The sequence below is a fragment of the Eretmochelys imbricata genome, chromosome 2, assembly GCF_965152235.1.
Source record: "Eretmochelys imbricata isolate rEreImb1 chromosome 2, rEreImb1.hap1, whole genome shotgun sequence".
NCBI lineage: Eukaryota > Metazoa > Chordata > Testudines > Cheloniidae > Eretmochelys > Eretmochelys imbricata.
In genome coordinates this window covers 75,786,083-75,930,261 of record NC_135573.1, presented here as the reverse complement: position 1 = coordinate 75,930,261, position 144,179 = coordinate 75,786,083, and the positions used below count along the sequence as shown (strand labels likewise).

Sequence of the window (144,179 nt, the reverse complement as noted above, 5' to 3'; positions counted from 1 at the left end):
CCCAAGTTCCATAGCCTCCACACCCAGACGCCCAAGAACGTGGTGGGGGGGCCTCCGGCCAACCAGCCACTCCACCACAGAGGATTGCCCAAAAAAAAGAAGGCTGTCATTCAATAAATTTTAAAGTTGTAAACTTTTAAAGTGCTGTGTGGCATTTTCCTTCCCTCCTCCACCACCCCTCCTGGGCTACCTTGGTAGTCATCCCCCTATTTGTGTGATGAATGAATAAAGAATGCATGAATGTGAAGCAACAATGACTTTATTGCCTCTGCAAGCGGTGATTGAAGGGAGGAGGGGCAGGTGGTTAGCTTACAGGGAAGTAGAGTGAACCAAGGGGCGGGGGGTTTCATCAAGGAGAAACAAACAGAACTTTCACACCATAGCCTGGCCAGTCATGAAACTGGTTTTCAAAGCTTCTCTGATGCGTACCATGCCCTCCTGTGCTCTTCTAACCGCCCTGGTGTCTGGCTGCACGTAACCAGCAGCCAGGCGATTTGCCTCAACCTCCCACCCCGCCATAAACGTCTCCCCCTTACTCTCACAGATATTGTGAAGCACACAGCAAGCAGTAATAACAGAGGGAATATTGGTTTCGCTGAGGTCTAACTGAGTCAGTAAACTGCGCCAGCGCGCCTTTAAACGTCCAAATGCACATTCTATCACCATTCTGCACTTGCTCAGCCTGTAGTTGAACAGCTCCTGACTACTGTCCAGGCTGCCTGTGTACGGCTTCATGAGCCATGGCATTAAGGGGTAGGCTGGGTCCCCAAGGATACATATAGGCATTTCAACATCCCCAACAGTTATTTTCTGGTCTGGGAATAAAGTCCCTTCCTGCAGCTTTTGAAACAGACCAGAGGTCCTGAAGATGCAAGCGTCATGTACCTTTCCCGGCAATCCCACGTTAATGTTGGTGAAACGTCCCTTGTGATCCACCAGAGCTTGCAGCACTATCAAAAAGTACCCCTTGCGGTTTATGTACTTGGCGGCTTGGTGCTCCGGTGCCAAGATAGGGATATGGGTTCCGTCTATGGCCCCACCACAGTTAGGGAATCCCATTGCAGCAAAGCCATCCACTATGACCTGCACATTTCCCAGGGTCACTACCCTTGATATCAGCAGATCTTTGATTGCATGGGCTACTTGCATCACAGCAGCCCCCACAGTAGGTTTGCCCACTCCAAATTGATTCCCAACTGACCGGTAGCTGTCTGGCATTGCAAGCTTCCACAGGGCTATCGCCACTCGCTTCTCAACTGTGAGGGCTGCTCTCATCTTGGTATTCATGCGCCTCAGGGCAGGGGAAAGCAAGTCACAAAGTTCCATGAAAGTGCCCTTACGCATGCGAAAGTTTCGCAGCCACTGGGAATCGTCCCAGACCTGCAACACTATGCGGTCCCACCAGTCTGTGCTTGTTTCCCGAGCCCAGAATCGGCGTTCCACAGCATGAACCTGCCCCATTAGCACCATGATGCATGCATTGGCAGGGCCCATGCTTTCAGAGAAATCTATGTCCATGTCCTGATCACTCACGTGACCGCGCTGACATCGCCTCCTCGCCCGGTATCGCTTTGCCAGGTTCTGGTGCTGCATATACTGCTGGATAATGCATGTGGTGTTTAATGTGCTCCTAATTGCCAAAGTGAGCTGAGCGGCCTCCATGCTTGCCTTGGTATGGCGTCTGCACAGAAAAAAGGCGCGGAACGATTGTCTGCCGTTGCTCTGACGGAGGGAGGGGCGACTGACGACACGGCTTACAGGGTTGGCTTCAGGGAGCTAAAATCAACAAAGGGGGCGTCTTTACATCAAGGAGTATTTCAGGCAGGACTTCACGGAGGGTTCCAATAAGAAATGGTGCACCTAAGTTATCGTTCTTATTGGAACAAAAAGGTTAGCCTGGCCTCTGATTGATACATGGCTAGATTTACCTCACTGCACCTTCTCTGTGAGTGACTGCAGTGTGACCTAGAGGACTGAGTCCCCTAGACAGGGGAGGAGGCAAATGAGTACAAAACAAATCTGGTCTATTTCTTGTTTTGATCCACTCCATCTATCTTTTACATCTTTGGCTGGCAGCAGACGGTACAGAAGAACTGCATGCCATCCACATCTCATGGCTGCTCGGCAGAAGATGGTACAGTACGACTGCTAGCCATCCTCATCTCTTGCCTGCCTGGCAGAAGATGGTACAGTACGACTGCTAGCAATCCGTATCGCCTGCCTGCTCACCATAAGACGGTTCAATAGGACTGACTGCAGGACTAAAGAGAATGACCTGGTCAAGTCACTCCAAATTTAGTCCCTGCGCCCATGTCTGCCCAGGGGCTCCCAGCCGACGTGGCCAGGAGCACCTCGGACACGACGAGGACGACTACCAGTCGTACTGCACCATCTGCTGCCAGAAGGCAAGGGGTTGCTGCTACTGTGTAGCAAAGCCGTACCGCGTCTGCCAGCACCCAGGAGACATAGGGTGACAGTTACCTGAGTGGGCTCCATGCTTGCCGTGGTATGGCGTCTGCACAGGTAACTCAGGAAAAAAGGTGCGAAACAATTGTCTGCCCTTGCTTTCACGGAGGCAGGGAGGGAACGGGGGCCTGACGATATGTACCCAGAACCACCCGCGACAATGTTTTAGCCCCATCAGGCATTGGGATCTCAACCCAGAATTCCAATGGGCAGCGGAGACTGCGGGAACTGTGGGATAGCTATCCACAGTGCAAAGCTCCGGAAGTCGACTCTAGCCTTGGTACTGTGGAAGCACTCCGCCGAGTTAATGCACTTAATGCACTTAGAGCATTTTCTGTGGGGACACACACACTTGAATATATAAAACTGATTTCTAAAAAACCGACTTCTATAAATTTGACCTTATTCCGTAGTGTAGACATACCCTTAGAGAATGGGCAACCATGACTGTCCAAATTTGCATATTTATCTTGTGTTATCCAGAAGTGGGAGTTCCGCTGTCAAAACAAACTAAACCCACATTCCTGCAGTAAAATGGAATTATAGGGGGTACTTGTGTAATCAAAGTTTAGATGAATGTGTAACCCACTAATGAAGGCAAGAAGTGATCAATGTTCTGTTCTAACTGGATTTAATTATCTTGATGACCTGTCTTCCCCAAGTCAAAGCTTGGTTTTAAATCAAGAACGTTTTTTTGAATTACAGTTAAGAACAAATCAAAATTTCATCCAGAGCCACAACAAAAAATGGTGGAAAAGATTGATTCCTAGATCAATATTTGCACAAATATATTTTTGGAATGAAGTTCAAAAGGCCTATTTGGAGACAAGCATGCATGCAAGAATCTGCAAGACTCGTTCGTTGCCTCTCTCTCTCTCTCACACCTGCACACACCCTATAATTCCACAACAGAACTTTCACTTCTAACACTAAACCTCTACAAATGTTCAAATCCAAATAATCAGGATCTCCCTCTCTGAATCCTCAACACAGCCCCACTCCCTTCCTCCCCACGGCACAGCTCTGTTCCAACAATATGCGCAGCACACAGCTAATCAGTCAGGTGGTATCAGAAAATGGAAGCAGCCTGTGAAACTCAGTTCTGTCACTTACTCTTGGCATACTAGAATAATTTATGCCAAATGAAGGAAATTTGAGAAATGGCCTACTTGTGAGATATTATCAGACTGTGAAGTCGAGTTCAGTTATTTAGCTAAAAAGGAAAAAAAAAAGTGAGATTCGCCAAACCAAACTTTTAAAAGGGAGCATTTTAGATGTTTTGTCAGCCAAAGTTAATCAGTTACTGGAAAAAGAGAGAATTTACTTGTCCTAGGAAGACCTAATCTGTAAAACTAAATTCAATCATTAAAATGTGAAAAGCAGGGATTTTAGTCCTGCTTCAAGTGTAAATTTCAAACTTAACTATGGAGTTACTACTGCCACGTCCATAACACTCCTCTAAATTATAGAACCTCAGAGGACTCAACTGTTAATCTTTTGTCCTGTGGAGTATTAGCCACAGGAGAATTATTCCTGTTTCTTCTGTCTTTTAGCCATTGCCTAACCCAGAACAGAATTTTCTTTTACTTCATGACCACTTAATTGTGTAATCTGTGTCTGTTTCAATTTGAAACACTCTTTACAGTGTATATATGTCAGAATCCTCTGTTTCATTTTTTGCCTTCCCTAATTTTGGGAAAATAAAATAATTTCATAGTTTCTGGGTGGAGGGGACATTATATCTGTTAATCAAATGACAGTTCGCAAAGCTGTATTTTCAGATGGGCTCCTGCTAAAATAAGCAGATTAATGGAATCTGAAGAGTCACAAAACTGAAACACAACCAAATGCATTTTGGGGGCTTGATTTTTGCCATCCAGTATGTCATGCATCATTACATATTTTGGAAAGTCTATGTTGCAGAGACTGACATACTGTATGCCCCCAAGATGTGCTCTCCGCAAGCCAGATTGGACTGGGATTCATCCTTTACCATATGTGATAATGTTGAATAAAGTATTTCATTCAAGTAATCTGCGGTAGCCATTGTTCAGTGTTATAATTAGTGCTATCCATGGTTTTATAGGGTGATATTTAGTAACATTATACACTTAAGTCAAGATTCAGCAAAGCACTGAAGTATATGCTTTAGTGCTTTGCTGAATAGGGATGGGTTTATTCAGGCACTTAAAATTAAGCACATGCTTAAATGATTTGCCGATTTGGGGGCCTCACTGCAATCAAAATTCCTATATTCCCATCCTTGCTGTGCAGCAGAGGGAACAAAATTTCCTGTCTTCCACACAGTCAATTTACTGTCCTCCAGAATATATCAGCATGGCACATTAGCTGTTGAGAAAATATTCACGTATCAAGGATTGAGGAGCGGAGCCTGAATCAGCAGCATGCTCCATCCAGAACTGTGGAAAATCTGCTGTAAACTCAGATTTGCTGCTCTGCAGTTTCCCTCCAGAGGGGTCACAGAGCACAGGCATACCAATGGCAAGGTCAAGTGTTGAGGTTAAGCAAAAGGAGGCCTTCTGTAGCTGGCTCCCTCCACATCTCTGCCAGCATTTAGGCTCTATCTATTGTAGGAAACTGAACAAATATTGACGATGTTTGTCAGCAAAGGGTTGCCTCCATCTGGTATTGAAAATCATTTATCTAATAGTGTATATGGGATGTTAACACCATTATAAACTTGATGGAAGCAACTCTCATTAACACTTTATGTAGGTTCCCCCTCCCCATCTACATTAGAGGTTAACAATTTTCAGTATCAGTTGCTGAAGAAACCATTCTGAATCTCATTATCAGCAGTAGCACAATTTCATAGTGTAAACACGATATGAACAGTATTCCACAGGATTTCACTGGCCACTGGAGTCTAAGAGGTTTAGTTCCATCAGTCCAAATAAAATGTTTTCCCTGATTTCTAAGAACAAAACACAAAGATTGTGATTATCTAAATAATCAATGCTTTTCTATATCATGTCTAATGATCTGTATTCAGATTTTGAAGATTTATTGCTACGGAGTGCCCATGTGAATGTGTGACACCAGAGTGTTTCACTTACATACAGGTGACACTGAAGAAGCACATTAGATGGGTGTTTCTGGTACAGTGGTCAGCAGTGAAATGAGTAAGTATGTTGGCATTTAAGTGGCATAATTAGGCTTCAATATGTATCTCAAAGTGTTGCTAGCTGTGAAAAGTCACACTTATCTTGCTCCTATTGTTTTTTAGCCTACCTGGGGTATAAGGTCAACAAGACAACATAGGTCACAATATGGCTTTGAATGTGGATTGTCTAGAGATTTGTTCTGATTGGCGGTTTGGATATCTCTGGTGAGGTCTTGTACATTTATTGAATTCAGTTTATAAAATATATGTATCCCCAAATTCTAAGCATATATTCCCAGATTAAAAAAAATACATAAATGTGGAGGTACTGTTGAGTACATATCAATAATTTAAGGGTAAAAATACAGGGAAGTTGTAATTATCCCACAAATAAGCATTATAAACCCAGAAAATTCAGCGTTTAAGGTTAAATTTAAAATAAATCCAAACAAGTTAAGATATGGAAATACCCAGTGAGGGCACCCAAACAACCTTAACTCTGCCTGGTATCGATGCTATGAAATAACTGTGTACAATTATGATTAGCACATAATGCAGAATCTAGTTCCAAATTAACTTAAACTTATCTTTAAAGACACATTAGATCTTTTTTTTATTTGCTCATTTTCATTTTTCCTGAACAGGGGCTAATTAATATTCTTCAGAGATTTCCATGAAGAACTGCCCTCTTTCAAAATGGCTGCCATCGCCTATTGTTCTCAGTGGAGAGGAGGCTACATGCTGTCTTAACAAAGTGCTATTTTTCAACATGACCACAGTTTCCTCCTGTTCCCAGTGGTGGTAGTTTGAACATTAGACACCTTTTTAAAGGTGTCAAAATATAGATTTAAAGTACCTAATTTTAAGCACCTAAATTTGAACACGTAAAGCCTCACCCCTCTCCACAATTATTCCAAATAGCTCTGAAAGGCACTAGCTTGGCCCTTCTATTCTAATCTTTTATGCACCTGTGGTTCCCAGAATCCCCTCCATGAATAAGAATATTCCTGGTTTGCAATTCATGCCTACATGATAGATTTATACTTCCAAGAACCCACAAATCTTAAATTAATTCTAGAATGTATGTCTCTGTGAATAGCAATATGCACAAAAAATATTCATGGGCAATAGGGTCAAGTTATGAATGTTAATTCAACTCCTAAAGATACTCATATTGATTACCTCTTATGAATTGGCATATATAGACAGAACTCTTCTGTAATTCCACACTCTCAGTGCCTTTCAACAGAATTTGAAGAGAGGCTTGAGAGCTGCTTGGATTCCAGGGAGGTTTCTTGCAGACTTAAGGACTTAGTTTTAAAATAATTTCTAATAAGTCACTAGAAGAGATTATGGGCTAAGGGTTTTTGCAGGATATTGAGAATTATACCATTTGTTCCACCGCTATCTGCGAATCCTGCTGATGTGATAAATATCTTTAGAGTTAACAAAAGATAGGGTGCAACACATGTCCTTGCAAATCAGAAGAGGTCTGTTTTCAAAACCGTGAGGTAGTGAGAGCTACAGTTGTTATAATGCTGTTAATGGGCAACAGTATGCTAATTAGTCAGATTAACTAAGCGGGTGAGTCATGCAGTAACTCTTCTTGAAAGAAAGTGCCCATTTTGAGATGCTAAATGAGAACATAAATGCAGTCAGGCATAGAATTCTTGAAAGATAAAAGGAGTGCAGACCTGCTTGTTAATGTAGCCAGCGAAATTAAATTTTTCTTTTTGGGAGAAGGGTGCATTTTTTCATATCCAGGGATCATTTTAATGGAGAAGGGTTCAAAACCTTCCAAGATAGACAATGTTTCATTCAAGTCTATGCAGTTTTAGTGATCTAATCTTGGAGATATTTTTCTGGTACTCTTTGCTATGTTTGTACCTTAGGAAAGACTTTTTTAAATTAGAGGCATTCAAATATTTCAAAGGAAGATCAAGCTATAATATACTGAAAATTATGGAGCATCTCATCTATATTTTGTGTAAAAAGATTACAAATGTTTACTGCAAATTCTGAAGTTGTCCTATTAAAATATTAGTCTCATATTTATAGAATGAGACTAATTTTTTAATAGGACAAGGATCACATCAGAAGGGCTCTCATTGGCACAGCACAGAGTAAGGAGAAGAGCTGAGATGGCACATGCCAGGTGGGACAGTGGGAGCTGTTTTGGGGAGCAAAGCTCTGCAATTTTTTTCAGTTCATTGATGGCTGCCTTCTTCGTACATTTTAATCTATTTTAAACCTCTTTCCCCTCAGGAGTTAGGCGATATTGTATATTAGACAATATCCTTTATTAGTGAGGACTCTTATTTGTTCTATGCGCTCTCCCAAATTTATACAGTAGAAACCATTCTTAGGTCAAGGTAAAAAAAGAAAGCAATGAAAATAAATCCCAAGCCGTGCAGTGGTTCCTTTGCACCACCAGAGTAGTGCAAAGGAGTCCTACAGGCTGCCGAACTGAGCAAGTGAGGATTCCCCTGGTGCTGAGGAATTCCTGAATGGTGTGGCTGGTTCTGCACAACCCTGGTGTAGGAAGCATGTTGGGGAAGTGTCTGGGAGAGGGGTTGTGGTTGGAGCACTGACATTCTTGCCACTCCTGGCTGACCTAACAAGCCCAAAGGCTTCTCAAACTTTCACTGGGAACTGAATTGGTCCCTGGCAGTCCAAGGACCAGGGAAGTGCAAATGTGGTGGTATCACCCTTTCCACATCCTTCCCTCCAATTAGGGTCCTGTGCCAAATACAGCTTAGACAGGCTGCACAATCAGAGCCACAGTATGAAATATATAGCATAGGGGCCAGCTCTCCAAGAACCCAAAGCTGATTTGCACCTGCAAAACATGCAGATGCACAAATACTTCTGTTAATACACATTAGGTAGAGAGACAATATATTTTACTGAACAAAAGATATTATCTCACCTGCCGTGTGTGTGTGTGTTCTCTTTTGGGACCAATGTGGCCACAAACACTACCATCCAATAGTCACACACATAAATAATTGGCCTATGTCAGTACCTTTGTGTACCTGTGCATACATAGCCTTGTGCACGCAGGGGCTTTTGCAGATCAAGGGTGCTGGAACAATTTGTACAGTGGGGGTGCTGAGAGCCATTGACCCAAACTGTAAACCCTGTATATGATGGAAACCAGTTCAAGCCAGGGGGTGTGGCAGCACCCCTAGCACCTTGAGTTCCAGCCCCTTTCGTGATTAGAAACATGCCTGTGTATCCAGACAGTTAGACAATGACTCAAATGTTAGAGAATGCTATACAAATATGCAGAGATCTTGATAAGAGTGAAGCTTAAGAGGTTTACATCAGGATGCTGAGAAGAGGAATTTAGCCTTACTCACAGCTTTCATGTATATTGAATTCACAAAATATTCTTTTACATGCTTATATTTGGTTACATTCAATTTAGTCAACATTTGTACTAAACAGTCATTTTAAAAAACATGTTAATATACTTCCAGCTGATTCCAAGGCAGTTATGGAACAGCTCCTAGGTAGCAGGATTCTTAAAAGACAATGGATACAATATTCTTCAACACTTTCCGACCCTAAAGAGTTTTCAGTGGCATTTTATGGCTACCATGTCCAACCCAGAAGTGACTGCTTGTAGGCAGTGGGTGATGTGAACTGTATACATATATATAATTCATAATTCCGTAAAGTGCTTTGAAGCTTGCAAAAGGCACTCTATAAATCAAACAACAACAACATCAGAGGTCATTCAGCCAATCAGAATACAATTTAGTTTAATGAGAGATAAATAAAAGACAGAGAGAGCTATACACAGAGCCAGACTGTGAATGATATTTCTCAGGCTCATCAAAAGAATTTTCATAAACATAGAAAATAGTCGTGTCACTGCCATATCTCAGGCCAGTGTAATATCTATTACTGGTTTTGATGTCTTACTTAGCTTTGTACCAGTATGATTTTAGGAAGAGTGTACCTTATTTTCATGAAAACAAATATGAGCATGAGGAAGCATTTTCCCCTTGCGTGCAATTCCTACTAAAGAATTTACATTCTTCTAATTTACTGGTTTACTGCACCACTTAGTACACTCCGAAGAGGTGCAGAATGTCCTCGCAGTTAAGAATGTGAAGATGAAATTTACCCTTTTTGAACTGAATCACTCACTTTCCCTGAAGTCACCATGTTCTTTCTTCCCTCGAATTCTCCATTAGCCATTCCCATAAAATAGTGTTTTGAACACTTACAGAATGGATCAAGAACTGTTCGTTAAAAATTTGTGTTGAATGTACAACAGTTGTATATTTTAAATTAATTTGGTTAAAGTCTTGTACATTGTACTCAACCTCTTTCCCTTCACACTGATTTATACAGATAGGTAATGTCAAAATAGACTCGGGGGCTCAGAAACACAAACTGTGTGGCATCCTGCCTATGAAAAGTCACACTTCATAAGTTGTCAGAGGGAGAAGCAGGCATGGCCAAAAGACCCACTAATCCAAGGGCCAGCTGTGCAGAGTGTGATCTATGATAATATGCATCAGGGTGGAGAGAGGAGGTTTGTGTTCAACTACTACATGCACTCAAATTGCCAAGCCTACGGCTGTCCTAGATTAGCTGGTCACACAGACGGCGGAAGAGCGTGGTATGTATGTATCCAGAACAAAAGATTCTGGAATTGATCTTACCTGTAGGATTCCACATAAGCAGGCTGATCAGTGCTAGGGAATGTTGACTTGGTCACCATTAACTTGCACTCAAAGTCTAGCCTCAACTTATGCATCTTTCCATGAGGAACATGTCCCATACGGGGTTATTTTACCCTGTCCAAGCCCTCAGGGCAGCACTAGATGTGATATCTTCCTACATCTTGTGCTGCTGCCCTTTCATTTCATATTTAGCAACAGAAGTATGCCACTCAGGGGTTTCTGAGCCATGCCCTTAGAGGGATTGTGGTAACGGTCTATAGTAAATTTCTTCCTGCCATGGCAGGTAATAGAGGGAAGCAACTAGCCCTAAATATTTTGCTGGAATATTGAATAGTATGTGATTATTTGCAAACTACATTTGTTTTTATTCTTGTAAATGAAATACTACCTAACTGGCCCAGGGGTGAAAGTAAGTCAGGACACTTACTGGTACGGGGCTGGGGCAGGACCTCAGGCAGAAGGGGCAGGGCTGTGGGTCAGCATCCCCCAGCCAGCCCTTCCAGGCCGCCTGGCCTGTGCCGCCTGGGGCTCCTGTGTTGATTTAAAGGACGCAGGGCTCTGGGCGCCGCTGCTCCCTTTGCACCCCCTGGCCCATCAGCAGCTGGAGCGGGAGGCAAAAGGGGCAGGGACATTAAAGCGCTGCTGGGTCCTTTAACATTGCTGTGCCCCCCGCCCCCGTGCTTTAATGTCCCTGCCCCTTTTGCCTCCCCCGTCAGCAGCCCTGCCAGAACGGACCCTACCAGCAGGGGCGCCGACAGGGGAGGCAAAAGGCGCAGGGACATTAAAGTGCTGCTGTACATGGGCCATGCTATACAGCAGCAAGAAAAACACAAATGAAGAAACCATAACCATCCGGTCACAGCTCACCCATCAGCTGTACTTCCCTCAGGTGCTATGTTGAACTGGAGAATCTCCTCCATGTTTGGGCCTTCACCAGCTCCTCCCAGGCCAATGTGTCTGTGCTTCAGCCAAGCGGACTCTGGTTTCGGGTATTCTATGAGAGGGGCTGTCAACACCAGGGGTGGCTCTAGTAATTTTGCCGCCCCAAGCAGCTGCCGCCGAATTGCCACCGCGCCAAGAGCAGCAGAGCTGCTGCCCAAAAGCCACCACGGCGGGAAAAGCGGCAGAGCTGCCGCCGAGGAACACGGGCGGCTGCCCCATTCTAATTGCCGCCCCAAGCACCTGCTTGGAAAGGTGGTACCTGGAGCCGGCCCTGCTCAATGCTTTCACCTGGCCTCAGGCCCCTTGAAAGTACACCGGCCTTTTAAGAGCTTGTTCTTTTAGCCTTTCCTTCAGCTCCTGCTGATCTCAAAACCTTATGTCAGACTCCTCACAGGCTTGGTAGAAGGATCCTAGGGAGTCCAGTCTTGGTCTACACATGGAGAGTAGAAGGGAAACCTGTTTAGGATTTCCCCCCACAGCAATCTCACCTCACTCCTCAGGGAATTTTCGGTCCTGCTTCTTGAGCAGTTTGCTGCCGACACAGGGTATTCCTGCGCCTCTCTCTGCAGCGTCCCCTTCTCTCCTGGGCTACAGCTTCTCTTCTCAGCTCTTGCTGGTCAACCAATTAGCTGCAGCTGGGGAGGCAGCTACTCTGTCCCACAATCCCTTATTGGCTATTTATACACCCCATCACACATGCCTTTGGCCAGGTGGAGTTGACATCACTCCTCCCCCCAAATTCATAGGATAAAATAAGGGCTACAATATATGACTCTATATTTTCTGAAGGACTACAGCCTAGCCTTCCTTTTCGTGTGCAGTGTGACTCCCTTACAATTACATCTGTAACTAATTTGGCCAGGTGTATTTCTACCCTCTGTTATAGCTCTCACTGCAAATGAAATTAAGTATCATGTTGACCGCTCTCATGACAGAGATTGCGGGCTACCCCGAATTGTACATAATCAGTGTTTGTCGTCTTTTTTCAAAATGACAGTTGCAATACTGATCACTATGGTAATCTCCAATCACCTGATAAATCAATTAGAAATTAATCTTATCTGGGAAAAGCAGAGGACAGTTCATTCTCTAATTAGACCCACACAAGTAAGGCGACCAAATTAGGATTCTTTTTCAGTATGAGTTCCAGATATCAATCTGAAATTCTTCAGCCCTCTGCCCAGTAGAAAACGATGGAACTGTCACAGGTGAAATCTGAAACCTAGGCTCTGAAATGCAAGGTGCAGTTCAGGAATGAACTGACAACATAAACTGATCATAAGTAAAATTCTGGAAAGGTATGAGAGAAAATACTTGTGAATTCCCTCAGCCTCAATAGATTAGCTGAACTATCAGTTTTGTTGATGAGAACCTATGTTAGTTTGAGACTTCATTCTTCACCATTCTGGGGCTAGAATGTGTTTATGTGACATATGACTTATTTTTGCCTGGCCCCCTTTCAGGCCTTGAACCTTAGGACCATATTAACCTTTCACTTCTGCAGGCCTGGGCCATAATCTTTTGGGTTGCAAGAGAAAAGGAGCTCATAGGTTCACCTTAGCGCCACTTCCAAATGCCCAGCCAACACATCAGGCACTCTTTGCTCAAGAAAGGCTAAAGGCTGCAATAACAGACTTTTGCGATTGAACTCTGGACTGCAGGGCCACTGATGTGTAGGAAGCTTGCACAGCCGCTAGCTTCATTAAACCTGTAGTAATTAACCCATGGCACTTGTCCTTCCCTTTCCTGGGCATGAAGCTCACCCCCAACAGTTTTTGCAAAGGAAGAGAAAACACAAACAAAGGTATTCCTCACGTGATGAGAACGCAACATAGAAAATGGAAAAAACTGATACAACATTATGATTGAGAGATAGGAAATTCAGTTTTAATTCCCCCAGAAACTGTAACACAGCAGTGTGGGCCCGATCCAGCTCCCATTGAAGTCAATGGGCAAACTCCCTCTGACTGCAATGGTGCAGAATCATGCTTTATATTAACATAACAGGTCAGATTTACCCCTGAACCAGAGACCCACTGTACCCTGAGGGACTCCACTGTTCCTGTCACTGCTCTCACTGAGGGACGGGAGGTCAGTGTAAGGTTTTGCTGGGGGCTGCATAGGAGGTCTGCCAGGGAAGGCTACAGAATCAGCACATCTCCTGGCTACACATCCTTCCTAACTAACATTTCCCACTTGGTAGGGAGTGTGCTGGTCCCTGGTTGGCTGGTCCCAATGTAGAAGGAAGGTTGTGGATGCCTTGCGCCATTACAATCTCCTCCACTCTAATGTAAACCAAGGCTGAACTAAGCACAGCTCCTTAATCTATATGTGTGGAATATGGTTTATAGCCGGACATCCACATTTGGTCTATTGTTAAAAGCAAGAGGGCACATGATTTTCAAATACATATTATTATTTCCCAGACAATTTTTTGATACCTTAAAAAAACATGAATTCCTCACTGAGAGCTGAGCTGCTCGCATGCCAAGTCCAGAACCTTTAAAATGAAACATTTCAGTGTTGTTGGAATACAAACATTTTTGAAAACTTTGAATTTATTTATTTATTTTACATTTGGCTACTTCACAAACTGCAAGACAGACTTCTTCAGGCTTTTCTAAAAATGTTTTCCATTGGTGGAGAATCAACATGTGACCTAGCAGAGCCCTCCTTCAATATTTATTTTGGAATGTTGCAAGCTCTTGATAATACATAGGGCCCTAGCCTGCAAACCTTTACTACTAGGGATAGTTGTATTAGATTCAAGAGAAGATACTGGATAGCGCCAATGCCTGAAATTAAAAGACAAAAATCATAACATTTATTTGTCTTTTCATTTCAGGGTATTGGGGCAATCCAGCAGCTCTTGAAATCGCTGGAATATGTGATGGCAAAGCAAAAGCGAATGCACAGAGCACATTTTAGTGACAGACATAACTATTCACAAATGTGCTTCATCTTACTCTAGTAAGAGAAGCAAAAGAGCTTAAATGCCCATGCACTGAAAAAACTGTCACTTTCTGACAACAGACCAGATCCGTATTCATTTGTGTGAATAAACACTATTGACATAAGTAAAGTTTGTGGGTCTGAGAATACTGGATATCTGGATTTCAGCTTTATTTCTCACCTTTGATGGGAAACCTGACATGCCTATTAAGAAGTGAATATATCATTTATTGAAAAATGCTGAAATATCTGTCCCAATCAGCTGTAGACTGGGCAAGTTATATGAAGACCTAAATAGGATGGAAATAAAGAACTTTAAATCTGAGTCTGAGGATTTAGTTCTTCCCTGAAGCTAATCATTCTATCATGATTTCAACCTACAGTGTAATGTGGTCTCCTACTATGGTTATATACAGCCTCCTTGTGGTTATGCTCGCAGCTGTGACTAATAGGAACTTCAGAAACTAGAGTGTGATTTCTTAGAAAGAGTTTCAAAGAGCTTCACTATTACTCATAAGTTTACAGTATTGAAAAAAATGGGTATAGTGGCCCTACAAACCTTATATATACAACATAAAGCTCTATGCATCTTCGTTTGGTTATTCATACACCAATAGACCTGTATTTGGGATGTATGTAACCATAGTAGGATAGCACAAATACGCATGGACACACACACAAAATTTGGATACCCATAATTACATCACAAGCAAAAAGAAAATTTGTTCCTTGAGCCAAGTGATACAGCTCAGCAGTCTAAGGAGTCAATGTTCACAATCCAAACAAGTTTGGTATGTATTTATTCAGTTAATGTGAAGTGTCCTTAATTGGCCAAGGTTTTTTTGAAAAAGAGTTCTATGGAATTACTTTGCACAAATGTAAACGAAAACTGAAGCAAATGGCAAACCACTAAAAACTGCACAAAACACACACAAATGAGATGCAAAGCAAGAGAGCCATGAGTGCAATTCTTCCAGTGTGTTTATTCTAGATTATATTTGTTTTTATTTTTTGCTGTGAATTTAGTGCTAATGAAATGGACTGAATGAAGGAGAAGTTGTGTTGTCCACTGAATATGCAAACATGGGCAGCTGGAGCTTCCCTATGCTGCATCATCAGTGTTACTCAGCACTTTTTAGAGGAAGTCACTTCTAGAGGAGAAAGGAGTGTTCCATCTCTATGCCCATTCAAACCTTGGCTGTGATGGTTGATTTATTAGTACTAGCAATGACGGTGGTTTCTGTGAGGTGGCTACCTCTCCTCTGGAAACTCAATGGAAAACACCAAACTCAATGCACATTGTCCACCGAACAGCTACCAGATAAGAACGTTGTTATTGCCAATCTGTTTGGGGACGGGGTGTTGGAACAATTTGTACAGTGGGGGTGCTGAAAGCCATTGAACAAAACTGCAAACCCTGTATAATATGGAAACCACTTCAAGCTGGGGGTGCTGTTGCAGCCTCCAGCATCCCTAGTTCCAGCACCTATGTTTGGGGACCTAAGATGCTACTGCAATAATAACCACCAGTGTCCAAGAAGCAAAAGGCTCCACAGTCCATTACCAATCTGATGTAGACTGTCCTACGTAAATTGTAATGATATGCATTACATGGGTAATTTCTTGGTGAAAGTAGCTCTGGATTTGCACAATCCTGAGTACACTGACAGTGCTTAACAACAATAACTATCCCTTGAAGCAAGGAGTTTCTGGTTTTCCAGGTTTTTGCTTTACTTATGACAGACTACAGATAATTACTGCTGTCATTGCCTTAAGAAATATCAACATGTATTTCCTTTGAATTCTTGCATTTTTAAAGCCACAGTTATTGTGAACTCCTCAAACAGGTAAAAATAACTTTGGAATAGCCCCATATTAGGTTTGTGGGATTCTGACACATTTATAACAGCATGGGAAAGAAAATAAGGCAATTCAAAACTGAAGGAGTTAGAGAGAAATTTGCAAGATTCTTGTAGCTAATTCACCTCAGCCATTAATAAACATTTCTTCTGTTACCATTGTGATGATTAATTGCAGTTTTCCGAACCGAAGAACAGAATCCCAAGTCTGATGATGCTACTTTCCATAAATCCAACTGATTGCTCTTTCAATGTTGATGGAGAACAATAATTTGAAAGAGAGAAAGCAAAATTTGTTAAACAACTAAGTAGTTTCCCCTGTATCTGTTCATATCCATTTGGTTTTATTTCTAAGGCCATTCAAATACAAGATCAATGAATCCTAAGTGAATGGTGCTAGTAGAACAAGAATTCTAATATGGGTCCAAGCACAGCGAGGTAGAATATACTAACAACAAAGAAATCTGGGTTAGCTAAGGGTTAGGCTCCTGCATTCGTTGCCAGTGATCCCATGCAGGTGATGAGTGAAGTCACTGTCGGAAGCATACTAGTGACTCTGTACTTAGTCACCATATTGGCTGGTAAGATGGTGACTTTCTTTGTTCTTCAAAGAAGCCGTAAAGTGATACAATAATAGATTGCAGTTGAAGGGGAAAACAAAACAATTAGGAAATCAGTATTTGTATTCAGTCCCTTACAATTAAAATAACACATTGGTTGACCACATCTCTTCTAAGTGTACACACTTGCCTTTAGCGTCAGTAAGGGATACAAATATAACAGCCCCACAAGTCTCCTCTAGTTTTATTTTGTAATTCATTGATGCTTTATTAATCAACATAAGATGCATTCATTGAACTGGATTAATCCTGCATAAGTAATTTTGAAATTTCCTCCTGAAGTTATTTTTCATTTCTGTGAACAAATCATTTATTTGGATTTTCATATATCAGGATCACAGAGATTTGCCACAGTCAGATTTTAATTTTAGCTACATCTGAGCTGGCTTATATATTAGGGCACATAGTTTTGCATGAGAGCATCTTCTAAAATCTGTAATTGGTGTGGAACGCTGACATGCACAGAATACATCTGACAAGGTCCAGGGAGTTAGGTTCAGTTCCACTGATCAACATCTATGCTGCAGATTAACTGAATCTTTTATGGCATTACAAGCCCTCTAGAATTCATTATTGTAGTTTCCCTTACCACTAATCACTCTGACCTCCAGCTACTTCTTTGGTCTGACTGTTAAAGGCTTAAACACACCAGAGGGCAAACCATCTCCTCTTCTATTGTTGGTATATAATAGAAAACAGGATCTGTATCTTCAATTGTACAGCAGAATATATTTTGATAACTTAAGGCGAGTGCTCTTTTATTGCCACTTGTTTGCAGTTTCTGTCTCCACTCACATGCACCCAGCATGCTCAGTTTAAGGAGGGTCTGTAAAATGAGCTGACCCTTTCAACAAAGAGAACTACAGTACTAACATTGGTGAGTCAGTCAGATTCAATCCTTTGTGAGGTAGTGCATGAATTTTCCTCATAGGTTGGCCCTGAGAGCCAGGTAGACCATTCAGGCCTGCATTTTAATAGCAGGAATATACAAAATAAATAAATGCTAATAATAGCCTTACATTTGGCTTCCTACACAAAACTTCAGGGTTTCATTTTTCAGTGGAAGTTGTGGGTGCTTAGCACCTTTCAGGATGCCAATTAGCTGGTGGAAGACATGTCCCCGAAAGAGCAGATCACGTCCCCTTTCAGGATATGTGTGTGGGCTGACAGGTTAGCAAGCCTCTCTCTCCTCTTGTGCTTCCTGAGCACCATGGAAAGATACTACCCTGCTTGCACACAGAGGGGAAAAACTCTCAACTTCCCTTCTCTGCCCCCCCCCATGATACCAGCAGACAGGATTTTGTCCTTTTTGTGACTCATAGCTATAGCTTTTTAAATGAATTGGCTTTGGAAAGCAGAACGGCAGCTGTCACAATCTGCTCAGATTACTTCATTTCTCTCCTTTTCTGGTATTTCCCTTTGCTTCTCCTCCACTCTGTTCTTCATTCCTCGTATCCTCCAGTTTGTAACTTGGAACCCCAATCCCCTTCCTTTCTTGTCATCTCATCAGTTTCTCCTCTGACCCTGATCCAGGAGACCCTGTCCCCTTCTAAACCTCCCTTCTTACTTTTCCTCTGACTAGTGTCTTTCTCCTCTCTCAGGACTTTCTATTTTTTCCTTTCATTCCTATGTGCTCCTCCTAGCCCGTTCCTTCTTTTCTGTGTCTGTCCCATCTCTCCTCTTTGTTTCCAGTTTCTCTTATGTTTTGCTTTTTCTCCCACATAAAATATAAGAATAAAATCACCTCCTCACTCTCCTTTTTCTTCCCTTCTCCTTTGTCACATTCTCTACTCAACATATACACTTAAAAAAAATCCTCCCCATTGTGTCTTTCAGTCCATTTTCTTGGCTGCCACCTCTCTTCCCTTCTGTGCTGAAGATTTTTACAGGCTTCCACCTCCTCTTTAGAATAGGGATTTAAAAATCTCACTGTGCCCCTCAGCCCTCTGATGCTGATTCGATAGCACCATGCACGGCAAGATCCATCCCTTCCCTCCTCCTACCAGCCCAAGGCTATCACCTGTCCCAGCTCCTTAACCTCTCACCTTCATTAGTGCTTCTAGGCTAATGACTGAAATACACATAATCAGAAGTCTGTTGGCACCTTAAAGACTAACAGATTTATTTGGGCATAAGCATTTGTGGGTAAAAAATATGTCAGTGTCATCTGTCAGTATAATAATGCCAGCATCTGTAATTTTCACTCCATGCATCTGAACAAGTGGGCTTTTTACCCATGAAAGCTTATGCCCAAATAAATCTGTTAGTCTTTAAGTCTTGTTGTTGTTTTTGTGGATACAGACTAACACAGCTACCCCATGGTACTTGATAATCAAAAGTATTAATCACAGTTTTAGGGAAATTTTGAAGAGGGACAAAAAAATCCCCATGAGTACAAATGAGAGTTTGAATTTAATTTAATGAGGCTCATAGAATCATAGAATATCAGGGTTGGAAGGAACCTCAGGAGGTCATCTAGTCCAACCCCCTGCTCAAAGCAGGACCAATCCCCGACTAAATCATCCTAGCCAGGGCTTTGTCAAGATTCCACCACCTCCCTAGGTAACCCATTCCAGTGCTTCACCACCCTCCTAGTGAAATAGTGTTTCCTAATATCCAACCTAACCCTCCCCCACTGCAACTTGAGACCATTACTCCTTATTCTGTCATCTGGTACCACTGAGAACAGTCTGGATCCATCCTCTTTGGAACCCCCTTTCAGGTAGTTGAAAGCAGCTATCAAATCCCCTCTCATTCTTCTCTTCTGCAGATTAAACAATCCCAGTTCCCTCAGCCTCTCCTCATAAATCATGTGCTCCAGCCCCCTAATTATTTTTGTTGCCCTCCGCTGGACTCTTTCCAATTTTTTCACATCCTTCTTGTAGTGTGGGGCCCAAAACTGGACACAGTACTCCAGATGAGGCCTCACCAATGCAGAATAGAGGGGAATGATCACGTCCCTCGATCTGCTGGCAGTGCTCTTACTTATACAGCCCAAAATGTCATTAGCCTTCTTGGCAACAAGGGCACACTGACTCATATCCAGCTTCTGGTCCACTGTAACCTCTACGCCCTCTTCTGCTAGAATTGCTGCCTAGTCACTTGGTCCCTATTCTGTAGCGGTGCATGGGATTCTTCCGTCTTAAGTGCAGGACTCTGCACTTGTCCTTGTTGAACCTCATCAGATTTCTTTTGGCCCAATCCTCTAATTTGTCTTGGTCCCTCTGTATCCTATCCCTATCCCTACCCTCCAGTGTATCTACCACTCCTCCCAGTTTAGTATCATCTGCAAACTTGCTAAGGGTGCAGTCCACGGCATCCTCCAGATCATTAATGAAGATATTGAACAAAACTGGCCCCAGGACCGACCCTCGGGGCACTCCGCTTGATACTGGCTTGCCAACTAGACATCGAGCCACTGATCACTACCTGTTGAGCCCGATGATCTAGCCAGCTTTCTATCCACCTTATAGTCCATTCATCCAGCCCATACTTCTTTAACTTGCTGGCAAGAATACTGTGGGAGACCATACCAAAAGCTTTGCTAAAGTCAAGGAATAACACGTCCACTGCTTTCCCCTCATCCACAGAGCCAGTTGTCTCATCATAGAAGGCAATTAGGTTAGTCAGGCATGACTTGCCCTTGGTGAATCCATACTGTCTGTTCCTGATCACTTTCCTCTCTAAGGGCTTCAGAATTGATTCCTTGAGGACCTGCTCCATGATTTTTCCAAGGACTGAGGTGAGGCTGACTGGCCTGTAGTTCCCCGGATCCTCCTTCTTCCCTTTTTTGAAGATGGGCACTACATTAACCTTTTTCCAGTCGTCTGGGACCTCCCCCGATCGCCATGAGTTTTCAGAGATAATGGCCAATGGCTCTGCAATCACATACGCCAACTCCTTTAGCACCCTTGGATGCGGCGCATCCGGCCCCATGGCTTTGTGCTCGTCCAGCTTTTCTAAATAGTCCCGAACCACTTCTTTCTCAGCAGAGGGCTGGTCACCTCCTCCCCATGCTGTGCTGTCCAGTGCAGTAGTCTGGGAGCTGACCTTGTTCGTGAAGACAGAGGCAAAAAACAGCATTGAGTACATTAGCTTTTTCCACATCTTCTGACACTAGGTTGCCTCCCTCATTCAGTAAGGGGCCCCCACTTTCTGTGACCTTCTTGTTGCTAACGTACCTGAAGAAACCCTTCTTGTTACTCTTAACATCTCTTGCTAGCTGCAACTCCAAGTGTGATTTGGCCTTCCTGATTTCACTCCTGCACGCCTGAGTAATATTTTTATGCTCCTCCCTGGTCATTTGTCCAATCTTCCACTTCTTGTAAGCTTCTTTTTTGTGTTTAAGATCAGCGAGGATTTCACTGTTAAGCCAAGGTGGTCGCCTGCCATATTTACCATTCTTTCTACACATCGGGATGGTTTGTTCCTGCAACCTCAATAAGGATTCTTTAAAATACAGCCAACTCTCTTGGACTCCTTTCCCCTTCATGTTTTTCTCCCAGGGGATCCTGCCCATCGGTTCCCTGAGGGAGTCAAAGTCTGCTTTTCTGAAGTCCAGGGTCCGTATTCTGCTGCTCTCCTTTCTTCCTTGTGTCAGGATCCTAAATTCACTTATCTCATGGTCACTGCCTCCCACTACCTCCTTTTCATTTAATTTATTATGAAATGGATGATAGTTAATTTTTCCTTTCCCAATGGGCAGAGTAAGTGACTCTCAAAGACCTGAAGAAGTGTATTTCAGAAATGTGCAATAGAATTTGTATTTTCCTGGGGTCAAATTCTGCCCTCAGACATGAATGTGGGGCTTTCACTGAATTAAACATAGGCCAAGCATGTGCATTCAAGGGAAGAATTTGGTTAATTACATTTACAGCATAGAGTATATTGCTTTTGGAGAACAGTGAAACAGTTATGCATATCTGCAAAATAAAAATGTTTACGCATCTACGTGATAAAAAACTTCCAAAGAATTTAATGTAGATATTATTTATACATATACTTTATAAGTAGGAATATGGCAGACAGCTGAATTAGTACATAAAGTTTTATTTAAAGTTTTCGCCCTACAAGCAAGCTTCATTTACACATTCTAATATTGTACAAAATTTACATTCTTTTTGACTTATTCAGTTAGCACTTTCCTTGGTCATGCCTTTCTGAAACGTAAAGATTTACATACAAGCCTCATAAATCTTTAAATTATCTTGGTAAAAAAAGAACCATTTAAAAGGATAACAAATACCCTTTTAAAATGGTACATTTTAGTAGAGACAGGTAACAGTCAGTGGTTTATGGCAGACCTTATCCTGATCTTAAATGTCATTCTAGGTTTCCTCGTTTAATATTGTAACATGTTTCCTTTTCATATATATTTATATACTTTAAACAGAAAAGAAAAAAGTCATGATTGCACCAAATATATTTTACAAGGGATCCCTTGGATATGAACAATACAAATAAATACAAAACCAACTAAAATTGCACTATACAGTAGAAATGGTTTGAGATTTCAGGGTATACACTCTACCTTTATGAGTTCCTTAATGATGCTATCTGTGGCTTTCGAAAATAATTTGTTTAAACAACTTTTTCTGCATGGGCAGCTGCCTCACCAATTCCTTTATTGCATTTGTACAGCCTCAGTCTCTACTGAATTACTCCAGTTTTACTTCAGTGTAATTCTGTTACATGCAAGAGAGTTACACTGTCATAAAACTGGAGTGATGCCATGGAAAAACAGTCCCACGGTATTTATTCTCCATTGTTTATATCACTCTCTTGGAAGCCTGAATGTATAGTTTAATTTCCAACCAAATTCGTTCTTTTTCTATTTCTATATCTGTAAAAAACACAATGATTTCCCCCCTCTGTCTATTCCTACTGCAGCAGAAGCTAACATACAGTGGCTGTTTGCTTCTTGTTTATGTATCATCATCATCAATTTATATCAACAGAAATATGCACAGCTTTGGAAATACTCAGCCCGATCGCTACTGCCTTTCACAGTGTAAACATTTACAACTTTACAAATGAAGGGCCAGATCTTCAGCTGGTGTAAACTGGAGTGCCTTAACTGATTTTCATGGAACAAAGCCAATTTACATCGGCCGAGGAGCTGGCCTGAGTGCAAAGTGGACGTAAAACACCAGTGATCCAGACTGGAAAAAAGATTACTAACTTCCCATAACTGTTGTTCTTTGAGATGTGTTGCTCATGTCCATTCCATTGCAGGTGTGTGTGCTCACCACATGCACTGGTGCTGGAAGTATTTTTCCCTCACTGATATCTGTAGGGGACTGGCTCTGGTGCCCTCTGGAGTGGCGTGCCAGGATAAGGGATACCGCCGGTTCCTCCCCGCCTCAGTTCCTTCTTGCTGGAACTCCAACAGAGGGGAAGGAGGGCGGGTCATGGAATAGACATGAGAAATGCATCTCGAAGAACAGCTGTTACGGAAGGTTAGTAGCCATTTTTAATTCTTCTTCAAGTGCTTGCTCATGTCCATTCCATGTTAGGTGACTCCCAAGCAGTATCTCCGGAGGCAGGTAGGAGTTCATGGATGTGTTGATTGCAACACAGTTCTGCCAAAGCCAGCATCATCTCTGGCCTGCTGGGTAATGGCGTAGTGGGTTGTGAAGGTGTGTACCGATGACCATGTTGCAGCACTGCAGATATCCTGTATAGGGACTTGTGCCAGGAAGGCTGCTGAGATGCCTGAGCTCTAGTTGAATGGACCGTCACTATCGGTGGAGGTACAACCTGCGCCAGCTCATAGCAAGTATGGATGCAGGTAGTAATCCAAGATGAAAGCCTCTGAGAAGACACTGGGAAACCTTTCATCCTATCAGCTACTGCGACAAAGAGTTGAGTCGATCTGCGAAAGGGCTTGGTATGCTCTAAGTAGAACACCAGAGCCCGTCTGATATCCAGGGTGTGCAAATGCTTCTCCTCATTGGATGCGTGAGACTTCAGGCAGAACACTGGGAGGAAAATGTCCTGGTTAACGTGGAAAGGCAACACCACCTTTGGCAGGAAGGCAGGGTGGGGACGCAACTGAACCTTGTCCTTGTAGAACATTGTACATGGGAGCTCTGACATAAGGGCTTTAATCTTGGAGACTTGCCTCACTGAAGTGATATCCACAAGGAACACAACCTTCCATGACAGATGCAAAAGAGAATAGGAGGCCAGAGGTTCAAAGGGAGGGCCAGTGAGCCTAGAGAGGACTAGGTTAAGGTCCCAGAGGGGCACCAGGCCCCAGACTGGCGGAAAAAGCCTTTCAAGGTTCTTAAGAAACCTGATAGTCATTTCATGCACGAATACTGATCTGTCCTGGACGTGGGGATGGAAGGCTGAGATGGCTGCCAGGTGCACCTTGACTGAGGAGAAAGCTAGGCCCTGATGTTTCAAGTCAAGCAGGTAGTCCATAATGGACTGCAGAGAATACTGAGTAGGGGTGATCCCCTGCTCCAACACCCAGCAGGAGAAGCGCTTCCACTTTGCCATGTAAGTCGCTCTAGTGGAGGGTTTTCTACTCTCCAACAGAATACGCTGGACTTGACTGGAGCAGACCTGGTCCTCTGGGTTCAGACGTGCAGCGTCCATGCTGTGAGGTGGAGAGAGGTGAGGTTTGGGTGCAGCAACCTCCCGTGATCCTGAGAGAGTAGATCTGAGTGGTTGGGAAGTGTCCATGGGGGTGATGTTGCCAAGTCCAGGAGCATGCTGAACAAATGCCGGTGTGGCCATGCTGGGGTGATCATGATGACCTTGGCTTTGTCCCTTTTGATTTTTAGGAGGGTTCTGCTGATAAGTGGGATTGGCATGAAGGGTACATCATGTCATGTGCCCAAGAAATGAGAAAAGTGTCGGAGAGTGATCTGCTGTTGAGCCCTTGGAGGGAGCAGAACCAATGGCACTTCCTGTTTCATCTGGTGGTAAACAGGTCCACTTGGGGAGTTCCCCATGTGAGCAGAGTCAGGATGAGCTCTACCCTGACATCTGGTTGTGAGTTGTGGAAAAGAACTTTAGGGGCTGATCTCATTTGCATAGGCACACCTACCCCGCCTAGATGGTCACTTTGGCTGCTGTGGGATCCCCAGTTTCTCTGTTACTAGGGCAGGAAGAATAAAGTGTTATTATCCTGATTATGTGAATCAAGGACAGTGGAACTGTACTTGGCTTTTTGTTATGATGGAGGGACTTGCCATCAACTAAGTACCACTTGCTAGGCAAGGGATATGGGTTCCAGTGAAAGGAGAGAGATTGGGCATAGGCATTTGTACCTTGCGGTATTGGGCCCCTTCTGAGGGTCCTAAATGCCAACTGCACCTCCTTCTCTCCTCACTGTGTAATAGCAGAGCTAATTTTGATTCCATTAGGAGTCTGGTTACAGATTGCAGAATTGACTTCACTTTAGGCTAATGGTGCACCAGCACTGGGGCTCCCCTACTATGGGCTGAAATCACTAAAGAGCTGAAATCACTGAGAACTGCGTTAGGTATCAGGGAACCTGAAGATATATTGGTGAACGGCTTGCAGGATGGCTACCGGAGACGAGCAGCTGGTGGAGCAGGTTCACAGGCCGGCTATCAGGGAGGAGCAGCTGGCGGAGTGACTTGCAGGACGTCTACTGGAGAGGAGCGGCTGGCGGTGAAGGCTACAGCAGAAACCCACGGAGAGGAGGGGCAGTCGGAGCACATAAGGTGCCCCTTTACTCTTCCCCCCCATTTCCACACAGGCTGGGCGGGGTTAAAACTCTGCAGATGAACTTTTGAACTCTGGACTCACCAAGGACAGAGACAGAGACTTTTGGGTTGCTGGACTTTGGGGTTGTTGGACTTTTGGGGTTTTGGGTGACTTTTGGGTTGCTGTACTCAAGAACCAAAGGGAAAGGACAGGCCCAATTTGCTTGGGGTGAGTTTTTGCTCATGGTTTGTGTTATGAATCCTGTTGGTGGTGTTTCCCCAACATAATGCCACATTGTTTCTCTCTGTTATTAAAAGGCTTTTGCTACACTCAGATTCTGTGCTTGTGAGAGGGGAAGTATTGCCTTTTAGAGGCGCCTGGGGGGGTGTGGTATATATTTGTCCCAGGTCACTGGGTGTGGGCTCGAGCCAGTTTTGCATTGTGTTATTGGAACGGAACCCCTAGATACTGAACCCAGCCCTTGTTGCTGCCCACTCTGATGGGCAGAAGGGTTACATTTTCCTCTGGAAGATCATTCTGGCAATCTCCAAGTAGAGGCACCACTCATGGTGAGAACAGAACGACCTGCTGAGGTGGTCTGCCAGCGTGTATCGGATGCTGGGAAGATGTAGAGCCTCGATGTGTATGACATGCTGGATATAGAATTCCCACAGTTGGAGGGCTTCTTGACAGAGAACTGAGGACCGTGCGCCTCCTTCCCTGTTGACATAGAACATGGAGGCTGTATTGTCCATCAACACCTGAACTGCCTGATGGGATAGTTGCAGGAGGAACACTTCACAAGCCGAACAGATGGCCCTGAGCTCCCTGACATTAATGTGCAGTGACAACTCTTCCTGGGACAACTCCTGGGTCCTTAGCAATCCGAGGTAGGCTCCCCAGCCAAGATTGGACACGTTTGACACTGGCACCAGTGTGGTTTTCAGGGTTGCAAAGGGTATTCCTTCAGACATGTTTACTGGGTTGGACCACCATTCCAGAGCAGTAAGTACTCACGGCAGAATCGTAAGGATTCTGTCCAGGTGGTGCCTGGGAGGGGTGTAGACTGACGCCAGCCACATCTAGAGGGGTCTGAGCCTCAATTGCGTGTCTCAAACTACACAAGGGCACGCTGCCATGTGCCCTAGCAGTCTGAGGCATACCCTGGCTGTGGTGATAGGATGGCTCGTGAGTTGAGCGATGAGACCAGACATTGTCTTGAATCTGGGTTCCGAGAGAGAGGCCTTGATTCGGATAGTGTCCAGAACTGCCCCAATGAACTCTATTCTTTGCACTGGGACCAATGCGTATTTTTGTTCGTTTATCAAGGCACCCAGTGCTTGGCACGTGGCTTGCACCACCTGAACGCTGCAATGGACTCGTACCTGTGAACAACCCTTGATGAGCCAATTGTTGAGGTGTGGGTAGATTTGAATGCCCTGGCACCTGAGGTAGGTTGCAACCATTACCATGCATTTTGTGAACACTCATAAGGCTTTCGCCAGGCTGAATGGAAGCACCATGAACTGGTAGTGGGATTGCCCCACACAAACTGCAGGAACCTTCTGTGCCCTTGGAAAATGGCAATACGCGTCCTTCAAGTCGAGGGCGGTGTACCAGTCTCCAGGATCCAGGGAAGGGATAATGGAGGCCGGGGGACCATGCAGAACTTCAACTTCTTGAGATACTTGGGGAGGCCTTGCAGGTCCAATATGGGGCACAGATGTCCCTTGGCCTTCGGAATGAGAAAATACCAAAAGTAAAACACTTTCCTTCTTAGGTGTAAGGGGTCTTCTACGGCCCCAACTCGCAGGAGGGCTTGCACCTCTTGGGCAAGAAGTTGCTCGTGAGAAGGGTCCCTGAAGAGGGACAGGGAAGAGGGATGGTAGTGGGGGGTAGAAATAAATTGTAGGGTATACCCCCCTGCCACAGTGTTGAGGACCCACCGGTCCAATATTATAGCAGCCCAAATGGAGAGGAAAGGAAAAAGGCGGTTTGAAAACAAGAAGGGTGCAGGATCCTGGCTGCAGACTGGGAGATCGCCCTTGGGCATACCCTCAAAATGCCTGCTTGTTATCAGGCGGGTAGTGGGAGAAGCCCGAGTGGGAAGAAGGGGCTGGTTGTTGGCCTTGACTGCACTTATAGCCCTTGCCCTTCCTATGGTAGGGCTCCGGTCAGGCCCGACCACTTGGTCTTTGAGGTTGCAGTTGTCTGAACTTCTTTCTAGCGGGGGTCGGTGTTTAGAGACCCAGGGAATGTAGAGTAGCCCTAGAGTCCATGTAATCTCGTGTCTCTTTGTTCTGCAAACAGGGCTAGGCCATCAAAGGGGAGGTTGTGGATTGATTGCTGAGCCTCTGTCGATAGCCCGGAAGACATCAACCACGATGCTCGTCTCATTGACATGGCCATTGTGATGGACCTGGCAGCTGAGTCCACCACATCGGAGGCAGCCCGAAGGCAGGCCTTTGCCACATTTCTCCCTTCATCCAAAATGGCCAGGAACTCTTGACTGGTGTCTTCCGGCAACGAGTCTGCAAACTTGGCCACAGACTGCCACACATTGAAATCATACCTCCCGAGTAAGGCCTGGTGGTTTGCCATCATAATTGGAGGTTGGCAGATGAATAATTTTTTCTGCCAATTAAGTCCAGCCTCTTGCCATCCTTGTTTTTGGGAATTGGGCTGGGTTTCCCCTGCCTGTTCCTCTTCGTTGGCTGCAGAGACCACTAAAGAGTTTGGGCCTGGGTGGGAATACAGGTATTCAAACCCTTTAGCAGGGACACAATACTTTCTCTCTGCCTGCTTGGAAATGGGCAGGAGAGAAGACTGGGTCTGCCGTAAGGCTTTTACCAGCCTTCCTACCCCTTCATGTACCGGGAGCGCCACTCTAGATGGGGCTACTGCAGCCAGAATGTTGAATAAAGTGTCAGAGCATTCTGCCAACTCCTCTGCTTCCAATCCCAAGTTTGCCGCCACCCTCTTCAGCAGCTCCTGGTGTGCCTTGGCATCATCCTGTGGCACTGTCTTGGACAGTCCTGCCACTGCCTTGTCGGGTGAGGATGACGAGGAGGCGAGGGTGGGAGAGGGGCTGCCTCAGGGTCCCTTGCATGTGTGGTCTCCACTGAGACCGGAGGGTACTTCTGGGCCCCTTGATCAGACCCCTTTTCTGATTCCAGGGGAGGGCGGGAGACTGTTCCCGACCTCCTCTCTGATGCCCCTGATACTGAGCGTTGCATCTGAGTCTCTGATGCTTGCGGGACCCCGCATGGGTTCCAAAAGTACCATGGGGCTGGCCATTGGCCCTGAGGCCATGCACTGGCTGGTGGTGTGGGAGGAGCCCCCCCGAGATCTGGTTGTGTGCAGCGGGACTGAGCGATCTGCTATCTCCTCAGCCTCTGAGCCCGAGGAGGAAAGTTTCTGCCGCGGGGAACAATGTAGTGCCGATGCTGCATCCATGACCCCTCCATGCCTGCTATCCCGGTGACTGTGGCTGGAGGACAGGTATTGGGGTTCCGGGTCCTGGTGCCATCTCTCCGGGGACTGACAGCGGAGCTTGGCAGATTGGCAACAGTACACCAGCAATCGACGTCTAGAGCCCTGGGACCACAGAGATAAGTGCTGTGAGTCCAACGATCTGTGTCTCGGTGCCAGAGACCGGTCTTATGGTCCCGGCGATTGGCGTCACGGTCCTGGTGGACTTCATTGCCCTGAGGAGTGATGCCCACGCTCCAGCGACCGGTGCCAGGATTCCAGGTACCGGTGGCATGCTACGGATCTGCATCGACCATAAGGCAAGCAATGCCACACTTTAGGGAACCAGTGCTGAGAGTCCAGCGACCAGTGCTAGGAACTCTGGTCCATATGAGCAGGTTGGAAGCGCCTCCTGGGGGATCCCTGCTTCAGTGTCGACCGCCACGGTGCCGTGGAGAAATGCCGCACATATGGAGACAATTGCACAGACCCCAGTGCCAGCTTCACTCTAAAGCAGAGGTTCCCAAACTTGGTGCGCAGCTTGTTCAGGGTAAGCCCCTGGCAGGCCACGAGACACTTTGTTAACCTGACCATCCGCAGGTAGGACCGCTCGCAGCTCCCAGTGACCGCGATTTGCCGTTCCCAGCCAATGGGAGCTGCGGAAAATGGTGGCCCGGCCTGTGCTGCTTCCCGCAGCTCCCATTGGCCGGGAACGGCAAACCGCGGCCACTGGGAGCTGCGAACGCCCATACCTGAGGATGGTCAGGCAAACAAAGCGTTTTGCGGCCTGCCAGGGGCTTACCCTGAACAAGCCACGAACCAAGTTTGGGAATCCCTGCTCTAGAGACAACTAAGTCTTGACGGGGCATAGGTGGCACCAGCAAAGGCATGATGTCTTTTGCAGCCTGGAAGGCCTCCGGCACGGATGGAACCTCCAGGTGCCGGGAACCTCTGCCACTACCTGGGATGGCTGGTGGGTCCCTAGGAGGGCTGGGTTGCCTAGCCAGCAATGTAGGTGCCTGGCTGGGCTCCAGAGACATGCTGTCCCTTACGGGCCTACGCTCCTCTCCGGACTTTTCCTTTTCAGTATGGGATGTCGGGGAACGCCCTATCCCGGTGTGCTTCCTTTGCATTTTAGTAGGTACTGGGGACTGGGACCGGCATTGGGACACTGGTGCCGGTGGCACACTTCACACTGATGACGCTGTGCTCGGAGCGGAGTCTGATCTCAGCGGCTTGGAAACCGGCGCGAGGGCCGACTCCTTGAGGAGCGCTCTCAGTCTTATATCCCGCTCCTTTTTAGTTCTTCGCTTGACGCTCTTGCAAATGCGACACTTATCGCTAACATGGGTTTCCCCCAGACATTTCAAGCAGCTTTGATGAGGGTTGCTGATCGGCATAGGCTTTTTGCAGCAATCACAATGCTTGAAGCCCGGAGACCGAGGCATGCCCCATCCCTGGGCTAAGTCCCTTAGGGGACTATCTAACTTAACTACAGTACTATTAAGAGAACAAAATAACTACTTATCTAAGAACTATTTACGTACTAAACAATAGGAAGAACATTGGGTAAGAGTGCTTCCCGAAGAAAGGAGATGTTCCAGCACCCTCACTGGCAGTAAGAAGGAACTGGGGGGGCCGGTGGTGCCCCTTATACCACCATATGCACGCCACTCCAGAGGGCACCAAAGCTGGTCCCCTACAGATACCACTGAGGGAAAAACTTCCGGCACTGGTGCATGTGGTGAGCACGCACACCATGAGCAAGCACTCAAAGAAGAAGTATTTTATATGCATTGTGTACAGGTCAAAATCCTTAAGCAAGCCAAGAGGAAGTGGAGAACCAGGCACAGTGTTTGTAAGTCAATTACTGCTGCAAAAGGAAGACATAAGCATAAAAACACATAGGGCCTGATTTGCCACTGCCTTGCACCCTATCAAGTACAACTGTGTAAAGTGGGTGTAACATGTGACTGTTCTGATCTGGTAGCATTTTGCACTCACTTTACCAGATGTAAACAACTAAACAAGGTATAAGGCAGTGGAAAATCCAGCCCTGTATTCTTCTGGATCAACAGGGAAAACCTTTCAAATTATGAACATCTGAAGGTAAATCAGAGACGAGGATTTTAGCCACTTACCAGAGTCCCTGCAAATCTATGCATACTAATTTAAAAGTCCAAAGAGGTACCATTATGCTTAAATTCAGTGTTCTTGTCTTTGAAAGCAAATAGCAAGTGTGTTCACTTCTAATGTTAGTGAAAATGAAGAAGAATTCTTGTATGTTTACTGTATCAATGGACTGTGTTGTCTTTTAACTGCTTATGAGAAAAACTTACTTCGTAAACCCAGAATTTGAGGTTTAGGCCAAGATTTTAGTCACACTAGCTATAAAAACATTCATTCCATTGATTTTAGTGGCATGCCTCTGCAGTGTAACTAAGAGCAGAATTTGTTCCTAATCCTTAAAACCACTATTGCAAGAAGTGCTCTGTAAAGCATCACTTTCATTGTAGTCTGCTCTTCACTACACTTACATAATGGGGACTTTGAAGGCAGAGTGTAAGAGAAGCCAAGTTGTGCAAAAATGGAATGACATTTCTTTACCTTTTATGATCTTTTGATGCTGTGTTGCTTGCAGAGCATATGAAGTAGCTGTAGGTTAGGATTACAGAGGAGGAGACAGTTCTGCAATGCAGAGTGAGCTTTTCGGTATCTGAGTTTTGAAGCATTCATGAACACAACATCCTCATGACTTCACATAGATCACATGCAGGTAGAATACAATGCACAAAACTGATCTTGTCTTTTCAGGCTGTATTTGGACATTTAGCCTTCATTTTTAAAAGTTAAAATCCATGTGAAGAATATTTCTGTAGCGGGAAAAAAGTTAAAATCAGTCTGAAATGGCAGTCTGTCAGCATGTAATGTTCGGTGTGTTCTAGCTACTTGCTTCACAAGACACCGGAATCTATCTGAGATGAGACTTTTTGTTCCTAGTTTGCTTTTAAAGCATAAATCTGAAATAAGGGGTCAATTACGGTAGTTTTATTTTGCCAGGAATTCTGTTCTATTAAAATATTTACGTCACCCGTCATTACTTTCCAGAATGTAATATTGTTCATTTCAGTGCTTCTGGAATATTATTTGTTGTACGGTACACAGGCTGGCAGTATGACAGTCGAACATGCAGGACCTGCAAGTGGCTCAGCTACATCTCCTTCTAGTTCTGTCCAGGTTCCTTTCTCAGGACTGTAGCAAATAGTAGAAGATTTGTAGGCTCCCTAGAATAGAACAAAATCTTATTGGAACATTGTGAGAGTAAAACTCAAATGGCAAATTTGATGTAAAGATAAAAGGCCAAGATTTTCAAAAACGAGTGATTTTTGGATGCCCAACTTGAGACACATTAAAGAGGCTCAATTGTCATAAAGTGCTGAACACTCACCCTCTCAAAATCAAGTTCCTCTAAAGTATCAGAGGGGTAGCCATGTTAATCCACAAAAACAACTCCTCGTTGTTCCTCTAAAAGTGTCTTTGGTGAGTTATACAAGTATTGAGGAACACAAAATCACTACTCAATTTTTCCAAACTACACCCTTCTTTTGTACCACTGCACCTCGTACAAATTAAAATAATTTATTCTAAACTATCTTATCTTAAAAGGAAATTGAAATAATGAAAAAATGCTAAAAGTTCCCTACAAATGACAGATGCTCAGATTTAAAAAAACCTGAAGCTGTCTTAAACCCATCCATGTCCTCTTCCCCAACTTCATTAGTGCATATACTCATGTACATCATGCAAATAACATTACCAAAGTTTTGCTTCATTTTTTCTAAAGTCAACTATAGAGGGGCTGATCTTCCTCTTACCTGGCAGTAAATCAGAGGTCAACAGAGCTACCGTGCTGTACAGCTAGTGTAAGTTTGAGGAGAACCAGGCTCAATGTGTTTGTAAAAATATTTCAGTCCAAGTCAATGGGACTATTCATGTAAGTAAGGGAAGCAAGGTCTCAAACATACGTTAAAATTATGCTTGTTTAATAATGTCAAAATGTACATGTAGGGCTACATTTTCAAAACAATTGCATGTACTGTAACCTATAAAAACGTACATGGGTGCCAAAAGGCAATTGTGCAGGCAGATACACACTTGCAAATAGGCACTTTACACAGAAAGTTCAATCAATAACACTTAATTTTATGTAGTACTTTATGGTACTGTACCACTGACATCAATCCTGACTTCAAAACACTGTATGACATCAATTAAACCACACAATAACAGAATAAAACAGGTAGGTAAGTACTAATAGTCCCCTTTGGGGAACTTAGAATGTGAAGTGACTGGTGCCATGCCAGGCCATGCAGGGAGCCAGCAGAAGAGCTGAGATTATAACCCCAGACCTTTTGATACCTGACAAGTGTGCTAAATCCTTTAGACTACAATATTTCACAGCTCCTGTTTTGCATGCCCAATCCCCAGGGGTCAGTGTAGCTTCTTGTTTTAAATGTATGTGTGTATTTTATGGATGTAACGTAAGCAACTGCCTTTGCAGGCTAAGGCCCAGAGTTTTAAAGCTATTTAAGCCTTGCTGCTCTCAGCGTTGCAACGCCTAATTGATTTAAGAGCTTAAGTCCCATTTTCAAAAGTGAGTTAGGCACTTAGTCATTGAAATCCCACTGTTGGTTAATGTCCTAATTGCCTAAATCACTTCTGTAAATGAGGCGTAGGCTCCTAAGTCAGTTTGGCAGCACAACACTAAGTGGAGCAAAACCTATAGAGCTTTAAAAATCTGGGACTCAGCCCTTAATCTATATTTTCATAATAAAATAAAATTGGAAATGAAATAAGATTATTTCCATCAGAAAATCAATAAGTAATGCCAGCTTTACTAACCAAGCTGTAAATCAGCCTTAAGAACATTTTCAATGCATCCAAGATTCTGACAGCCCTTGATTTATATTTTCAGCATTTTTTAGAAGAAAAAAAGAACAGGCACAACTTTTTTCAGACAGTAACTAAAAACTGCCTCAGGAGCCATTTTCAGAAAACAGGTACACACCATACTCCAGCTGTAGCCTCCAACAAGGTAAATACTGTCATCAAGAACTGCGCATCCAGGGCCACTGCGACCTTCCAAAATAGGAGTCTGAAGAATATTCCACTGGTCACCTTTTGGATCATAGCATTCCACAAGCATGACATCAAGATGGGAGAAACCTGAATAAAATATTTAAAAAATAACTTAAAGCAGGCTTCTTTAAGTTTCTAGATCCTTTTTAAAAGGCACATTTATTTATAAAGATCAACTGCAGCCACCTCTAATAGGTACCTGATGAATGGTAATAGTAATAGGAATTTTCTAAAAAATATGAAAGTCATATTTTTGAAATATATATATGAAAGATATATGCCTGAGGTGCAAAGTCTGGATCTGAAATTATGCCGTGAATTTGTATGCAGTGTTTTGGTTTGGCCCATACCTATTTTTAAAAAGTGTGAAAATACACAGTAACAGTTCCAATACCAGCCTTAACTCTCCAACCACTATCCTGCATTTAATTTCCACAATCACCTACTATCCAGGAATAAAGATACCGTACTGGCCTATGAGTTACAAAACTATCCACTCCCCATCACAGAGATCTCCCATAGGCCTGCGACCGCATTGTCTTACATTACCCTCCACCAATAGGCCACGCACAACAACTGTAGATGGAGCCCAATTTTACGCTATTAACCTTACTTATATAGTTCAGAAGCCCCATGCCACCAAAACCAGAGGTCAGCTTTTTCCACATCCACCCTGATCGTATGATGAAAGACTCCAAATAGCCTACCCTTACAATAAAAGCCTAAAATATACCTATACTTGATACAGGCCAGCAGGATACCTGCAGATGCTATCATAATGCAACAATCTAAGTTATTCAGGGAAAACTGGCATTTATTCCATATGGCCACTAGTGAGGGTCTTCCACCTATAACTGGAGGAGTGAGGGTAAAGGGACAGAAAGATAAAGCTAGTGATGGAAAATGTTCTGAGTATTTTGAAACTTTCCAGTGTTTAGGTTTTTGAAAAACTAAAATTTCTTAATTTTCAGTTGTTTGTTTTTAAACCTTAACTTAGAACTTCCTGACTTCAGATGTTTGGAGTTTTTGCTTTTTAAAAATATTTTATTTACAACTGTTTTAAATTAATAAATATTTAGATAGAGCCTTAGCACTTTCTCAATGAATCTTTTTAATGAGGAAATTTCTCTATTATTAAAAAAAAATAAAAATAAAATTTTTCTATTTCTTCCTAACACTAGTAAGTTTAGAAAAAGTCATTTTAGAAAAGAATGATGAAAAATCTTACCCAATATACAGATATGTAAGCAAACTCCTCCAATGTTTATTTCTTTAACTATTTCAATTTATACTAACTCTTTAAAAAGCACCTAACCCAAGGACTCCCGGGCCTCTGTCATGAATCAAAAATACAACTGCATAACAAACAGAACCAAACCAGAGGCTTCTCTTCATCCCAAACTAGAAAATAACTAAGAAATGATGAAAGCAGACCCCAAGTTAAGAAATGATGAAAGCAGACCCCAAGCAATATTCCTCCTCACTAACCAATTATCCTACCCCAGAAGTGGGGGCAGTGTTCCCTGAAGATCAACAGATCCAAGCTATTCTGGACAAACATGGGATGGGGAATAAGTTTCAAAGTTTAGATTTCCTCAAGTAGAATGTCTTGCTAGTAGCTACTATTTTATACAGATGGGGTTCCAGCTTGCACATCAATGCTGACTTCTTCTGCAGCAATAATGCATGGTGAGAAGCTATCCCTAAAGTAGACAGGTTCCAAGCCATTTAGGATTCTGTCATTCATAATCAACATCTTAAACCTCACCCAGAAACCACAGATAGGCAATGCAGAAGCACTGGTGTCATATGCTTCCAGAATGATATTCTGCTTAATAAGCAGGCTGCCATATTCTGAACAAGCTTCAGTTTCCCGGTGATTTAAGGTTAGTTTATTAGTCCTCATTAGTGCACTGCAGCAGTCATGAAGGGACAAAGACATGGATTATGGTGACACAGACCAAATCCACAAAAAGAATGGTCACCCTCTCCTGACTGAGATGGAAAAAAGCCATCCTGGTCACTGCTGCTATAAAATCATTAAACAGCAGCTGGGATGCAACGACGCCCCCAGATTGTGAAAAGGTGGGTACAAGTCTTCCAAGCAAGAGGTAGATATAAACGCGCGTTCTCTCTCTCTCTCTCTCTCTCTCGTTGCTTCCTGCAACCAACCAGTATCACCTCAGTCTTATCGGCATTGATCTCAGCCAGTGAGACCTCATCCATGCCCCAATCTCACCCAGACATTGAGTAAAGCATGCAATAGCACTGGCTGGATCAGACAAGATAGCGAAGGAGAGATGGGTATCATCAACAAAATGAACATACTGCAGCCCATGCCTCCTCATTAACCCTCCTACTGGCCCCATACACAAGAATGGAAACAGGGAGGGAGACAAGATGGAGCCCTGTGGAACACCACATATGAGCTCCCTTAGAGATGATGAGTAATTGCTTGAAGTTACCATCAGGGAATGCTCAGTAAGGAAAGAATGAAGAAGCCACATAAGAGAAGTCTTATGATACCGCTCTTGTCAAGAGAAGAACACCTAGCAATGACACCACCACTGTTGTACTTGTGCCAATTGCAGGTCTGTATCCAGATTGTCAAGGAGATCTGAGGCATCTAGGTTCTCTGAGATTGATTCTCCACTGCCTTGTGGAATCATTTACAATTGTGCAAAGTAGATGCAAAGATATTGTAAAACTCCATCAAATCGGAATGGTAGCACAAAGATACAAGCACAATGGGAGAATTAAGATCCGTATGTGGAAGCCTACGGACAATATATATGTAAACAAAGAATTAGGTACTCAAAAAAGGCAAAACTAGATCTGTGCTCCAGCTTTCATTGCGGCTCAATGCATCACACAATTCTGAGATCTTCACGTTAAGCCATTTTGAGTTATGAGTGGACAAAAGAAGTTAGAATAATTTTTTTAAAGTGTAAATCCACTCTTTTTTGATAACAGCTTGTTAGACTGGCAACAATAACTTCTCTTCTTTCAGAGATCAAGTCTGAATTTTTTAGAAGGGGTCAAAATGTGGTTTAGAATTGGCACCATCTTACAGTCTAGATTGTGGAGTCTATTATGATTCTATCATTCTCATAATGCCCCTCTGAGGTAAACTGTATTACTGCCACTTTACAGATGGGTAAATTGAGGCCCAGAGACATTAAATGATTTGCCAAGTTCACACAGGTATTGAGTTGATCAGCTAGAAATAGAAAACAGGAGTCCATGCTCCCATTACATGCGCTATCCTTTAGACAACGTTTCCTCTTATCAAATACCTTAAATCTCAAGAGAGCCCAAACAATTTTGTTCTTAGGAACATTGCAATAAAATTACAGCAAGATGATCTGTTTTATATTTCTATCTTCTTTCTCATCAAAGGGAACAGAAAACAGAAAAGAGAAGGAGAATTTAAGACTTTCTGTGAAAGGGCATTTGGTGATATGGGTAGCCCATAACAATGATGCTTGCAAAATTATTAGTTTATGTCAGGAACGAACAGGTGTGATGAAATGATTTTGTATCACAGCAGAATTTTCAAGGGACCATAATGAGGCCAATCCAGTGCGCGCAGAATCTGTCAAAGATCCCCACCCCTAAAAATTGTAGTTATACCCACAATTAGTTATGATGAGGTAAAGACACTGACATTAGTAGAGATCCAGCTTCATAAAAGAGTTCTTTACTACCCCAAGTCAATGCAGTATTTGTTGAAGAATCCACACTACAATCCACTCTCCCATCCCTTCGCTTACAGTTCTTCTTTGAGCTCCTCATCACAGGGCAAATAAGAAGAAATGTTTTCCAAAGAATTCTTTCTCAAAACAACAGACTGCATTTTGGTAGCAAAGATGGCAAATACCCCACAACAGAGAGCAACTCAGCCATGGCTGAAGCATACAAGGCAAAAATATAGTACAGCAGAAAATACAATGCTTGTAACACGTTCCATTTTATTTGTCCGATGAAACTGGGAGATGCCACCAGGGAGATCAGAACTCTGGTCACAACTTCCTGAGTAAAGAGACCTTACTAAACTGTGTATTACAGTTCCATTTAATTTTAATCAGCACATGTTCAAATGTACTTTAATCAACATTTAATATACTTTAATATACATTTAATCAACTTTAATATACTTTAATCAACATTTTGCTACTATATGGAACATATGAGTCAGGGAACACAAAGCACTTTGTTTACAACCCCCACATTGAGTAGGCCAGATCTTAAGGCCGAATCCTTAGCTGGTATATATCCGTGCTAGTCTAATGGAGTGATACCCTCTATTTATTAAACTGAGGATCTGACCCTCTATTTATAAAACATTAAGAGTCCAATGCAGAAGGACTTCTGGGAGCAATATGAAAAATATGGAAATGCACTCTCTTTAGTTAAATGTACATAGTGTTGCAGTAAATAAGATGCAGTAAATAAGTCCCTTTACTTATTGCTTTCCTCTGTTGCAGGGAAGGACAAAATAGAGCCTAGAAGAAGAAATGAAGAGGAGAACATTTCCAGTTTTTACATACCTCTTAATTTTGTTATTCCAATAGAAAAAAGAATGGTGGAGCTCTGTGGGAATAAGACTAAGATGAGCAGCTTCAGCGCTTGTGTAAACATGACAGCGACAGCACAGATGCTCCCATCACTGTAGTTAATCCACCTCCCTGAGAGGCAGTAGCTAGATTGGTGGAAGACTTCTTCCATCAACCTAGTGCTGTCTACACCAGGGGTTAGATTGGCTTAACTACGTCTCTCATGGTCTCACATCCCCGAGAAAAGTAGCAGGGTCAACCTCACTTTTTAGTGTAGAACTGTTTCAAAGAGCAACATTTCAAAGAACTCAAAAGACTAATATTTTCAAACTTGGCACCTAAAAGTGGCCTTTTCAGGCGTGCAGTATACAGATAGCTTCTACTCCTTCTTTCTTTTGGCCTGTCCCACCTTGAAATGCTCCTGTAGGCTGCACAAAACTGGCTAAACCAGTTCTGCACTTGGCATAGAGGCACTATCTGCCACAATGCTATTTACTGAGAGGACTTTATGCTTCCCTATGGTCCCTATATGTACCAGCTAAGGTGCTTCAGCCAACTATGAATACAGGGGAAAATTTTCCAAAGTGCATGAGGCTATGTTTACAAACAAAGATATGATTGTATCACAGGTAGTCATACCCTTGTTGACATTAATCTAGCTAGCACATGTAACAATAGCAGTGTAGATGGAATGGCATGGGCCTTAGCACAGGCTAGCAACCAGAGTATGTACCCAAGCTCCCTACAGGGACTGTACTCTTGTTGCTAGCCATGCTGAAGCTTGCGTCATCATAACAGGGTTGTCCATAACCGGGTCATAGCAGTACAGCCAGGGGACATATGCTCAATCATGAACTCCCCTTACAAAGGAAATATACCTTCATTAATGAAATATAAATGAAGATACCGCCTTGCAACAGCAATTTGCCTGTGAAATTTTGTTTGTCTACACTGTTATGCTACATTTACACTACAACCTAGTGATGCAATTCCCCTGCTCATATACACATGCTAAAACCGGTGGGTATGTAGTTGGTATGGCTCAGCTGTGCTTCTGCAGCCCATGCTATTGTGGCTATAGTGCTATTATATTATACTCACACTATTTCGATGACAGGTAACTTGAGTATGTGTAAACAAGCAGGGGAATCCCACTCCTTGCTCACAGTGTACACATAGCTCTATTTTTTCCATATTAGCTTGATTAAAGCTATGCATGCTACAATCATACCTTCACTTGTAAATGCAGACATACCCCAAGTGTCTCATTGGGACTTAGGCTCCTAAGTCATTTAGGCACTTTTGAAAATTTTACCCATAGTCATTTTCATTGCTTCTCCTGCATTGTCAGTTAGTTTCCCCTTTTGTCTGTGTGGCTCTTTCATGCTGCAACAGGGGAGACAAAACAAACACATTTGATTATAAAATGACAGACATTGTCAGGGAGACACAGGGGCAGGAGAGGTGCATGAAACTTCTTTAAACTCATTTTTTAAACTGTCTAGATAAGACAGCCTCCTTTTAACATTAATGGGAGTGGCATGTATGTATTGAAAAAAGAACACTGGATGCCTATACACTAGTCATTAAAGAAAAGCTTTTAAAAGATGAAAACAAGAAACCTTTAAATAGAATTAATAAAGAATTAAAATTCACAGCTACATTTAATATTAAAAAGGGATTTTAAGTCTCTAGTCCTAATAGTTAATGGATGGTTTTTCATTAAACCAAGGGTTTGTTTCTCTGTGCAGCTCTGAATAAAACTCTTACTTCACATCTTAGAAAATGATTAGGAGGGAAATATTGCTATTACATTTGGGCCAAAGAATAGTCTGTTTGTTTCACTGAATTCATGGTAATGACAAATTGTCCATGCTTTTGAGTAATGGAAGCTCCTGTTTTTTTTTATTATCCAAAGCATTCATTACTCATATATTTAATGTACTGTTATAATTTTGAAATAATTTGCATAAGATGTTTTTAAAACTGCTGGCTCAAGCATCCCGTTAAATTGTGTTTCAGGGTTTTTAAACTTAGTTTAACAATGACTAGCTAACAGAAATACCCTCTGTCCAGAGACAGGACATTGAAATGTTGTTTTGCTATAAAAAGGTGACCTTTCAAATGGTTTCCTCCAATTGCATACAGTCGATCATTCATTACAGCCAAAGTGTGGATAGCTCGCTTTGTGTTCATGTCTTGTTTTCGGGCCCAGACGTCCATTACAGGGTCGTAGCAGTACAGCCAGGGGACATATTCTCCATTATGAACACCCCCTACAAAGGAAATATACCTTCATTAATTAAATGTAAATAAAGATGTTGCCTTGCAACAAGAATTTGCCTGTGAAGTTTTGTATGTAGCAGTAATTGGAAAAGAGACTTGCCTGAAATATATATCTTGCCATTGTGCACTGCTCCTGCATGCGCTGCTAAAGGTTGCGGTAAAGAAGATACATAACGCCATTCGTTTGTCTCTAAATTATAGCATTCCACGCTGGACAAGTAGCCAGCTTCATTTCTTCCACCAATCACATACAAGTTCTTATCAAGCCGACATGCATAGAAACTGGCTCTCCTAGAGTAAATAAATCAATAAATAAAAATCATAATCCAATTAGTTACTAAGACAATTCTTTCGTTCTACTCTTTGAACTAAATTAGCTGCTACTTCAAGTTCTACTTCAAAAAGGAGTGTCTGTAGGTTTCAAATGTTTAGGGCCATTTAAAGATTGGATCTGGTCTGCTATGAAATATGTGCTCTGCATCAAATGAATACTTCATTTTTCGTGTCAAAACAATTAACGCACATACATCTGGTGAGGAATACCTTTTTCTCCAAAGCTGTTTGTTGCTTTTAACGCCACGGAAGGATAAAAAGGTGCTTATTAATGTTTGGGGCATTTGGTACTTTGTAAGGATATAACAACTTAGTAAGACAAAGTGAAAAATGAGGTAGATAATGTAACAATAATAAATTATCTTGACATTCACTTTCTTTATGGTCCTTCAAGGGTCATTGTTCCCAATTTACTAAGAGAACCACATCATCAAAATTTTTCTTCAATTATCCTTTTTTTCTTCTTTCTGCAGTACTGCAAATAGAACAACTTTCCTTAAGCTAGGCACGGTATTACATTTCTGCCCTTTAACTCACAAAGATCCAAGTAACTAACTCCGAACAAGTTTTAGCTATCTGTGTGGTTTCACATGCAACTCAGGTACACAGGAAGCTAATCATTGTTTCTGGTCAGGGCTGTGTGCTGACAGAACTTTTCCTACAGTTTGCTTTCCTGGGTCCTTCAAAATTAATGTTAAGTGTTTACCACAGAAATAAAAATAGAGTATTGGGGGTCTTTTGAGATTTTCCTAGTTTGGGCCAATCCTTACTTATGGAAGACTCTCCTGATGTTAATGGGAGATTTCCCAGAGTAAGAATGGCAACATCAGGCCCTTTAGTTGTAAAAAGCATCAGTATGAGGAAGAAAAAAGCAGCGCTGAATAGCTGTACATTAGGACTAGCACATAGTTTAGATGATAAGACTTAGAGGGCCCAATCCTCCAATCTTTACTGTTGCAACATTCCCAAGGGAATCCCCCAGACTGATACTGGTGTTTTAGACACTACAAGGTACAGTTCTAATTACTCAGGATAACTGACATACTATATCCAATTCATAACTTGCGAGTGTAGCATCTATAGAAAGCAACTGGACAAATTTTTCAAATTTGCGTAGCTAATATAAGACACCTAAATTGATATCTAAGCAACCAAGTTTGAAAAGGGGAGCCTTTGTCTATTACACAGCCAGTCTTCTGAATCACAAAATAAAGTTCCTTAAGGCATCACACGGATTGTCAAGTTTTACTTAGGCCTTGATCCTGCAAGTCTTTGCAAGGAGCAAAGCAGTGAGCACAAGATGAGCTGAGGCTATGTGTGGATGTTAGTAAGGCTAAACAGTAGGCATAATACTCCACACTGAACTGAAATGTTAAATCATGTGTTGCCACTCCCTTGCAGAGTCGGTCAAGGGAGTAGAATGACCAAGTCTGATGCGGTCTAGCTGCTTCCAACCATGACCTTATTCTTACTATGAGGCAGGAGAGATTTGGTGCCCAGGAAGCAGTGCTCTTGCTTATGAGGAATTGGGTTGTTCTAAACTTTCTCTGCTGCCTTTTATTTTTATCTTGTGGGTACATGGGCAACCTCAAACATACAGGATCAAGCTCTTAGGTGCAAGACCTAAATACTACAGGAATGGCAATGCTATCAGAGGGAACAAGGCTCACAGCTAATACCAAAAGAGAACACAGCAGAAGATGGCTGAGGAATGGCTCTGGACATAGCTCCTGGCCTCAGCAAGAGCTGTTAAAATAAATTATGACCATTTCATCCATCAATCAGTGGTCAGCTAGAAGTTGCTGCCATGTATTCTCTGCATTATCAGGTAGCACATCATACACATTTTGTACCCTATCAGTTTATTCTCAGACCGGTTAACTAAACATTTATAAACTTGACTCTCCCGTCTTTTCTTAGTACTGGCTATTTACAGGACATTTTAATAAAATCTACGTCCCCTATTGTTTTCCTACATAGCTACATTCAGCTAAGACACTTTTTTTGTGAGTATGGTCGGACTGTATGGTGGGGGGTGGCTTATTGAGGGTTTGTTGCCAGTTTTGGAGTTTATGGAAATTTATTGGGCCATGCTGCCTTTTGGTATATATTTAATATTTTGTTAATAATCATAGCCATTTTAGTATGTGGCAACTTATAAATTATATGTTTTTGTTGCCAAAAATATTTTACATCCTCCTTCTATATGATAGCTTTGGAGGCCTGCACAATATTTACTAGATGTAGGAGGCATGTGATTGTCCAATAAAATGTAAAGTACATTTTAATGAACAACTTTCTTTGTGCAAAAGTGTGTATGTGAATTAGTTATTTACATAGTGTCAGCAAAACACAAGGTGCTTAGACATTACAATTTGACATCAATAATATAAACATCTACATAATTGGCAGTCTCTTTAACTTTTGTTCAGTCTCAATATACAGCACTAGTTACAAGTGGCAGATCTTACTATTTTAACAAAAAATAAATAAATCTTAATATTGTCCTGTATGTGTACTCCTAGTTTCATCCACAGAGTGTCACTGTTAGGAGCAAAAATGAAAACGCGTGCTTCAGTCTTCTGATTAAATGTGTGTGTGTTTGTGTGTGTGTGTGTATATATATATATATATATATATGCAGAAACTCCAACAGCAAGGATTTCAAGTTTCCCTCATCTTTTTTCTCCACAAAATACTTTATAAGAGCACTGTGTAAAAGCAGTGCATAGTTAAAAGTCTTTTAATTGCTGTAAAATGTGCTCCAGACTACAATATAATATGAAAAGTCTCAGCCTTAGGAATTTCCCCCCAGCAAAACTGGGAAGAGACTGTCCACTCTAGTAAGAAAAATTATACTGGACTCTTTTTGTGGATCAGAGTATTGGTCCTGCATTTTGCCACCAGCAGTAGCCAATACCTGATGCTTCAGTAGACAGTGAAAAAGACCCCATAATGAACTTAGCTACATTTTACAATGCTGTACATGAGAAAGGAGGACAAAATTCCTTCCTGATCCTCACAGGCAATGAAACATTAAATCTGATAACCAATCTTAGGTTGAATAGCTACTAATGTTATTAGTGGTCATAAGAAAGTCTGGATCTTTTAAAAGAATACTATCAGATTATTTTTGGAGGAAAAGGTTTTTTTTCCTTACGTTTAGTTTACTTACTAATAAATCCATAGATTAAAATTATTTTTAAATTACTTTATTTGTCTCCAAAATATTGTTTACTTTCTCATTTCACTTGGCTTTGGACAGTAAAACAAGGCTGGCAGTTTCCAGACAGCTTCACTTTCTGTTTCTCAAGCACTGGTACAATGTTGTATTTTTTAGGTTATAAACAATGCAGAGGAAACTTTAAATAAAAGCTTTTAACTGAAAAAATTCAAATATCATGGAAATGTTTTGAATGATACAAGTTTTGTAACCTGTAATTCTGGACTGAAACTACTCGATGGTTTCTCTTCAGATCTAGGAATATCATTTGAGTCTGACATTTAGCAGCAGTGAATTCCATAGGCTGGGCAAGATGACTGCTATGATGATATTTCCTTTTAATGGCCTTATTAGTTTAAATGCAATGCTCTTCAAAAAGTACCCCATTGTGCTTGGATCAGAATATTGGTTCATCTACCATTACTGGATGGAGTAAGAAGGCAGGACTGATCAATTTTTACTTAATGTAATATCTAACAAGTTATTTAATATTCTCATGTGTTATACACAATAAATATTAAGTATTAACTCAAGCAAACTGCACAAAATAATTGGCTTTAAAGAAAAAGCAAAACATGCTGCTGTGGCATTGAGTCCATAACGGGAATTAGATATTTGAATATTTTTTTATAACTCAAAAACAAAATCAGTCTAATATGGATTTCAGCATATGAGATAAAAGTTCATCTGTCACAGATTTTACACAGATTTTTAATTTAAGAATTTACTGCATGTGCACAAGACCCACATTTACCAGACAGGCATTTTAAAGGAACCATTATAGTTAATCTGGTTGATTAGTCTCAGACTAAAATCCCTTCATAGGTCTTGACTTTATGGACCATAATGAGTCAAAAGGATCCACTAAACAGACTGTATTGTCAATGGTGCCTGCATTGTGCCAACAGACATAGGGCTTAATCCTGCACTCCTTACTTGGGAAAAAAAGCGTATTGACTTTGAAGAAGAGCACTGTGTAAGCTCAAAAGCTCTCTCACCAGCAGAAGTTGGTCCAATAAAAAGTATTACCTCACCCACCTAGTCTGTCTGTTGACTTTACCAGGCATTTTGCATGAGTAAGGAGTGGAGGTGGGATTGCTTTACAGTTTTGTAATTAGATATACTGTCTCCTAAAAACTGTCATGTTAGACCTTGATGCAAAATGCTGTAACACCTCTGAGGAAGTCATTACAGGCTAGGAAGTAACATTACACATTTTAAAGAAATTCCTAATCACATTTTTCAGCAAATTCCCCATCCTTAGAGGCTCTATCCAGAGATAACTGACCACTGCCTGAATTATGTATCCTGAGTAGAAGGGGTGAAGGTTAATTGTCTCATTCAAAAGCCCCCCAGCAAAAGGGACTATTATGATTAGAACATTACAACAAAATTTTGTAATATTTTAAGTTACTAACCATTTTGAACAGTGATTTATCACCAGGCAGAGTAATGGGGAAATGCTGAGCAGTCACAAGGCTTCAGAGGATTTCTAGTTCTTGGTAGAAACCCACCAGATACTAAAGCTGACTTTCACTAGGGGCTTTGATCCAATGCCCATTGAAGCAAATGGCAGTCTTCCAAATGACTTCCATGGATGCTGTATCAGGCCCTAAAAGCATCTATAGTATGTTAGGTTTCAGAGTAGCAGCCGTGTTAGTCTGTATCCGCAAAAAGAACAGGAGTACTTGTGGCACCGTAGAGACTACCAAATTTATTTGAGCATGAGCTTTTGTGAGCTACAGCCCACTTCGTCAGATGCATACAATGGAACACATAGTAAGAAGATATATATACATACAGAGAACATGAAAAGGTGGAATAGATATATCTTCTTACTATATGTTCCATTCTATGCATCTGATGAAGTGGGCTGTAGCCCACGAAAGCTCATGCTCAGATAAATTTGTTAGTCTCTAAGGTGCCACAAGTACTCTTGTTCTTTTTATAGTATGGAATTACTACACTCTACCACTGGGATAACTAGCAAAGAAAATACTCTCCGGGTTTGTTGAAGAGATGGGTCAAATCCAGAATCTTGAGGCCAAGGAACAGCTTCAAGTTTTCAGATGGTTCAAATCTGAAACCCATACCTAATCGAGATCCAAACATCACCTCTTCTGATCATATGTAGTTTATTTCACTCTCTTCTATATCACAAATAAAATGAGTATAGCACAGACCCACCAGGCATATTGTTTGACACAACACGCAAAGTGAAGGTCACACTAATGCACACACAAATATAAACTTTCTCCACTGTTTCTAGTGCTACTGAGCTGGCCATCACATGTCCTACTATTGTCTCCCTTCCCCCCTCCACCCTTCTTCTTTCTGAGTTATGAGGAGCCTCTTTTCTAATTGAAATAAGCCTCACTTGCTGCCATTCCTTAAGTCTGGATAAGCATGTAAGAGAGGACATCCTGCCCATCCTCTTCACAGGGCTTTTGCTCCCATAAGATCTAGTGAGGATTTAGATCAGACTTACTTCAAATTCCCTAAGAATAGTAGCCAATTTCTAAGTTCACTGGCTGATCTACATACACCCAAGCACTTCTTACATGACTATTATGGTGTTAGCTGCAGTGTATGAGGTGTTTCTGCCAAAAAAGTATCCTTGCTGATCCCCTAAAGTGTTTATACACCCCATCACATAATTGTTAGTTTGTCTGTATCAAATTTCATACAATTCCCAGAAACCAAACCCTTATTAAAGTAGAGTTAAAGTTGAAAATATAGTATGTGTAAAAATAGCTTAAGAGGGAAGCCCTTAAAAGAACACGGCTGTTCTAATAACCTTAAAGGCAGAAAAAAGAATCCCAGATATTTGTAAGCATGGAAATGCAGTGTTAAGGTACTCCTGAACAGTCCAGATTCTGTCCTTACATCCTGACAAACTACAGTGTATTTGGCTATGACAAGTATGATACCCACTAGAGCTGGGTGAAATTTTTTGACCAAAACTTTTTCGTCAAAAAATGCAGATTCATGTTGATTTCACTTGATTGTTTTGATTGAAAACAAACAAACAAAATTTCCAAAAATACTGAAATGTTTCATTTCAACCTTTTCAAAACAAAAGTTTTTGGTTTTTCAATTAGAGATGACTTTCCATTTTGAAATTTCCTTTGATTTTATTTTTTAAAAAATTAAAAATACACAAATTGCTGGAAATGAGTGCAAAATGTTTTGTTTGATCTGAAATGATTCCGTCCACCTGAATTTTCGTTTTGATGAAAAGTTTTAAAAGAATTTTATTTCAGGTGGACCCAAAAAAACTACATTAAAAAAAAATTTTTTTTAATTGCCAGCAACCAAACAATCCATCATTCACGCAGCTCTAAGTGTCACTATTAGCAAATTGGTTAGAAGCCCTTACAGCTGGAGCTCTCTTAAAACCTGTATTGTTTGACGTTTCACCTGTGGCCATCTTAATGTCCATAGTGATGGTATACACTGCCTAGCAGAGTTTAAGGTGTCCATAGAGGCAGGGAGCCTGACTGCAGCAGATAGTTAAGGGTAAACAGAGTTGTAACATTTCCAGCACCTGGAATTAGGGAATTCTCTTAGGAAGGTGGAATGGTAGCTGGTCAGGTCTTTGTACAAAGTGTAAGAAGAGAGATTTTGGTGAACTGGAGGATACTCTTTTGAATTTTTTTCATAAAACGTAAGTATAAACTTAGATTTCCTGGCTTTCAGATATTTATTTTCAAACCTACAACATTCCACTGAGGTTTTCCCCCCTAGGGATAGGATGCAGGGGTATGGTGCAGAGGTAGGTTTAAGGAACCTTTACATTCCTCTGATCCTGGTGCTGTTCTGGTGCCAGGCCACTCTCCAGTACAAAAGAAGAGTAGCACAAATGCTGCTCTAATTTGTGCAGCCTGCCAGCAACTCCTGCTGGCAGACCAAGATCACAGAGTGGGACTGCTCTGGCCAGCTAAGTCAAGTTTAGAATATCTTTGAACTGCTGCAGTGGCAAAAAAATATATCCTCACAGAGGAGGATTGGGGTCTCAATGTTTCTGTTGTTTATAACTGACACTACTGTAACTGTCCTGTCCCTATTGCACACTCTCTGTGACGTTCGGCTCATGCAACATGCCTTGGAGGTGACAACCAAACATTAAGAAAATGAAAAAGACAAACTCTGCAGCACATTTTGGAGACTTCAGAAAAGGACGCAATCCTGCAGTCCTTACTTAGGCAACCCTCCCCCATGAAGTTAATCGGAATTTTGCAAGAGTTAGCACTACAGGATTTGGCCCCTCGATTTTTGAATTTGGAATGCTTCAAAAAAAAAATTAGAAGCATAAAGAGAAACAACAGTACACTGAGATTTTATCTTCAACATCTTTACTAATTCTACAGCATTCCCTTTTCCCAGAACTAAGCCAACCCTCAGCTCCTCTTAGGACAACAAAAGAAATAGTGAAAAATTTGTAGCAGGTTTTTACCTCTCTTGCATGGGTGGAAGTTGTATCCAGCTGTTAAACCTGGGATCATATCGGCTGACAAAGTTTGTACTGTGTTTCCCTGTAAAGATAGATTATTTTGACACTCAACTTTTATTTCATGTACTTAACATCACCATTTAATATATCAAATATATTTCACATGTTGGCAATTTTTATAAAGAGTCCCCTTTTTATAACAATGTATGAACTCAGCACATGTTGTTATTCAATAAATGGGGCACTACAGTATTTGAGTTAGCAAATATCAATGGTATAAATAAAAACATAAAGAATATTATTTTCTTCTGTCACAAGAACTTGGAAATTTGTATTTTAAAACAGAAGTCCTGGTATTTTCAAATCCACCATAAATAAATTTGTCATGACACAACAGAAAATTATTGCTCAAGATGGGGCTTCTTCATGGCATTTTTATGACTAGAGTACTTTGTGGCAGTTTGAAAAATCACAGGAATAATATGTACTTTCCTTCCTCTCCACTTCATTTCTATTTGGAGCAGGGTGAGAAAGATTGTTTAAATAACCAGGAGTTACACAGACCATTAACACATGTTGTGCGACCGCTACACTATTTTATTTTTATTCTACTATTCACCTTCGGTGTAAGTTAGCAGGAGTTATACGTGTGCACTGGGGGGAGAATATACTCTTAGAGTCTTATTCCAAGTGTGTTAGCTAAAATGAGAAACATGAGCAACATAAGCTAGTTAACTAGCTTATCCCTGCTGTCAAACCCCAGAACTGTATGCATGCCTTCATGATATTAAGACTGCACCTTATTTTACATACAGATTGACATCAAAGCAAGAAGACTGAAGCAAAAGAGTGTATTGCAATTTCTGTGTAACACCTGAGACTTCAACACATGAGGGTCTCTGAAAAAGAAACCTTTGTTTATGTATGTGTGACTAAAAAATTGAATTAGAGGCTCCAAAAGACAGCAGGATAATCCAACCGTATACGTCACAGTTAAATAAATGATCAGAGCGTATTCTGCAAGGTGAATATTTGACATTGTCAGAGCATCTAAAGGATTGGTCCCCCTTGCCTCTTGTTTTGTACACAAACCCCAGGATGCATTTGTAAACATCAAACTCATAGATAAGAACAATGGTCCAGCCATAGTTTTTATCTGTAATTTAAGAACGTGTTCTACAAGGATTTAGAGAAAGGAACATGTTGTTTTCTACTTCTGGAAATTTATCCTCTGTACTCTGTGTGAGCATGTTGCTTGCAGAGTTGGATGTGGTAGGTGACTGCTGAAAAGTGCAGTATTTTCTGCCACATCCAGCATATCCCTAAATCAGGATTGAGGCCCCATTTTGCTGGGTACTACACAAATATATCTGAAAAGAGAGAGTGAGATGCTGCCCTGTTGAAGGCAATGGGAGTTCAGCCATTGACTTCAGTGAGGCCAGGATTTCACCCATGGTCCCTGCCTCAAAGAGATTACAATCTGTAAAAACGATGAAGAGATGAAGATTGGGGCAACAGATACAACATACAAGAAAAGCAATTGGGTTGGCAGTAGGCAGGCACACGTCATGTTAATTCCAGGTCTTTTTTAAAATCTGTTTATATATATTTATATTATAAAAAGTAGATTTACAGAACAGTTCATGGGCAAGTACTGAATACAAGCTTGAATTCTGGGATGGTTCTAATGCTGCTATTGATACTACACACCAAAGATCTCACAGTTTATTATGCCCTCAGAACTCCTTGGCGGTATAACAGCTTTTTAACTGTTGTTACTCTACACACCTCTGATTTTGTGGTCCTACACTTCATAACACATTATGCACTGGTGCTAGCACAGGAGTTTCCAAACTGCCCAGCACAACAGGCTTTAATGTGGATCCTCCAATTTATTCTTGGGATTTATTCTTCTTTATTTATTATTTATTCTTGGGAATTCTTGGGAATTCAGTTTGAAAGAAAATTGCATGCACCACTTTGCTTGCACATCAGCCTGGAAGTGCACGTGAGGAAGTATTTCTCACTATGTAGATACTTTGACCGTCATTTGAAAATAAAGGGGCTGCTGTTCCTGTCCAGTGAAGTGAGCACAGGGAGAGTCAGATTAGGCAAATCTGTGCAAGGTGAATGGGAGCTGTAGCTTGTTCCCCCTCCCCCAAATCCTGCAAGAAGACCTTCTGCCTCAATTCTGCAGAGTCAGGGCTCTGCGAGGCAGTGCTAGGTGTTGCCAGGGAGTAGCTGCATTCTGCAATGTACTCCCTTACAGATCCCACAGATATCCAGTGCTGCTCTTGGCAGCATTCACCCCCACCGAGTCCCTTTCGTGGCTGGTACTGCATAGCCATGAGAGGAGGCAGCAAACGACACAATGGCTCTCAGGCTGCCAGGGTAGATAAGAAGTCCAAAATATGTCCTGGAGGGTCCAGGTACTCTCTCTAGAGGTTCCAAGTTGTATGCCCCTTACCCCTAGTTTCTCCCATCCCTATGAGAACCTCCATCCAATGAACATAGAAGCAGCAATAAAGGCCCAATTTTGATTCACATAAACAAAGAAACGAACAATGAATTCTCATTTACACTACACACCATTTACACTGCTCTGACAGGTCAGTTACATTCACACGCATTTTAGCCCCCACTCTCCTTTAAACTGCCAGAGTTGTATAAAAGGGCCTTAATGTAAATGATATTGGGCCTAGTGTGTGTTGTGATGACATGCTTTATTTAGTCTAAATAGAGTATAGAAGAAGTCCAGAAATAAGTGGACAACGTATAGTGGATGATATTCATGTCCAATTTTTTGTAATGTATCAGATCCATCTCTATTGTGGTATATGTGTACAGTGATGACCAATATCACTAGTGCTCCTGTCCCAGATCCATTCTGTTCACACATTGCTTTTATCTGGTATTTACAGAGTTTGAAAAACTTGATCCTGTGAGCCAATTTCTTACATGGAAGTTGTTTTACTCCTAGGGGGAGTGTCTTCAACTAACAGAATGAACTTCAGTCTCTAATAGTTGATTTAGATGCCTTTGCACTTAAGATATTAAGAAGGATGGACTGGTGGACCGTCTGGTCAGGAAAGCTGGGTTCAATTCCTGCCACTGCCACAGACTTCCTGTAGGACCTTGCTCAAATCACTTAATCCCAGTTTCCCCATCTGTAAAATGTGAATACTTATACTTCCTTTCTCAAACCTTTAGTCTGTCTTGACTACTTAACTGTAAACACTTTGGTGTAGGGTCTGTTTCTTACTTTGTGTATGTACATCGCCTAGCACAATGGAGCACCAAACAACACCCAGGGAGCCTGGGAACTACCCAATACTAATAATAATCATAATGAAACAACATGTACAAGCTCCTGCTTAGAATATAGGAGATTCAACAACAGAGATGAAGGGTTTATCTCTCAAGACATTTAGTGATGTTTTTAACTGCGCCGGAAATATGCTTATAGAGTGGACTGGATTGTTTGTCTCACATTTTAGGAAGTGAACAGATGTAACAATTTTCTATAATTTGGTTTAGTGCAGATGCTGAAATGGGCCATTCACAATAAAATATATGCAGTATATGTAATTTCAGCTGGATCTTCTGGTGTTTTAAAGTAAAAATGTGTACCTGCAAGCTGCTTTATGGTTTCTCAGTCATAATTATCTCTGTTACACAGACTGCTACAACTACAGCTCGTTCTTCATGTGCAAGCTTTCTAACAATGTCTTGACAATTTTGTGAATTTTGCAAAGCACAGTGTTCTCCTTTTGCTTTGCTCAGAAGCCTGTTAAATTGTTTAATTTCTCTTTGCAGTAAATTTATGAAGTAATCAAATCAAAAGAAGGTAGCAGCACATAATCTATATGGAAAGCTTTTGTACGAGACTAGAAAAAGGACCAGTTTAAGAGTCTTGAGACTCTAGATAATTAACACATTAACAACTTTAGCTGCAAGTGTCTGGTTAGACATTGGAAAGAGAGCATTCATTGACTGCAACAGCATTATTGTATTATGACTGGAAGGAAACCGGAAACGAGGGTTAAAATTTTTAACTGCTGCTGCCTGATGCCTTCACTTGAAAGAGTCTGTTCTGATGCCTGTGGCATTTCCCAAGGGACGGGACCTGAGGAGTGGTGGAGAAACTAAAGCTCCAGATATTTATTATGTCACTGCTAGGACATAAGTGATCTTAACCAGTTCAATAACTCGATCAGAATCATTCACTGCCTACTGCATCACTTGATGTGATAGATTAGAATCTGTGCATGCTCTCTTTTAATGTTGTGTACATACCATTCGGGTTCCACTGGTCTTCTCCTCCCAAAACAAACAAGAAGTTTTCTACTTCCACAACACAGTGATGGGCACTATTATATGGCATAACTGCAAATAAAACAAAGTATTCTTTATCAATCTCTATCTTAGCACTCTGGTTATTTAAAAATATTTACTTTAGCAAAGTTACAAAACATGACTCTACAAAATCTGGAACTGGATATGTAGGTAATGCATAGCTCTAAAATGTATGTGCAGTGAATTAGCAACAGCCAAAATCCAATCGATTAGCAATAATTTCACATAAGAGTATCCTGCAAATTACTGAAGAATAACCATGTTACATGAATTATGTTACTAAAACCACCCACACCTGTCTGATTGACATCTATGGGCATTCTAAAAATAAGAGACACACGAAAATGGATCAAGATGTCTGATATTTCTCCAAAAATAAGACAGAAAATGCTAGGACACATTAAAAAAGCCTCATCCCAGCTTTGTTCTGTTGGCAATGCTTCCACAGCAAGAGTCTGTGTGTTCAGTAGCTTTCTATTACACAGCAATGAACAAGCTGCATTTCCATACAGTTTTAAGTTTTTAAATTAAGGTCCTGCTGATTTAATGCTTTCTCCAAATGTATACGCTTAATTTCCTGTACAATGTCATTAGTAGACAACCACACATTTTCTATTCATCTAATCAGGAAGCCCTTCATTAACAAAGATCAAAACTGTGGTATTAGGTTTGCAATATCCTTTTTTTGGAGGTGTTTTTAGGATTGGGTAAAACCATCAGATTGGCTAAAACCATCAGACTCTATTTTTCTTTTCATTTACATTTTCCACAGCAAGAGCTAAGGTATAAAACCAGAATGCTTATAGACCATAACGTGTGCTGATCTGTGCTATACAGCACTATTGTAATATCGTAAGGTAAATATAAACTAACATGGTATTAGTTATCATACCACATGCAGTAGTTTTGGCCCAGTGACACCAGTAGGAAAAATGATGTCCTTGTTCAGCTCATCATATGGGCACCTTAAATCTAGGTGAGGACAAATGGGGAGGTGATGTGCATGTACAGGCAGGGAACTTATTGCTTGACACGGATCAACAGAGCACTTAGGAAACCACTGTAGTGGGAAATCAATATGACTCAGGGCCAGCTCTTACTTTGTGCTCTTTTGCCAATGCAAAAAAAAAAAAAAAAAAAAAGCAGCCTATCTCACACTTGGATTATTTTGGGTGATATATCTCTCATTTCATTTGTTTTATTATCTTTTATTTTTCTCAGAATGCAGTTGTGCAGTATAGCATATGCAAATAATAATAACAAGAAATATGCATAGCTTTGTTATTTAGGACACATTTTCTTAAAGATCAAGTGGGCTCATTTAAGCTTCTTACTTGAGGTTTTTGCAAGGCAATGATGAATATGCAAGGTGCATTTTTAGTTTTTAGTAAAGGTCGAATATTGTTTTCATAGTCTGTGCTCTTACAAGCCATATAAGTGAAGCAATTCTTAAATTACGCAGCCTGGTTTAGTGGAAATGCATTAATGAAGGTTATTTGCTACTGGTAAATTTTATACAACCATGAAGTAACTGGGACTAGACACTCTATAGGGCTTTTTACTATATATAGGTTGCTAGCATGCTGAACAAATTTAAACACCAGAGGTTTTGATATCTTATTAGTCAATGCACAGTGTTTCTCCCAAATGCAAAATATTTTTCCCATTCTTTAAATCTCAGTCACTTTTCCCATTTTGTAAACCTTATCTTATAAACTGGACCTTAGCTATTTTTGATGTAGCTTGCGTTGCAAGATGAGATGGTATTCCATAGGACAACAGTGTTTCTTTCTCTACTTGCCAGTAAGGGACTCTCCAGCCGCAGCAATCAGAGCCACTAACTAAAACCTACACGGCTACTCTGTTATTTTGTAAAATTAGGATCAAGCCAATGACTTGTACCCATATCCAATCTCAGTCTTGTTCTCCTTTAGTCAATTCCTGAAAGATCTTGCATTTACCAAAAAACAAAATGCACACGATACATCACACACAAATATTTGTTCCCCATTGTGTTTGCATTACTTTGTTTACTCCCCCACATTGGTACAGAAAGAGTCAACAGAGGAAGAAATTATATTTTAAGTTTTTCAGCCACTGCCATGCACATAAATGATCATGTATCCAAGAGTCCCATGCTTATGAAGACAACTAAACCTTGAAAACTAAGGGCTTATCCTGCTCCCAGTGAACTAAATGCCAAAATTCTCACTGACTTAATTGTGCAGGATTGGACTTTAATGGCCCAAACCTTTAGTTGTTGCTCAGGTAGAACGCCTAATAAAGTTAATGGGAAGTATACCTAAGTAAGGGCTGTAGGACTGGGCCTTAAGAGAAGAGGTGACTATGACATGAGTCTACACTAGCTTTGCTTAGTTTCCTGTAACATTATAGGCAACATTTTGTACTCAGCGCTACATGAATCTCGACTGTGATATTGTGCTCTGCAAGCTCTGAAGGAGGCAGAATATCAGTTAGTATCTGAGAGGACCTTCTTGCCCTGAAATTGCAATATCCCAAAAGCTACATTTTTAACACCTAAGCATTTTCAGTGTCCTTCATAATTCTGAATGAGTTATGAATGAAAATTATGAGAATGCACGGATTTTATAGCTCTAAAAATGCCCTTTAAAAGAGAAAAACCCTCTAGTTCTAAAATGTAACTTTTTAAAAACAGGTGTCTTAGTTTTGCACACAGCCTAACTTTTCATACTGTATAATCAAAATGTATGGGTGGGACAAACCAAAAGATAAATTCAGGCTCCAATAGCATTGGTGGAATCTATTGATGTGATTCACGTTACAAGGGTGTAACTGGAGCAGAATTTGGCCCACCACATGGTCTGGCCGTACAGACCAACACTCTCATTAATGTTCTATCTGTCCCTTTGTCTGCTGATTTATTTTAATAACATGAATCTCAGACTCTCATTTTTAGATTTCAACTCAGGTGAACACCTGCCTGCCCCACGAAAAAGGTATTTGAAGAGAAGTTTGTATGCCATGCTCAAACACAGCCCAGTGTGAGTTTTTAGCGTGTCAGTCAGTGAGTTAGAGGGAAAGGGTAAAGAGAAGCTAATCAGGATGAAATGAGATTAAAGGCTGTCTAATTTTACAGCAACTGTGATCCATCAGCCACTGTGAAAGTGACAGTGGAAATGAATGATGGAGACAGACAGGTGGGGCTGTACATTTCACTGATTTATCCTCAAATGCACTGGGCCTTATTTTATTGAGTGAACATGACCGCATTTATCATGACTGTCATCTAAACCCACTTCCCTCCATTTAAAAAGGTCACTTTACTAGGAAGGAGTAGGATAGAGGCACTTTCAAAACAGATTTAAAATCTAATAACACATGTTTATAAAGCCCTGTGCAAGAATTTTCAACTTTATTAAATGAACTAGTAGAGTTAAAAGAAAGGGAAAAAGACCACTAAGTAAAAAAAGAAGAAGGTCCCTGGTTATTTGAGGAATACCAAGGTGATAAATGCCTTAGAAATACCCTAGACAGACAGACAGATACAGATTATATAAAATAAGCAGACATCACCGCTTCCAATCCTCCCTCTCTTCAAAGCTCTTGGAGCCTAAGATCTAACAACTCAGGCTCCATTGGACCAAAAGTGGAACCCAGGAGGCTAAGCTGGCCTGAAGGGTGAATGGCAACTTCTCAGGTAGTTAGGTACCGAGCTTTTTAGGTCAAAACCAATACCTTGAATTATAACAGAAAGTGACCCGGGAATCAGTGTAGATACTTGTGGAATGAGCTGCCTGCGAAACATCCCACTAAACAAATGATCTGCTGCATTCTGCTTGAGCTGATGCTCCTGGATGCTCTTCTGCTATAGGCCCATGTAGAAGACATTCCAGGAATATACACATGTAGTAATGTGTCCCCTGCAGAACTCATTAGAGAAGGCCATATTTGAGATGACAAAAGGCATAGATAACTGTACCAACGCCTACATCCAAAAACAAAGGCTACAACCTTATAGCCAAGGACTAATAGAAAAAAAAAAAAGCACTTCTTGGTCAATACTGCTACATGTCTATCCAGAAGCAGTGGGGATCCAACAGCACACCCAGTCTCCGAACCTGTGTCACAGCGGGCATACACCCCTGGTACACAACTGGCCAGGCTTTGCACTGCTCCCACAATTCAGTTTTGTTAGATTAAGTCTCAGCCAACTCTCTCCGTAATCCTAGGCACAATCTCTGATGGGCTCCAGAAAGTCCCCAGCCATACAAAAACTCCTCTTGCTTCTCCCACTCCAGATTCCCCTGGCTGGCTTGTCCTCATTTCAGCACCAACCAATGAGCATGTGGAAAGAACAGGTGTGGCACGCCCCACGTCATGGGGGACTACAATGGGGATCTTTCTTCCTGCTTCCACCAAAGGAGGAGAGCTATGGCAGAGACGCACATGCCTCCCTCGCTTTTACCCCTCCTCAGCTACCAAGAGCTCAGACAACACAGCCTGAATCTGAGCAATCTTATCTGCCAAAAATCATCTGAAAAACTATACCCGACTCTGGTCTTTGATATAAACAAATTAGATAAGTAGATTTTTCACTGCCTAGAACAGTTTATTTGACTGGGATTTTGCAGGGGCTGTGCGGGAGGTAAAGAAACCTTTCTTCACTGCCCAGCCACAGCATAGCATTTCAAAACTATATGCCCCAGTCATGCTTGTCATCTGTTGTAGGTCCTCAGTATACCATCATGACCTGTGAAGATGAAGTAGGGCAAGAGAGTGTTTTAATGGTCACTATGTCAATAAGAGAGGACAAAAGGAGAGGATAATGCCTTTTCGGGATGTCAATATTGTGGTCTCGGGGCTGGATAATTTTCATTTCCTGAGTAACCTGAATCCAGATAGTTCCATTAGCCTTGGAGAAGCAGACCAATAAAGTAGGTCCTTTAGTCCAACAAGTCAGGTACATGCAAACTCAAAAATGCAGGGGACTGTGGTTATCTCATCGCAAAGATATAATATTCATCCCCCTGACCTGCAAACCTACCCCGAAAACAAGATCCAGAGTTCAGCTGGTTGAATTATTTGTTGCGAATAAATGACCAGATATGGTTAACCTTTTCTTCTGTTCACAAATCATTTACATAAAGACGGTTTTTACTAATGTATTTGCTATTTGTTTTTATTCAACAAAGAGTTTATACAAATAAATGCCAACTTAGGAGTTTTTGGTGAACTGTTCACTTTGAAGGTTAACTATTTATTATTTGTGGTGCATGACTGATCATGTAAAGCACCTGGTGTGAAATTCTAGCCCAGTGAAGTCTGAAGTCAATGAGAGTTTTACCATTGACTTCAATGGAGCAAGGATTTCACCCATTAGTATTTTCTGATCATCAGAAGATGAATGAAACTTCAACCAGGAGAATAATGAATGGCAAACAGTGAATAACAAAGACCTTTGTTCTCATGTAGATGTGGTCGAACTGATCAGCTATTTCAAATTTGAGCAAATATTTGTGAACTCTGTTTTTCCAGTATTAGAACAGCTCCAATATAGAGTGTGGATGAGCTGAGCCAGAAACCACTTGGGACAGTCCAATACTAATCGCACCAGGTCCTAAATTGATCAAGACAAGTCCCTGTTCCCATAGATGTTGAAGTCATCTACTAGGCTAAGTCTCAGAGACTCCAGCAACAAATAACTCTATCAGCTCAGCTAATGACTCAGCAGTCTCTCTGCTACTTGGTGGCCTCTACATCATCACCAGCCCTGTCTTACCTCCATTATAACACTCACACACAAGATGGACACACGCTATTAAATCTACATTGGGGTAGAGGTCCTCATTCAACTGAGGTTGGAAGTAACCAACATAACTTCACCTCTCAACATGTCCCCTCAATTCAATCTAAACAGAGTATCAAGTAGGAGGCATCTGGGCAAATAAAAGTCATAGGAGTCACCCAACGCATATTATATTATAGAATAATATATTATATATTTTGTTTTCTATTTAGTAACATACTCTATTTTAATGAAAATATAAACAATAGTTAGCATTTAAAAGTAAGTTACTAACGGTTGTTAATTATTTTGTTTCTCTTTTTGGAATAATACTAGCAAGATTTGTCCAGCATGGTTCTCAGTTTAAAAAAATCTCCACTGATTAAATTTTTCAAGAGTGAATGCCTAAAATAAACACCTAAATCCAATTTAAGCACCTAAACAGGCGATTTGATTTTCAAAGGTATCAAGCACCTATAGCTCTCACTGAAATCAAGTACTTTAAAGTGCTTCGAATGTGAGTTCTTCAGGGCAGAGACCTGTCTTCTTACATGGGTGAAATTTTCCCCTGTGCAGAAAGCGTTAGTGGAAACGTAAGTGGTGATAAGCCTTGTGCTGGCTGTTTTGCCCATATATTTGTAAAGGTCCTAGCATACTTTTTGGCCCAACATAAATAACAAAATACAGTTATCCACCTGGACTTACATCTGCAGTGCCCAGATACAGCAGGAGGATGCTGAGTTTACATTCTTGTACTTACTGGCTCCTGTGCATCTACATGCTGACGTTATTGTAGTCAGATACTGCTCGGAAAGCACCCGTGGACTTCTCTTTGCACTCCTTAAAGAGATTTTGTTCAGTGCGCCAAACTGCCACTACATTTTCTGAGATGCGAAGGTACAGAAATGTGCCAATCTTATTGTTATGAAGTACAGTAGTGAGATTTAATGTACATTATTATGGAAATGTTAATAGTGACTCCTTTGGGACCCAGGAATATTTTCTCTTGTGTTGTTTTTCTCTACTTACACACGCCACCTGCCATCACTGCCAAAAACTCTTTACTGAGTCCATACCATCTAGAGGCCGACAGTTCATCAGGCAACATTTTGTTCACAACAGTGAACTATGCAATATTACATCAGTGATGTTTTGTCCCCAACAGCATGTACTGTATACACACTCAGGCCTGGATTTATGATCTCTAAATTAGAGCCCAACATATATTACTAGGGATGACATCTCGTCACAACTAATAGTCTTATGATGAAACACTCATGCGTGACATTTTGCACAATAAAATCTCATCATAGAAGAAATGATGAATGGTCCCCGACGAGATGAAGCCACAGCAAAACCACCAAAGCTCCAGAAAGAAATACTGTGCCATCCCATGAGAGGCAGCTGGATCCTCCAAGATAGCTGTTTGAGGACAAACATTCCCTCTTCTAGTGGCACTGAATCAAAAGCAGACGCCCCACACCCATGATAAGCAATTAACGCCCAATTGCTTGCTCTCAGTAGATCTCTTTTCTGTGTCTGTTCTTGGCTCCATCTCTGCCTGAGAATAAGATTCACTGACTTCAAAGGTCACCGTGCTGTTCCCTGAAGCACACCTTTCCAACCCAAACCAACCACAAACTTTACCTTGTGGCTTCCCAGCAATCTCAGATCCCTAACAGATCCTATCCCAGCCCCAGTGATTAAAAAGTTTCCACAGGAAGGCTAAACTAACAGTCTTCTTTCATTGAGTCCCCGTTTCTCGCAAGGCTTGGTCTTTCATCCGCTTAACTCTCAATCCTGTAGTTTCAAACCGTGGCCTCTACTTACCTCCTGGCTCCTAGTAACAAGTTTTCTCCAGAGGAACCCAATGCTGCTATTTCTCCCATCAGCACTGAAATCTTTCTAGGAGAGGCCAAAAATGTGACTTTTGCACTAAGGAGGATCTTCATGGGGATGGCAGGTGCCAGAACTCCATCACATAGTGAAAGCATATTTTGAGAGTGGTCCTTATAAAGATATATTACATTATATATTACAGTATTCTTCAGTTATGTTCCAAAATACAACTTTTATAATTGTGTTGCTATGACGTTTTGGACTATTATCACTGAATACTGTAGTATTTTTAATAAAAGGGAATCTTCCAGCATGGCTCTACTCCACCAGCAGCAGAAACACAGCAGAGGGGAGAGGAAGAAACCCAGTAATGGCTTACTTTCTCCCCCAGTAAACCATGGAAAGAAGCCTGATGCAATTTCTGAATGTCCAAAACTTCCAGTGTGATCAAGAACACAGAGTGGGCCCATGGACGTGCATTTTCTGGCATAGTTACACTGATGTGCCTATATTGCCTAAATATTGTTTGAGTTGCTGAGGGTCCCTGACAGTGGAAAGTCCATCAAGGCAAATATCAGTGGCACAAGATGGCCACAAGTTTCTCCTGAGGGCAACCCACATGCAGTCAACACAGCTCCCCAAGGGAGTGGTGCTGGCTGAGAAGATCCTGTGGCCAGGGCTTCCAGGTGATTCACTGATTTATCACATCCCTACTGCAGCCTTTACGGATGGGGCTCCTACAGATACCATGGCATGTAACAGGATGGTCTGCCCCGTTAAAGACCACAGGCCTGGGGCCAGCCAGCCCTATTCATTAATCTGGCACATCTGAGGAGAGGAGAGATGTTCCCTATAAAAAGCAAGCTATCAGTAAGGAAGGGGGCCAGGAGCAGTAGGGGCAGTAAGTTGCCTGGGAGAGGCTGCCAGAGTCCACTGGGAGGGGAGGCATAGATTCATAGATATCAAGGTCAGAAGGGACCATTATGATCATCTAGTATGACCTCCTGCACAATGCAGGCCACAGAAATTCACCCACCCACTTCTGCAATAAACCTCTCACCTATGTCTGAGCTATTGAAGTCCTCTAATCATGGTTTAAAGACTTCAAGGAGCAGAGAATCCTCCAGCAAGTGACCCGTGCCCCATGCTACAGAGGAAGGCGAAAAACCTCCAGGGCCTCTTCCAATCTGCCCTGGAGGAAAATTCCTTCCCAACCCCAAATATGGTGATCAGCTGAACCTTGAGCATATGGGCAAGATTCACCAGCCAGATACCCAGGAAAGAATTCTCTGTAGTAACTCAGATCCCACCCCATCTAACATCCCATCACAGGCCATTGGGCCTATTTACCATGCATATTTAAAGATCAAGGCAGTGGGAACCTGAGGGGAAAAGTGCCTTCAAGAGCCCTGGGAGGTGATGGCCAGTTAAAATAGCCAAGAAGAGTCCTGCAGTAGTCCCTGAAGCAGGAGGGACTGAAAAAGACAAAGGGGAAAATCTCCTTGGAGCTGTAGCACTGGGTGAGCTAAGGAACTATTTTTATGTTTCCCCTATGTTTGGAAAATAAAACTGTGCCTGGAAAGAGACTCTGGATGTAACAGTGGGTCCTCTGTAGACTAGGCACAAGACAGCACCTTACACAGAGCTTGAAACGTCCTCTCCTGGAATTCCTTAGAGGAGTGGTGGTGCTGCAAATAACAGCTACCAGGGCTTGTGTACATGGCATCTCTCTGAGCCAGGCTGAGTGAATCTGGCCCAACAGTTTGTTCCCACACAAAATGGACAATAAAAGTGAATTTTGAAAATGTGCTAGCTACAGTGCAAACTCTTATAGAATTCAACGTTCTGAGTGAGACTTTAGGGCAGGTCGACACTAAAAATGCTGCATTGGCACAGCTGCACTGATACAACTGTGCTGCTATAGCACTTAGGGATATGGGGGGAGGGATAGCTCAGTGGTTTGAGCATTGGCCTGCTAAACTCAGGGTTGTGAGTTCAATCCTTGAGGGGGCCATTTAGGGATCTGGGGCAAAAACTGGGGATTGGCCCTGCTTTGAGCAGGGGGTTGGACTAGATGACCTCCTGAGATTCTATGATTAAGTGAAGATGCTCCTATGCTGATAGGAGAGAGCTCTCTCATTGATGTAGTTAATTCATCTCTGCAAGGTAGCTATGTGGATGGGAGACTCTCTCTTGCGGACATAGCGCTACCTACAAGGGTGGGTTACGGTTGGTACAACTACATCATTCAGGGGTGTGGATTTTTCACACCCCTGAACGACGCAATTATACTGACATAGTGTAGACCTGGCCTTACTCACTCATAAGCTAGGGAATGCAAAATTCAGTTTCCCAGAAGGAGGAAGTGGGACAGGTGGCAGTTCTCTTAGTACCCATTCTAGAAATGGGCTCACTGGGCAGGGAAATGGACTGTCCCATAGGCACTTCCTCAAGCTTTGGGGAAAGAAATTTGACATGTTCAGCACAATAGATGACTTATGCAAAACCTGCCTGAATTACTTACTGAGTGGATCTACACATAGGGGTAATTTGAGGACATTTGTTTGAATAAAAACCACAAATCCGTTTTGACAATATTTGCATCCCCTTTTATTTGCTTTCTATGAATAATGGTATGAGAAAGTGTCACAAACACTGAGGCAAATATGTATTCACATGAGCATTCATGCCGGAAGTTTTGCATTACCATCTTGAAAACTCTTTGTGGGTTTGGGACTCATCCAGTCAGGACACAAACAATGCCATGTTTCTTAAGTGAGCAATCACATAGCATAAGTATCAAACTACAGGTAGTTATTACTTGAAGAAAGAGTGGCAGCAAACAGTTTCTCAGCAATACACAGGCTGACATAGTCCATATAAAATCATTCATGAATAATTTCAAATAATTAACTCATTCATAAACATTAATGTCTGTTCATAGATAACTCACAAGCAGAATAAAGAGCTAAATTTATGGAAATCAATGTCCATGGTGGTTCACCCAACTGTTGAGCATGCGCAGTATCTCCCCCAAATTAGTAACTTACAGTTTATCTGTTACATTTATGCACAAACTTGTAACTTCAACAGCTAGTACTTTACATATGTAACTGTTTTTTCCCCAAATTGTCTTATTGAACATTCCTTCCTGAAAATCACTATTATGCCAAAAATGAAGTTTATAATGTTATCGGTCTGATTTATCAAAGTGTACAAAAAGTTACTTATCAAAATTTAAAGCAGTTATATTTTATGTTTATTTACTGTAACTGAAAAACTACTCAACAAATTTCGCCCCACAAAATGAAAAACAACTTTGTCCTTTGAGACAGTTATGGGTATAGTTGTGTGAACTCTTTTCAAAGAAATTCAGCATATGCAAAATATGAACACTTTCACAATTCATTATGAATTCAAGTTCAAAACTGAGTCCTGTTTTAGCAAACTGTTGATACCAAAGTATACCTATATCTGAGCAAATCTGTTTTCATTATAGCAACATGCAACATTGAAATGATTTGACGTGTTTTCAAAGTAAATTAACATTTTTGAGAAACTTAATGAAAACTTAAAATTTCAGGGCATGTAAGTGAATAAAACAAATCTGGAAAATTTCACAAAAAAGGCCACAGATTTATGCAGCCCCAACTGTCAATGACTGCAAGTACGAGTTGAGAGTGGAAGTGCGTTTACAACCTTAACTACAGCGCTCATTACAATGCATTTATACACAACAACAGAATGAGTTTTACTAAGAATGGAATTAATTTAATGTGTCTTTAATTTTGATAGATAGCTAGTGATCTCCGTATCCATGTTTGTGGCCACATACTGCATTTATTTTGGCGTTTCTTGATCATCCACATAAATGCTGTAGGAACTCCAAAGTCTGTCAAGTTAATTGCAATAGTTGCGGTAGCCTGTTGTCGCATTCCTTTCTTACCATTCTTCATAAATTGCAGTTCCATACTAAGCCACTAGATGGTGCACAGTGTTCTCAGCTCACTCCCACCCCCCTCTCAGAAAATCATTTAAATTATACTTAAGCTTTGTTTTTGGTTGGCTGCAAAAGGAAAAGAGGTAAAATGCAACATAAAAAAAGACAAAACCAGTTTCTTCCCAAGCAGTTCACTTCTGTTTGTTCCTCATGTTCAGTTTGAAAGGAGAGAAATCAAACGTAGTGCACAAAAAACAAAAGCACTAGGCACAAATCCTGAGAGGTGCAAAGCCAAAGCCCCTATAATTTCCTTTGAGAAACTGCCCACTGACTGCAGTGGGAGTTGCAAGTGCTCAGCAATGCTCAGGATTTGGCACAGTATCAGTTATACCTGCTTTGTCTTATCTGGTCTCAGTTCCCCGAACCCAAACTGCACAAGAATCAGTCAATGATTCCTCTGGCAGTCCACACACATCTACTTTTCTACTCCACACTTCAGTCCCAGTGAAATATATCAGGCATAGTTCCCTTCCTCACCAATACATGGCAAAAACTCCCTCTTATAATAATGTTGAGGAACCTGGATAAAAACAATGTGCCTGTCTTTGTCAAGGAGAGTAGTTCATCATTATGGGAATCAGGATGGGTAGGGAGGATCTGAGGGAACTGTGGTAAAAAACAGAAACTTCCAGAAAACGTCATTCTAAAATACCCACTTCTTTTCAAAGGAAACACTGTACTTTACTCAGCGTTAGTGAACTTGCTGGATGGAATGAGGTCAGACATATTACAGCTGTCTTCTTCCTCTTTCCCTGAAGAAAGTCATCATGGCTAAGGCAGTAGAGTCTTGGAAGCATGCCCAGGCTTTCAGAAGTATACAAGGGATTTACTACTGCTGAATTCTCCATTCTCAAACCTCTTCCCTTTTCCCACCACTTCAGGCCCAGGGTCACAGCCGGAGGAAGGATGCAATGTTAGATCAGTTGGAGCAGGATATTTTGGAGCTGGAAAGGTGACTGGCATCTTGCCCTGGCGATCCATCCCTCTGCAGAGTGTCAGGAGAAGCAGAACATGCTCTGGGCTCTCTATCACCATCAGGCCCAGGGAACTTTTGTTCGATCCTGCATCCATCTCTTTTGGGAGATGGATTGCGGTCCCTCATTCTTTGAACCCAGAGAAATATAGGAGTGCCAAATGTGTATTACCTGTTTCCTTGTGGAGGACAGCACTCCTCTCGTAAATCTGGTGGAGATGTGGGGAAGGGACAGGGCCTGGATCCGACTGACCATGATTCCTGTGGGGTCCTGTGGGATGAACTCACTACAATCAGCAAGGGCGACCAGGAAAGAGTAGAGCAACCCCTCACTCTGGCTGAGTTCTTGGAAGCCCTCTGTCTGATGCCCACCAACAAATCTCAGGGCATCAAAGGGCTGATCATGGAGTTCGACTGTGCATTGTCCTTAGCCCAGACCGTGCCACCGTGGGCCAAGTCCAGGGGGAGCAGGGTTCTCCCCCATCACTCAGGTTGGCAATGCTTGCCCTGCTGCCTAAAAACAGGGACCTCTGTGACCTAAAGAATTGGTGCCCCATTTTGCCCTTCAGCATGGACAACAAAGTCGTAGCAAAAGCCATCTCACTGCAGCCTGTGCTGGTGGACATGATCCATCCCGACCAGACCACTCCATCCAGGGCCGGACCATCTTCGATAACCTCTATCTGGTCCATCTAGCATTTAGGGAGGGTCTGTCATTCACCCTCCTGTCCCTGCAGCAGGAAAATGTGTTTGACAGGATGGATTACAGGTATTTCATGGGCACCCTGTGGGCTTTTGGCTTCAGGGTTTCTCCAGGTGCTGTACACCTCTATGGGGTGGTCAAGCTCAACTGGGCCTTGACCAAACCTGTCACTTTCAGTCAAGGGGTTCATCAGGGCTGCCCATTGTCTGGACAGCCCTATATCATCATTATCAAGCCCTTTCTTTGTCTCCTTCACAAGAGGAGGGTTGGTGCTTCAGGAACCAGACTTGTGGATGGTCCTGTTGGTGTACGCTGATGACATGTTCCTTGTGGCCCAGGACCTGAGAGACCTGGTGCAGATGGAGGCTTGCCAAGCCTTCTATTTGATGGTTTCCTCCACTGCAGTCAACTGGGTCAAGAGCTCTCACCTGATGTGAGGTCAGTTGGCAAGCAGGCTCCCTTCCACCTGCTTTATCTGGGCATGTACCTTTCTGCCATTGATCTCTCCCTCCTGGAGAATTACATCAATCTAGAGGCCAGGGTGTCTGACTGGTTTCGGAAGTGGATGGGGCTGCTCCGGTACCTTTCCCTTTGGGGGAGGGCACCGGTGTCAACCAGCTGGTCCTGTCCATGCTCTGGCACTATTCAACACCCTGAGCCCGTCCCGGGGACCCTGGACAGCCTCCAGAAGATCCTGGAACTTTTCTGGCCAGGATTGCACTTGGTCTCTGAGGATGTCCTGAGCTGTCCCCGAGGGAGGCGGGACAAGGACTGGTCCATGCCTTCCACCTTCTGCGCTGCAGAGACTCCTTTACAGTGCAGATAATCCGGCATGCAGCATGCTAGCACATGCCTTCCTCCACTGCCTACAATACAACCAGCAGCTCTTTTATCTTCACCCAAGAGGTCTTCTCCAAACCCCTCTGAGCTGCTGTTCTTTTACCAGGACCTCTTCAGGACCTGGCAGGTAGTTTCAGTTACCAGGTCCGTAGCAGCCGCTGACTACATGAACCTCCTCGCAAAACCCCTACGTGTGAAGGTGGTGGTGTCCCCCTTATTGCTCCGGAGGTTGATCCTGGCTGGTGCTACAAGACTCAGAGACCTCCTGGACTATGATCAGAGGTACTGGGTGGATGCCACAGTGCTCTGCCCTGTTGTGTGCTCCAGGAGGTGAGGGCAGCCTTGCCTCCCGCTTCTCCCCAGCTGCTCCTAACATGCCAGTTGAGCTGGCTGCACAATATCCAGCTGGTCTGCCTCCAAACCAGGCCCAGAGAACATCTGTACATGATCATGGTTCATACCATCCATTTCCTTGCCTTTGTGTCCCACCCTGACACTAAGTGGCCAAACCTGTTGCCACCCCAGGAAAGCGAGTAATCCTGATGGGCCAGCCTGTATTCCACTCTGGCTCCACAGCCCACCAGGAATATTAGCTGGCCACTCCTCCCTGGAGCCATGAGCATGGGAATATACCTGGTGTGGCTCAAAACTCCCCTTACACCTGTTCCTTTTGCAGTGAGAAGGAGAAGCTGTCGTATATCTATGTAGAGTGCGTCACATTGTAACCCCTCTTCCGGATCCTCCAGAACCTCTTACTGAGGTTCTGGCTGCACTTGTTCCTGCACCTCCTCATTTATGCACACCCCATCTGTGGCCCCACAAAGCCTCAGGTCCTCCTCGTCAGCCTCCTCCTGGTGCTGGCCAAGATGGCCATCCATCATTCTAGGAGGACGAAGCTGGATGGGGGGGTGCTCTGCAACTGTGGGTTTATTTCCATTCCCTTGTTCAGTCATGTTTCCAGGCAAAGTTCCTTTGTGCAGTACCTACTGACTGCCTAGACACCTTTGAGGAGCCTGGGTACTGTTGGGGTTTCTCTGCTCAGTGTGCCCTACTGATTCCCTGATTTTTTTACCTTTGACCTCACTCCTGTTCCTTTTTTTCATTTGTTGGCCCCAGAAATCAATTGTAGCCTGGTCTTAGTGGTTCTTCCCCCTTAATTGAGGGTGCAGGCTTGTAGTTACGGGTGGGCCTAGACCCACCTGCCCTAGAGCTACAAATAGATAGATAGATAGATAGATAGATATAAAGTATGTATAGAAAGATACATATAGATATATAAAACAATTTTGCACCCTCACTCAAAACATGGTCTCACCCAGCCTCCCTATTACACACATATCTCACCTGAGGCCCACATCCAGATTGCTCTCTCTGCAGACACTGTGGGATTCTCTTCCTCTCTCAATTGGCCCAGGGAGGGAAGGAGAGAGCAGCAGCAAGGGATCTTTTCCTCTGGTCCCCTTTTTGAGAGCAGGGCTGCTTCCTTTCCTCTTGGCTGGCAGTGGGGACGAAGCACTGTCCTCCTGCCTTTTCTGTCTCCCAAAGAGGTAGATTTAGAGGTTCTGCAGGTGCCAGAAAGGGAGCACTTCAGCGCAGATGCAGCCTGGGTCTTTCTCTCTCTCTGCCTGAGACCAAGGCTCCCCCCTGCCAACCGGTATCATGCTGGGTGGCAAGGGGGAACAACATAGGATGGGAATTTCAGGTGCCCCCTGCTGCTGCTGTGTGGAAACACCAGGAACAGTTTTAAACAGCTGCTCAGGCAGCTTAGTCAGCCAGCTCCTGGCTTTGTTTCCACCTATCCTCCCTGAGCAGCATCCCTGTCCATGAGACAGAGATGGATGCTCCACTTATGCTGATGCCTAATGTGGTGTGCAAAGGAGGAGTAAGGAGTGGACTAAGCACGCACACAACTCCTCTCCCAGCACAGGGTCTCCTGCCACCCTGGTTCTGCAGCCTGTCAGAAATGGCCCTACCCCTTGTATGGAGGGAGGACCAAACCATAACAATGGAGTCTGATCTAGGAATGAACAAAGTAGGATTGGCTAATAACAAACACTCCCACACAGCCTGTATTTGAAACTTAACATAAGCTTCCTTGTTACTGAGTTTGAATTCTAGTTAGAAAGGAATGAAAAAAGGGCAGAAAGGGAAGAGAAAAAAAATCTAGTGAAAAGAGGGTGAGAAATGGAATAGAGAAAATCATGGAGAATGTGATAAAAGCTGCACAGAGGTAGAGAAAATTATTTTCTTTATTATGTATAAAGCACAGACAATTTGCTCAGTGCCATACAAAACACAAAATACAAACTGTCCCTCCCTGAAGAACTTACAGTCTTGCAAATGAAAAAAATAAACACAGGACACAGATATCTAATCCAGGGTACTTGGTCAGCACAGATTTATTCTAACACATAGCACAGCTCTGCATACAGCTAGAAGAAAAATATTTAAAAAAATAAATTGCCCTTGAAAACAATTTAAGTTTAAATTACAGGTAAATAAAATCTCAAAATTCAAACAAATTCTGCAAATGCCAAAAATGCAGTAACCTGAGATATTTGCAAAGTCAAACCACAAGGTTAGATCACTCCTCATATGACTGTACTTTGCATGTGCAACACAGCTGCACTGAGTATTTTGCACTTGCTGTGCATAGCCTAACAACTGCAGTCTGTTCTTTCTAGTAGAGAAATGCTTCATTAAAAGAACAAACTCCTTGTAGCTACACCCTTAGATACCTGGTCTGGACAGGTAGCTGCACTATATGAGAGACCTGGAGTCAATTTCAAATAATATCTCTTCTGATTTAATACGTTTTCTGACATTTAGAAGTGGTTTTTAGTGTTAAAGCATTCCCCGCAATTGCTAGAATATGTAATTGATCACAAAAATCTGTTTAGAACAATTGCTGAGGTCAGTATCACTTCCAGGTTTCGAAAATATATTCATTCACATCATATACGTACGCTGAAAATAGGTATAATTTTCATAAATATGTATACTAACCATTTGTATAGCAGTTTTCATCTCCTAAATTAAGGGCCTAATTACAAACACTAAGGGTCTAATAATTCACTCAGAGTGCATGACTGCCAACCTCAAGTGTTCAGACCCCAAAAGATCATCTGATTTGCTTAAAAAAAATTAGATTAAAACATAAAAAAAGGAGCCTGGCGTTCTTGTATTGGCCTTCAGGTGTACACGTGGGCAACAATTTCAACAAGCTTTTCTCTCAACGAGGGCTAGAAACTTATTTTTTTATAAATGAAAGTAATTACTTGAGCGCAGGAGTGGGAGGAGCTTTTAGTAAAACGTCAAATGTAGTGGGAGGTGAGATAAAATCACAACAGCAATCAAAATCAGGGACTAACTAAGGGCTAAATTGTGAGTTTACTCCCCAGACCCATGGCAAGGGGAAGCTTGTCGCTACGTTGCCCCAGGACTTGGAGCAGACCGGGGATGGAACTATGACTCAGAGACACAATTCCCTCCCTGGCTTCCCCTTTCCTCCAGAGGAAAAGCAATCTGCTGCTGGTCTACCACAGTAACTGATTACTTCTTCTGCCGCACTGACTCAGCTGTGATGGCCAGCATGTTGGAAGGGTAGAGTTGAGGCCATTCTCTGCCTCTACATGTCCATTCTCCACTGAAGAGGCTGCTCTCCCCATGACAGTGTCATGTGATGCCAGCGAGTGAGGCACAATCTTACCCTAATTAAGTCTCTCACACAATCCTGGGGTGTTATTCTCATAAGAGTAAACCTCATTAATGCCGATGGGAGTTACTTGTATAGTAAGTTCAACTGCAGTAGAGCCCAGAGGCCCCCCATAAGGAGCAGGGCCCTATGCAGCTGGGCAGTGAGGGATGGTTCTGTATCAAAATGCTTACAGACAAAGTAAAAACAAAGGGAGAGTACTACTTGGAACTGTGTCCCTTTCACTTGCATAAACACGCTCTCTCTCACTCTCTTTTTTCCAAGGCCAGAGAAAGGGAGCTAGTAGGGGAGTTTTCCCTACAACAGAAGGACTAAGGTCAAGTCTCACTGAAAATAACAAAGAAACGATATTGGGCAGAAATAGTCAAAACAAACCAGTCTGATGAAAGTTAGAACAAAGATACAAGGCATGAGCATGCTTTCAATACTGGAAATTTCCTTTGTCATTTTCAGTGAGACAATGAAGTCAGATTCTCTCTCTTTATGCTGGCTAGCCGGGAAAGCACCCCTCTCCCCTGCCTTCCGGTGCTGGCTTGTGTGTGTGTGAGTGAGAGAGAAACAAGGCAGGTGAAGTAATATATTTTACTGAACTTACTTCTGTTGGTGAGAGAGACAAGCTTTCATGCTTACCGAGAGCTCTTGAGAGATAGACAGAGACAGGGAGCTTCCATGTAGATAAAGGGTAAGTAATTTAGAAAGGCACTTTCTGAGAGAGAATGCAGGGCTGCATACAATCTAACTTAATATACTAACACCAGACTCACTTCAATGCACTAACTTCAGCCTATCAAACTGAACTTCCTTCTCATCGCTAATGGCTACTTCATAACAGGGAGATGGTACATTTACAGGGAGGTTTGAAAAAGTTTTCTGGAAGTAAATTAGTATCTACTATCTTTGATTATTAACCCAGAAGGAGTCCCTGGTGCAGTGGAGTCTAATACCTGAAGTGAACTGTGAAGAAACTGAAGAGACTCCTTTGTTACAAAATTTGGTTCATCTATACTACACAAAAACAGTCCCAAGACTTCCAGAAGATTGATATGAATGTCCATGGTATATGGAGAGGCAGGCAAAGTGCTGGATCATCAGCTTCAGGACTTCAAGAATGCCACTAATGTAAAGTAGTGTTGAATAGGAACCATTCAGGTTTCTAATAGACTGAAGTTGCCCTTTGCACATTGATTTCAATGCAGTGACACCAGGGGTAACTGTCTCTCATTAAAGTGAATATAGTTCCATTAACCCTTTCAGTCATGGGTGGCGGGTGAAGCTTCCCCTGGGGGAAGCTAGCTCCCTGTCCCGCCTCCTCCACCCTTGGTCCCGCCCAGACTCCACCCCTGCCCTGCCTCCGCTTGGCTCCTGCCCCACTCAGCCCCCCCGCTGCCAAGTCCCTCCTCATCCCCCCGACCCATGGCAAGACTCCCCCGCCTCATCCTCCTCAGGTCCCCGCGCCACGAGACGCCCCTTCCTGCCATTTTCTGCGTCCCTCCTCACTCCCCCGACAGATATGCCCCCCGCCGCAAGACCCCCTTGCCTGCCACTGGCTCACTGGGTCCCTCTTCACTCCCCCACTGGCTTTGAGACCCCCACCCACCGCCTCACCCCCCTGCCCTCCTGCTGCTCGCCTCCTCACCCCGGCGGTTGCCCACTGCTTGCCTCCTCACCCTCCGCCAGACCTCCCCCGCCTCCAGCAAGACCCCCACCAGCCCACCACTTGCCTCCTTACCCCCAACCCACCCACCACTCCCCTCCTCACCCCCGCGCCTGCCCGTCGCTTGGCTCCTCACTCCCATGCCTGCCCGTCGCTCAGCTCCTCCCCCGCCTGTCCGCCGCTCGCCTCCTCACCTCCCGCCAGACCTCCCTTGCCTGCAGTGAGACTCCCGCCAGCCGCCACTCGCCTCCTCACCCCCCTGCCCACCCACCACTCGCCTCCTCACCCCCGCGCCTGCCTGCCGCTTGCCTCCTCACTCCCACACCTGCCCGCCGCTTGCCTCTTCATCCCTCCACCAGCAGCAAGACCCACGCTGCTTGCCTCCTCAACCCCCCGCCCGCTGCTGGCTCGCCACGTCAGTCCTCAGCCCTCCACCCCCACGGGGAAGCGGAGTGAGGAGGGACACTGCAAGCGGCTGGAACCTCTGGAGTGAAGGGGGTGGAGTGGAGGAGAGGAGGAAGACTTACTAAGCAGGCAGCAGCAGCAGGTGGTGGGGACCTTGGGGAAAGGGCGGAACAGGGAGGGGAAGAAGCGGGGCCACCACAGCCCAGGTGTCCGGTTGCGAGTCAGTGGCAGCTTAGCCTTCCCTGGTCTGTTATACCTGCCGCCCATCCTTTCAGTGCTTATCAGTAAATGAAGTCTATTTTCAGCACATCAGCCTTTCCAACTGGTGAAGAATACAGCCTTTCTGGGTTTAAACTATGTACTTACAAACAGTAACTCTCTTTTGTTATAATGGCTCTGATCAAGACCAGGACTCAGCTATGCTAGGTGCTGTACAAACACATAGCAAGAGACAGTCCCGGTTCCAAAGGCTTTACAAAACAACCTCCAAAACTGTTAGTCAAAGTGGCTCTTTCCAGGCCTCCAGCTATTTATCCTGGTGAAACTCCCATGAATCATCAGAAAGCACTGCTAAGTTGCATAGGGTCAAACGCTTCCCCTCTCTTACCAACGAAGGGCTTTGTTTTACTCCGACTGAAGTAACTGAGAGTCTTGCTCTAGTGCAGTATTCGTTAGCTAATATTTTCTACTGTGACACTCATATTCTGGATCAGCATTTCCTGCCTACCCAGAATTAATTCTAGTTGTTGCCTTGCAAAGAAAGGGGTAACTTTCACTTCTTTCAGTTTTTCATATCTCCCTTAGACATTCAAAAACCAGACACAAGTTTATTATAACTGAAATGTGTCATGTAATTCTGAGTCATATTTAGACCCTTTACTGTGTTGGTGTGGTGTTACAGCTTTGCTTACACAATACGGGTACTTTAGCCTTAGTCAGAGAGATCATGTTCGCCCTGCCCTCAGATCCACAGGTACTGGAATCGGAGCCACTGATGGCATAGGGCCCCTACATGGACAGCTCCAGCATCCCACTGATCCCAGAGGAACTGCACTCCACAACTCCTATGTAATGATTGGGGAACTCTGCAATGATCCTCCCCCTCCCATGCTATCCAGTCTTTTATATGACTAAAGCATTCTATATTTGACAAAGGGTAACGGATGACTTTGCGTGACAAACACAAGCAAATACCCTCAGTGCTATATGATTAAGGGACCAACCCTTAGGGAAAATTTCTATAGAAATTACTAGAAGATGAGGATTTTTCTATAGAAAATTGTTTTCTATTAAATTCTATAGGATGATTAAAAATCTATGGAAAGATTAGCATTATCTAATCAATTCTGTAATTTTTTTAAAGAACTATTCTAATTTCTACAGAACATTATTGATTTTATGCCTATGTAATTCTGCAGGACTTTTCCATAAGAGATTATAGATTATCATTGTGTTTCCTATATTAAAAATCTCAAGTGAGAGCTCTTAAACAGCTGCCACCATTTCAAGCAGGTTGTATTACAGGAAGAAAGCCTACCATAGCGGTCCTTTCTCTGTGAGCGAAGGCCTGGCTGTGGAAATGAAGCAGCTGGGGTGAAGCCAAACAATTCCCCCAGACAAGGGGACACTAAGGAAGGGCTTTATTGCCATTACAAATCTCTGAGTTAAGCAAAATCTAATTTCAGAACATTTAAATGTTCATTCTTGGGAGTTCTGTGGCTTGGCTAAAAACATTCTGTGAACAGAGGGGAGAATGATTGCTGCTGCTGCTTCTATTATGGTGGTTTTCAACCAGAGGTTTTCAACCTGGGGATAAGCAGAGATCTTCCGGGGGGTGGGGGTGGGAGGGAACATCAACTCATCTAGATATTTCCCTAGTTTTACAAGACATAAAAAGCACTAGTGAAATCGATACAAACAAAAATTTCATACAGACAATAAGTTGTTTATACTGCTCTATATACTATAGACTGAAATGTTAGTACAATATTTATATTCCAATTGATTTATAATTATATGGTAAAAATGAGTAAGTAAGCCATTTTTCAGTAATAGTGTGCTGTGACATTTTGGATTTTTATGTTTGATTTTGTAAGCAAGTAGTTTTTAAGTGAGGGGAAACTGGGGGTATGCAAGACAAATCAGACTCCAGAAAGTGGTATAGTAGTCTGGAAAGGCTGAGAGCCACTGTTCTATCTGTTCTCAATCGATGAAATTCCCCCCTCCCCCCCCCCCCCGCAAAAGGCCCACAAAACACTAAAGGCTTAAGTGCTACACAGGGCCTTGTATGGGCCTTTTGCAAAGGGGTGTAAGTTCTCTGCTCAGGCAGAAATTGATGGGCGCCAGTAACAGCACTATTTATTCCAACAATTATAATTCTGCTGAATAAAATGAAGTTTAAATGAGCTTGTGCATACATCAGGGGTAATATAGCTGGGAGACAGTGCTGTAGCATTGACTACCATGTCGTTGTTTTTTAAAAAACAATTTCAGTTATCTGGGGGTAATGCAGATAAACTCTGTCCTATCTAAATGCACAATGGCATACATACAATTATAGACCTCTATTTAGCGAAGTACTTAAGCTATGTTTAAGTAGCCATGGACTGAGGCACAACTGGGGCCATCGTGCACAAACATTTTTCTGCTCTCACACCTTTTGGTTATATATGGTTTTATGTTTTAGTAATAAAGATTTCCTTTCAATTTTACCTCAACCATAGGATAAGCTCATGAGTCAAATTCTGCCATCAGTTACATGCACACAATGCCATTGACTTCAGTGAGGTTGCATGGGTATGACTGAGGACAGAAAATGGTTCCATGGCCTTTGGATATTTTTTCCAATAGTCCGTAGCTATTCAACCAGAAAGCCAATCTTTTTGGATCTGGCAAAGGTCTGAAGTCATGTAAAATAACTTTCATGTTTTTCAATGGGAAATGAAAAGCACATTTTAAATAATAGCATCTGAATATATTTTAACAAACTATTCCTGGACATCATCCTCTGAACCTGCTGATCCAGAAACAGTGCTCTTCCAACTTCCTCCTTTCTTGCTTGACCCAAATCAGGGCATTTGCAATTTTTCCAGTTTACTTTTTTGAAGAAAAACCATTTGAACATTCTAAATAAAGGTTTAGGTGTAGGTGAGAAGCTATTGGAAGCTGCAGCCATCTCAATATTTTCACTTAAAATATTCACTTTTTTACCTTACAATACTATAAATGTGATTTGCTTAATAGTGCTTAACCCTTACCCATCTCACGTTTACTTTTTCAATGAAAGCCAAAGCATGTGAATTAAATATTTTATTTGTTATAAAAAGGGAAATTTTAGAACACTGCATTCATAGATAAATGGCTACTGAAAGCTGAAGCCACACAGAAAGTCATTAGTAGTTTATGGCTATTTGGTGGGCTAAGTGAAACATGTTGGTATTCTAAGGCTAATTCCTAGTGGTCAGGAGTTCACATAACCCTCTCCCCTCCTCTTCTCCCTTCCCCCCCAAATACCACAATTATCCTTAATTGGCATTCTTGTTGACAGACTCAGACAAACCCCAAGGACTGATGGCCTAGCCAGGGGTAATCAATTATTTTTTTGTCAAGGTCCAAATTTCTTGGTCAAGGTACAGTCAAGGTCCAGACTCCAAAGAAACATTTTTCACACCACAATAACAATAATGATAAGAATAAGTAAATAAAAAGATTTTGTAGTTCATTCAAAAGCATCTGGCAGTCCGGATTTGTCCCATGGTCTACCTCTTGACTACCCCTTGCCTAATCCAAAGGCTGCTGAAGTCAATGAAAAGACTCCCAAATGACTTCAGTGGACACTTTGGCCAGCACAGCATGTATGACTTGGGAGGAACTGGAATAAACTATACTGGCAAAAGCACAGCTTTGCCCATATAAGTTGCATCCACATTGGGGGGCTTTACATTGGCAAAGCGCTTCTATTGTATACCTGGGCCTATTCACAAAGAAGGTGAGTCACATTACAAGGACAGTGTAGGAAGCTTGCACTACAACCACCTTTGCTATTTCTGTTCTGTGAATGAAATGAGGACTTCAGTCTCCTATGCAGTCAGGCTGGCACATTTCCAAAGCAATGGGGAAAAAAAGAAAAAAAAGAAAAAAAGACTGTGGTCAGGCCAACAGCTGGACCTTTTCTAGTGGTCTGGCTGGTTTTAAACAACTAAAGTCATGGGACTTCCATTATTTCCCAAGGGAAACGATTCTACAATCTAATAGATATCAGTGTCAGAGTGATCTTCCTGATATTCAGATGTAATTCATATACATGAATTATGAGCTTCTGTCGACATCACATCCATTGTGGCATTCTTAGGGCCTGGCTCGTTTAAAATTATATGCTCTAGTTATGCAGGGTTTCTGTGCGCTAGGGCAAAATGCCTTTTTAAGGTTAATACATTATAATTCAGTTCATTAACACTTTTTTCTCAGTGAGAGTGGACACCTCTCAGTTACACACCCCACAGGTGCACAATCCCAAATGGGAGTGGAGTCAGAAAAAGAATGATGAGTACACGAAAATAAAGCTGCCCGGAGAAAAACAGGTTAACTCTTTTATGCAGATATTTACACTGGTATTCAGATAAAAAAGTAATAATTGATATAACATTTGGTACAACACATTATGCTTATGACATCATTCTTCTTATAGAAATAAACCCTCACATGTGTATTTTTAAGGCTTTTGTTTTCAGTTTTTACTGATTTTTACAAAAAAATGCTGGGGTTTTAAAAAAGCTATTATTCATTTTATACTGATTTTCACCTGAATTTTGGACCACTCAAATACATGAAAATACTGATTATGTTAAGAAAATCCAATATATTAATAGACAGATGTGTTTACGTTAATAAATTAATCTAACTGCAAATGTGAGGCTGTCTCTTTAAGTAAGACAATACAGTTGAATACACACACACACCAATGCATGTACATAATGTTAATGTACAGTTCATGAAATAAACCACAGCATTAAATTGCTTTTACTTTCAATACTTTTACTTTTCCCTATTTGTGGCTTTTTTTCTGTCCTCTGGTCTCTCAATATTTATTTACGCAGAAAACTGTGAAGTTAATTTCTGGTACTGATTTTCACCTGTTTTTTTAATGTTTGTAATAAACACCAATAAGTTCCCTGGAAATTTTAAAACAAAATGATAATCAAAAACAAAGGGCCTTGTATATTTGATAACATTTCAGACCTGACCTAAATAGAAATCAACAAAATAAAAATATGAATCTTAACAAAAATGATCCTGAACAAGAAAAAGAAGAGAGCTACATTCCACATATGATAACCCAGCAGAGTCAAACAAGGAACGGGACCAATGAAGAAGACAACAATGGCTGGGAATTTAATATTTTCACCTTTCACCATTAATGCTATCTGTGAAACTAAAAAAAGCTAAGACAAGTTATCAAAATCCACTTTGCAAATGTTGTGTATTAAAATGACAGTTTCCCACCCTTCAAAAGGAAGCTGTCTTTTGTTTTATGAAAAAAAATGTTGAAAAAAGTCTGAATAGTGTTTCACTGTCTTGAAAAAATGTGATTATTTTGGTGAGAGTTTCTTGTGATGAAAATATTTTTGCTCAGCTACAGGAACTTCACCATCCTGTCTGTAACCCATTTGTACAAAATCAAAAATATCACAATAGATACAGAAACAAAAGGAATACTTTTTGAAGCAAACAACCAGAAACACACTAGAGTTCATTTTCATCTCAATACATGCCTCACTCCCATTAATGCTACGTGAATTCCAGTGCAACTAGATAAGAATAAACACATTAATTTTACCTGAAGTCATGCAAGAAACCAAAAACCATGTTTGCAGTGAGGATACTATTCATTCAATACAACACAATTTTGCAAGAAGGCTGTTCCAGATAGCTGGAACTGCAGAGAAGATGCTCCCACAAGCAGCATCCAGACTGTTAAAGAGAACCGAGTGCTAGATGAGTAAATGGAGTTGGAAGCATATCAGGTCTGTGAGGCTGGAGATAGTCCAAGAAGGATTTTACAACAAGGGTCTTGATTTACTTCCAGGCAGATAGCAGTACCTCCAGGAGTCAGCAGCTTTAAATTTTGAACAAGGCTCCATAGAAGCCTGCCAACAGAGCCTACCGTGGAAACATGCTAAATAAGCATACCTCCTGATTGTCTAAGACCCATCCACCTACCAGCTGGATCACCTCACTTTCTGGGCTGCGCCAGTCATCTCTGAGTTCCTCGTCTCTACCAATTAAGGAAAGATTGCAAGCAGATTGTGTCCTTAGCTCTGCTCCAGATTGACTTTCCACCACTCAGGGCTTGACAATTCATGGCTGAGCGTAGGCAGTGCATCTGACTCAAGGATAGTCATTTTGAATTATATCTTGAAATGATGAGATGGCAGGGGAATTTCTGCGTATGGAGGTGGTTCACAGTTCTTTGTACATCTGAGAAGGAAAGCAGCAGCATTCCATACATGCTGGAGTCTGGAGGGCTAGGAGTTCAGAAGGCAATAGAGAAGGGGGATATAGTAATCAAGAGGAGATGAAACCATGGATAGAGATGGAGTTGCAGCAATGGTATATATAGGTAATGTTGTAGAGGTGGTGACAGCAAGATATGATGACACATGGAATATGGGAAGAGATGGAAAGTCCAGAGTCAAGGACAGTGCCAAGATTATGAATAGGGGAGACAAACAGAAGGTCTGAGTCAAGAAGATAAGTAGAGGGAACTGAGTTATTGGAGGATGCTTTGCTTGCCTAAGAGAAGAAATTTTGTCTTTGAGGCTTTTAGCTGACAGAAGATGAAATGAAGCCACAAGGTTACTTGGTCAAGCCAGGCACTATCTGTTCAAGATAAGAACAGTTGAATACCATCAGTGTAAAAGTGGTAGCTAAGAATAGTATAATCAAAAAGACAAATACCTAGGCTGAAGGAAGAGTGCTGACATTTCTTGGAAATTATTTCAAATGGTACTGCAGGAGAGAAAAATATTTAATATACAAATAGAGCATGCATTTTGACAACTTGCTGTATTTTCACTCATTCTCAGAGCTCCATATTGCTCTTAGATATGCAGGCATGCATCATTAATGGGAGTTGCATGGTTGAATTCCCATGCATCATGCTCAGAATGAGAGTTGTGTGGCTAACCTATCACACACAAAAATTACTCCTGACTGTCTTCTTGCTTCTCACAGCTATATTGTCACTTGCCCATGTGGTGTAAACCTCTCACCTGTTGGAAATTTGCTTGGTCACATTAAATAAGACTCCCAAATTCAGACATATTACTATACATTTGTTCCCCTCATATGAGCTTTTCTAAGTATTTGTGTCTCTTCTTTCATGTTTGTGCTCTGCTGTTTTGAACCTTTTAAAAATGAGCTAAATATATGAATGGAACAAACAGAAGGAATTTTACTAAAACAGTGGCATTTAATGTAATTATTGCATTTATTTATTGAGGAGAGACAGTGTGTGTGTGTTTGTGGAAGGATGGTCACTACGTCTATAGATCTCCAAAGCATTTATTAAATCCATCGAGCAGGGAGTGTCAAGGCTTCTGCCTTCGTAATGTGCCAATGCTTGCTCAAGCTTTTCAATGCAGTGCTGAAACCAACCTCGACACAGCACTGAAGCAGAAGCCCTGGTGCCTGAGACTACGGAATGAATGGAGTAAGGTATTTGAAATTTATCAGGGCTGCCAAGAATTGCTCAGCAAGCTAAATTTTTGATGTACACATGTGTATGATTTACGCATGTAAATGATAAATACAAACTTGAGGACATGTCAAGAGGTTTAGTTCATCCCCGCTCCCCACCACCTTTTATTGTTTTTTTTCAATTATAAATCAAGTGGGGGGGGCCCCCTCTGGCAAAAAGAAGCCCTCAAAACTGCTCTAATCTTATTTTTTAAAAAGCAAAATCTCTATAGTGGATTAATTCATTTATTTACGGGGTGGGGGCTTAAAGGCACAAATGGCATTTCAACAATTAAAAATGTCTCCCAAGAATCTTAAATGGAGAGACAAATGCACAACTGATGTTACAGAAGTGATCAACATGGGCAAGGAAAAACAAAAGAGGGGTTTTCAGGAATGGATAAGAAAAGGTGGCCAAATGTTTACAAATATGTCAAGGGCCAAGAAACTCTTTTAGTGACCCCTCAGATAGAAGGCTTAACATGGGAATCAACACTTCAAATCCACTCCAAAAGAGTAGAAGGCTGGAGAATGCCGTGCTTAGTGAGTCCAGGAAGGAAAAAATACTGTCATGAGTGGGAAAAGTTGGTGCAACGAAATATCTGTGAGCTGCCATGGAACATAGAAGGGAAGGGAAAGCAGCACAGTCCAACGGACATGGCACAGGTTGGGGAGTGAGGAGACCTGGGTTCTCTAATGCTGACTTTTGCCGTGTGAACTTGGGCAAGTCATTTAACTGCCCTTTGCCTCAGCTTCCCTCTTCATAAAATAGAGAAATAATAATGCTCGTGCAGCTTTAAAAAGTGGATTTAGAACCACTGACATGGATTAAAAGAGGATATATAATTGCAAAGTACTATTATTTAAGATCCAAGGAGGTTTATAGTAAAGGAGACATATTTAAATTATATTCTGAATGAGCCAGAGTGGCAGATGCAAAAAGGGGCTGGACTGTGGAGGCAAATGGCCAAGGAGAGCCTGCTAGGTCAAAATATGGTAAAAACCCATACCATATTACTTGAAGCATGGGTTACCTCACTGATGACATAACCTGGAGTGGAATTGAAAACAGCAGAGTGGAATTGATCTGGTGAAAGATGGAGAAGAAAGGCTACTTTTATATGAGTACACAGAATGAACTAAGTGATTAGTTGTGTATCATTATCAGTGAGTCAAAGACACAGAGGAGAACAAATGTACAACACCCTCTAGATGTTGTGTGATTGGCTGTTGAAATAAGGGAGAGTGGGTTCAGTCAGCACAGAGCAGGATATTCAAAAGTTCCCAGTCCATCACTTCTCTGTGTATAATGGTCCAAACATTGCAACCCTAAACAAGTAAGTCTATCAAACGGTAGGGCAGAAAACAGAAGGGTAATTAAAATAAGGATGAGGTAATAAGAAAGAAAGGACTGGTCCTTTCGAAAAAGAGAGAGAAATAAAACTCTCCAATCCAATGTCTTTCTGAATACTTCACTGTCACCCTTTCTTACATTCACCTATGTTACTACTCTGGTTGGACAAAGGATGTTGGTTATTAAATTGTTTTAAAACCCAAACTGGTATACTTATTGAGCACAAATGTTTTATTGCCCACAGATGTATTTGCCACTACTTTCAATGCTTATCAAATCCCCTTTGTGGTTTTAACTGTATGATGTGTTCCTATGAAAGTTCCAGTTAGCATGCTATTGAAGAAAGAAGTACTGATGTGAAAGAAAGACCTGCTGCAGTTTAATACCGAATGGAATATGCCCTCTAAGCTTTCAGAAACATTTGCTAATATTGTAGCCATTCATGTTTTAAAGAAGAAAATCCTGCATTGAAAGGGAGGATTCACTGTATATCCAGAAATCTGTAAGATACCATCTTCTCATCACTTCTCATCATGCAGATGAATATACTGCTATTCAAGAAATAGCGAAAGTAAAAATAAAAACAATGACTGCATCATTTTTTAATCTCTTATAGTCTATGTTCAGGTAGCAAGAAATTTAATTCCAGTTGGACCAGAGTCTTGTGATCTTTTTTCTTTCATCTAAGATTTTTTTTTAAATGCTAAGAGGTATTACAATAGAAAAGCATGTATTTTTGCCCTGGTTTACACCCATCATCCTTACCATTACAACAAGACAAAAGCATTAAAGAAAAATTAATCATGTCAAAAGATTTTAGCAAAAACAAGTGAGACCATGCATAAAGCATCGCTTTGTCTAGTGTGAAGTCACGCTCTGATTAAAAACATATAATGAAAGTGAAAGTAATACATCATTGCCTTAGCAGTAGGGTTTTTTGGAAGTGCTATGCAAGTCTGAACACAAAAAAATCTTTATAGATTCTGGCTTTTGAAACTTAAAATTAAACTACAATAATTGTAACAAATGAAACATTGGATATTTTTAAAAATTCAATCAATCTTAAATGTTACAGTTACAAAGAAAAAGTAAGGTGTTAGGCTTAAACAAGGGGACTCCTGGCAGGTTTTATGGTTGATAATTAAAATATAAGCAGCAGCCGCAGCAGGCATGGGGATGTGATACTGAAAGAATCATCTTCAGTGCCCACCAGGTAGTTTACTCAGTTTAAAGGAGTATTGAGAGGGTAGTAAGTGATGAAGCACCAGCAGCAGGGCAATGCTTCTGTTGCTAATTGGGGCCACCGAACACCTGTCAGTTCCAGATTAACTAGTGCTACTGGTCGCAGTAGTAGCCTATGGCTGCTATAAGACACAGATAACACCCAATTACTTTGAAGTGTGTGAGTGCGCGTGTACGCACACATGTGAGAACCTGGGTGACTCAGCAAAGAATAGTTTAGTGTATTAAATGTGTTCACTACACATTATCATGTAGCTTGTAAAATCTTTTACTGTGCTTGGACACGAATGTGCAATAACAAATATTTCAAGATATATAGCATTGTGCATCCATTTGTCTCAAATTAGAATTGAGCCCATTGAAGGTAAAATTTGATGCCAATATATTCTTTTAAAACGCCACACTTCCCTCTCTCTCCTTTGTTCCTAAGCCTAAGAAACAGCCACTCTGAGAAGAGTACTAGCAGGGAAAGGAGGAAAATACACAATAATACTGGACTGTAAAAAATCTAATGAGCCCATGAGCCATAACATTCTTGCTTATAAAGGATGACATTAAAATGGGAAATGGGTGCATGTCTCCCCTCCTTTTCTGGTCCTATGAAAAAGGTAAGTTATTTTCCTGATACCTTCAGAATTACTCCCATTAGTCCTGATGCATTAGTTGCTTTGCGAAGCCGGGAACAGACAAGAGGGCAGAATCCTTGCCAACAGATCTAGTCATCTAGCGTGAACAAAGCAAAATTTTTATTTTGCAAAGCTCTCATGCTCAACACCTGTGGTGCTCAACCTGCAACTCTTTTCATACCCCTGAGTATCATGGTTTTTGTGTGGTCTGTGGTTTCCAATGGGTGATATTCTTGCTCTACTTGTATCTCACATAAGGCATCTCATGGAGCACTGAGCAAATGGACTGGTGCAAAAGCCACTCAGTCTCTGAGAGGTAAGGGTAACCACCTCTCTCTAACGGGTTAACAGGCCCAGTTCAAGAATATCTGGGGCTCCTTCCTGAGTCATTTGATATAGTCTCCCAGTTGCAGGATTTCATTTGCTATCTTCTCTTCCCACCCTCACCTGCCCCATGCTCCGATGACACACCACCTGTAGGAGTGAAGGGAGAGGAGGGGAGAATAAGTAATATGGACAAACCAGGGTCCAGATTCTGTGCATATTTATAGCAGTGTAAATCCAAAGTGACTCTACAGAAGTCAGTGGCATTTCTTAAGATTTACACTGGTGTAAATGAGCATGGAATTTGGCCTCTGGTGAGTGGATGAGGGATGTTAGGAAAACCGCTGATGGGGTTTTCTGTTAAGGAAGAACATCCATTGTATCTCAGCCATTGATGAGATAAAGAGGTAGAAATCCTGAATCTCCATGAGGCTTATCACAGCACTCTGTCAGCATGATGCAGCTCATGCTCCACCCTATGGTTCACTGCAGAATGAGCAGTAAATTTTTCACTTCAATTGATGGTGTCATGACTTGGGGTGCCCTGTGGCTCTGGGATGGGCAGCATTGTCTGAACTGGTCCTGTTGGTAAGACAGAAACAGAAGAGGACTCTCTCCTCCCCCCCAGCAGTCAGGAATTGGGGTAAAAATAGGAAAACTTCTTTTTTTCAGACACTATGCACTAGGATGGGGTGGGAGAGAGAGCCAGAGAAATATTTCGTTTTTAAGAACCCAGATTATGGGTTACGAATAAAAGAGATATTACAACAGAAAATAAAGATGGCACAGTGTACTGGAACTGCACTGCAATATTTGTCTCCTGCTACTTCTGCAACAAATATAGGTTGGCACTATCTTGTGATAACTAAACACCCCGACACATGCTGATGCAACGCCATGACTGCAATGCAATGTCAGGGTGCTGTGCTGTGATTACTTTCTGATTCTCTCTAAATCCATTCACTGGTGATATTCCTCTCCTGCTCTTCAAGTTTATGTACCACTGTTCTGTAGTGTTAGTTTGTGTTTTAATGGAGAGAACTGGAAAAAAATTCTACTCACATTTCCTTGTTTCCCTGGGTTCCTGTGTTGCTTTGTGGTGAACTAGGTAATGGTGGTGTTGGTGGTGAGTTATAGAATTTTAAACAGCTTAATGGCTATTTCAACCTTTCAAAAGGGTTTTAAATTGTTACCTTTCATTATTTAGGGGGTATGTGTAATATGTTCTAAGAAGATATCCCTGTTGCATTTGAATGTTTCCACTGTGCAAATATTGATTTTTGTGTGTGTCCCCAATATGACAGAAGGCGTGTCTTCACAGCACAGTTAGCTTGAGTTATAACTTGAGTGTTACCCCTAATTTGACACCTGTCCACATACACAAATCTCTACCTCAAGTTAAGTAGTGCTTTAAAGCTCAAGGTAGATCAGTTGCTGGGGGATGGGGGGGGGGGGGGGAAACGGGACTGATGCTTGAGCTAGCAATGCAGTGGGGATGCAACAGCTGAGTTACAACTCATCAGTAGTAATCCAATCACTCTGCTAATCCGATCACTCTGTGTTGCTAATCAAATCACTCTGTGTAACTCCAGTTTTGTTTTACAGTCTGGTTGCTCTCACCAAACTAGATTTCAGAAAGTACTAGGCGAGCATGCACTAGGGAACTTTGAATTCACACCAGCAGGGTCTACACAGACCAGTTATTGTGGATCACATGAGTACGCACTGCTACTCCATGTAGACAAGCCCTCAGATAACTGCTTGCTAGAGGGCAATGGAAAGAATATGCTTTATTTTGGTAAGATGCACAAAAATACTCTTTAAAAACTTCTTGAAGTTCAGAATGATACTTTTTTTAAAAATAGATACTAGTCCAAATTCATCCTTGGCGTAACTCAAATTCAGTCATTTCAATTACATTGTGTGTGAACTGGGGCCAATTAATTTAGAATCTGAACAATGTTCTTTACCGGAACATACATATAATGTTAGTATGGTTCAATTTTCCCCCCAAACTAATGGATAGTATCCATTTAAATAATGAGCTGTCAAATTTCATTCCTATAAAAAGAAAAGGAGTACTTGTGGCACCTTAGAGACGAACAAATTTATTTGAGCATAAGCTTTTGTGAGCTACAGCTCACTTCATCGGATGCATTCAGTCCATCCATTATCGGGGATAGTGTTCTTGACAGCTTGTAGTAATGTCACAGCTAACCTGGTGGCTGAACTTTGTGACTTTGTCCTTACCCATAACTATTTTACATTTGGGGACAATGTATACCTTCAGATCAGCGGCACTGCTATGGGTACCCGCATGGCCCCACAGTATGCCAACATTTTTATGGCTGATTTAGAACAACGCTTCCTCAGCTCTCGTCCCCTAACGCCCCTACTCTACTTGCGCTATATTGATGACATCTTCATCATCTGGACCCATGGAAAAGAAGTCCTTGAGGAATTCCACCATGATTTCAACAATTTCCATCCCACCATCAACCTCAGCCTGGTCCAGTCCACACAAGAGATCCACTTCCTGGACACTACAGTGCTAATAAACAATGGTCACATAAACACCACCCTATACCGGAAACCTACTGACCGCTATTCCTACCTACATGCCTCCAGCTTTCACCCTGACCACACCACACGATCCATTGTCTACATCCAAGCTCTGCGATACAACTGCATTTGCTCCAACCCCTCAGACAGAGACAAACACCTACAAGATCTCTTTCAAGCATTCTTACAACTACAATACCCACCTGCAGAAGTGAAGAAACAGATTGATAGAGCCAGAAGAGTTCCCAGAAGTCACCTATTACAGGACAGGCCTAACAAAGAAAATAACAGAACGCCACTAGCCGTCACCTTCAGCCCTCAACTAAAACCCCTCCAACGCATTATTAAGGATCTACAACCTATCCTGAAGGATGACCCAACACTCTCACAAATCTTGGGAGACAGGCAGTCCTTGCCTACAGACAGCCCCCCAACCTGAAGCAAATACTCACCAGCAACCACATACCACACAACAGAACCACTAACCCAGGAACCTATCCTTGCAACAAAGCCCGTTGCCAACTGTGCCCACATATCTATTCAGGGGACACCATCACAGGGCCTAATAACATCAGCCACACTAGCAGAGGCTCGTTCACCTGCACATCCACCAATGTGATATATGCCATCATGTGCCAGCAATGCCCCTCTGCCATGTACATTGGTCAAACTGGACAGTCTCTACGTAAAAGAATAAATGGACACAAATCAGATGTCAAGAATTATAACATTCATAAACCAGTAGGAGAACCCTTCAATCTCTCTGGTCACGCAATTACAGACATGAAGGTCGCTATCTTAAGACAAAAAACCTTCAAATCCAGACTCCAGCGAGAAACTGCTGAATTGGAATTCATTTGCAAATTGGATACTATTAATTTAGGCTTAAATAGAGACTGGGAGTGGCTAAGCCATTATGCAAGGTAGTCTATTTCTCCTTGTTTTTTCCTACCCCCCGCAGACGTTCTGGTTAAACTTGAATTTATGCTGGAAATGGCCCACCTTGATTATCATACATATTGTAAGGAGAGTGGTCAGTTTGGATGAGCTATTACCAGCAGGAGAGTGAGTTTGTGTGTTTGGGGGGGGGGGTGAGAAAACCTGGATTTGTGCTGGAAATGGCCCACCTTGATTTTCATACACATTGTAAGGAGAATGGTCACTTTGGATAAGCTATTACCAGCAGGAGAGTGAGTTTGTGTGTGCATGGGGGTGGGGGGTGAGAAAACCTGGATTTGTGCTGGAAATGGCCCACCTTGATTTTCATACACATTGTAAGGAGAATGGTCACTTTGGATAAGCTATTACCAGCAGGAGAGTGAGTTTGTGTGTGTGGTTTTTGGAAAAAAAAAAAGGGGGGGTGGATGAGAAAACCTGGATATGTGCTGGAAATGGCCCACCATGATTATCATACACATTGTAAAGAGAGTGGTCACTTTGGATGAGCTATTACCAGCAGGAGAGTGAGTTTGTGTGTGGGGGCCGGAGGGTGAGAAAACCTGGATTTGTGCTGGAAATGGCCCAACTTGATTATCATACACATTGTAAGGAGAGTGATCACTTTAGATAAGCTATCACCAGCAGGAGAGTGGGGTGGGAGGAGGTATTGTTTCATGGTCTCTGTGTATATAATGTCTTCTGCAGTTTCCACAGTATGCATCCGATGAAGTGAGCTGTAGCTCACGAAAGCTTATGCTCAAATAAATTGGTTAGTCTCTAAGGTGCCACAAGTACTCCTTTTCTTTTTGTGAACACAGACTAACAGGGCTGTTACTCTGAAACCTGATTTGATTCCATGACCAAGTTAGTTTGGGAATTGTAACCAATATAACAATACGTTCCAAATCTCAATGCTCAAGGCAAACACTTGTGGGGTGAAAAATTCTGTACATAAAGCCTCTAAGCACTATTTACTGTAGCTGATACATACCACTAATATGCTATAAGCAATGGATGTAGAGGACAATGGGGGAAACTACCTTTAATGACAATGGACAAGACATAAAGGCTGAAGAGGGAAACAAAAGTGCAAAACACAACAGAAAATGTGTTCTAAAAGGCCAGAGATCTGAATCTGAGAAATTGCCTCCAACTTCACATTATTTTTTAAAAATACGAGCTTATATGTGTCGCGATATGAAAGCTTTGCAAGTTTACTTTAAAAACTTACAGGAATGATTTTAAGCCAGTTTTAATTTAGGCCTATTCCATTACAAAATTAGCATCTTCTGCAATCTCAATTTATTGCTCCATTGTGAAACCTCTTGTGATACATAAACAAATCTCTGAAGGGAAACAAATCAATAAAATGTCTAATTTAATTAACCATGGTTTTAGATTCATCAAGACAACTCTACAAAAAATAAACCGCTTACTTGTCAGTATTTTCCATGTCTTCTTTTCATCATCATAATACTGAACCAAATTGCTGGGTAGCCGGTCAGGTCCGGGAGGCAATCCTCCGACTAATAACAGCATTTTCTTATTGGAGCGAATTCTTCACCCAAAACAAGAGAAAAGATGAATAACTATATTATTGTAGAGTATTTTTAGTGGCAACAAAATCACAACCATCAAAAGAATGTTCACTGCTTGCAGTTTTCTATTTCATTTTTTGCATTTCTTTCCCCAATCATGTCTCAACAATTTTTGAACCAAGCAGAAAAATGATCAGAAAAGCTGCATATCCCTCTACTCATGGAATAAGCAGCTTCCTTTATGCAATTTGTTAGAGGTTCATTCTAGAACGACCTTTTTCTTATATTATCCCTTTAAATCATCACTCTTTACAGCTGAATACACATGAAATGCTCTGGAGTTGTACTAAGGTTAAGCATTAAAGTTGCATGTCAAAAATCGTATTAGTCAAAATCATTATTATAAGCCATTCTACACTCAAAGAACCTTGAAAAAATTAAGGTTATGCAGAGAGTTTGTGAGCCAACTCTTTAATCACACACTGAACTTCCAGTACTACAGTTTAGTACAATTAGTAGCACCAGGCAAACGGTTATGGGTTAAACGCTAACTTACAAGTACTTTTTTGTTTGTTTAATTTAGCCCAGACTCCTGCTTTCCCATTCCCTCCCCTCCATCCCCCCATTTTCTTTGCTCTCCCCCTGTGCACCACTGGCTATAGCAACACCAATTGGTAAAAATGAGACTGTGATGTTGTTGTGAGCCTCCCCAGAGTGGAGCCCTGCCAATGCTTGCTACTGATCCAGCGGCATGAACCTGCTCGACTGTGCAAAGTCACTCTAATTCCCTCTCTCTGTTTTTCTACCTTCTCCCCCAGGGGGCAACCACTGAAAGGAGTGACTACCCACCCATCAAGAACTGGCAATTCGCTGCTATTAACCGTGACCGTGATTCCCAATCTGCTTGGCAGTTCTTAAGAATAGGACTGCAATGTCTCATATGCAGTAAAAGCGGTTATATGCACCCTGGTCTCCACCACTATACCTGATGAACGTACATTTCTTTGCAATGTTAATGGATTTAGCACAATTGTATGTGAAGAGGGGAAGGAAGTCCTAGACCCCCAGATGAGTCCTGATGCTTTAATAGAAATTCAAGTATATGTTAAGTGACTATCAGTCACCCTAAGCCTGAAAATGATAAAGAACCCTGATATAACAATTCATTCTATATATGATGGTGATATAGTATTTTAAAATACATCCATACTATTTATTGTCCATAAGGGACAGCATGTTTGCCATAATACACCCTTGCTATACACCAGTGCTTTGTTGAGTAGAATGGTGTTATTGGCACTAATTTAGATATTTTTAATGAACATTTCTTGCAAGGAAAGCCAGAGAACTCCATTAATCAAGCTCCATTATCACTAAATTTTGTACTCACAACAACAGGGTGAACTCTCTGCACAGAAACCCCATTATCAGTAATACACTCCAGTAGAGGGAGCCTTATCACTGATGTCCATAGACTATTTTTTTAAAATACAGTTTACATTAATATTTGGCAAGACTGTGATTGTCTGAGAGACTAATTTACACTTATGTTCATACTGCACCCTATTTAAAATTTGTGCACAATAAACTCTAGCAAGTTTTGATTTTCTTTCAATATTCGTTGCCTTTAGATATGTGCTATCCCACCTGATCTTAATCAGAGAGAGAATGTACAATGGGAGATTCCATCTACTTTAAGGTTACGAATCAAACCTTTCGGATGGTACTGTGATATGTTGCTACACAGAGTACAATTATAGTTCTAGATATTTGGGAAATACAACAACATCAGAAAGACAGATAGGGGATGCTATAACAGATAAATTAATTTCAGAATAAATAAAGCTAAGGCTTTTGTAAATTGCCGAACTGACAGCTTAGGAAATGGAAACCCTCATTTTATGTACAGAATTTATATAGCAGGGACAGTGACAGAGCAAGATTCTCCACTGTCTTACCAATGTGCCTGAACCCTGATTTGGAGGGAGTCATTCCGTCTTCCTGACGATTCAGTCTTTGGCCTATGCGCCAAAACTTCTATTTATTGTCAGATGATGGTTGTTACCAGTCTGCTAGACTCCATATGTAAGTAAGATCAGAAGTTGGCTCACAGTCATTGCCAGAATGGACCGGATTCAAACTATGACTTAGCTGTCAAAGCTTCCATATATATTACTAATTCCCTGAGATATTCAGTTCTTCCAAAGAAAGATATTTAATGAAAGTATGGTAGACAGAAAATATGCAACATAAGAGAATGCTAAACTCTTTTTTTTTGTGACTGCACATGTAACTAGTGGCACAGAAAACTGGAGACATAAGTTAGTTATGCATGATCATCCCTAATGATAGAGAATAAATTGTTTATTCCAACCCTCTTGTGTTATATGTTATAGTTCTCTCACGATCAATTCTACTTGTATTATAAAAATTTGAATGCTCTTGTAAGATCTAGTTGATAAAGGAACATATTTCAGTTTTCAACTTTCATCTAATAAACTCCTTTCTCAAAGCGTGGTGAAAATCCAATGAACAAATAAGGCTTAATGGCTAAGGTGCAAAATGAAATCACAGAATCACAGAATATGTCAGACTTAACTTTGAATTTCAAGACTTTGGCACCATGCAATCCACCCTCAATTTTATTTAAACAAAACCCAACTTGTATATTTACAGTATCCTGAAGAGGGAGTGACACATCTATAAAAGAAATGTTTTTTTAAAATGTTTTAGTCAATGAGGTAAATAAGAATAGCTTTATAAAAGTTCGTATGAATTCAGTAGCCAGGATCTTTTTGAGGAAAAGCATCTGGATCTTTCAGATAATTACTATGTTTTTTATCTAAAACGTGCACTATTTAATTGATTTATGTTCAGAAACATTCCAATGTATTGGGTAAATACAAGTGTCGATATTTCTTTATAAAGCATACTTTATTGGCTTGGTAGACTAGATCCAAAGGTGCTTTTCTTATCTTTGGAGTAAATGCATCTAGTCTAGGTTTTGAAATATGTATTTTTATTTACTGGATCATACTTTAACCGTGTTTGATATTACATCCAGTAACAGTACTACAGCAGAATGTTAACCTACACGCACATGAGACGTGAAACATCTCACTGTTCATAGGCAGTAACCTATTTTCAAACATTAATGTAATTAAATAAAAACAGGAAGATAAAAGCAGAGTCTAAAGCTCATGTGATTGCTAGCAGAACCCTAAGAGAGATATTTTCCCTATTACATTGCTACTGATTTGTTATTTTGATAATATGCAATTATCATCTGAAACACTTCAGGTTGCAACTGAAACTTTCTTTTTATAGTCTATATTTCATAGTATTGTATGTCACATGACATATTAATAGGATGTGATTCACATTCACACTCATATGGCTATTTATATTTGCTGATACTTAGTTAATACTAGTAGATCCCAACCTGGGGCCGTTGAAATGTTGTTGACCATAGCAGGCATGCTTGTGTAGTATTAAAAGCTGATATATGCTACTCTAAGTAACTTTTCCTGTAAACAGTTTTTTGATACCCAGGCTCCACGGGGTCTATTCTACCCAATGCAGACACATACTCCTGTTAATTATTATTATTATTATTTTCACAGAGATGGCTGCTTCTATATGAAAATCTCAAAAAAATTAATAAACCTTAATTAAGACTCACCGAACCCCAAGCCATGTGGAATTTATTTTACCTATTTCAGGGTGTGTAAAGTCTAGCAAAAATATTTTAAGGCCAAAATTTTAAAACTTGGATGTCTCAAGTCAGGCACAAAAACCTATATCTTTAAACACCTATATGAGTGGACTGATTTTCAAAGATGCTGAATTCCCGTAACTCCTACTGACGTCAAAGGAAGCTGTAAGTGCTCAGCATCTCTGAAAACCTGGCCACTGATTTAGTAGTCTAAGCTAACTTTACGTTCACAGGTTGAAAATTTTAGCCGAAAGGCATGCCTACACGGCATTCTTCTTTTGGCGGCGTGTTCAGTAGCCACCCTAGCACAGGTATAACTGCAGTGGAGCTGGTGTCACACAACTTAGGCGAGTACAACCAAGACACGCCTGATGGGTGTGGATATGCACATGAGTACATACCCTTCATGGCTCAACTAAGCCATACCTTCCCATCTACACTGCTATTTTTAGCAGTGTAGTGTCCTGCTGCCTCCTTGCTGCTAGAACCTTTCCCCTCCACAGGAACAGACTTCACCAATAGGGAAAGACTGTGGCAGGAGGAAGGCAGGGAAAAAGGCTCAGGTAGCTCCCTGCTACTGAGCCTTTCCTTGCTGCAGGTAAAGACTCTGGCAGCAGTGAAAAGCTTTGGCAGGGGGGTTTCCCCAGTGCCTCCTCCCTGCCAGACCATTTCCTTGCTGCAGTGATAGATTTTGCCAGCAGGAAGCTACTGAAGCCTTTCCCTGCTGCCTGAGTATTTCACTGACACGTGTAGCTATCCACCGCATTGTGGACGCTTCTTGCTTTTCACAACAGCATGAAGTTTCACATATCCTACATGCTGCCCTGCCAGTGGTGTGTAAAATAGATATAGTCTAAATGACTTGCTCATCATTATGCAGTGGTAGAGACAGGCACAGAACTCAGAAGTCCTGACACAAAGTCCCCATCCAAAGAAAGTATGCAGTCCTGCCATCCCCATGTTAAAGTAAAACAATACCAGGGAAAATATCTTCCTTGCTGATTTAATTTTTTCTGATTAACCACCCCCTGCTGGGCTTTCCTCATCTCTGTAGCTACTCATAGCAGTTCAGAAGTCTCTCTGTTGGGGAAGGAAGGAAAACCCCACCTATTCCAGTTCTGAAAGATTCCAAACTGAATATGAAAACATCATATTAATGTTTAAAGAATAGATTGGAATAAAATCCAGAAATATCAATCTTAACTCTTTACACATATTGTATATGCTATTAAAAGTAATTAAGAAAAATGCAGTTTAGGGGGGATCCAGATTGGTGGTTATGTCAATCAAAGAACAGAAATTAGTAGCTAAAAAATGTGACCCCCAGTTCAGTAAGCCACGATCACCTTTTTGCACATGTTTAAATGCCATTGAAGTCAATTATGTGCTTTTCTGAATGGGGCCTATATAGGCCAACCTAGCACTGTTCAAAATAATAAATAGTAAGAGTTCTAAGAAATGATACTGGCAGAATGAGCTGGGTTAGTTACCAGTATAAACAAATAATTGTTTTAAGGCTCAGATTTGACCTAAAAGTTAAAAATACAGCCTCATTCAGCCCATGTGTTATTAGTCCATTAGTTTAAATGAAGTCACACCAGGGTTTAGTTTGGCCCACTGTGTCCATGACAGTTCTTGGAAAACCTTTTTCCCAAAAGATGCATCTGAATGGAACAGTGTCCAGTTCATAGTGCCTAACAAAAGTCCGAACAGAGAATCAGATTGCTGCACTGCAAATTTCTTCTGCTGCTGTGGCCATCCTCTTGGATGAGGGTATTGGTCTTGCAGAATTTGCTATAAATCCCTAAAGAACCACCTTGCCAAGTTCTATACAGCCTCTTTTAATGCAAGATATGAGCCATCTGAAGATTGTTTACTTTGATGCTTTTTGTCTTTTGCAGTTTAGATACAAAACCGAAATAAGTTCAGAGGCTTCATCCATCTCTTTTTTACTCTTTATGGGCATTTTGAGAACTCTTTTCACAGCACATTTACACCACAGCTTTCCTTTTTCATGCTCCGGTTTAGGGCTGAAATTTGGGAAGACAGTCTCTTGTGGCTGGTGAATTGACATTGGACATAAGTGGCGGGGATGTTTTAAGAACTACCTTAATGCTGTGGGAATGCAATATAAGGTCTTCTAAGGCTAACATACCCCGTGCTGACCCTCTCATTTCACAGGTAAACATGACTAGAAACATTCATTTAACAGACAGAAGATACCAGAATACAGAGGTTCAAATGTGGGCTTACTGACGGTTTGGAACACCAAATTTAAGTTTCGATTTGGACACAATTTTATTGATAGGCTTTATTAGATTCAGAAACTAATTGGCGATGTATATGTATCTAGGATCTTTTATCTGACCCTAACATAACTGAGAGACAAGGTGGGCGAGGTAATATCTTTTACTGGACCAACTTCTGTCGGTAAGATAGACAAGCTTTGGAGCTACACAGAGCTCTTCTTCAACTGGCAGAGCAAGGGTCTAAACTTTTAGAGTACTCAAAGTGTGCCCTAAGGGCACGCCCTTCTGTAGGAAGTCTGGGATGTGGGGAATATTTTTTTCTTAGGGTCACAGTTCTTGTCTCAATTCCAATATATGAATTTTAGTCAAATCCTGAAGTGTGCTCTATAGGTTCCTTACACAACAATATCCCATAAATGATTTGGTTAGAACAATTTTTTTTTCCAACATATTCCTTTCCTTAGGAGGAGGCATCTATGAGGAACTGAATGGTGGTCCCACTGATGTCATCACTGAGTCTAAGAAACAGAGTCTTCTCATTCAGTTTGATGCCATGAAGATGGTAGATATTCTTTCTGATTTTATTCTCTGTATAGGCCTGCTTAGCAGAGTACCCAGAGACAATATACCGCATATATTGTAGTAGAATTAATAGCTACATCTGTCTAAGCCTGCATTTGATGACTCCAAGAAATAACCTTTTCGCCATTCATTTCCTTGGGAGAGGAAGGGTTGATTGGGGATTGACCTGCAGATTATTTGAGGGCTTGGGGATCTGGGACAGGAAATGGTGTATGACATTGGGTAGAGGTTGGGGGCAGTTAAGAACAACAAGCTGGGGGAGTGAACTGTTGTGGGGACTGATGTCTGTTTGTGATCCTCTTGATCTATTGAAATGATTTCATTTTTGTCCAGCACACAGAGCACTGGATAAGTACTTCATAAATAAATAAGAGATAAGATACTCATTCCTAGAAAAAAAAATTTAATCTTTGTCTTGTGATTGACCTTGGAAGCAGAAGTCTAACTTGAGGTTGACTGTATCAATGAGAAATATGATTGAAGATTTCATGATTAAAGCACTGTTGATGAGGTTGCCTGCTAACCAGTATGCTTTTTTATAATGTTTGTTTCCTTTTATGTACATTTCCTATATGATTGTCAATATGGAATTTCCACCCAGTCTATTAAGACTAATGATTCCTGAGGTGACCCGGAGTTCTGAATACCTTTCAGACTTTTTTACTAATGCAATCACTGCTTGGTTTCATGTTGTTACTAACTTGTGATGGTTTCTGAGTTGATTCTGAAAAGTTAAGATAGCAGGCTTCTCTGTTCTTAGTTCCAGGACACTCAGATTGAATATCTTCTCATTTGGCGGCTAGATCCCCTGTGTTGTTATATGAACTAAGTATGGGCTGCTGTCCTTGAAGGTTGGCCTCCATTATTACTGTTTGTGTCAGAGGAACATCCAATAATGACCTTTTCATCATTGTCTCCTTGCATTACTAGCTTATTATTCATGTTGACTAGAGATTGGTACCAGCTCTTCATAAAGAATCTTTGTAGTTATCGCATATGGAATCTTGCCAAGGTTGTTATATCAGTACCTGAAATCACTGTTCCTTGTAGCTTGAGACAGACACTAATATATGCTTTCTTTGCCCGTGTTCCATTGTGAATGGCCAGCCAAACTTATCTTCTTGAATCTTTTCTCTGTCAAAGGCATCTCTCATCTTGTGTCAATGACTATGTTGAAACCAGCTTCTTTTTGTGGAAATGTATTATGAATCCATGTTTCTGTATTTCTGTGGCTGCTGAGTTAGTCACTTCCTATACTTGCTCCTATACTCCTATGATTATATCCACACTAGAAAGTCATCCAAGCACCAGTATCTGTAAATTCACTGAGACCTGAGCTTTGCAACCGTGTCTACTAACAACCCAATGAATCCCTGAGGAACTCAATCTGATCTCAGTGGAAGAAACTTATACTCACAATGTTTAGCTTAGTAAGTGAATAATAGAAACCTTCCGTGCCAGTCTTATTGGCATGTAGACCTTTAAAAGATCTATGAATGTTATTAAGTTTCCTGATGATATGGGCCTTTGCTTGATTACAATGTTGGAAGTATGTGTCAGGGTCCCCACAGCTGAACCCAGACCCAGCTCATTGCCTTCAGACACACCCTTAAACCCTGCAGCAGGGGAGGGTCCCTGGCTGCTTAATAGTGTTCCATGCCTGCAGCCATTTTTCTGGTCTTGCTCCCTACTCTCAGCTCCTTCCCTGCTCCTGCCTCTTGCTCTGTGTTCCTAGATCCACCCCTGGTTTTCTCCCCCTGGCTCAGAGTTCCAGATTCCTGCTCCTGCACCTGCTCCAGCTAATAATCTGGTTCTGATGCTTGACTACTGATTCCTAGCTCTTGACAATGGTTCACTACCTGGACTTGGTATCTCGGCTCCTGATTTGGGCTCTTGCCACTAGACTTCGTCACCTCTGCTCCACTAGGCCAATCTCCTGCCCTGACCATTAAGTAAGACTGACTACAGCCTGATTCATAACAGTATGTGGCTGTTGGGGTACTCTACCTCAATTTATTCTTTCTTGCTATCTATGGTTCCTTTTCATTAGGAAGCTGGTCTTAGGAAATGAGAATTACTGCTGTTATCTGAGTAGAAGTGATCTTGGCTTGATTTGTCTCCTCCATTGCCTCTGATCCTAAACGTGTTTCTCTTGTATCCTGAGCTCTTTCTAAAATTTCTCCCTGAGTCCCACAGGAGCTCTAAAAGAGCTGTCTGTTCCTTTAAGGTTAGTTATCTACTTTTCCTCTCAGGTTTCTGAAGGAAAGACATTTTTATTTATTTATATTTTTTTGTCTGCTGCATCAGCTTCTACTTTTCCCAGCTTCTCCCTGAACAGTCTGCTTCTTTCAAACTTGGCAGGTGATAATATTTCTTCAAAGTTGGCTGTCTGCCTTCCAAGGACACAGCAAGAGATATCTACTAGCGACAATACTGGGTGCTATGGTCCTTAAGGGAAGTTACAGGATCCAGTGATTATCTCAGCTACGAAAAATGATGCCAAGAAGTATTTTGGATGATAGATTTTAACTTCCTGTCCTTTGAAACTTCTATATATTTTATTTTGTTACAGGAGCTGGATGGGCAAAGCCAGTGGTGGATGTAAGAAGGAGCTGGATGGGCAAAGCCAGTGGTGAGTAGAGCTAGATGGGAAATGGCTTACCAGACAGATTTCAAGATTGTTCCCACCCTGAATATGGACAAAAAGTCAAACTCGAAATTTTTTAGTGAGTTATAAATAATAAATTATTATTAGTTATTAGTTTTATAATAATAAATTATAAAGTTAGTTATAAATAAATAATATAATAATAAAAAAATCAGTTCAGGTCAATTGAAACATTTCATTTTGATCTTTTTGAAATCTTTGTTTAGAGAATATCAAAATATTTTGTTTTGATAAATTCTGATTTTAAGTGAAGTTGCCTTAAATAGAGTGGATTTATGAGTGAAGAAATTAATTGAAACTAACCCACTCCTGCAAAAAGTTTTGGTTTCAACAAGTTAGCATTTTCCAGAGAAAAAACATTTTGCTGAAAAATTCCCAACCAGCTCTACAGTGGACTCCAGCCCAAAATTTCTCCTAAGGGGCCCCTCTAACTTCCCATGTGTTTCTTCTTTTGGGAGAATATCTTGCTGTGCAAGAATAATCATGACTTTTGTCAGGGATGAAGCTGCATTCACTTTTTGGGATAGAGAGGGACTTCACTCCATTTTCTAAGACTTATCTGAACTATCAAATAGTGATCTTATTTTTACTGGGATTTTCCCTCAATGTGTGTTTTACAGAACTCAGATCTCTTTCTTGGGGAAAAAAACATTAGATGTTGATTTTATTTTCTATCTTCAGCTTTTCCTCACAAATATCCAGGCTGGTTATCACTCTTGAATATGGAGTTGAATGATTCTACTGAGGCAGACTTTTCATTTACAATAGCCAATAATTACAGATTCAGAATTTCAGAGTTCTCCTTCCTTCCTTGAGGAACTTCTCTGCCTTCAAGATCCATGTGCAGGAGGAAACACGTGCATGAGGCTATCCTCCTTCAGCCATCCTTACCTCTACCCTCCATGGGATTGGGATGCATGTTGGGGAAAGGGCAGCAGAAGAATGGATTTCGGGGGGATTCCCACTCAGAACACCAGTACAACTGGGAGACATGCATAGCCTCCTCCCTCTGGCTCCATAGTACTAACATGTAAAAGATAATACAGCCTGCCTCTGCTTGTTCCATGAAGCCTCCTTACTGATGGGGCTCCTCCTTTAGGTGAATTTCTGGGGCAACTGCAGTTACAGCAGTGTTCTGAAGGAGTGGGCCACTGTGGGGAGAAGGTCTCATTGAATGCTCAGGTGGATCTCCTAGGAATCCCCAAAGTTTGTGAGCGGGTCTGTAGCCCATAGAGCACTCACCGCTGTGGTGCCTCCTGCTGGTTGTCCAAGAATTAACTCAATTCCAGCACTTGGAGTGCCTCCTCCTGGCCAGTGTCTCTCCTGCCTCAGGCCCTGTGTCCATCCCAGACCCCAGTGCCCCTTTCCTTGGGGTGCTGCCTACACCAGTACCCCCACACTCTGGGTCTCCCCTTCCAGGGGAACTCCAAACCCCTATATCCACCTTGCCTCAGTGGCTACTGCCAGTCATCATCTAGCCCCCTTTCTCTGAGGCAGACTAAAGTTTGTAATGGCCACTCATCACCAGCAAGGGGGTTGGACTTGCTGCCCTTCTTGGCCCAGCTGTCTCCCTGCAGCCCCAGTACCTCCTTTGGCCTTCAGCAAGGCCTCAGCCTGGGGACTCACCAGGCCAGAGCTCTGCTCTGCTCCCAGGCAGCTACATACTCCCCACTCCAAGGCTGGAGTGAGACTTACCCAACTACTCCCTAGAAGCCCTTCTTATACTGGCCCAGCTAGGCCCTGATTGGCTGCCTCAAGCCTTGGCTGCTGGTGGGTGCAGAGCACCCACTAATTTTTCCCCTTAAGTACCTGCCTGAACCAGGGCCTACATCAGGAGCAAAGAAGTCAGAGAAGTGACCAGCACAAAATCAGTAAAAGGGATATCAGAATAAAGTTAAGCATGTGCTTAAGTGCTCTGCTGAATCACAGCCTGATTATTCAGCACCTTGCAGGATCAAGCCTCTAGCATACCACAGTGTTTAATGGGAATATTACTCTTAAACTTTCTTTAAAATTACAGTTTAGTTGTAGTCTGAAAGGTAACTTTGGAAAAAAGTCATTATGGGAGGTTCCATCTTTATTGTCTCTGTGGCTTCCAGAAAGAATCTGCTTGGTTTATAGGTGGAAATCTGTTTTCTTTTACTAACTGAGACTCCTGAAAATCCAACATGAATGTCAAACTGGACTCTTTCTAGTTCATGCATCTGCAACAATACAGATTTTGCATTTGGAACTCAGTAAATAATTCTGTTCCTTCTGCATGAGCCAGAATAAAACCCCGTTCCCTTTTCCATAGCTATATTGGCTCTGCAGTGCCGAAAAGAGTGAAAACTTATTTTAGGCAGTAAAGTAAATAGATATGACTCAGAATACATTCAAGGGACAGCTCTATTAAGTAAGATGGTACCATTTTTATGTAGTTACTTTTGAAAGCAAAACAACCATATGTTAAGCTTTCTGACATTTACTCTTTCTACTTGGTGAGAATTTAAGAAATGTGACTAGGTCAAATCCCAAAGTAGTTGTGTGCTATAATTTTCAAGTAGTACATTAGAGACAAAGGTGTTGTTTTAAGTAAGGAAGAAAGTTATCAGGTGAATTTTTAGTGTGTGTGGGATCTTCCCGATTTCTTCTATGCTTACCAAGCAGATGTCTATGTCACTGTGCTGTTTACTTCTCAGTAATTAAAAACTTTAGTGTACATAGGGAGTAACTTATCTCTTAAAGACCCATGAATCCTTTTTGAATAACCTTTGTTATCATTTTTTTTGAAGTTCTAATCTATTAAGATTATTATTGCTCCCAGGAAACCATAGTGAACTTTGACAATCCTACAAATATTTTTTTCCATCCATTTATTTTACTGTTCAGTAATTTTTAGATATTATTTTTCAAATTCATAATTCCAGAAAATGTTGCCATATCTTTTTTCTTAAAAATAACATGTTCACTGAATGTTAAGCCTATCAGATATCATAGTTTTAGCAAAACTATATCTAGCAGACAGCAAAAGCTTGTCTGGATAGGTGTATAAGTTTGTCCTTGTTTATTTCTTTCATTTCACTAGGTACAATAGTACTTCTTATGCAATAGACCAGTGCTTTGTATGTATTCTGAGTCATATTTAGTCAGTAAAGTAAGTAGATAAGTTTTCACTCTTGTCAGAACTTGAGAGCCAGTATAGCTAAGAGAGAGGGATCTGGATTTTTAAAGGCATGTGTGGATCAGTACAATCTGATGGAACAATGAGGTGACCTTAAGATCATCAAGACACAACAATGGATCTTGACTGAGCATTATCAATTCTGTGCTCTGCAATCCAGTCCCAAATATGAAAATACACAAAATGCATTCTGTATCCTAGTTTGTTTTGGTACTTTAATATTTAACACTTCATGAAAGGTTGTATGTATGTTTGTAAAATTAGATTTAAAATGTTTTAGACATACCACTTGTGATTCTCAAAACAAAACAGAAGCTAGTTACAATACTGTTTCTAAACATATGTTAAAGTTGAGAATGTGACAGTGTGTTATTCACCTTTTAAAGTTAATATAAGGATGTCTGGAATATTATCAACAATACCCAGACCTATTCTAAATAAAAAAAATGATTTTCATAGTCTCTCTTAGCCAATTAAACGACTGCCATTTAGGAGCCAATTTAAGTCTGTTAAGTACAATCCTTTATGTACTTTCCTGCTTTAAGTAAAAGACCGCTTCCAGCACCAGGAGTATCTGATTCTTACAGCATCCATGACACTTGTAAGCAGTCAGTGGTCAGAACACCACTACATATCCTTCAAATGATATGGACCAGTGAAGCTGGAAGGTATCTTCACTGAACCAAACAGCCTGGTATCTCAGCAATCCACCAGGACATGAGCCCCAGCATGCCCCAGGGTTGTGTGTGGAATCTAGACTGAAACAGGTAGTGGATTTTGCATTTTGAAAGTCAACTGTTCTGAATGTTGAAATCTAAGGATATTTACCAGAAATAATTTTTGCTACAAGTGTTTGTATTCTTTTTTTATTCCAATATTTACCAATGGGAATCATTTAGATACTTTGGTGATGGGTGCAAAAAATCCCTAAAACAGACAAACAGAGATAATAAAAGAAGGCACTTGTAGTATTTCTAAAGCTAAATCATTTGGGTACATACTAAAATTAGATTTTCAAAAAATAGTCTGCATTAACAGTAAAATATCATGTCATTTAAAATCTTAATATTATAACACTCTTTCCTATGAATACCAGGTATTAATAATAGCCCACTTAATATTAATAATAGTTAAAATGCAGAGCAAAATCTTCTAAACATGCTTTGATTTTTGTAATACTGTGTCACCGTATTTGCTTTATATCATTCAATTTTTTGAACAAAATGAAGTATACATGTAAGGGAAGAAAAATTAAACCCCTCAAATATCCTTTTAATTTAGTTTCTATTTACTAACTACTCATTAAACTATATGGAATGCTTTCACCTCCTGACACTAACCTCACATTGTCAGTCTTTTACATCACGATTCATTACCTCATTAACATGAAAATAACTGAGATGTCATAGATATAAACATTATGAAGTCACAAGTTTTGATGCATAATATGGAATTTATCTGAACATCAATAATATCAGAACAAGTATAACTGCAATTCTTCTTACAAAAATCAATTAATGGGATTTAAATATATGTATTATAGTTTAAAATGTATTGTACTGAAGATGCATCCCCTTCTTTAAAGAGACAGAATTGGGGGGAAATGGCCTATAATAATTACAAGAAGTTCTCAAGTTATGAATCTTTACATGCACAGTCAAATCTAACGTTTACACTTTAAGGCTATGGATTAGGCGTGATATCTTATGGAGTTGTGGTGATTACCACAATAGAAAGATGGGAAGCTGACAAGATACTAACTCCTAATGCAAACAGCCCTGGGAGCTCATAATAGGATTTAAAACCGATGCTAGTAAATCATGGCTGTTTGCCCATACAGTCTTCTTCCCACATTATATTTTAAGAGGCAGCTACTAAATCATAATCCTGTTTGCAATACACACCTCTAAAAATAGTTTTGTAAATCCCAAACTATACGGTGTTGTAGTGTCTGGAAAACAGCATAGTATCTTTTCCACTTTGCTGTATTTCCAACCACCCAGTACTGACAGTGGTATGCAGTGAGAAATTACCCCTCCCTCTCTTTACCCTAGTCAGTTTCCCGTCAGACGTGTCCTAGCTTCATAAATGAATGGAGAGATTTTAAAAGACAGAAGCATTTTGCTCTCAGATATTAGACAGATCAGCATCAACTTCGGCATCAAAGCAACTTCTCTGATCACTGAGAAAAGGGGAGGGAACAAAACAAAGTTTGTTTGGCAGGGCTGGGGGAAAAGGGTAGCACCGCAATCGTTCATGTCCATCTTTGTCTGGTTTGTACTAAACAAGATGACACTGAAGACATGTGACACTTCATTAATCAAAAGTCCTTTTCCGGAGTCGAAGGTAGGTTAAAATATTACAAAGAGGTACAGCTAGCTAGGGCTATAGCAAAACCTTCTAGAAACGTTAGTTGCACAGCACAATCACTCCATATCAAACTGACCGCACAGATCATAACTAATGGGTCAACAACACTACCCACGTTTTTGTTCCTTTCGGGTGTAACACACTTGGCATTTTTCTAATGCGCTTGTGGGTTTTATATCCGATACCTGTGGCTGTGTCTGCCCCCCGCCCCCAGCTCAGTGTGTGGGTGTGCTAGAGGGGGCTCCCTCCTCCCCGCTGCATGCCCCTCACCCCACCTCACCCCACCTCTCTTCCTTTGTTGGATCTTTTCAGGTTGAACTCAACTTTTACCCCTCCAGGCATTTACTGAAAACCACTAAGTTCGTGGCTGAAACACCCCCTCCCACCTGCCAGCCACTGTCCTCCATTCAGCTTCCCCAGCTCCCCCTTCCTTACCTGCTGGCCAGGCTCTGCCTGCAGTGCTGCCTGAAGGGCATCAGGTGGTAGTTCATGGCGTCCAGCAGCAGCTTCTGGCAGACGGGATCGGTGCGCATGAAATCCACGGACTGGACCCGCTCCACCAGCTCCGGGGCCGGAATGAGGGCGAAACGGAGCCGCTTCATGAGGTCCGGGGCGTATTGCATGCGGGTCTCCCGGTCGTGCTCCAGCCAGAGCACGGACATTTGGAAGAGCGCCAGCTCCGATTCCACAGGGGGAGGCAGCGAGTCGAGCAGGGCGCGCATCTCCTCGAAGTTGAGCAGCAGCACGTCCTCCACCAGGTACTTGTTGGCCAGCTTCTTGGTCTCCTCCAGGCCGTGCAGGGCGGCGATCTTGCACACCTGCTTGTAGTTCTGCACCGAGATCTGGTCGTTGAGGAACTGCACGCACAGCTTGGTGACCTGCGGGATGTGCAGGATCTTGCTGACCGACAGCACCTCCTCCACCGTGTCGAGGGACAGGGTCACGTTGGCCGTGTACAGGTACTCCAGCACCAGGCGCAGCCCGATGGACGAGCAGCCTTGCAACACCAGGTTGTTGATGGCTCTGGGACTGGCCAGCAGCTTGTCCTCGGGGGAGGAAGAAGGGGTGCCCGGCTCCTCCTGCTGCTGCTCCTTGGGGGGTGCCCCCAGGCCCAGCCCGTCCTGTGCGCCCGGCCCCAGCGCCAGGGGTTGGGGGTGGCCGCCACCGCCGCTGCTGGAGAAGAGGGATCGGAAGTACTGGGAGCAGGAGGCCAGCACGGCCTTGTGGCAGTGGAACTGCTGGCCCTGGGCCGTCAGGGTCACGTCGCAGAAGAGCTGCTTCCTCCACAGCAGGTTGAGGCCATGCAGCAGGTTGTCGCTGTGGCTGGGGTCGAAGGTGGAGGTCCTGTCCCCGGATCTGGACATGGCGAGCAGCCTCAACGCACCTGCCTTTAAACCCTCCTCCAAGCTGGGCAAAGGGGGCAGGGGAAGGGAAGGGGACAACAATAAACACAGAGCTTTACAGCAGGCCTGGAGCACTCATCATTGCTAGATGTGCATGTTTGCAACGCAAGAGCCACTCCACTCAGCCGCCCCCTCCCCAGAGCAAGGGCCCTAAAGCCATGCACAGCAGCAGCAAGCTGGCGCGGGGTGCATCTGGGAGCTGGAGCCTGCACAAGCTCCTGGGGCCGGTGCCTGGCGCGGGGGCTTTGTCCTCCATGCGCAGGGCTCGTGTAACTAGGGAGCAGAGGGAAGCAGAAGGGCAGGGAGGCGCGCGGCTTGGGGACCCCCCCCACCCCCGCGCCACACACACAGTTTGCAAATCGTGCTTGTTTCCAGGGGAGGAGCGAGGAGTTGGGGGCTGTTTTCAAATGTGAAAACTCTGCGATGCCCCGAGAAACTAGCCACGGGCTGGCTGAGAAAAAACCCTTCCCCCCGCGTCAGCCCAGCGCGGCAATACAGCCTCGGCGGCCCCCTGCCCAGCCTGTTGCTCTCCCTCCCTCCTGCTGCTCGCGGCTCTATAGCGCCGGGCTCCGCTTAGCCCCGCTGCAGCCCGCGCGCGCGCGCGTGTCTGTGGCCCGGGGGCCGGCGCTGCCCCGCGCTCCCGCCGCTCCACTTGCGCGGCTTGGCGCGAGTTGGCAGCCCGGCGCTGGGCAGGCGGAGGAGGATTGGCGGGGGCGGGGGGAGCCTGGGCTTGTCCTGCCCTCCGGTTTCTTCGCCTCTGGGCAGGAGGCGCCGCCGCTTTTTAACTCCGCGAACTGTGGGAAGTTCAAGTTGGGGGGGAGCCCGGGGGGAGCCGCTGGCATCTGCCCCGCCACTCCCGGAGACACCCCGCTGCGCCGGGAGGCGCCGCCTGGGGCCGGGGCTCAAGCGCCGAGTGGGACCCTGATACGGCACCTTCGCGGGCTGGAGAGACGGGGACCGGGGCTGGCCGCATCCCGCCTCCGCGAGAGCCGAGCCCGCCACTGCTCTTCCCGCTCCTCGGCGGGACCCTCCCGGGCCCGGCTCCTTCCATTGCAGCGCGGCCGCTCACTCCTCACTCTGAAACCTGCTTTCCTTATATTTTCCCCTATTTACTGGGGGGGGAGGAAGAGGTCGCCCGAGCCACTTTCCCTGCCCCGCTCCGGCTGAACACCGCCCCCCCCCTTTGCCTTTCCAGCATGGGTTTAAGAAATCTCCACGAGCCTCTCCCTTTAAGTGGACCCGGTCATTTCTCCCCCGCCCGCCCCCCAACCACACACAAACACACACACACACACACACACTCCTCCTCCTCCTTTTCCCTCCCCTTCTTTCTTCCTCGTTTGCCCATTTCTTGCAATGGGAGTTTATTCTCCAAAGGCGTTTGTTACACAACTCCCCCCCCCCCCCCACTCCCCGCCAGCACACACACAAATACACCCCGCTCCTCCCCACCAACAAACAAACCAGAAGACACAAGAAAATACACACAGACGGCTAGACACAAGGCCAGAAACTTACCTGCTCCACAACCAGCGGCCAAAGTAAAGGTTCACTTAAGCTCCCCCCCAAAAAAATCAATTGTCCTTCCTTTTTAAAGGTTTGATCGCTCCTTCCAAAAAAACCCCAACCTTCTGGTTCCCAACTCGGAGCAGTCACTCTTTACAATTTATTTTGTCGTACATCATTTGATCACCATGAATTAGCAACAGCAAGAAAATGTAGGAGAGGGAGAAGGAGAGAGAGAGAGAAAGAGAGAGAGCGCGCAGAGCTTTCTGCAAGAGAAGAAGAAGAAAAAATGTACGTGTGACAAATTATGCTACCAAGAAACAACACATCATTATCCTTGGGCCTGGGGCTCAGTGAGTCGTAACGAGAGTAATAGGAAATCCACGGTTGGGGAGAGAAACGGTCGTGCATGGCCAGTGGAGAGAGACCATACAGGGGGATGGATGCTGGAGAGACTCGCAAAATTATGGCTCAAGGCTATTGTAAAAATTGTCGAGCGTAAATGACTGCGATTTCAAACATCTTTGGAAGAAAGAAGGGGAAAAAGCTAGCCCCCCCCCCTCCTCTCTGCCTCCCTCCCTCTCTCCCTCTCTCTCTATAAAGAACCGTCAAGTTTTAGTGCGCATTGCTAATTAGTCAATTTCTCTCTGCCTTCACAGGCTGGCGACTTTGCTGCTGAGCTGAAACTGCTAATTTCTGTGACCAGCTTTTTTCTTAGCTGTGATCTGGATGAATGAGTAGCTGTCTCACAGAGATGACAAAAATAAACTCTAATCCCCCCAAAAATTTCCACTACATCTTTCTCATGCATAGATTTATGATCTTCAAGCGCCCTGTGCAATATGCAAACTTTTTTTGTGTGTGTCTGTGTATATACCGTTGTATTCAGGTTGCACTATATTTGTATTCTGCCTTCCCCCTGGCTGGGAAGGAAATAACGTGTGATCTTAATACACAAAATACTCACTTTCTGTCTCCCCCAACGTTGCATTTATGTTATTGGTTTGACAGGTTACATCCTCTGTCCTTGCATGTGTGAAGGGGCTGGGGTTGAGGTAGACAGGAGAGGAGGAAAGTGAGGCTAGTAAATGGTATTAGTGGTAAATCGTTCCCTTTACATTTGTTCCCCTGCACTATTCAAGATTTATGATCTTGTTTGAAGGCATATTTTCTCTATCATTTTGTGTGGTTAGACAACCGTCTCTGAACTTCACTGTCAGCTCTTCAACAGATAAGGGTTCAGAAGTCACATTTTTTTTATTGGAAGATTAGCATATTGTCAGATTTGTCTTTCGGTTTGGAGACTTTGCAATGCAGAAACCTGAATCAAATGGCAGGAAAGCAGCTGCTATTTCACAAACATAACCTTTCAACTTTCTGCCAGATCTGATGCCTTAGGAACGTGCACAGCTCATGGTTTTTTGACTCTTTTGTAGAATTAACAATCGGAGGGAGTTCTCCTTTTGGCATTTTTGCTTTTTTCTTACACCAAGGGGCATTTTGGCAGAGGACCTGTTCTTCACACTTTATCTCATGATATACTGCACCCTCACATTTATAGCTCTGTTCTTCTGTTGTCAAGTCTCCAATTTGGGGGAGAGGGAGCAAGAGGGGGCACAGGAAGGTATGTCCTTGAATGAAATGTACATGAAAGGAGACTGAAGAGCACTTATAGAAAGTTTTAGCTGGTGTGACATCCATAAGCACCACTCTTTCCAGCTAATAACAGGACTCTTATTAAAATAAATGCTAGGGGTGTTTCCTTGAAAGGCAGCCCTCATTGTCTTTCTCCTTAACTTGCAAAAGGATACCAAGCAGGAAGTCAGATTGTTCACGATTTGGAAAGTCTCATCTTGAAATGCTGGAACTGAAAGAAGCCAGACTGTAACTTCTAGGACAGTTCTCACTTTAACTTGCTCTTTTGGTGACCCAAAAGAAAAACAGACTGTGCCATATCTTTTCAGTTTTTTCTTATCAAAAAGCTCCCTCCTTTTAGAGCGAGGATCTCCTTCCTCCTCCCTACAGTGCTATCTTCCCTTATTCACATTAATGTAAGAGTTACAGTAGAAATAAATAATGAAATAGTTAGCATTATAGAAGATGGTATTTGGGTTCACATTATTTTATGCTTCCGCTAACACCATTTTCTTTGTGTCCTTCCTTTAGTGTCTTTTCCTTACACGGTGTCCCAGATTCGGGCTCTTAGCACCCTTGAAAGAAGTATGATTCTTAAGACTCCTCCACTTCAATAGCAGCTACAGTTATCAAGGATGTGAAGTGTCACTAAATTGTGGTAGATGGGAAGAGCAATTTTTATATCATCTTTGTGCTGTTAAACTTTACTGTATTACTGCTGTAATGGCTGTAAATAATCCCAGTAGGGTTTTGTATAGTTCTTCATTAAATGATGTGTCACAAAGATGTCTTTTAAGGTTTTGACTGACCCAGCCAACATCTTTCAGATCTCTATCACTAACACATTGAAATGCTTTGCTCAGTGGAAAACACCATAGTTTGTTGTTTTGTTTTTCACTTTGCTACCCAAACCAATATCAAAATGAAGCTTAATCTTATTTCCATAAATGAGCTTTGGCCACTTACACATTATAAATGTGTACCCTTCTCTCATGCTGTCTGAAGTGGCTCACAAACTGGGTGGATGTTCTGTAATTAGATTTCACCAACCCAATAAACAATGTGAACTCTTAAACCACTATAACAGTATGGAGTCACAGATAGTCCCTTGGGCATTCCAGTCTATCTTGCTACCCAGGCAAGGTGGACTATGTGATAGATGGTCACTTTACACCAAAAACCACAACAATATTCAGGTTACTTCCAGTCCCAAAGGACTGGTCACTTACCTGAGGCCATTTGTGCTCAGATTTCAAACCGAAGAAAAATGCCTGTAGCCAGCCCTGTAATAAACTAACTAAAGATTGATTAACTAGGAAAAATAAATTAGAGGTTTTTTGCAAGGTTAAAACAGGAAACATACATACAAATGAGTTACATCTTAGATTTAAAAAGGTAATATAAGCATCTGCAATAAGCAGCTTTGTATATCCTTTAGGATATATGGCATGGGGATCTCTTGCTTATGTTTAGGAATCTTTGCCCCAGTTTTCTCCTTGTCAAGGATTTTTATTCCCCTCACCTCAGAATCCAAAGTGATGGGATGAGTTCATGTGCAGGCTTCCCCTTCCAAGAGAGAGTGAGTTAACAGTTAGCAATTAACAAGGTCTCCGTCTTTTGATGCTGTACAATGCCTTATTTGCCTTCAGTGGACCATCTTGTATGCAGGACAAGCACTTTCCCTGAATTAATGCTTCTTTTCCTGTTTGGTGAGTTACACAATTAAAGAGGTTTACAATGCAAACATGCAACATAACTTTATACCATGCAATGCAGCTATTGTAAGTAGGATTAATACATGAAGCAGCCTACTAGCAGTCCATAAAATCTAAACATTGAACATATTCCTATAACACGAATATCTATTTTTAACTATACTAGCCCACAGAAAAGCCAGACTGGTTTCCAGCTATGCATTTGTCAGTGTTCAGTGAAGCCAGGGGCCTTGGCATGAACTGGTACCTGGTCTGCCAGCATCATACCTTCAGCAATCAAAGTCTTTGCAAGAGACAAAACTGAGTTAAACCAAATTGGATAAAATTTTTAAAAGTCAAGAGGAATTTAGGCTCCTAAATGGTGTAGGTGTTTTTAAAGTTTTACCCCTCATGTCTATGAAATATAAAGTTATTGTTTGTCTCTTTGGGCAAGACTGCCTCCTCCCATGGAAAATCCTGCAGAAAGTGGCAGAGGGAGGAAACTGATTCTTCTGGGGTTTCTCCTAAACTTTGAACAAGCCAAACTGCTGATGTGTTCCAAAAAGGGGGAGTTCTCCTTACCCACTGGAATGAGCAGGGGAGTAGCCATCCAGAACTTACAGATCTCCTGAGAACATTACAGATTTCAGAGAATTTACTGAAGGTCAAGTTCATCTACATGCAGGCTCTGAGCTTCCACACTAGCTCTTGAGCCCTCTTGCCAACAACTGGGGAGTGCCACGATCCTGCATGGGAGTTGCACAGAATGGAGGGCTCTGCCTCAGGCTGTTATTTTTCAGCAGATTTGCTGCTGGTTGCTGAAGGGAGGTTAATACACGTTGTCCACCAACCTCTGTTCCTCCATTTCACCTCATTCCTCACACATGGGTTCCTGAACCCATGGAGGATTCTCTGACAGTCTTGTGAAAGGGAAGATTGTGCTGCAGAGGCAGCTGAACCCTGCATCACCACCACCAGTTTCCACCAACTGTATGGGAAGAAGGAGATCTTCATAAGCAGTAACATGACAAAATAGGGCCCTGTCTTTAAACTCCCAATTAACAATAAACTCAATAACTGACCAGGGTAAATATTTTCAACACAAATTCAGTTAAAGAGTATGGTTTTTAAAATTCCCTGTAACATGTATGTGTGTAAACTGAATCATACCTCTATATTCAGTTTGTGCTCAGTTTTTTTAATTTTTACATATTTTGTTGCTGTAGTAGACTCATGCCCTGATAGACACCATCATACAGATCAGAAGTCAGCAGGTGCTCTTTGCACAGGATCTTAATAAAGAACAAAGGCAAGTATCAATCTGAAACACCTGTCTGTGAGTTGTAAAAGCTGGTGGTGGTAACTGAATTTTAGCTTACTTCATTGTTCCATGTACAGAATTTGCCTTTGTGCAATTGATCCAGGCTGCTGAGCACTATCAGCAACTTGCATCTCTGCCACTATTACTTTGAAAATGGCAGGACAGACATGACTAGTTGGTAGGACTCAGAAGCATCAACCCCATGTAGATGTGATTTCTCATTATAGGAAACTAAAATTCATCCCCTCCAATCTTAAATAAAGAGACCTTTCAATTCTCAGGGCAGGGATCGTGTCATATCGTATGTTTGGACAGTGCCTAGCACAACAGCATGGAAGACGTGTTCTTGATAATATTACTGCTTATTCTAGATAACTTTATATAATACACCATTTTGTGCATTTTTACACAAGAGTTAAATTGTGATTGTGAAAATATATCTGATATGACACTCCTCATCTGTCTATGTGTAGAGACATTTTTATAGGTCTATACACAGGCAAACCTTGTTAATCCACTTTCAAATAATGGCACCTTAAAAACGTATGGAAGGAAGAAGTGTTGTTCAGCGGTTAGAGCAGGGGACTGGCAGTTCAGATATCTGGATTCTGTTCTTGACACAGACTCGTTGCCTGACCAAAGGTGAATCATTTAGCAGCTCCGTGCTCACTTTGCTCATGTTTAAAAGGGATAATAATACTCTACTGCATTTTACAGGGGTATTATAAGGCTTAGTTAATTAATGTTTGTCAAGTGCTTTGAGATCCTTCAGGAAAAGGTGCTGAACATTATAAATACATATTTAAGTAGCAAAGTATTGTTTTTATAACTGAATATATACAGAGCAAGAATATTGATAACATATTACAAAGAATCATGATATCATCAAGTACTCAGTCTTCTATTTCTGTGTCTCCAAAGCTCAAATTGAAGTCTAGGGGAGCTGTGGGTGCACCAGAAGGACTGGTTCTGACCTTAAAAAGCAGTGAATTGCGCAAAAGTAAACCACAGATTTCCCTCCCACTAGCCTTTAGAGCAAGTCAGACAAAAATTAGTCACTCATGTGAGATTACACTGATCTGCAATCAAGATGGAGCAAATAAAGTATTTTTTAAGTGAATAAAGCTTTTAGAGAACCAATAGATTTTGAAAAACAATTTAGATTTATTGCATCTAAAAGTTGTCATAGTTTTTGGGGCAGAACTCAGAACTGTTAAAGGAAGCAACTAAGCTTGGGGAAATTACAGTCAAAAGGCAAGGTAGGTTAAGCAAGTCCTTTTGTACAGAGCCATGCTGTAACTAAAACCCTCTAACCATTGCTCCTTTACATGTTGTGTACCAGATGACTGGGAGCTCATACACTCAGGTACATAATAGAAGTTTTAGTGATTGCATCTGCACTATGGCCCCATTTCAGGGAAACATGACTGTGCTTAAGTCTCTATTCTGAAAAACATTTAAGTACATGCCTAACTTTAAGCACATTCTTAAGTGCTTTCCTGAATAAGGCTACTTTCCTGAACTAGAACCTGTATGTACATTTACCCAGGACTGATTAAAACTTGCACTGGGTTCATTGCAAAACTGGGGAAGGGATTCTTTAGTGGTATGTGGCAGACAGTCTCTTAAGCGGTTGTCTCAAAGTCCCGTCAGGAATCCAGGGCATATCCCCAGAATATTACAATGTCCTTTCTCAGTTGCTTTATTTCCTGCTGCAACTTCATGGCAGGACAGTGCTTATGATGCATGATGGAGGAGGTGCTTGTAGACCAAGGGTAGGCTCTAGAAGTTGCGGAAACAGCTGGATTGCAGTAGCTGTTCTTGGGGTGAATCTTCCTACTGGAATTGTATTTATTTCTTAGATTTAAAGTGGTTCTCAGTCTATTGATCACACCCCCAAGGGAATGCTAACAGTTATTTGTGAGGGGATTGCATACCTGTTTCCATTCCTTATCTCTCAACCTCCATTGACAATGATTTTCAGAGTCAGATGGCAGGAACACCACAAACAATTGTACCACTTCCCACTGTGCCTCATTTGAATTGGTTGGCCCTCCTCTGAGATCTAGCACAGAGAATTGGTTGACTTCTGATTGACTTTTCAGGATATAAAATAAAATGTAGCAATAACTTTGATCACTAAGATTTTATTCATTAACACAGTGATGGAGGCATAAGTTAAATATAAGCATAAAAAAATAAAAGAAAATGCAAGTTAAGCCTTATACGCTATCCATAATTTCTCATATAATTACATGGTCAGCACACTAATCTGACTGCCTTTCTACAGGGCAGTGTTTAAATACCACAACCTCATTCCACTGGCAGAGGGACGAGCTCTGTTGACTGAGATTATATATCATTACTTTCCCAGCAGTCTTGAAGCACTGTTAGGCTAGGTCTTTACTGCCAATGCTTGCTGAGGTCAACACTATAACCTCACCTGGGAGTTCACCTTGACTAGCTATAGTGAGGTAAAAACTACCTGGACCTTGTCTCCACTAGGATTTTACAGTGAGATTGGTAACTCGAGTTAGCTATTTCACTTCAAAAATGCACCTTTTTGTCAGTGAAGACAGTCTTAGTCAGTGGTGCACTGAATGAGGTGAGAACATGAGTGGAAGGAGAAAAATAAGTCACTTGTCTGTTAAGGTTTTTGTGCCACTCAGAAATGTGGGGGATTAACAAGGAAATTAGCTTTTTTTGGTCCTGGTGGAGCATTCCACTTTAGGTAGAATGTTCTATCTTAAAAAAAATTAGATAGAAAAACAAAATTGCAGGGGGGACTGGATGTTTTGTGTGATTGATGGTGGACACAGAGCCTTTCAAGCTAGGTGGCTGGTTCAAATCTGGCCCAAGTCAGTAGAGACTAAAAGCAATTACAGCCTGATAGCTGACAGGGGCCTATGTGAGATGAATTGGTTGTCTAAGTCCAGTTTCTAGTTCATGTAACAGAGAAAACTATCACATTTGGCATTAATTGACATCCTGCTGGAGTATAAATACAGAGCCCAAGGTCTGATTTGGCATGGAGATTCTACTACTCTCTCATCTTTAGAAGGTGTCCTGCCAGATCTTTCCAATGGTTCCTCACAGGATTCAGTGGGGAGTGGAGAGTATTTTATACAGCTCTGCTTGTGTTATACCACTGGATACACTTTGGTCTTATGCATTGCCAGCAATCTGGCATCATTCATAAGCAGTGAATTCAACTAAGAATGAGAACAAAAGCAAACAAAAAAGTAAGTATTTTAGAATGTAAATTCTAAAAAGCATAGATGTATAATAAAATGATACATGCTGTCAGGGCTCTCGCTAATAGTATCAGAGTGTCATCTCATTTTTGATTTGGCTGCCAGAACCACTCAGGTGCGCTTGGTGCAGATTTTCTGACCCACACCACCTATGAGACAATATTCTTGTTCCACAAGATCTTCCCTGATGGCATGTGTTTATTTACCTATAACAATAAGTAAAACTTCCAAATGCCTTGGGGCTGAGAACTGACACTGGACAAAATGAATTGACTTGTAACTTCAGCCACATATGGCTAACTGAGAGACAACTGCTAATTTCACTGGTAGTGTCCAGGTTACAACCCTATTGACTTACATGGAGTTGTGCCCACTCCCAGCAGCTATGAATCTAGCCAATCATATTTTACTGACAGTATAATGGAGAGATAAGAAGAATGAAGAACAGCCCTTTGCTAGGGAATTTCATTTTCTAAATTAGACATATTTTAGTTATAGGAGCCTGTAAAAGTGCTTAAAATGATAAAATGTAAGGCTTTCTGACCTCCTTTATCTTAAGAACAGCTACAAGGATTTACAATGAATATGATTAAAAGCAAATGTATATATTGCAGCTGGTTTCAGATTTTGGTTTCAGACCTGAATGGATTTTAACTGCTGAGCGACAAACCCTTGAAAATGGAATTAATAATGGAAATTCAGGCATGTTTTTAACTTAAGAGGTGTTGCTATAACACGTAGGGCTCTATACTGCCCTAGGTCTACTCACAGATCTCCTAGTGACAGTTATAGGCTAAAGATACAGCAGTGACCCAAGTTGGAAGTTACAGTTCAACATATCGTAAGATTTCATGCAGTAGCTCCATGAACTAAAATGAATTTACCACATGGAATCTCACAACATATTGTGCGGTAACTCAGAAAATAACTTGGCTCACCACTGCATATATATATATATATATATATATAAATAAAATATGCATTAACAGCATTTATAGACCCCGATCTATTAAGTCATTTTCCTACAATACCTTCAGACCTTTGGTATGAAGCAGAAAAAAAAAACATTAAAGCTATGGTTTGCCAGACAATTACTTTGTCAAATCTCAAGAAATTGCATAATAAATTGTATACATGCATCAAACATGAATAGCAGAGGGGTATAACAAGCTGTATTTCCAGTCCACTTGTTCTTTCATCTAAACAGTAGCTTTTGTTTTGAAGAGCAAACCCATACTCTTTTCAAAGCCATGCATAAAATGTGCATATACATTTATCTATTAAACTAAGTAGAAATAATTGAAACACTTAACATGCACAGTAATAAGGAAACGCACGAACAACTTCATTATTAATGTCTATTGATTATTTATGTTTTCAAATAGGCAAATGTAGCTACTAATATTTTATCATGTTAGTCTATATGTTCATTTTGGCTTTACCTGTTTATTGGCAAATTTACTATACACATTATGAGGTGTTTTTATTGCTGTACACTCATTTGCTATGTGCATAGCTGAGGTCAGTTTACGAACTGACTAGTGTTTACTCAATTTGATTACTATGTAGCACTGCTGAGACTATTCCCCCTTTGGAAAATTAACTGTACAAGGAAGCCCAGTAAATCTTTACTTAAAAATTCCAAACTTTAGATTGATTTCAGCAGTGGGTCTATATTGATCTAAAAAGCTTTGCGTTCCTAACTAAAAACTAATCTTTATTTCACCCTTTAGTGACTGCAGCCATAAATATGTTCACTCGTACTGGAGTTTAGTGGATTAATGGTTATTGGAGATTGTGGCTTCCAACTGAGGTTGGTAAACCTTAACCTTTGGAGGACAACATGAAGGCATTTACCCCATGTCATCTATAATAGCTAGGTCCATTTTTGACAGTTACCCAAGTGTTAAAGAGGAGACCGAGCAGGAGATAGGAAATAGAGTGCCAGCAGCTCACTTTAGCTATTAATCACTTATTAGGCGGACTACTGTATCTGACTTTCTGATGCAAAAGCATTGAAATGAATCAGTTTCTTTCATGATATCATGTAGGAATTTTCAATTTTTTTGAGCACAATATCTTGTAGCCAAATTAGTTAGGTCTTAAAATTAAGACACAATGAATGTATCTTTTTTCCCCCCTCATATTTTCATACTAATTGTGAGAGATGCTTTATGCGAATTAATGCAGCTTCTCTCAATGTGCCTGATAGACGATTTTTGAAGGCAGCTTGCAGGGAGCTTTACATTATAGTCAACTACAATAAGTTATCACTGAAAACAGAATTATATCAATTGTTACAAAAACATTAATTGCATTAAAGCTTTAAAGTAAGGCTTATTCCTCAACATCATTTTCAGAAATGGATGTCAATGAGAATGTGTTTAAGCTATGAAGGATCTGGTCCTGCAAACCCGCATTCAAACAGCTTATTCTTACTCAAGAAAGAAATTCAATTGAAATCATGTGAGCAGCAATTATTCCTATGAGTAAGATTTGCTAGGTCAGGACCTAACTTTTCATTAAATGTAACAGTGATAATTGAAAATGTAAAATGTTTGTTCACAACCAAGAAAGAAGGTTTCTGTAGAATATGGAACACACAATATGGTAGATATCCATGGCAAAGGTAATGGGCACAATTCAATATTCCTTGTTAAAAAAAATCCATTGACTTCAATGGGAGATTTTCTTGTGAAAGTAGTACTGAACTTGGGCCAAATTCAGTGCAGTATTTAATTTTAATTTAAGTTTTGTGATCTTACAACTCTTACTCCTGCAAGTATTCCCATTTGACTTCAATGGGACTACTCTTGCGAGAAAAAGTTTGCAAACTGGATCCTTAGTTTAGATAGGAGTCTTAGATCAGGTCTACCAGGGTAAATCAATCTAAATTACGCTACTTCAGCTACATAAATAATGTACCTGAAGTCAATGTAGCTAGATCCACTTCCCAGAGTGTCTACCTTACTCTTCTCAGGGACATGGAGAACAGAAATTGATGGGAGAGTGCTCTTCCATCGACTTAGCATGTCTTCACCAGACCCGCTAAATTGATGCCACTGCATTGATTGCAGCAGCCCCGATTTAGCTCCCTAGTGAAGATGTGCCCCTAGTTTAATGTCATTCTTCTTGTCTTTGTCAGTTCTTTTATTTTTGTAAATCATATTCCTGGGAAGGGAGATTGCTTGTGTAATACTGAAGAATTGCAGTTATTGGCAGCTGTTGAAAACAATTCTAGTCAATACAAGTCCCCCAGGACATTTGCCCAATATCAAGGTAATCAGGGCCGGTGGGATATGACCTGGGAACAATTCCTACAACAGATTTCTAATCTTGGACCAAAAATCACAATGCCAGAAGACATGCTGATGGCTTACTGTGCCTTGACATTCTCTCCAAATATCTTCTTGTAATTTTGCATTTGTTTGGTTTATTAACTATGTGAAGTGGTTCAAACAAACAAAGATAAGGGGATTATAGGAATACGGAATATCTGGTAGGGGCATGTAGGCTATCCTTATTCAGCAATTTAATTCGTTTTGTGTTTATCCTCATAATGTTATTCCCCCCTCCCTTATTTCCTTGTTTAAAATTGCTGAATAAGTCACCAAGAAAGACTAATAAAACAGATATATGGTGTCAGAGGTTGACTAGAATTTAACTGTATACTGTCCTCAGTGGGGGGATTTGTGGAGGCTCACACAAGCCCCTTGTTAACTGAGCCAACTGTAGGGCTCTGTAAAGGATAGTCTCAGTTTTAATAATAAAGGAAGCCTCTTTGCAAAGTTAGCCTTTAAGATGCAAACCAATTGCAGAGAGCAGAAGGAATATGCTGCTGCACTCCACTTCTACAGCAGGAGGCTGTGGGCACTAAATCGTTCTCACACACATATTTTACGTATGAGCCAGCTAAGTTTCTGGGCTATCCTAAAAAATCAGCTCACTAATCTTTACTTAAAGCCTTACGCCCGGTGCATAGTGGTGCAATAATCAGAACAGACAGAAATTGGTTACATTTGGGAGGAAGACAGCAAAAAACTATTTTACAACTCACCTGTTGCAGTGCGGGACTCACCCCTGCAGCACCTCCTGCTGATCTCTCAGGGAATTAGCTCTTCCAGCCTCCAGAGCACCCTCTGCAGGCCACTTGCTGCTGGCTCCCCGTGTCCCTCCCGGACCCTAGTGCCCCTTTTACCCAGGGTGTGCCCCCTGGCAGTACCCCCACAGTCTCTGGGGTCTCCCCTGCCCAGGAACCCCCACCCACTATCCCCACCTCGCCTCAGTATATGGCTACTACCGAGTCACCATCTAGCTGTTCACTTGGGGGCGGGGGGGTTGGACCTGCTGTCTCTGCCTACCTGTGGGCTGCCCCCTGCAACCTCAGTACCTATCTTGGGCCATCTGCCAGGCCTGCAGCTTTTCCACTCCGGCCTTCCCCAGCCCTGCTTCACCTTTGGTACACTCCCCAGCAGCCAGTCCCTTCTCCCGTGAGTGAGTGAGTGAGTCCTTTTTGGCTTCTGGCCCACTGCCCTCTTATAAGGGCCAGCTGGGCCTTAATTAAGCTGGCCACAGCTGTGGTCAGCTACTCACTCAGCTTCCCTAGCTGTTCTTAATCCCCTTATTTCCAGCCACAGCCCTCTCCCGGGCTGCTTTAACCCCTTCAGGGCCAGAGAGGGGTGACCACCCTGCTACATCACCCCAAAGTGCTGAGGCCAACCCTAGTTGTTAAAATGTTGAGCCCCCCCTCTGAATGCATGTTATTGATGCAACTGTGCAAGCCTCTCGACGGGGAACTCTCTTCTTGCCTCTTCTGCTACTACCTCCAGGTATGCATGGCAGGGAGACACCTCATAGAATCATAGAATCATAGAATATCAGGGTTGGAAGGGTCCTCAGGAGGTCATCTAGTCCAACCCCCTGCTCAAAAGCAGGACCAATCCCCAATTAAATCATCCCAGCCAGAGCTTTGTCAAGCCTGACCTTAAAAACTTCTAAGGAAGGAGATTCCACCACCTCCCTAGGCAACGCATTCCAGTGTTTCACCACCCTCCTAGTGAAAAAGTTTTTCCTAATATCCAACCTAAACCTCCCCCACTGCAACTTGAGACCATTACTCCTTGTCCTGTCCTCTTCTACCACTGAGAATAGTCTAGAACCATCCTCTCTGGAACCACCTCTCAGGTAGTTGAAAGCAGCTATCAAATCCCCCCTCATTCTTCTCTTCTGCAGACTAAACAATCCCAGTTCCCTCAGCCTCTCCTCATAAGTCAGGTGTTCCAGACCCCTAATCATTTTTGTTGCCCTTCGCTGGACTCTCTCCAATTTATCCACATCCTTCTTGTAGTGTGGGGCCCAAAACTGGACACAGTACTCCAGATGAGGCCTCACCAATGTCGAATAGAGGGGGACGATCATGTCCCTCGATCTGCTCGCTATGCCCCTACTTATACATCCCAAAATGCCATTGGTCTTCTTGGCAACAAGGGCACACTGCTGACTCATATCCAGCTTGTCGTCCACTGTCACCCCTAGGTCCTTTTCCGCAGAACTGCTGCCTAGCCATTCGGTCCCTAGTCTGTAGCTGTGCATTGGGTTCTTCCGTCCTAAGTGCAGGACTCTGCACTTATCCTTATTGAACCTCATCAGATTTCTTTTGGCCCAATCCTCCAATTTGTCTAGGTCCCTCTGTATCCTATCCCTGCCCTCCAGCGTATCTACCACTCCTCCCAGTTTAGTATCATCCGCAAATTTGCTGAGAGTGCAATCCACACCATCCTCCAGATCATTTATGAAGATATTGAACAAAACCGGCCCCAGGACCGACCCCTGGGGCACTCCACTTGACACCGGCTGCCAACTAGACATGGAGCCATTGATCACTACCCATTGAGCCCGACAATCTAGCCAACTTTCTACCCACTTTATAGTGCATTCATCCAGCCCGTACTTCTTTAACTTGCTGACAAGAATACTGTGGGAGACCGTGTCAAAAGCTTTGCTAAAGTCAAGAAACAATACATCCAGTGCTTTCCCTTCATCCACAGAACCAGTAATCTCTGGTTTAGATTAGTCAGGCGATTAGATTAGTCAGGCATGACCTTCCCTTGGTGAATCCATGCTGACTGTTCCTGATCACTTTCCTCTCATGTAAGTGCTTCGGGATTGATTCTTTGAGGACCTGCTCCATGATTTTTCCGGGGACTGAAGTGAGGCTGACTGGCCTTTAGTTCCCAGGATCCTCCTTCTTCCCTTTTTTAAAGATTGGCACTACATTAGCCTTTTTCCAGTCATCCGGGACTTCCCCCGTTCGCCACGAGTTTTCAAAGATAATGGCCAATGACTCTGCAATCACAGCCGCCAGTTCCTTTAGCACTCTCGGATGCAACTCGTCCGGCCCCATGGACTTGTGCACGTCCAGCTTTTCTAAATAGTCCCTAACCACCTCTTTCTCCACAGAGGGCTGGCTATCTATTCCCCATTTGTGATGCCCAGTGCAGCAGTCTGGGAGCTGACCTTGTTAGTGAAGACAGAGGCAAAAAAAGCATTGAGTACATTAGCTTTTTCCACATCCTCTGTCACTAGGTTGCCTCCCTCATTCATTAAGGGGCCCACACTTTCCTTGGCTTTCTTCTTGTTGCCAACATATCTGAAGAAACCCTTCTTGTTACTCTTAACATCTCTCGCTAGCTGCAGCTCCAGGTGCGATTTGGCCTTCCTGATTTCATTCCTACATGCCCGAGCAATATTTTTATACTCTTCCCTGGTCATATGTCCAACGTTCCACTTCTTGTAAGCTTCTTTTTTATGTTTAAGATCTGCTAGGATTTCACCGTTAAGCCAAGCTGGTCGCCTGCCATATTTACTATTCTTTCGACACATCGGGATGGTTTGTCCCTGTAACCTCAACAGGGATTCCTTGAAATACAGCCAGCTCTCCTGGACTCCTTTCCCCTTCATGTTAGTCCCCCAGGGGATCCTACCCATCCGTTCCCTGAGGGAGTCGAAGTCTGCATTCCTGAAGTCCAGGGTCCGTATCCTGCTGCTTACCTTTCTTCCCTGGGTCAGGATCCTGAACTCAACCAACTCATGGTCACTGCCTCCCAGATTCCCATCCACTTTTGCTTCCTCTACTAATTCTTCCCGGTTTGTGAGCAGCAGGTCAAGAAAAGCTCCCCCCCTAGTTGGCTCCTCTAGCACTTATGTCTGCAGGCTATGTCTGCACTTACAGAGGTGTGTAGCATACATACACTGCACGTTGCCCTAGCATGGGTACAAACAGCACTGCAGATGGTGAGGCAATGCTTAGGTGAGTGGAGTAAAGACACTCTGGAATCTTAATAGTCCTCTCAACATCTTCCCCACATCCCTCCACTCCAGCAGCATACAAGGAGCAGCTGGGGAAGAAAAGGGGCCAAGTTGTTGCTGCAGTCATTGGGAATCCTGTAGCCATGGTAGCCCATCTGTACTTCCATCAGAATTTGTTTGCTCAGCCCCAGTCTGCAGAAAGAGAAGCCTGTCCCCCATGCGCCACTCAGGAGAGATCCCCTAGCATGATCCTGAGGATACCCAGGCCCCACTTTTGACATCAGTTGGAGAAAGCTTCAGCACTCAAGTGAAAACTGCCAAACTCATGAATCCAAGGTGACCGGTTCTCACTCTCCACCTGACCATCACGCAGCCAGAGTCTTCAGGATGACTAGCCTGCCACTACTGCTTGTTGCAAAAGTCACAAGACACTTGCATGCCAATGTTCCTGTAGCTTTGAAGAACAGCTGCCTGGAAGGGAAGTCAGTTCCTAGACTCATACATTTTAAGGCCAGAAGGGACCATCGTGATCAGCTAGTCTGACCTCCTGCACATTGCAGGCCACAGAATCTCACCCCTCACTCCTGTAATAGACTGACTGACTTTGGGCTGAATTACTGAAGTCCTCAAATCATGATTTAAAGCCTTCAAGTTACAAAGAATCCAACATTTACACTAGTTTAAACCTGCAAGTGACCCATGCCCCATGCTGCAGAGGAAGGGAAAAAATCCCCAGGGTCTTCACCAATCTGATCTGAGGGGAATCCTTCCCAACCCCAAATGTGGCAAATGTGACCCTGAGTATGTGGGCAAGACCCATCAGCCAGACACCTGGGAGCTCCAATGAGTTACTGGGGATAGGGAAGCACAATGGATCAGAGAGGTGGATCACAGGTGTGTTGGCGGAAGAGTAAGAAATTGATGGGTTTTGGGGGAAAAGAAGTATGGAATTGATACATTTTTGTAGTGTGGAGAAAAAGGAGGAGAGAATTTTGTCCAGGTAACATCATGTGTACCACTGAGTGAGGCAGAAAATTTTGTGGGAGCCTCTTATTAAAACTGTGGCAGCACATCACTCATTGTATTGTAGCCAAGATCTAAGTGCTGTCACGCTGAGTAATAATGCCACCTCCTTTGAGAATGCAACACAGCTTAGAGTATTATAGGCAAAATACAAAGAAATTAAAAATGACCAAATTATTTCACATGGGCTTGATGTGCATTGAGCAGCAACAAAATTGATTTGATCAACAGAAAGAGCTGCTTCTAAGCTAATATGATTTATTGAGTTAAAAATCCTCTTTTTCACATTGCTTAAATCTGGATCTACATGATGACAAATCCAAACGTGCCATTTAAGTTTATCATGTAAATAATAATGAGTTTTCAAAATTAGAATGCAGATCAAAATAGGTCTTTAAATTGCAATGGTCTCTTGGGTCAAAAATGCACTTATTGAATAGTTCACAAATACGAACTGCTTAGATTGTGAGCTTCTATTTATTAAGGCCCATGTGAGTAACTTACACATTTGAGTAGTACTGTTGAACTCAGTAGGACTACTCAGATGTGTAAAGTTACTTACAGGCATAAGTGCTTGCAGTGCTTAGATTGTTAGCGTCTCAGTCTAGGGACTATTTTTTCTTGTACAGTACCAAGCACTTTATCAGCACTTCGATTATACTATTTATTATCAGGAAAATAATATTTCTACCAAACCACATGCAGTGTGATATTTTTTATTTTGTTTTGTAATGCAGTATTCTACTGCAAAAAATGTAAACAAAGTGATTAGGGACCAATTTTTATGTGTGGGCTGGTGAGTACACCTTTAAAAATTATGGGCCCCACTCCCTGCACCTGCATTTGCACCCCTAAATCAGCAAATAACAAATTGCCAGTTTGTATGGACAAAATTTGCATGCAGAAATGTGGGATTCTGTGGGAGTACTGGTTGCCCCTGGGTTTGACATTTTGGCCTTTAATGTTAAACAGCAAAGTTAGTCTTCTAATTGTTCAGCAGAAGGGAAATGTTTTCCTCTTTGACACAGTTCTCTGAACCTGCAGTGATTCCATGGGTAAAACTCAGCCCTGTACAGAGGGCCAACACAAAATCTCTGTACCATTTAAGTCCCACTTAACCTCTCAAAAAAGCCAAAATAGCCCTATTTTGAGGACTTAAGTGGGGTTTAGGTGGCCCATAGGCCTTCTACCGGCCCTCTGTAACAAGACAAGGTGTAAAAATAACCAAAGTCAACTGTTTGAAGGACAAAAGAAATAATCAAGGGCAGATTAGGCAAAATCAGCATCTTTTCCCACTCTGCACCCATTTCATTCTGTATAGACAGAATCCATTTCTTCCTACTTCCTTTGAGTTAATTGTAACTTGCATTGAGTAGTGTCATGGAGAGAGGCATAAAAAGCAGCAACAGTAATAGTGCTCAAGGGGAATTAGCAGCTCTACTGCAGAACAGAAATCTCTGAGTAAATGTCCTAGCAATAACTGAGCCAGTTTGATACCAGTCAAAGTCCACACACAGAATACACCTCTTATAGTACTGTCAAGAATTTGAGTCTGGTAAGCCTCAGGGCACAATGAGAGCTCATTTATAGTGTTCAGCATTTAGCTGATTTTTTTGTTTATTTAGTTTTTTTTTATAGTTATTTTTTGTTTTGGCAGATAAATACTCATGGCCAAATAGTGCTTTTGCAGCATTGGCACCTGTAGGGGGCAATGTAGAGTCCCCCACCTACACCCCAGGGGAGCACCAGCAGGTATTATGCTTCAAAGAGAAGAGTGGGCACCATGTCTTTCAGATGAGGATCTAAAACTGTAGTAAGAACATCTTTCAGTGATTTACTTAAACTTTATTCAAGAGTTCTTGTTCCTGATGGCTAAAGTGGTGCTTGTAAAATGCACTGCAACATCATCAGTCATTTCACGCTGTACCCTATATTTTTTCTCCTCTAGGCAAACAAAAGTGATGCTATCATAATTAGAACAATATCATGGCAATTATCTCAGTGACAGAACCTGTGATTGAGGTTTTTATTTCTCACAAGACACATTTATATAAAGATGGGTCTGAACCAAAACCCTAGATCCAAACAGCTCACAGTCATAGGGAAAATCAGATCCGAGTATGAATGTTGTGGCTGGCCCCTAGCACAATAATAGGCTGACAGTAAATACTGGATCCAAACGCTGGAGAAATTAAGATCCAGAACCAAATTTTACAGCTCAAGGTCTGAATTAATTTGGTCAGACTGGCTGTGTTCAGGGTACCCCACCTTTGCAATGCAGTGGAGATGCTAGCTGGCTCCTTGGAAAGGCTGTACTCTGTCCTCTTGAGCACAGTGAAGATATTGGCGGGCTTTGTAGACCCATTGGAGAGTCGGTGCCCATTTGTCTGTGTTTCCTTTCCCCCATGTAAGGAGGTGAAGATTTTTTGCTGATCTCTACAGGTCTCCCCTGTGAGAATAAAGACATCCAAGCCGGTCCCTGCAAGACAATGTAAACATCCCACAGTGAAGATGGGTTTACCCAAAGAAAGGGAGGCCCAGGAATCAGTACTGAAAATGCATGCTGGAAAAGGTAGGGAGAAAAAACCCCCAAGATCTGTCACAAATGTTAATTAAATCCATGACTGAATCAAAATTTACTCTGATTCACCATTAATATTTTTCCAAACAAACTCAAATTTTTGCTCACTAGTTGGTCTTCTCCAAAATGTTTATGGAAAATAAACAGACTTTCTTTAAGATTCCATAGAGCAGGTATCAGATATGGAGCGCTCCCTTCCCCCCATCACCCTTCTGCACCACAGCAAAGACTTAATGATTTACACTGTTTGAAGAGTCATTCAAGCAATTCCACCTGGTCAGTAGCACAGGGTACTTCCTATATGAGCTGGTGCAAGAGACATTTTGCAGCTAAAACTCTTAGGATGTGTTAAGAGCTACACAGGAATGACCGAGGTGACTGCAGACTCGCAGTGCAATGACCTGCATGTTTTGTGTATTTTTTGTGAGTGTCTGGAAAATTATATAGAATCAAATTAAGGCAGCATGCAAAATGAACATGCAGCACATCAACACAGTCTCCATCCTTAATGGCATATGTTACGTAGCTCTCCATTATCAGATGAAAGAAACTCAGGAGACAGAGATCAAAGGGTTCGCTTCCAAGTGATCTTGTCATGCAGCTTCTTAAATGATAATGTAAAGGTTTTAAAAAACATTTAGCATAATTTCTACTAAGTGTCACAGCCTAGTGAACCATTAAGAGTGAACTAGTTCATTGAACCGAACTGAAGTGAACAGATGGAATTCCACCCTCAGTATGCTTGAGAGACTCCATGAACAATACAAAGTCTCCTTTTAAATCTCCTCCTCTGAGCTCGTTACCAGTGCAAATATGTGGTGGGCTCTACAGTCACAAAGGCTGTGGCTCCCTCCTCTAGAAAGCCATGCTGTATTGTATGATTCTTAAAAAATGTACCTTAATTTAGTTTTGTTTTTTCTCTTTGTTTCTCACATAATGTGATGGTTGGAAAAGAGGGTGGACACCCTGATTTCAGCTTGCCAGAGCTTTTTGGCTTACCATCAATCCCATTTTCTCCAGATTTCACTTAAAAACAAAACAAAGCATTTTTCTTGGGAACAGATATTTGTGCCCCTGCAGTTCCGAAATTCTACAGGGGTATGTGGCTTAGGCACTGTTGCCACGGTTGCACTTATGCTCTCTTCTTTGCATTCTCTTTCCTGCTACCCTGCATAATAGACAAATCATGCTGCACAGGTATGCGTGACCTTGCTCTCTCCCCAGTCCCCCTTTTAAAGAGCTGTTTACAGGTTAATCTTCATGGAAATCTGGATCTTTATCGCAGGGCTGAAATTTCCACAGAGTTCGTGATTTTGTGAACAGAGTGTGAGCCATCTCCTCAGGCCAGTTTACAGTAAAGGCCAGTAGGGTGCCTCTAAGCTTCAGCAGGCCATGTAAATCAGTTATGCAGCAGTCCTAAGGATAATCAGCCTGGTGTGGAGGAGAGAATCTGTACCCACCCTGTAGCTGGGAGGTACAGATTTGCTCTGAGGACAGAGAAATCATGCAATATGCTCCTGTTCCCCCAGAAGCAGCCCTCTCCCCATAATCCAGCCTGGACCGCAGGGGTTACTCCAGGACTAGGGCTGCAGTTACAGCTGCACAGGTGACTCACAGGAGAAAGACACAGCATCCTTTCCCCCTCAGACAACATGACCTTTACTGGAGTGCTGTGGTTGCTGAGGGAGTGAGGGGTTGTTTTCTCCCATTTCCACTCTTCAGGGTCAGAGGTGGATTTTCAGCTTGATGAACTCTATGCCTCCCCTGAGGTCATCTTACGGGGCTTGACTGCCATACGTAAAGTGGCCAGGCTAGCTGGAGTCATGGATCCTGCCCTGAGGAGAGACTGGGTGGCTGATACATGGCCACATGAGAAGAACATTACTCCTCCTCAGGATATGTGCTGCCTTCCAGAGCCTAGACTAGCTGAAAAGGTTCTCGGGCCTCCTTGCTGAGGGCAGTAGTAGACCTAATTTTGGCCCAGATTCATTTTCACAGCACACAGTTAGAAGAACAACAGCTTTGCACCCTTCTCAGAACCATATACCCTAGCTAATTATGCTCCTGAGGATTGATAGGTTAGCCATCTGAGTCTTTTCTCACCTTCACCAGGTTTATACTGGTGTAACTCAGTTGACTTCAGTGTTACTCCCAATTCACACCAGTGCAAGTAACATCAGAATCCGGCCCTGAGTATTTTGAATCTTTTCCTTTGCATTAATGCAGTGTTCTGTGCCTGGGCTCTCCAAGTGGCAATCCAGACAAGGTCTTTAAAATATTACTTACCCATTAGAGATCTCTTCCAAAGTCCATTAAATTGTGAAAATGTAAACTAATCTTCTTCGGTGTCCATCTTGATGCCATTTCAGCATTTCAGGCATGTGTTCTTTAGTTACAGAGTCTGCTACATTTTCAAAGATCACGCTAGCCATTTTCATCAGCTCGGTGGCATTCTGAAAGTGCATGGCAAGAATCAACATTTATAAACTGGTAACTGTAGTTGTAAAGAAAGGTTTTTAATTAAAATGGATAATTTCTAGTCTTCTGTTATGTTGTCTGTGAGCCACTAGTACAGGAATGTTACATAAATGGTACCTGTAGGCTCAAACTGGAATTTGGGATACAAACTCGCCAGGACTGTGGGGCAGTTTGAATCTGAAATGTGCAACTCAGGCCTATTTCTATAATGGGCTGAACTGGACCCCCAAATTTAAACACCTCTGAACTTTGTGGAAGTTTGGGCCCAGACTTCATTGCTCAAAACTAAATTCTGCCACATGCTGCCCCAGGATAGTGCTCAGGGAGGCAGGGTTGTGGGTAGGTAAGGAGGGATGGGGAACCTCTTTCCCCTACACAAGCAGCAAGACAGAAGCTTTCTCATATAGTTCAGGGCATTAGCAGAGGCTGCCAGCAAGACAACACATTCCTAAGGGGGCAGGAGCTGCTGGTTAGTCAGGCGTGCTTAGCCCTTCCCCCATTTGGCTAGAGCGTGTGCTGCAGTCAGCAGCAAGCTCTAACCAGGGGCACACTGCTTCTCAAAAAAGCAGCAAAATACTCTCCTCAGCACATTCTCCTTGCCCACCATAAGATGCCTTGCCTTCGCTGACAGAAGTCTCATCCTTTGCAAAGGATTCGTTTGGCAGTACTTTGGTCTCTTTCCTTTCACTGACCAGGGTAGGATTTAGCCCTACGGTTCTTCTGGCTGTCAAACCAATAGTAAAGCAGAATGGAAATTGGGCTCCCAAGTGTCTTTCTGGTATCACAAATTGTGTCATTTTGGAGAAAGATGGCTTGCACAAACAGTCAGCCCAGAAATGACACTTGCAATTAAAAGTCTGAATAGTTTATATGCTGCAAGACATGTTTCTCACCTACGGGAATTCCAGATTGCTACAATGAACAGAAATGGCCACAGTCTACCACTGAATCTCACTTATCTCACACTCTTATCAAGCCCTTTCTAAACATTCTAAACACTTCCTCCACGAGATGGTGGTCAACTTCCAATGGCAAAGGTATTGTTGCCCTGGATACTGGCAGATGCTTGTCTCATTAAGTGCCCAGTCCTGTAACCTCTACTCATGTGAAAGTAACAATAGTTCAAGGATTGGTCCCTTCATTTGTAGACACAGACAGGAAAGAGTGTTCTCTGACTCATTATCATCTTCCTTTCTTTTTTTTCCTTTCACCATTTACATTGCATGCATATACTTCAAGAACTTGGCTTCAGTCTTGATTGAAATATCTAATGAATATTATTCATTGTTGATATTCTCATGATGTTGTTTTCATTCATTTTAAATCTGCCAAACCTTCCCATTTTTCAAGGATGCCTGGCCTTTTAAATAAAGGAAGCCTTCCGATACCTTTGTTACATCTTTTTGGGACCTCTTTGGCTTATTGCTGTTATCATTTTTACTTTGATTATAACAAAATGAATAACAATGTCAGGCTCTCCATTTCTTAAATACCTCATACTTTGTCATTATTGTCCACAAACGGTTGATACCAATCAACTTTCTTCAACTCATTCCACTGGCAATATTGATGTGTGTCTAGAACCATTCACAAATATTCCCAGAAGTGTTTCCAATCTGGTGATATTATGATAACTTAGCCCTAAGGGCTTATTAGCTTCCATGTTATTCATTTCACCTAGTTTCATTTCCTTGGACTAAGTCCAGAATAGCCCCTGGTCTTGTTGATTGCTCCTCAAACTGAAGAAGCAGTTCTATACACCACACTTAGAAACATGCATCCATCCTTAATGACTTCACTACTGCTATACCCATCAGTGTCAGGGTAATTGAAATTCCACTATAGTCACTGCCTCTGTCTGTTTACAGCTTACTCCTTATCTATATAAGCATTTCCCGATCAACTATTTTGTTTTAACCACGTCACTGGTCAGCTCAGTTTCTTTGTGATTGTTTTATACCATGTGAAAATGTCCTTATTCATGCTCTGCCTCTCAGATTTTTGGTAAGTTAAATGAAAAAAATAGCATTATGAGGCTCACATTATCTGATGTTTTTCCCCCCAGTTAGGATTAGAGTAAGTGCTCATTTTAGGCCACTTGCCAAGTATACAATGAGTGGTTGCTCAAGTCTAAAAGAAAATGGAGAAAAAAAATTAGGGGGGCAAAGAGAGGGAAGCTGTTCCAAATATACAAGTTATATGAGGTCTCTTTTCTACAGTTTTCCTAGAAAATTAGGTGGGAAGATTAAAGTTGCAACTTGGGTTGCTTTAAATCACACAACTTGCACTTGCTGAGGAAGGCACCAGAGGTCTTACTGACTCTGGGAGCATTACAGGATCATATTTTCACACAGCGTAACTGATCTTGAACAATGTCTCCAATTTATTAGGCACAAACAGGCTTTAAGAAGCCAGTGTTTCATTTTTAACCTAAGCAGTTTTTCTTTAAATAAAACTTTGAGTTAGATTCTCCTCCTTGTATTGTAACTCTGGGTATGGTTGGAGTTTTTTTTTCCACATTCATTTAAAAAAATTCCTGCCAAGATTTTAGTGTTCGAGAGCATCGATTCTCAGCCTTTTCCATACCAGGACCCAACTGGGACTCGCCTCTTCTTTAGCAATTTGGGAAAGACCAAATGGTCACAAGCTCCTGACACCTATTCTTGTGTGCCAGTTGAGAATCCCTTCTTCAGAGCAAGGGTTGAGAACATTTGGCCTTTATCTGAAGATCCAAAACATATCTTTGCCCCTTGTCTTAAAATGTGCATCAGCAGGTGCAGCTGTGGCAATTACATCTTTCAGGGAGCCAGAAGTTACAGAATTAAAAGTATCCACACAAGTGGTTTGTGGCAGTTTAACCACCCATTTCCCACTGGAAAAATCCAAAAGGTTCTTGTGAATCACACATTAGGAAGGGTACAGCACTCTGTACAAGCAATTGCAAAGGCATCAGTCACCCTAGTATCCAGATTTTCAAAGCAGCCTAAAAGATTTAGACACATATGGAATTTCAACTAAGGTGTTTAAACCAAATAGCGAGTAACAAGTGCAAATTCCAAACTCATACACAGAGAGGCAACTCTGAGAGACAGTTTAACCCATGTATTGGAGGGCAAACATGGGCCCTTAATTGCAGTTAATAAATTAATTAGCACTGCACTCCTTGTCTGGATTCAAAGTACTATTCACTAAGGTGTGATGCACATTGAGTGCTTGTATTATTGGGCGATGAGCGGTAGGAATGTTACAGTAAACGTGTGTTGATGCTCTGAATTCTGTGACTACTGGATCCCAAAGAGATTTAGTCTCTACACCTTCTAGTGCTGATGCTATCTTGCAGTCTTTAGAGATTTCAGAGGGAGCTGTGTCTATGGATAAGAGGGGAGAACTGGGCATATAAGATGTACGCCTCCCATACTCATTTTGAAGCCTGTACAGTCACAGCCCTTGAGATCCCCTGAGCTCAGACTGCTTCAACAGATGCGCCTGGGAAGCACACACACAGGCAGCTTGCAGATTGGGCCTTTTAGCCTTCGTGTTAGTTTTTGGATTTAAAATATATAAATCCTATGTTCAAGGCCTTGTAGAAACACTACCATGCATTGTGGTAGTGAACAGAAATGACCTTTGATATGGCCAAGGGAACAGGCAGATCTGCCATGATAACAACCAATAAAAATGTTGATACAGGAAGAACTTGTTTAGTCTTCCAGATGGAGTAGCCTCTTGGTTCTGTGAGATGCCGAACACCTATCTTCCATTCACTTAACTGGAAATGAGGATGCCCAGTTACTTACAAGATTGGACTCTTATATAGCTGGTGAAATGTTTCTTTTGTTTCAGAATTTTTCCTAGTACTCCATTAAATAAAAGGTACCTGGGCAGATATTTCCAGGAACCAGCTAATGCCGCTGTATTTTCTTGATGCCTCAGTGTCACTTGAAGTTATTCGTGAAAGAATTACAACACCCGTTCGTTTCCATATGTTTTCCAGTAAAATGTAATTTTGTACGTAACCTTGCATTTTAGGCATCACCTGTTCTGCCTTGCATGTCTCGTGTTTATTTCAGTGTCTGTCAGAGACGCAGGGTTAAAACTATTGGAGGTCCAGATGACATCTGGCTTCTCAGCTACTCCAGAATATTGGCTGCAGTGTTTATCAGTGCATTATTCATCAAAACTGATGATGCAAAGTACAACATGCTGTCTGCAGTTCAGGGTATGAGTGGAAAGAAGTTGGCAGAAATGCCTAGTGTTCTGTGAGCAGCATGTAATCAATAGTCTGGGTGCTTGTTCACTTTATGTTGATGACTATTCCCTGTGGTACATCTTTGTATGTTTTTGGGTTCACTGTACTACCAGCTGTGTGATTTTTTGCTCTCTCTTCTTGCCACCAGCCATGATAGACAGAGCAGAAGGGAGGCAACCTTTTGTAAGGGGGGTGTTATAGCAAATGAACTAGTGGCACAGAATGTGGCAATGAGAATAGAGGAAAATATTTAGTCAAGAATTTCTAAGAGTACTTGATATTTAAAATAAAAATCAAAGAAAGAAAATAAATGTAATGTTGGCTAAAATATTATTGTCTTTCAGCTAAATACTGCTCTGAGATTAACATGAATCCAGCATGACTCCACAGACTTCAGTAAAGTTACTCCCAATGTATACCAGTGTAACAGATCAGAATTTGAACTTTTATACTTTTATAGTTAAATTTTAATGGAAATACCAGAACTTGCAAAACATGTCAGATTGTCAGCTGGGGTAAAATGGCATTCTTCCATTAAAGTCAATGGAGCCATACTGATATACACCAGCTGATGATCTGGCCCATTATCTCCCACCTCTCTCTCTCTCACACACACACACACACGAGGCGTTGCTTACTTTTTTCACCCTTAAATCTGATGTGAATTTGATGCTTATGAAACTGAAGAATTATGCTAGCCAGGACTTACTAGCAATGCATATTGCAAACAATGATTTTGTACTAGCTTTTTTGCCAGTGTGCCTCTGTTAATTCACAGACTCCTGTTATTCCAGTTCCATGCAAACATGGACAAACAGCAGACAAAAATGGGTCCAAAAGACCCTTTCGTTTGTGACTAAACCCGAGCATCACCCTCCCGAATCCTTAATTCGAAACATGGAGCCAAATATTCTATACAAGAAAGAAGCAAAGAGACAAATCTTATCTTCTCGTTCAATTGCTGTTCTCAAAGAAGGGGCATGGCTCCTGATTCTTTACAAGTGGGTCAGGTCCCCACAGCCGGTGCATAGAGTCACTAGGTAGATCTAGGTGAGCTGTGGAGGTCAGGACGCCAGTCCATCTATTCTCTTACAGTCTTCCAAAAACACTGATGATTAAACTGCCTGCAAACATGGAACATTATCAGAACAGTTTATGAGTAGTGAGTTAACCCTGGATTGTCATTCAGCTGGGTTAATATAATTCTGATACTTAGACATAGCCCTTGGACAACTGGATTCTGTGACTTAACAAACAAACAAACATTGATATTGATGCCAGATCCCTATTCTAGCAGAACCAGGAAGCATGTGTGAGTAAATATGTTTATTCTCAGACAAGAGAAAATGACTAAGTCAACATTTTTTTCTCCCTCTACTGGTGCATGTCCTCTGCTTCTTTATCACTGGGAAGAGATCTGCTGTAGGAAAAATAAAGAGGGTGGAAAAAAAGGGGTAAGAGATTTTGAAGTAAAAAAGCCTATAACAATACAGTCAGTGTAAGCTACAGAAGTATCACAGAGAGGGAGGCCACATTTGCCAAAATCCACATCAGTGGACATCTGGAGATCAAGCGTCTACTGCTTCATAAAGTGTGTTAGACTGAGTAGCCAACTTACATATCTCTGCTGCCAAAGCACTGGAGAAACTGCAATGCTTTTCTGATGGCAGAATCATAGCTGATTTAGAGAACTGCTCTCATCACTTCAGTCAAAGCAGTCCTTTGCTTTGTATACTTCATTGATATAGTTACATATTCAGGTCAAGGTGATTACCGTATAGACTTGCTGACCCCACCTGCACTAATTCACAAGGAGAGCTTTACATTTTCTAACCTGTTCCATTCTTTGCAAGTATATATTGATTGCCCTGCCTTAAGTCTTTGGTGTGATCATTTTTTTTTTCCTTCTGGTGCTTGGGCTTTGGGCAATATTTTGGGATCTGTGAAAAACTGAATTCTTGGGCATGAATTCTTTCAATGTTGTCACTTCATCCTCGAGAAATACACAATACTGGAGCTTTATTGACTAAACTCTCAGCTTCAAAGCCTTGAGCTGATGCAATAACCACTAGGAAGATACCTTAGAGGTCAAGAAATATACAGCTATAGACCTGAAGGCCTGTAGTAACAGACTGATGACCTGGATGGGGCACCTGAAGATTTTTCAGTTGCTGCAGTTTCTCCAGTGCTTTGAGGAAACAAGATACATGGGTTGGTTGGATAAGAAACCTTCTTGTCCAACTCTGAGAACAGAATACTGAGATTAGGGTGAAGATTTGTACTTTTGAAGGTTCTGTACAATAGGCAAATGGACAGGGTGCTTTTCTGAGGAGTAATGAAAGTTGTTGAATAAGAGGGAAGAAAAAAAGGCACTCTCACCTCCCTTCCTAACATGGAAATCCAGGACACTTTACAATAAATGACAAAGTGGGAAAAACAGTGTTTATCCTTCCCTGACCCTCCTGCTGTTCTCTCCTAGTCTCAGCCTCTCTCCATCTAATCTAGTTTTTACCATAGCATCATCCTCAGACAATCTAATCAATTCACCCACAATCTCCTTCACAGTCTGACTCCATTTCCCCCTGTACTCGATCCAACGCAACCCATCCTCACCTCCTGGCTTGGAATCTCCCCAAGCTCTCTCAGTTTCCTTTACGAACAACCCCCACTTGCTAAAAAACACATCCTCATCTCAGACCTACGCTTCAGGTGGAGAATCCCTCCTCCTCCCTAACATCCCCACAGGTCACAATCACTCTCATCTCTGAACCTTCTCTCAGCTAACACTTCTCCACACACAAGCCCTCCAAGCTAAAAAAGCCTAAGTGAAAACTGAACAAGGATTTGGCCGTTAGGATATATCAGTATATAATAACAGTATATCCTGTGTGGAATGCCTATAAAAACAACATACACCACAATGAGTTCATATAAACATGTTAGTATTGATGTGCCTTACTATCAATACTAACATGAGTATTTTGGGCAGTAAAACAGAATCATTCTCACTGTCACAAACCCTTAAAGAATATTAAGTAATGTAATATGTGGATGTAATTTCACATCAGAACCAAGATTTTCATAAGTTACTCGTGATTCTGAGTGCCTCAGTTATTGAAAATGCTGAGCATTCACCCTCTGAAAATCAGGCCCCTTTAAGGTGTCTCAAGATAGGCATCAAAAAATTTGAGGTTCCCAAAATCACTAGTTACTTTTGAAAATCTTGGCCTAGGATTTTGAGGAGAAATTACTTAATTTCCACACTTGTCTATGATGTTTCCAGAACCCCTCAGTATGGCTAGAGAGCCTCGTATAGAAGACTGGGTACCTAAAAGGTTGTTACAAGGAGGAGAAAGAAAAATTGTTCTTCTTAACCACTGAGGATAGGACAAGAAGCAATGGGCTTAAATTGCAGCAAGGGAAGTTTAGGTTGGACATCAGGACAACTGTTAGGGTAGATAAGCACTGGAATAAATTGCCTAGAGAGGTTGTGGAATCTCCATCACTGGAGATTTTTAGACAAACACCTGTCAGGGATGGTCTAGATAATACTTAGTCCTGCCATGAGTGCAGAGGACTGGACTAGATGACCTCTCGAGGTCCCTTCCAGTCCTATGATTCTATGATTAATACTGCTACATAACTAAAGCAGCAATATCAATCTGCAAAATTGATGCTTTTGAAAGGCTGGTATTTTGCTGTCATAGCCATGAAATGTGTCAGTTTTAAAGTGGGAAGAAAACTGAGCTTGTGACATTTTTAACCAATAAAACTGGATTACACAATTAAAAAAATCAGTCGTACACTGATTGGCTAAATCATTTTAATGTCAAAATCCCACCAGGTGACAAAGACCTGAAATCCAATTATAAGATATTATAAGATGTTTTTCTATAACAACATCTCTAAAAAATAGGTGTTTATACAAGTATATGCAAAAATAAAAAGATATAACCAAAGCTATATTTTGATTTACCTGGTATAAATACCAGGACATGGTGGACTGGAGAATCAGGGAATTGGTAAAGGAATACAGGGCCTCTTATTTGCAGGGTCAAACACAAATTCCCCTGGGGACAAATAGTTGTTATGGATGTAATGTCTAACAGATGTGGACAAGCAAGCAGTTAGAATACTTAAACTGCCTGCACAGGTATTTGCAGGGGTATGTACAAGTGGCTACAGTTTCATGTATACACAAGCGGGGGCCAGAGACCCAGCTAAAACTTTAGCCCTAACTACTGATATTTTCATGGATGTTAAATCATTATTAAAGCAGGCTGGAAACAGGTTTGTATTCCATTGACTGCTAGCACTGCCAGTGTCACAAATTATATCATTTTCTAACACTATCAATGTTTCCAGCACTAGGTTCAGCAAAGCCAAATGGAATTGGCAACTTTTAAAAAAAATACATTTCACTTTTTAATCCTGGTGACAAGTTCTTCTTGCACTGTATTTTTTTGCTCCAGGGCTCACTAATATGGCTACAATTTTCTTTTAGCCCAGAGACATAGGCAGCTCAAAGAAGGAAAGGTAAAAGAAAGCGTGGCATTGTACAGGTTGTTCAAACATACACAGGGTTGAATTCCACCCTTTCAAATTGATTCAGTCCAGTGAGCTGGATCCCTTTTAATGTTTCACTAATGCAATGATGACCTAAATTACAGTATAAATGTTTTCAAAAATATTTTTGAGTCCTCTGTATAAAAGTATAGGAAACTTTAAACACTCTTTTTAAATTTCAGCCTGCCCCAGAAGCATACACTCCCAAGCCTCCCTTTGGCTATTATGAAACAAAAAGGGTTTGGATAGCAGATATTTACTAGGCTTGGGGTACTGGATAAGATGCTCAGCATTTCCTCTCCTAAACTTCTATGTGGTGTAGCCGTGTGTTGTTGCACAGCTACAGTGCTCTATACCAGAAATAGATGCATTTTTGTGGCGGATAAGGTGATTCTGATGTACAGATTTGTTAGGGGGCTTATTCCTTCACCCACTTACTTCCCTGGTCCTTCTCGCATGAACAGAGAGCAACAATACCTGAAGTCCAAAGGTGCAAACAATTCGATGTTTATTGGGGTGAACTTCCAGCAAGCATGATTCCAGTTTCCTTCCTTAGTATCCTCCTTCCCAGCTCTGACACCACAGAGCCTTACACCTGTGTCCCTGTTCCCATTCCTACCCTTAGCCAAACATGATTCCAACTTCCTTACTCCCATTCCCATTTCCCCCTTTAGCAAAACATGATTCCAATTTTCTTACCCCCATTCCCTGTTCCCATCTCCCCCTTTAGCAAAACATGATTCCAATTTTCTTATCCCCATTCCCTGTTCCCATCTCACACACCCACATGCCCACCCCCACCCACACCCCGTCACTTCCTCATTGACTACAGATTATATAGTAAAACTTGAGTTCTGCTTAGCTATACCTTAACCAATCATTTTCCTGAAATTTAACTAACCAATCCTAACATATTGTAACATGATTATGTAACCAATTATATCCCACCACCTTAATTAGTTTACACCCAGCAAAATTAATTATACAGCAGACAGGAACAATCACAGAACCAGATAGAGATTATACAGACAAACAACAGCAAAGTGGGTTACTATAATGACAAGACAATACAGAAGTGAGGATTTCACATCCCAGCTATTGATAAGTGAGTTCTTGCCAGACAGGATGCTATCAAACTAAGTTTCCTTTTACATTTTCTAGGCACTTCCCTTTCTCTGGAGGTGATAGGAATACAATCCTGTCCTGATGGTGCCTAACAGCCCAATAGCACCTTATTTCAGTGTGACTAGTTTGGAATGTGAGGATGTGACCGTTCGCTTCCCAGCTTATGGCTGCCTCCGCTGCTTAGCCAAAGGCCTGAGCCTAAGCACAGGGCCACAAACTGCCACAGTAAGAGAAGGCCCTTACACCGGCAGACAGTGATTTCTTTCTTTTATACCTCTAGAACTAGCCAAGCGATAAGAATACACCTAAATTCTTAAAGTACAGGCCTTTGCAGACAGGCCTGAATATCTATATCCTAACAAGATTGTAAAGTACTGTAGGATCCTTTGAGATGAAAGGGGCAAGATTTTTTTTTAAAAAAGCATAGTAGTGGCGTTGTTCTCTCCCCTTTACTTTTATTAAGTAAATGATGGAAGGTTTGGCCACTAGTGTAAAGATGGGGACTCTTCCAATGTCATACATTGTATTGTGGTAATTTAATTGTCCTTGGTTTCTCGGGCAAAGACAGCCCAAGTGTAAGCAAGAAGCTGACCATAGTAGCCATTCCATTACTGTCCATCACCCCATCTGAGCTCTGCAGATGCTAAACAATTCCTCCCTGCACCAGCTCGAATGAGCAATACTAACTATATGTAATTCCAACTGTTTGCTCTTGAGCAATCCAAGTTCACTTAATGCTGCAGAACAGCACGGGCGGAGATGCTCTGAGACCTTTGCTCAATTTAGTCTTATGAAATATAACTGTACTGAGGCTATGAAACCTGAGGAATGGTATCATTGTTATTTCAGTACAAACCCCATGGAATTCTGAAGAATTCTAAGAAAGGTAAGTTACAGTCAGGGTGTCTGGTATCCTGCAGCATTCAAGATGAGCTTTAGGATTTCTGGGATTGTATGGCAGATTCTGAACAGATTCTCTTTAGCAAATGCTGGCCCTCAAAATGTGATTTCATCGGGATAAGTGTATGTAGTTCACAGAGACTGACTGTTATTCGTATACTCAACCTACAAGAACACTGAACCTCTTAGGCCTGCCTTGAAGTAAGTCACAGCAACTAAACAACATGACTGCAATTTTTTCCTCTTCATTTGACCCTTACTTTTGTTGTTATGGGAATTAACGGCAGGTCTGATTAGCATTTCCTGTTTTTATGTAGGCTCTTACAGATAGAATCATAGAAAAAGAAAAATGTAATTAAAGAATGAATTGTGCAGTGGGAGACATACAAGCAAATTACTTGTAAAAGGGACTTTCCTCATGGATGAGGACAGAGGTGAGAGATGGTACTCCAGAGTGCACATTATTGTTCTTTATGTGTTGCAGTAGGAATAGAATTTACGAAAGCAGTAAAAAGGGCAGAAACAGTGAAACCCAAAGCAACGTTAGTGTTTGCAGCTGAGCCCTGGCACCCAAGAGACTGGAATCTGGGTCATAGTTTTGTCTCACCTTACAACCTGATGAAACACAAAAGGTCCTGCCTGCAGGGAAAATGAGAAGAACAATCAGTGACCATCAAGCAAGAAAAGAGAAGAGTTTAAATACCCTCAGGCTCCAGGAAGTGGGAACTGCTGTTTCACTCGGTACCAAGGGCATCTGAAAACTAAAGCAAAGCCCTAAAATAGGAAATGTATATATAGAAGAGAACATCCTGACCCCCCTGCTCACCCACCAATACATATGCACTATGCACCTGTAAACTAACCAATAAGGAAGAAAATTGTCAACTGTCACTTTTTAGGTTGTCAGGTGTCAATGGCTGGTGCCTAACAAAACATCAGTTTCTATTTTTGCCCTTGACATTCATGTAATATTGTGAACCACTAGCTGGTTGATTTCAGAGTAACAGCCATGTTAGTCTGTATTCGCAAAAAGAAAAGGAGTACTTGTGGCACCTTAGAGACTAACCAATTTATCTGAGCATAAGCTTTCGTGAGCTACATCCGATGAAGTGAGCTGTAGCTCACGAAAGCTTATGCTCAAATAGCTGGTTGGGTTTGTTGAATATTTTTGATAGACCATCACATAATGTAGTGATCTAGTTTCCTGAGTATAAAGTAGTTTGTTTCTGGAAAGCAAGCCTAGTAGATTGAGCATTCAAAGTCTGGAGCTGAAATTCGTGGCTAAGCCCCAGGCTTCCACTGTGACAGCAGTTCAATTCACTTTGACCAGACTACTGCTCCTTTTGATCACCTCCATTGTCTTTGTAACACTGTTCACAGCAGGAGTTAGTGCAATCTATGCAGACTAGGCTAACAGAGATGGATTCCCCATTAGAGTTGGTCTACACTTTGAGCTGGGGGCGTGAGTGCCAGTTGAAGGTGTCACTCTCATGCTAGTTCTTATAATTTTTAAAACCAAAATATTTGGAGGGTTTTTGAGTTGAAACAATTTTTTGTTTTGAAAACTTAGAAAATGTTGACAAAAGAAAGGTGTTTTTTTTAAAAAAAGGTCAAAATTGAAATGAAATGATCAAAACAAAACATTTTGATTTATTGAAATGGACTTATTTTTCAGATTTTTAATTCATGAAAATTTTTTGAGATTGACTTTTTAATCTCAATTTTGGATGGGAACATGTTTCAATATCTCAAAAGTTTTCACAGGATGGGAAAACTATTTCCTGCTCAGATCTATTGTGTACTACATCTGTATTATAAATTCATTGCTTGAAGTTTGGACCTTAAATATATGGATAATGTTAACCTGGCTTCCATTGCCTGTGTCTGATTTAGACTGTAAGCTCCATGGACTGTGATTGTGTCTTGCTTTGTGTCTGCACATCAACATGCCCACTGTTCGTACTCAGTAAATAATAGAGAAGAAGAAGGAGATAGATCAGTAATTCTATTTCATGTGGTGAGGTGTATTTAGTATTTTCCTCTGATGTCAATGAGACCTCCCATCCTGCCAAAATCTTCCTATGGTTACTAGGAGCTCTTGCAGTCACACAGATAGTGTTAAGAATTTGACTGAGTGACAAAACTGTGACTCTTTATGCAACTTCCACTGATGATTTCTGGAAAACTTTCACAAGAAAATGATAAAAGACAAAAATATCCTCTCACCTGTTGGTGAACACTTTTCACAAAGTGATCACTCTATATCTGACTCGCCCGTCCTCATCCTCAAAAGAAACACTCGGGCCAGGTCTACACCACAGATCTATATCAGTATTACTATGTCACTCAGGGGTGTGAAAAATCAACACCCATGAGCAACATAGGTATACTGACCTAACCTTCCATGTAACCAGCACTATGTCAGTGGAAGAGCTTCTCCCATTGATATAGCTACCACCTCTAGAGAAGGTGGATTAACTATGCTGGTGGGAGAAGCTCCTCCATTGGGATAGTAGTGTCTTCACTAAAATGCTACAGTGTTTCCCAGAGAGAATGTTTCCCAGACTTGAAGAAGAGCTCTGTGTAAGCTCAAAAGCTTGTCTCTCTCACCAACAGGAGTTGGTCCAATAAATGATATTACCTCACCCACCTTGTGTCTCTCAAATATCCTGTGACCGATAGGGCTAGAACAACACACGTACAAAGTACCTAACAAATGTACGTAAGAGGGAAAAATGAAATGCACGACTGCAAAATGGGGACTAACTGGCGAGCAAGTAGTATTGCAGAGAAAGCTCTGCGGTTATAGTGGGTCACAAATTGAATAACAGTCAGCAAGGTGATTCGGCTGAAAAAAGGCTAATATAATTCTGGGTTGCATTAATCGGAGCGTCATATGTAAGGAGGTAATTGTCCCACTCTACTTGGCATTGGCGAGGCCTCAGTAAGAATACTGTGTCCAGTTATGGGAACCACACCTGAAGAAAGATGTGGACAAATTGGAGAGTGTCCAGAGGAGAACAACAAAAATGATAAAAGGTTTAGAAAACCTGACCTATGAGGAAAGATGAAAAAAAAAAGCCTGGAAATGTTTAGTCTTGAGAAAAGAAGACGGAGGGGAGGCCTGAAAAAAGGGTTCTCAAATACATTAAGTGCTATAATAAAGAGAAATGTGGACAAATAACTGTATATTTAAGGAGCACTGAAGAAGTGTCTTTGGTCCCTCCATGCATTAGGTTGTATCAGCTTTTTCTGTTACAAATCCTGTTTTCAAAGATTAAGAGCTTACACATAAATGTCTCCAGACATTTAAAAAAAAGAAAAGAAAATGAACTCATTATTATAACCTGGGACAATGGATGTCCTCACTTTGGCCTTGAACATCTCCTGGAGATCTAAACACAGACCACACTATTGCCAAAGCAAACGAGGGGTGTTCTGCTTCTTCGTCGCCATTCCTCCTTGCATCACTCCACCCAGACCCACAGGGACACTCCACCTTATTTTTTCTGGATGGAAGAGGCTTGATGAAGGTCTGACCGGGGGGCTGGGTGGAACAGGAGAGTTGCAGCTCTCTACTGCTCTAACCCATGGCTACACCCAGATTTCCAGGTCGAAATATTGGCCGGAGGTCATACAACTACAGGCTGTTTCATCTCCCTCTGGGTCCTCTTTGTGCCTTCTATGGAGCAAATGCAGAGAGACCCAGAAAACTGTAGTGTAGCTCCTTCAGAGGCTGACCTGATGGAGAGAAGGGCTGTAAATGAGGGCAAAATCTGGCTCAATAACTTTAATGACCATAATTTAAAGCAGATTATATTCAACATAAATTTAAAGCAAACACTAGAAGCTAAAACAATACAATACAATCTGTGATTCACAGCTGCTGTTGCTGGTAACTCCTTCCGTGTGATTACTGTAAAATGACATTCAGTCCAGGGACATTTTCAACAAATTACAGGATGCTATGAAACAGAATGGACTGAACCAAATTAATGCCAAAGATGTGTCTGTGCTCCAGGCCATACTACTTCTAAGGCTGAATTTCTGCTTAGAAAAGTGTAAAAACTATAAGCTACAGAACAAATAGGTAATGCACGTTAAGTCCTGAGCAAGGCAAGTTCACTCGTGGGGTCTGTAGTGCTGTTTACAGGTTGTGCAAGAGCATGAAGACTTCCAGGTTTGGTATCACTCATTCCCCAGCATGACATACATAAAGCATGTAAGACCTCACTATGACACCTTCTAGGACGAGGTGTAAATGAGGCTTGCAAAGAAGTCAAGGGTTGGAAAATATGAGATGGAGAACTCCCTGACTGCAGAACTAAGTTCCACTCACAAATAAATCAAGACAGCCAGTCTTTAGAGACTGAAAGGCTAGTACAGAGGCTATGAAAGAAAATAAAAACCTTTCACCCCAGATTCAAATTCAGACCAAGATTGGGGCAGGACAGTAACTAAACATTGCTACTGTTTGTGGAGCATATATAACATGAACTGGTGGTACAGATCCAGGTAGATGAATGTTCAGAATGTAATAAAATTACCAAGCTGTTGGAATATCTCCTCTGTGAGACTAGGAGGATGGTCATGAGACCTAACCTGTTCTCTCTCTTTCCAGATCTGGGGTCTGAGACACTGGCAAGGCAACGTGGAGAAGCTCGCATTGCCATTGCTCATGCTGTACCGCACAGCACAGGCGGTGGCATGTACCTGATCTGTGGATAAAAAGTTTCCCACACAGGAATGTCAGCTTGGCACATTTCACCAGCATGACATTCACCAAAAATAAAAAGTCAGCTAATCCTAAGGCCTGGAGGAACTGGCGCCAAGTTGTGTTTATCTTGTGTCCTTTGCAATAGCCTGTAGATGCTTAACAAACTAAAAGGACTAACAAAAAGCACTATCAAACCTGTACCACTTTCCTCTGAATTTAAACAGCAGAACATATTCAGCTTCAAATGGAAGCTGTGTTTTCAGCCCTGGTATATTGCACCTGCCATTTA

The 144,179-nt window shown here is 42.0% G+C and overlaps 1 protein-coding gene across 1 annotated transcript; it reads right to left on the bottom strand.

Moving 5' to 3' along the window:
* Positions 1-31,962: 31,962 nt before the first annotated feature.
* KLHL14 (kelch like family member 14) lies at positions 31,963-105,494 on the bottom strand. The gene is made up of 8 exons (XM_077809024.1): positions 104,566-105,494; positions 89,282-89,403; positions 53,106-53,195; positions 48,813-48,891; positions 40,901-41,091; positions 40,632-40,790; positions 33,888-34,045; positions 31,963-32,103 (listed from the first exon to the last, which is right to left on the bottom strand). Exons 1-8 carry the CDS (start codon positions 105,492-105,494, stop codon positions 31,963-31,965), a joined length of 1,869 nt encoding a protein of 622 aa, XP_077665150.1.
* Positions 105,495-144,179: the final 38,685 nt, after the last annotated feature.

What these genes read in the sequence shown, in the direction of transcription:
- KLHL14 (XM_077809024.1), bottom strand. Translation starts at nt 105,494, where the DNA reads ATGTCCAGATCCGGGGACAGGACCTCCACCTTCGACCCCAGCCACAGC. An exon ending in AGACCAGTGGAACCCGAATG is followed by an intron (nt 48,892 to 53,105) that starts GTATGTACACAA and finishes CTATCTTTACAG; the next exon opens with GGAAACACAGTACAAACTTT. An exon ending in GAGGCTACAGCTGGAGTATG is followed by an intron (nt 32,104 to 33,887) that starts GTGTGTACCTGT and finishes GTTCTATTCTAG; the next exon opens with GGAGCCTACAAATCTTCTAC.